At 41.5% G+C, this 144,179-nt stretch overlaps 2 protein-coding genes across 4 annotated transcripts in view; both read left to right on the forward strand.

The window, feature by feature from the left end:
• Window positions 1-30,294: 30,294 nt before the first annotated feature.
• Window positions 30,295-103,174, forward strand: TNC (tenascin C). Of its 3 annotated transcripts, XM_042786860.1 has the most exons (27): window positions 30,295-30,485; window positions 55,700-56,292; window positions 57,248-58,561; window positions 60,352-60,615; window positions 61,469-61,584; window positions 61,680-61,836; window positions 62,452-62,721; window positions 63,838-64,023; window positions 64,756-64,845; window positions 65,563-65,826; window positions 75,426-75,698; window positions 77,754-78,026; window positions 79,146-79,415; window positions 81,746-82,021; window positions 84,327-84,599; window positions 86,058-86,330; window positions 91,818-91,940; window positions 93,195-93,338; window positions 94,499-94,618; window positions 95,067-95,210; window positions 96,057-96,187; window positions 97,170-97,302; window positions 99,156-99,307; window positions 100,083-100,179; window positions 100,888-101,049; window positions 102,336-102,499; window positions 103,004-103,174. In XM_042786860.1, the coding sequence occupies exons 2-27, from the start codon at window positions 55,830-55,832 to the stop codon at window positions 103,112-103,114; spliced, it is 6,243 nt and encodes a 2,080-aa protein (XP_042642794.1). In that variant the 5' UTR covers window positions 30,295-30,485; window positions 55,700-55,829; the 3' UTR covers window positions 103,115-103,174. The 3 variants fall into 3 exon arrangements, with proteins under 3 accessions (XP_042642794.1, XP_032867940.2, XP_032867941.2); XM_033012049.2 differs by lacking the exons at window positions 79,146-79,415; window positions 81,746-82,021; window positions 84,327-84,599; XM_033012050.2 differs by lacking the exons at window positions 75,426-75,698; window positions 77,754-78,026; window positions 79,146-79,415; window positions 81,746-82,021; window positions 84,327-84,599.
• Window positions 103,175-135,518: 32,344 nt separating this feature from the next.
• The window catches only part of TNFSF8 (TNF superfamily member 8), a 17,217-nt gene continuing 8,556 nt past the window's right edge, over window positions 135,519-144,179 (forward strand). The window contains exons 1-2 of the mRNA XM_033011915.2: window positions 135,519-135,713; window positions 142,860-142,905. Coding sequence (XP_032867806.1) covers window positions 135,519-135,713; window positions 142,860-142,905 — 241 coding nt within the window. The remainder of the gene's footprint in view (window positions 135,714-142,859; window positions 142,906-144,179) is intronic.

Genomic DNA, 144,179 nt, shown 5'->3' on the forward strand with positions numbered 1-144,179 from the left:
CTGAAACTTTCAGATAGTCTAATTAAGAATCGTGGTGCTGTTTCCCTCTGCCTTAGTATCTGTCAATGAGTTTTGGCTATGAAGGCTGTGACACATTTCACTTGCTTACTTCAGATCTACTAGGGAGTTCATTATTCTGGTGGTTAAAGTGTCCTTTAAAGTATGCCTGATTTACACTAAACTCATGGAAGAACTTTCAGGTTTTAAATGGGGAGTCAGATGGAAGAAGGAGGAGGGATGTGGAAAATTCAGAACACACTGGCCCAATTTTGCACACCTATTTTCTAGCAGCTTAGTGTTATCTCTTAGTGCTTCATTTTTTCAGAGATTGTTAGTATAACAACTGACTGTTATTTGAAAGGTGACAATTTTCTTCTATAACCTTTTATTTATAAGCAATGGAGGGGATGTTAGGCTGTGACTTTCTGAGGTTGAGGCTGTGAGACATTGAAGTTGATAGTTAGAGACTCGGTAGTATTACTGCTTATCAGCTGGATCAGCCAAAAAATGACCCAAGGTGGAAGATTGTTTGTCTTTCATCAGTGTTTAATCTGGCATTCTTTTGCTTGTTTTCTTTCAGCAGTTTAAATTGGTGCATTTTGCATGTGATACTGAGGGATTATATGTGCTGATGACCTCATGAATAGATAACTCCTTAAGCAGATGCAATTCTATTTGATTTGATAGAATTGTCCAAAATTTTTATTTTAAATATTTGAATTTACTACAATTACTGTTTAATATAAAGGGCATAAACTGTGTACACCTGTCAACTCAGTGGCTGTCTGAGTCTCTTCTGTGAACTGGCTTTAGACGGATTATTCCCCATCAGTGGAGAGGTGACAAAGTGGCCCATGGTTACGAAGAGCCCTTCCCGGTACACGAGCTAAATGAACTATTCTGTGAAATGAAGAAACAGGGCTTTGGATATCAAAGGAGTTTTACTGGAAAAAAGCGTCAATAACAACAAAGTTAGGAGGGCTTTTGAAGCTGTTTGAGATGCCCAAGTTCTGTCAAGATCCCATTTCAAAATATCTAGACCTTAGTGTTGATGTGTCTCATATCTTTAGCGAAGGCAATAAGTTACCTTCTTTCATGAGAAATGTTGTGAGTCTACACTCTTGGAAGCTTCCAGGCAAGTGGGTAGTGTGGGAAAGGGATTCCTAAAATATATATGAACAACAGCTTTTCATTCAGAGTCTGTTCTGTCTTCTAAACCAAGAAATTGAATGTGTTGTATGGTAAGCTGAAAAATTTTAATTGCATACTTTTTTTAATAGAAGGGGGTGCAGAGAATCAGCTTTGTGTCCCACTATCAAGCACAGTTGTCTCCATGAAATCTAAAAGTCCAGACATTGCCACAGCTATCTTTAAACCATTGAAGATTTCATGAGTTCCACCAGCAGATGTGAGGTCAAGTCAGCAGAATATTTTTGGGAGATGTTCCTGCTTCTTTTCCAGACAAATGTACAGACTTTGTTGGTCTGGATTAGCCTCCTGAATCATAAAATGTTTGCATCTCTTTCCTCTTAATGCCTTCTTCATTGTGAATTCTGGAATGTCAGCGACGTTTCTGCCTGGCTGGTTTTCATACAAGTAGATAACACACTTTATTCCTTAAGAATCTGTTCATAAGAAGAAAAAAAAGTCACTCTTCCAAACAACTGTCAAGAGCTTCTAAACCTTCTGGAGCATCACAGAAAAGCAACTTAATCCTGCTCTCTGCAAATGTCATGTTGCCTTGATCTCTCTTAACAGGAATTTAAATTGTTGCTACAACATTTGCAACAATCATGCCCTGTGCCATTGCCGCGTGCCACAAATCACATGCAGAGAGCTGTCGGGAGTAACAATAACATATCAAGGATGAAATGGCTTAAGTCCTGTCTGAAAGATACAGTGCTGCAATTCCAGATTGTTCATTGGTTTTTCTCTGTGTGTTTCTACTGGATCCTTTGAGACTGAATTAGGTCATGGATCTGTAGGGGGGGTGGAATTTGCTGTGTAGAGCAAAAAATATGAAAGTTTACTGTAGCTGAGGTTTGATGCCTTCACAAGGATTTGCTGAAAGTAGTTTTGCAGTGTGACCTAGTCTACAGCTGCAGAGCCAGCACAGGGGAAAGGGAATTTTTTACTGCTTGGCTGCAGAGAGCAAATTAGCTCAAGACTTCTTTATCAGGAGGTAACTACTGCCATTAAAATTCATTCTCTTTTTTTTTTTTTTTTTTTCAGTAAATCCTCCTATGGACATTCTTCTGAGTGCCTTCATGCATTTTCAGCTCAGCTGCTTCCAAACTGGCTTAAGGTAAGCCTTATAATGTCTACAAAGGCAGGAGTAACAATCCTGCACTTGTACAGCATGAGGTCTAAGCTGGCAGATGTGTGCCAGCTCTGGTTAAGGAACTCTGTATCTGTGTTAAAATGGCATTGGAATCCCAGGTGGTGCCGTGAAGGATGTATCAGCTTGGGTTTAGGGCTGGGCTGTCATAGCTGTGGATTTGTTGGCTTGTGACCTGCCAGCATGGGTTGCAGGTGGAGATGTGCAATTTGCTTGCACGTGCCCTTGTGTGTAAACTGTTAGTACAGCACAGTCTTTTCTATGGGAAGGTAAAAGCAAATTAAATAGTTCACAGTAGTTTTTGTGAACTTTTTCTTCTTCAAGGCCAGAGGCCCCATCTCTTGCTTTGCTCAGAGTAGATAGTAGCTTACTTCCAAACTCTCTGCAGCAAACCTCCCTTTTCCTCTCTGTGTACTAGCCAGTTAGAAAGAGGAGTAACGGAGAAACCGCTTCTCTCCCTGGCACATGCATGTCAATGTGATGATAAACATGATCTTTCTTGCAGTTAGCTGTAGGGATATAGACCTAGCTGAGCAGCTCTTTTTGACTAGTAGGTTTATCTGAAGGTTCAGGTACTGTTCAAGAGATTAAACGTTTTTTTGTTAGTTGTACCACACTTCCAAGCTATTTACCTTCCCATGGGTGTTCTAGGTAATGCCTTGTTTCATACAAAGCTTAAAATCCCTTTATTAGGCAAAGACTAAAATAGTATGGATTAACTCTTGAAAGAGATCAGCTGTGCTGAAAATAAGCAAAGATAAAGCATTCCAAGCTGCCTCATCTTTTTTTATTGACTCTATTTTTAGCATGTTTTCCTAGGAAAATGAGATTTATACAATCTACATATTTGTGAGTTTAACCAACCAGCCCGACTGGCATGTCTCCTCCCCCTTCACTCCACGCATACCTTTAACTTGAACATATTGTCAGATTTGGATCCGATGTTTGAGGGGTGAGTGAAAATCTTGATGTTAGTAAATCTGTAAACATTCATGAACCCAGTGACCATGCAGACTAGAAGAGCCAAATCTGTTTGACCACTAATGGAAAGGCAGGAAAAATTCAGTTGTGACACAGCCTGGTCACAGTCAGCTGGCCACTCAGCATGTATGTACTGACTGGCCAGTTCAGGCTCTGCAGGTCTTATACAGGAACAGAACATGGTGTCTTATGCTTGGTAGTATTGTGTCAGGGAAGAGCAGGGGGAATTTCGGGAGCAAAGGACACAAATTGATAGGAATTCGGTCTGTTCCACTGCTTCTGGAACAACTTGTTTTGGAAACAGTGCAGTTGTGAACTGTGTGTATATATTTGGAAGGGTAAGGTACAAGACAGAATGAGGATTGAAGTTGTGGTTCTTGTTCGAAATAAAACCTGTTCATACCAAACTGGTGCCATAAGGAGGCTTTAAGTCACTGATTTCGCTTGCTCTCCCTCCCAGGCAGGCAACTCAAATGGGCATTAGTACAATTAAGAACCTTCAGTTTGTACAGTGATGTTTTATTATCTTCCTGTGCAAGGAAAAAGATTTTTTTGGTATAACTTCAGTGTTTTTTTAATATGCAAAAATATGAACCAAATGTTCGTCTTTATAGAACATTAGGGAATTCACAGGCATGGGATAACAGTAAGAGAGAGCTACTATGATCCACTGAAGATGACCTTCATTTTAAGATTACATGAAAAACTTTACTAATGCATTTTTGACACATACTTACCCTTTGTCACCAATAATTTCAAATCATTTGCAATTAGGCATTACACTTGCATCTCTGATAAAACTATATGACATAGTCTCTGATTCGGCAAAACTCTTAAGAATACACTGAACTTTAAAATTCATTTGATGTCCATGAATTTGAAGATTTTGGATCTGCAGTGCTTTTTTGAGTAAGGGTAAATATAGGCACATACCTGAAGTTCAATGCATCATATGACAGGGTTTGGGGTATCACAGAGACATTTCCACCTGTAACCTGTCTGCTTTCCAGACCCCTGTCCATCACCCTTTGAGGAGAGCCTCTTTCATGTCTCTGGTGTGTTAGAAGCTACTGATTCTCTTCATGATTCAAATGAAGTCTATGATGTATGAGAGGGAGGCATTTTGTTCCCTTAGCAGATTCTAGAAGTATTTATTTTGACTGTGAGTGTACTGTTTTTGTGTTCTTACCTAGGTGTACATTTTCCGGTGCCAGTTTGTCTTTTAAGTCAGGATTTAAATTTGAGTATTTTTCTAACAAGTACCTGGTAAAGATATGGGTACATCTTTAAACAAAATGTTGGTCTGTAAGGTCAGAAACCTTCATGGAAGTTTTTTTCTCTGTTTTTACACATAGGATGTACTCAGCATCAGGTTTGTGCGGTTGATTTATTTGCTATAAAACTTTTTTATTCTGTCTTTCATCTGAATAATATCTTTGAAGTCTCACCCATTCTTACTCTAAATGTGGCTTTCCTAGTGGTCTCCACACAGGAATAAGTTTCAATTAGAGAAGGAAATCCTCTGGAATTAATTTTACAAACCAATTTCACCTCCTTTGTTATTTCCAGTGGCATAATGAGACTTTATAGGTGTGGGGGGTTTTTTTGTTTTTTTTTTTTTTGGGTGGGGGGGTGGGATGGGGGTGGGATGTGAGGTTTAGGGGAGGTAGGAGTTGGGGAGGAGACAGGCACCTGAAGCAGGGTCCCTGCTTAGGTTGTGAGCATCAAAATCCTTTATTGGCTCTCACCCTAGAGCCTTGGCCAAAAGTAATGAAGTGAGATAAAAGGATAAACAGCTTACCCCACTTCTCAGCTGAAATTTTTGCAGGTATATTCTCCTAGAATGAGAACCCTGCTGAATACATAAGACTTCCCTGTACACCTCTTTTATTTAAGAAAGTGTTTTTTTCACATGTGAATTCCATTCACTTGCCAATGGTGACTCCCTGACACCAGCTGTGTGACAATACACATCCTGTAGAGGGGACAATTGACAGTGGATGTAGAAGAAAGTGCTGGAGTTAGGTAGGCAAGTGGGCTTTGTACGTGCAGTTACAGATCATTAGTTGTCACTCAGTGAGTTTATTTTGGTGGTATAATTTCTGCAGTGAAAGATACACAAAAGGTGTAAGAAGAGCCTTCGTCTCCATGTCCTGATGAAAACATTCCTCATTCCTGGAAGAGTAAGTGGTAAATGAAAGACATACTTATTTTACTACATTGCTGGGATGAAGTGAAAGGAGATCCTGTTCTTCTAACAGGGCTTTGAAAAAATTTTTCACAGTAATTGCTCTGTCAGTCCTGCCCATTGAGGACCTCTGGGATTTACAGAGAGCCTGAGTCTTCTGTCAGAGGGGTCTGGACTTCTGCAGAGAATTAATAATATTTCTGATTTCCAGACATACCTGCTAGATGCAGCAGCCCACTGTCATTGTGGGGAAAAAGAAACAAACTAAAAAAACAAATTTAAAAAAAAAAAAAAAAACACAAAAAAACCCCAAACAAACAAACAAAACAAAAAGAAATCCAAACAAACAAAAAACCCCAAACCTTTTAGTAGAGAGGATTGGATTAAAGGAAAGCAGTTTCTCCTTTCTCTTATAAAATAACTGCTAATCAACATTTTAAAGACAGCTTTGTAAAGAAGGAATTCCCCATCTAGAGGAAAGATGTGGTGTGTGGATTCAGGTTTTCTGTTATAACAACAAAACTATATAGTCTTCTAGCTTATTTTTGCATCTGAATCACTGTGCCAACTGTTTTGAGGGATGAGGGGAAGGCTAGTCAAGAATTGTGCATGATGTTTTTAGAAAATTTTCTCAAGGTCTTGCAATTAGATTATTGTGTCATCACAGAGAAAGGGCATCCTGGAGGTCATATCTGGTATGGGAAACCCCAGGCAGGTCTTCTAAAATAGCAAGAGCAAATCAAAATGACGAACTAATGAGAGAAGGCCAGCTTGTTACTCAGCATGACTTCACCAAAATCAGCTGTACTGTATCAGAGTAGAGATCTGGCCCTGAATACAAATATATGTGCAACAAACTGGGACTGTAGGATGTCATATCCTTATAAAGTATAAAACCAAGCAGAGCTTTTTCTTGTAGACTTTCCTCATATAAACAGTCTATAAACACAGGACTTGTCAGTCTGATTATTCACATAAGTAAAGATTAAGATCTGCCTCACAATTTCATGTGTGTCTGTACAACTCACAGTAGGGCTATGAGACATGAAAAGAGTAAGTCTGCTGATGTGTTCGGAGGCTGCAACGTCTGTGGCTGAGACAGCAGCAGATGTCTCTGTGTGGATACCCACACAGTTTGGGAGAATTGTGTGTCCACTTCATTTCTCTCTGTTCTGCGTACAACATCAAACTGTGACATTAAAGAAATGATTCCTTCATTCTTCATAAGGCCAGAATATGCATCAAGTCAGCAGTGCTAGATTAGCAGCATCTGTTATGCAGGGCGTGTGATGTTTCAAGAAAAGCAGGACAGAGGGACACTTTAAAGCAAACAAAAGGTTGAAACAATCTGGCTCTGGGCAGCTAGAAGAAGGAAGACTTAGGTTCATGGTGTGGAAACACAGCCAGCACATGCTCTGACCCCAAGCTGTGTGACGTTTCACAGCAGCTATGTAAAACAAGAACTCTTTCACACTTTAGTCCCCCTACAGCTATGGGGTGTTGCACTGGGCTAAGTGTTACCTGACTTTGATGTTCTCCAGACAGACCCCGTATTTGTTCATGTTTACACATTTTGACAGGGAAGGAACAGCTCTGTTTAATATCCCCTGGGTTTCCTTGCAGCAGTTTTAAACACTGCAGTGCAAATAACAAACTCAGCAGGTCCTACAACAACTTGGTTCCCACCAGGCAGTTTGGATCTGGCAGGGCAGTGGGTAAGAGCGCAGATTGCTGATGTGGATTTCAGACCTACAGCCTCTCCTGCACGCAGATATTTGGAAAGATCCTGTTCCTTCCAAATAGGGATAGGAAAGCGATAGAGAAGCTCTGATAGGCCAATCAGTTCACTCCCTCCTCCTCCTTTCCTTTTTAATCCTTCTCAGCATGTTTCATAAATACTTTTCACAGTAGCTGGACATGGGGGAACTATTCCAACATACCAGTTGTAGGGATATACTGGAATCATAGAATGGTTTGGGTTGGAAAGGACCTTAAAGATCAGCAGGTTCCAGCCCCCCTGCCATGGGCAGGGACACTTTTCACTAGAACAGGTTCCTCTGGGGGATATCCACAACTTCTCTGGGCAACCTGTTCTGGTGTCTCACCACCATCACAGTACAGAATTTCTTCCCTATATCTAATCAAATCTAGGCTCCTTCAGTTTAAAGCCATGTCCTATCCCTATGCTCCCTGATAAAGAGTCCCTCCCCACCTTCCCTCTCCCCCCTTTAAGCCCCGGGAGGCCGCTCGAAGGTCTCCCCGGAGCCTTCTCTTCTCCAGGCTGAACCCCCCCAACTCTCTCAGCCCGGCCCCCCAGGGGAGCTGCTCCAGCCCCCCCAGCATCTCCGTGGCCTCCTCTGGCCCTGCTCGAGCAGCTCCATGTCCTTCTGCTGTTGGGGGCCCCCGAGCTGGCCCCAGCACTGCAGGGGGGTCTCCCTAGAGCGGAGCAGAGGGGGAGAATCCCCTCCCTGGCCCTGCTGCCCCCCCTGCTCTGGCTGCAGCCCAGGGCACGGGTGGGTTCTGGGCTGTGAGCACATGTTGCCAGGTCACATTGAGCTTCTCATCGACTAACACCCCCAAGTCCCTCTCCTGAGGGCTGCTCTCCATCTACTTCTTGCCCAGCCTGGATTTGTGCTTGGGATTGGCTTGACCCATGGGTAGGACCTTGCACTTGACCCTGTTGAACTTCATGAGGTTTGCACGGGCCCACATCTCCAGCCTGTCCAGGTCCCTCGGGATGCCATCCCTGCCTTCCAGCGTGTCACCACACCACACAGCTTGGTGGTGTTGGCAAACTTGCTGAGGGTGTACTCAGTCCCACTGTCCATGTTACCAACAAAAATGTTAAACATCACTGGTCCCACCACTGACCCCTAAGGAACACCACTCGTCATCACTCTCCACTTGGACATCGAGCCATTGACCACAACTCTTTGAGGGCGACCATCCAGCCAATTCCTTATCCACTGAGCGGTCCATGTGTCTCCAGTTTAGAGACAAGGATGTTGTGTGGGACAGTGTCAAATGCTTTGCACAAGTCCAGGTAGATGCTGTTAGTTGCTCATCCCTTATCCACCAATGCTGTAACCCCATCGTAGAAGGCCCCCGGATTTGTCAGGCATGATTTGCCCTTAGTGAAGCCATGTTGTCTGTCACAAATCACCTCCTTATTTTTCATGTGCCTTTGCATAGTTTCCAGGAGGATCTCCTCCGTGTTCTTCCTGGGCACAGAGGTGAGATTGACTGGCGTGTAGTTCCCCGGGTCTTCCTTTTTCCCTTTTTAGAAATGGGGGTTATGTTTCCCCTTTTCCAGTCCGTGGGAACTTCACCCGAATGCCACAACTTCTCAAATATGATGGATAGTGGCTTAGCCACTTCACCCACCAGTTCCCTCAGGACTCACAGATGCATCTCATTGGGTCCCATGGGCTTGTGCAGCTTCAGGGTCCTTAGATTGTCTCAAACCTGATCTTCTCCTACAGTGGGTGGTTCTTCATTCTCCCAGTCCCTGCCTTTGCCTTCTGCATCTTGGGCAGTGTGGCTGGAGCAGTTGCCGTTGAAGACTGAGGCAAAAAAGTTGTTGAGTTCCACAGCCCAAGTAACCAGGTCTCCCATTTCCTTCCAGAGAGGGCTCACATTTTCCCTGGTGTTCCATTTATCACCAGTGTACCTACAGAAGCTTTTCTTGTTGCTCTTGATGTCCCTGGCCAGATTTATTTCTGTCAGGGCTTTGGCCTTCCTAACCTGATCCTTGGCTGTTCAGACAATTTCTCTGAATTCCTCCCAGGATATCTGTCCTTGTTTCCATCCCCTGTAGGCTTCCTTTTTGTGCTTGAGCTTGTGCAGGAGCTCCTTGCTCGTCCATATAGGCCTCCTGGTGGTGTTTTTGCCTGACTTCCTCTCTGTTGGGATGCATTGCTCCTGAGCTTGGAGGAGGTGATCCTTGAATATTAACCAGCTTTCTTGGGCTCCTCTTCCCTCCAGGGCTTTATCCCACACCACTCTGCCAAGCAGATCCCTGAAGAGGCCAAGGTCTGCTCTCCTGAAGTCCAGGGTAGTGAGTTAGCAGTGCACCCTCCACACTGCTCTAAGGCTCGTGAACTCCACCATTTCATGGTCACTGAAGCCAAGGCTGCCCTTGGGCTTCGCAATTCCCACCAGCCCCTCCTTATTGGTGAGAACAAGGTCCAGCACAGCACCTCTCCTCTTTGTCTCCTCTAACACTTAGAGAAGGAAGTTATCATCAACACATTTCAGGAACCTCATGGATTGCTTATGCACTGCTGTCTTGTCCCTCCAACTGATATCAGGGTGGTTGAAGTCCCCCATGAGGACCAGGGCCTGTGAACAGGAGGCTGCTCCTATCTGTAGAGAGGCCTCAGCTGCTTGGTCTTCCTGGTTGGGTAGCCTATAGCAGACATCCACTATAGTGAATTGCATGTTCAGACAGTAGTATCCTGCCTTTAATATCATATATGAATATGTCACTAAATCCCGGGTTTGTGGAAAACTTGGTTTTATGTAGTTGATGTTTTCTTTTTGACACTGAACTTAATTCTGATTTGAGCCTTTATATATAGTAACTTGGATGGGGCTAATGTACTGAACACCTTTGGTCAAATTTTGTTCTCTGTTGCATTGGTTTTACTCAGTATTTGTCTTACTACAGGCCTGCTTTAATCTGTTATGTGCAGAGGACCTGGAAAGCAAGGTAATTCCTGTCCTGAAAAGTTGGAAGAAATAAAGGACTTTTGATTAGATTTCTGATGAGGAAACTTGGGCCTGAAGAATATTAAATGTTTTATCTATGCCTTTGGAGTAATCAGGGCATTTATTGCAAGACTGACTTTCCTTATTCTTCTGAACTTTGATCATATTTAGTATCTTCATTTTTAGTGATTTTTCCTTTTGAGTTAACAAGGAAAAGCAACAAAGAAACCAAAACTAAACCTGAAATGTGTAAAATCTGAATACCTAAAATACAGCATGTCTTCCTATGAAGGACCTTTCTTTTAAATCCTAGGAAACTATATTGTCACTACAGGGAATAACAAAGAACTACTATTATCTGAAAGACAAGATAAGGCAGGCAGGAAGGCAAGGAATATATACACATGAATATTAGTGGCCTGTATTAGGGTGAAGCTTTCCTCTTTGCAAACAAGAAACAAAGAAACATATTTGGTTCAGTGAATTCCAGCACTGGTCTTTTCTTAATCTTTTCAAGAACTTGGGCTTTTCTTGTTTTCTCTTTTTAACCCCCATCTCTGAATATTGTGAAATAGAACATTGTGTCACACTTCAAACTGGAATCCAACAAGCTGAAACTTTATTTACATTCAGGATCAATGAGGTTAAATGCAGCAAGCCAAAACTTTCATTAAAAGGCAATTTCAGTGTCCAGGGTGCAGGAAGGCAAAGAAGCAACAGCTACAAATAATGAATATACTTCAGAGCTGTTGAAGTCGCATGAGTCTATTTATATCTAATAGCTTTATTCATTCTTACTAGTAATTGGAAATACAGGACAGAACTGAAAAGGGTGAAGCCTCACCGTCTCTAAATAGATATTGTCAGAAAACACTGGCCTGCTGCTGCCACAGTAGAATCAATGTTTGGCTCTAAGGCCTGTTTTTTTTTCTGTGAAGAAGATGAAATGGGCGTGGATTTAGAGCCTTCCTCTTCCCATCCTAAAGTTTCTTCAGACTGTAAATAAACCATGGAAAAAACCAAAGCCTGGGGCCAGAAAGCCAAATCCAATGCTTGTGATGTTTTGTGCATGAACATTTGGAGAAAGAACCAATCTACTCGGTTTATACAAACATAATGGATAAAGAGCTGTCAGATGGCTGAAACTCATTACAGTTCATAACTGGGGTTGAGTTAGACATGTGCTGGGCTGGGCAAGGTTGGACCAAATAGCCTCCCCCTTCTGATGTATGAGATCAGAGAATTACTGTCAATCCTCAACAAGACACAGAAAGTTTAGTGAGGGTAAGGTCTTTGGGGAGCAGGGTGAGGGGGGTGTGTAAGGCTATGTGTGTGAAGCTTCTGAAGTTCAGGAGGGACTTCTAAACTAAACCATGAGAAACCATAGCAATCGGAGTAGACAAAACAGGTAGTCTGGATATTTCATAGTATCCCAAGGAAACAAGTGATGTTATGAGGTCCTAAACATAAACTATGTACAAAACTAGATCTGCAGCTGATGAAAATTGGCTGAACTTTCCTTAGGCAAAGTTGAACTGTATTGCTTTATATTTCATCAGGTTCTCTGTATTTGGCAGTATAAGAGTTTAGGCCCTGACACAATTAAGTGTGGATGGGTGGATGGAACAAAGAATTATTTCATTCAGTCAGTTGTTGTAAATATTTATGAACATAGCCATCACTGGTAGGGAATGTGTTGTTACTCGGCATTAATAAGAATGAAAAGGGCAAACATGACTGAGGCTCATGAGGGCTGGTGAAATTTATATAAGAATCTATTCTTTGCCAGATTATAGATATTCTTCTGAAGCTCTAGACAGGTAGGTAAACAGCTATGCAGAGGTATAGATGCCCATTTCAAGCTAAGATTTATTCCTGTGTTGATATCAATGTACTGAAATATTAGAGGAAATATTCTGGTTTGTTGAGGGCAGTTCCCTGCTGGCTTTAATAACCCATAGGCTCCATTCTCCCTTGTGCTTGGGGTCCTAGTGACCCAGTATGAATGACACTAATGAAACAGATTTTGTGATGTGGGTTGTAGTCAGCTGAATATGTAAGTGTCTGCAAGTTCAGGGTCTGACAGTTATGAGTCATTAGGAAAAAGTAGCCTTTAACTTAAAGGTTGGGAAAGGGTTGTTGGGTTTTTTCCTTTCTGAAAAGCTGAAGCAGTTTTTTCCCAGATATGTCCATTCCAAATAAAGTTTTCTTATAGTTCTGCCTTGCCCAGAAGACACACATTCCATTGCAGACTTGCAAAGTGATGAAGGATTTGGTTTGGCTGAGGCATTCTCCTGGGTGCAAGGAGATCTGGCTGTTTCTGGATCTGTCAGACACTGTATGTAACCTTTTCTATGTCATTTGGACTTTATTTTGTTTTCTGCCTGTAACCATGCAAAATGCAGTGTGGGTTTCAGGTAGAGGATTTTGGAAAGGCAAAGAATATTACTAACGTACATTTCACTGTTTTTCAGGTTCAACTTTCAAACTTAACCCTATCTTATTCCAGAAAGGATTTTATTGTGGTTTGCTATACTGGGAAGAACAAGATCTGTATTATGGAATACTTATTCTTTCTCCTTTATGAGACTATCTATAAAAGCATTTCCATCTTTCACTGCACTACTCTTAAAGCTCAAACCAAACATCTTCACTTGCACAGTTCTAGCCTGGCTAAAACCTCTGCAAATCCAAATGCGTTTAGCTCTTCGGCTTGCTGTCCTCTGGCTTCCAAACTTAATTCTTGAAGTGTCAGGAAAGAATGTCACACCACCTCCCCACCCCCCACCACCTTTTCCACAGCCATCTTCTAGCTTCCAGCCTGCCTTGTCGGCACCTGCCCTAGCAGCATGTGATTCCTGGAAGTCTCTACTCACTGGTTATGTTTCAAGATGACAGGCTTGGCCAGATCCTGGCCTGTGGAACTCAGTGGTAAACATTCTCACGAAAGGCTTACTGTCTGCCACAACAATTTGCTAATCTGTTTATAGCTGGGATTCTTACAAAATTACATCAGTCCCCCACATAGCCTTTTCATCCAAATATCTCCAGGAAATAGACTTGATGCCTTTGGTGACATCACTTTGCTTCTGCTTAATTTGATGACATTGAACTATACCCCTCCAGAATCTTTCCTACTTTGGAGCTCACAAGGTATAAGAAAATTTAAAAAGGTTCTTACATCCCCCTTCCTTATTGCAAGGGAACCCTGAATCGAAGATGGTTCAAGACAGTGCCAGAAATGGGTTTGTGGTAAATGTTGGCCAGACAGCATGAATGGGAGCTAAAGCCATGTTTAGCAAGTACACTTGAAACTTCAGTGAGCTAGAGAGTCATTAAAGGGTGACCACCAGCCACTTAAAATGATTGTGCTATTTCTGTTACCTTGTGTTACAATTAGCGCAACTCTGTAGCTAGAGAGCTTGTGGATGTTATTTATGCCATAACTTTGGGGCTATTCTAGCTGATTTGAAAGGAGCCTGCATGGAACTCATTCAGAGCCCACCTGTCCTTTCTGTCCTCACGTATTGCCAGCAAAACAAAGAGCTGATTGTACTATATGCAGACATAACTTCCAAGTAAGCTTCAAACTGGGTGGCATGAGTAGTAAGGACTATTAAAATACATGACAGATTTTAGTACTGGAGAGATGCCATTTATATAGCTACAGTCTCCAGTAGACTCTCAAAGCTAACTTCAGTTGCAGACAAATCCCCCATTGCTACCTCCTTATTACAGCCATTATCTGTGTCGCTAAGGTGAAAGCAATATAGCAAGTTGCACCCAGATTTTGCTGTGCAGATGCATCCCAAGAATGCATTAGCATGTGTGAACAGCAGAGATCATACAGCAGCAAGTCCAGAGATCACTTGATATTCCAGAGCAGGGCTAACCTAGAAGCCTCTATAAAGAAGCTGATGTTATAGATCTTGAAAGAACTCAGTAACTGTTAATACAAATAGTTTCCCAATCTTTGCTGTGGAAACATTTGCAAAAGTTCTTAGCAAAATTAAGCTACTCTGTTATTTACATTCTTTGCTTAACTAATATAAAGGGATGAGTTTTGAAAATCTGTGCACAGCTTTTAAAAAATACATATTTATCAGCAGTCTCCAATTCAACTGTTGTGTTCCTTTCTTTTGTGTTTAAAGTGCATTTAAAAGTGCTCAGTAACTTGAGGGAAACCACTACAGCCAGTCAGGAATGATCATGGGAAGTGGAAAATCCCTAGCTGTCCTGCTGAAGAAACTCAGACAATGTCTGCCTGCTCTGTGGAGGGACACGCACAGAGCTGTGATATCTGGCTCAGGTGCAGTCTGAACCCCTGGCAAAAGGGGAAAGCACAGGCCATAGGTCACTTCAGAAAATACTTAATTTTCTAAGAGCTTCTGGTATTTGGCATGTATCTTTATCTTTTATTTTCTCTTTCTATTTGAAAGAGCCAGACGCTTATATGGAGCCTTTGGGTATGTCTGGCCAGTGGTATGATAGTAGTTTAACCTTGTCTCAACCGTATGCATATCAACTCCTTAGTTCTGGTAGTAGCACAGCAGTGATGCTCAAAGAGGGCTTCAAAAGTCATCTGGGATTCCGAAACACTCCTTCAGTGACATCTGTGTTGTGAGGCAACCTCTTACCAAATAGTCCGTATGGAAACTTCAGTTTCTATGCCTTCACATTCATTGCTCCCTTTGCCATCTAGTCTAGAACTAGCTGGTGTAAGCTGCTTTCACAATTTTTATATTGCAGTTTGTCTAGATATCAAAACCTTGTTGGATGTTTTTTAAAGGAGATAACTCAAGAGGCTGCAGCTGTTTTCAAGAGGTCTATGTGATACAGGGAAAGTTTATGAAGCAGGAGAAAACATCTTTGCAAGTTGTTTCTGAGCCTTCCTCTGGATCCTGAGTTGAGGGTGAATGAGGAAACATACGGCTTCAGAGTGCCTGGCTAGTGGAACAGAAGATACCGAGGACCTGCTCCTCTACCTGTCATTTCCCATGTAGGTAGGAGGAACTAAGAGATTTTGACTGTGCAAGGAGTGTAAAATGAATGAGGTAGGGTGTTTATCCAAGGAGATTTTGGCAGCAGTCTAGTGTTGATTGCACATGCTGGACAAGCTCATGCTGGGCAAAAGGCTTCAGGAGTTGCCGAGTATCCTGAGTTCTGAGGATAAGAGAAAGATTGCGTTGATTTCTAAGGCCTCCTTCCCTCCTTAATATTGCCATTTTTAATGGAGGCCTTTGCTTCCAGTAAACATCATTTCTGTAGTTGTATCTCTGGTTAATACCTGTCAGGATCTGGTGAGAGGGTGTCATGGTTTAAATCCAGCTGGCAGCCAACCACCATGCAGCCACTCGCTCTCCATCCCTCTGCCCCGGGGGATGGAGGAGAGAATTGGAGGGGTAAGGGTAGGGAGACTTCTAGGTTGAGATAAAAACAATTTAATAATTGAAATTAAATAAAATTAAAATAATAATTAGAATAATAATAGTAATCATAGAATATACAAATGAATGATGCACGGTGTGATTGCTCACCACCCGCTGACTGATTCCCAGCTAGCGATCCCAGAGGAGGGAAGATCCCAAAACTGCAATCCTGGAAGAGAGAGAGACAGCTTCCTGGCCAACCTTCATCTATATACTGAGCATGGCGTTATATGATAAGGAATATTCCGTAGGCCAATTTGGGTCAGTTGCTCTGGCTGTGCTCCCTCACAGCTTCTTGTGTATCTGCATACTGGCAGGACATGAGGAGTTAAAAGTCCTTGATTTCTTATCAGCAACTCAAAATATCAGTACATTATCAACATTCTTCTCACACCAAATCCCATACTGAATCCAAACTACAGCACTACTCTAGCTACGGAGAAGGACAATTAGCTCTATCCCAGCTGAAACCAGGACAGAGGGACTGCTAGTTAAGTCATGATATGGCACTTCATGATTATCCAGGAAAGTCATAGTAAGAGCCAAGTGCCATTCTGGTGTGGTGGTGTACATGGTCTCAGACTTGCATGGCATAGGTGGTGTCATTTCATATCCTTTGACCACCGTGTCTGGAGAATGGAAATCGTTGGTTTTGCCTAGTTATAATTAACTTCAGGATGGGTCTGTGATCAGGAACTTTCATCAGTGAACTTTTTGGAAAACTAAGTTATAGTCATTTTTATTAAGTCTTCAAATCCTCCTGTGCAGTTTGCATTTAGCAAGCAAAGGAAGCGGCTCAAATTATGCCTAGCAAGTCCCATAGTTCTCTGAGGAGAGCTGGGTCTCATGCTGTGCTCAGCCTAGTTTCCAAGCCAAATTGACATGGGGGCATTTGGAGAAAGCTTTGTAGAAGTGTCCAGATTGTTGATGTTTTCTCCAAAGAGACCTATTAACCTGTGAAGGAATTTGAGATTTGCACACCCTGAGTCGTGAGGGTCCCTGAGCCATGTTTTCAATGATCACATTATTCATATTCCCAAGGTAAAAAAATATTGCATTGACATATTATGTCTCGCCTTGTGTTTCCTGATACTATATAGGAGTCTGCACCTATGCATTTCTGATGTTAAATTTGACCACATTTAGAAACTTTCTTTCTCCAGGTGGAATATAGTCTATTGACACAGTTGGTTTTTTACAGTGCGGTGAAACATTAACCACTTCCTCTCCTCCAGTCTAGAACATCAAACTTTTGACCTGTCATTTAGGAGGCAAGATTATTTATACCAATCAAAACCTGAAGCGATATAATTTTTTCCAGGGAAGCTATTTTGGATTTACGCCCCTTTGAGAGCAGAATTTGCTTTTGAGTAATCTCCTTCCTCTCAACCTCTTCCTGACTAGTTAAAACTTTGACCTTTCAGGCTCCCACATTAAATCCACAGCAGCCTGGAGGTCAGGCAGTCCTATACCATTGTGGTAAATATATCAACTCGCTCTGAAATACATTTGCCTTTCATCAGATTCTTCTTTAATGAGGTTTAATTTCATGGTTAAAAAAATAAAATTAAATAAAAGATATGTGATACATGAGCAACTTCATTAGACTCTGTAGGAAAATGGGAATTGCCAGACTGGGTCTAGACAGCAGTCCAGGCAGTCCAGTAACTTGTCTCTGAAATGGTTAATTATGGAACGAATAGCTCACTTTCAGTGAGCCTTGAGAAAAGGTCTGACTATCAGATATTCCAGGAGCTAGAGAGAAAATTCCCTTTGGAATAAGTGCATCTCATACATTCTTACCTCAGCAAAGTCATCACAGTCAAACAAACTGTAAGGACTAGAAACAAAAAGCAAAAGGGAAGAGCAGATGTCTCTGTGCAAAATAAGCAAGTACACACAGGCGTGCGTGTATGTGCCTGACCCACCAGCGTCCGGGGCCGAACCCTCTGGCCAGCCCGCGGGCACAGCCCAGGGCAGTTCTTCTCTGGGGGTGGGAGGAGAGACTGCAGCAGAGTGTAAAAGGCCCGCTGTGTACCGGGCTGTAAAGTGGCCACAGCGCAGCGGGGGGCTGGATTTGACCCTAGGAAGTGCTGTGCACGGGGGCTCCCAGGCCTCTGCAAGCTTTTCATCATCTGAGTCTTTAATGCACAAGAGTTTTTGTTTTGTTTTGTTTTGTTTTTTATACACAGTACAAGAAGTATTAATTTCCTGGACAGCTTTCAGAAGAGAAAACCTGAAAGGCGGCTGTTGTTCACCTCAATATAGCTCTTACACCAACTGTATCCTTTGCAGTCAGCTTCTGGAAGGGAAACAAGGTAAGTTAGAAAACTCAGAACATTTTGTATGTTCCTTGCCCTCATTACTGGGTTGTTTGCTTTTGTCTGTCAGTAGATGTAAAAAATGTAAAATAATTTTTTCCTCTTTTACTGAGATTTAATTTACTCATCTGTACCACAATGTTGGAACAGGCACAGGTGCCAAGAGTCACTTCCAAGATTATATCTTAATAACTTCCTTAAGTGTCCCTTAGCTGGGGGATGCAAATTGTTTTACCGAGGCATTGCTTGTTATTCTCCCTGTACATGTTTGTTTGTTTGTTTTTTTTCTGGATCTGAGACCCCCTGAATCCATGTCTCTGCTGTCTGAGCCAGCTGCTGAAAGGAGTAAAATCTATTGTACTCTCCATCCTGAATTGTAATGTGTCTTTAAGCATATGCACCTCATAATGGAGGGCCCCACAGAATAAAAAGGTTATTTCTCCCTAGTTCTCTTGCTATCATTGCCCGGCTGCCTGCTCAGGGGCTTCTTCCCACAGTGTTTTTCAGTATTATAGGACTGTGGCACTTCCACTAAATAGGACATAGGCTTACTTATACCTGCTCACACTCTTGACTGGTTAGAAATGCCTATTAAGCCACATAAATGTTAGTACTGAAGTGAGTCATGTTGCATTTGTATTGTTAGCATGGGGCCCTGTGCTAGTAGGAGAGTCAGTGCAGGAAGGGTTAAAATCCCCCTTGCAGCCCTGTCTTGAGTGCCAGTGATCTGGGAGGTGGATGGGGAGGTGGCACAAACAGGAAAAATGTTTTCTGGCTCCATGAAGCCTTTCTGTGCTGGCTCACCTAAAGCAGGAGCAGTCAGGGTTTTAATAGGGGCTCGGTGTCATTGCGTGGAAGTATCTCCGTGGGGGCTGAGCATCTTCTACCTGCAGAGAACTGAGATGCTCCAGCTCACTTCTTCAGCTACCTTATGGGATACTCGGAATGCAAAGGAAATTATTTGACAGCTTGTTTCAGCAGACAATATCGTTATTGCCAAATGCTTTCCTCCTGGCTTGCCTTGGGGTGGGCAGGTGGGGGAACACCCGAAGCTAATTAGAAACCGGTATTTGTCTGCAGGTAACACTGCCAGACAGAAGCCCTTTTGCGTCTCGCAGAGTCCACGCAATCTGCAACATCTGAACAAGCCCTGTGGGGAAAGAGATGAATTTTTCACACCTGTTTCTCCAAATTTAATAATAATAAAAAATTCCATGCAAGCTCAAGAAGGCAACATTCCAGTAACATTTTGCTTTTACTGACTGAAATTTCCCGTAAGATGGGCCTCTGGATATAGAATGGAAAATCTTTCCTCACTTACTTCCACCTCAGTACTGGGTGGATGTATAGAGTCTGGTTGCTTTTTTATTCTTGCCAGGGCTGCTGCAGTAGCTCTGTGCTTGTTAGTCCCGGGTGCCATGAAGTCAGAGCCACGAGTCTCCCCGCTGCAGTAGGCAGTGGGGGTTGGTAGTTTGTTCCAGGGGACGTTCCTAAACCCTGCGTCACTTCATTACACAGCAAATTGGGAACAGACACCAGTAATGTAGACAGAAGGAAAAATAAAGAAAAGACAAAGAGGAGTCATAATACTATCAGAGAAATATGTGCAAAGTCCATAAGTGCTTCTGTGCCTTGGCAAAATGCCAAGTTGAAATCCAAGAAGCTTGATGTGTTGAATTCTGAGTTTCCTACCACACTGCTCTTTTTACATTTTATTTTTATTTAGCAGCAGGTAGTGAGGTACCAACTTTATTGTGTATCAGTTACCATGTTGAGGTTGTGGAAAACTACAGTAGGAGAACACAGGCTGAATTTGGCTATAATTGACTGGAATTCATGACGTGGTGTATCTTTTGTTGGCTTTACAGAATGGAATCACTTCCTAACTGTAATGAGCAATCTTGGACATGATCGTTTTGGGATACTAAAGCACTGGCTGTTACATGAGTACTTCTAATCCTCATTGCATAATGGTGTCTGTAAAAAGCTTTTAAAGAAGTAAAATATTTGGAATTTGATACCTACTTGAGGTATGAGGTTCTGAGTCCTCCGCTCTCCAGGCATCAGTTTTAGAATTCAGCCTTGTGGGAGGCACTGCCTTTGCCAGAATAAATGCAGTTTAAAACAACAGCAGTAGACAAAACTCTCATAATGCAAATGTTTTCCATAAAATTGCTTTAGGTGAGAGAAATCTAACTGCACTTTAACAAAATGTGGGCTGTTCTGGAGATGACAGATTAAAGCAGAGATCTAGATCAGATACTCTTTTTTCTCTTTTTTTTTTCCTTGGTTAGATCCCCATTTTAGTCATGTGCTTCTCTGCATTCCTTATTATAGACAATGACTGCCATTTGTTTGGGATAATCAAAAAGTTGAATTTACCCCTCTGCACGGCAACGAGACTTTTCTGTTTTGTCTTGATTGTCTTGAAAACATGTATTATTAATTTACTGATACTGATGGTGCAAAAAAAACAAATTGAAATGTCTATTCCTTTGTGAATTGAAGTTGTGCATTCAATTAACTTCAATTTTTTAAATGAAGATTTGGAGGAGTATTTGCACAATACTGTCATACAATTAGCATTCCAAAAGTATGAGGATAAAAGAATTGTATTCAGAATAAAAGCAGCATACACAATTTCTATTGTTGCACTGTCTTACAAATAGGTTGCAAGCAATCTTATTTCAACATGGAGTGATTTGGATTATTCTGTTATGGAAGGTTTGCCTTGTTTGCTAGCTCTGAAAGGGAGATAATCTTAAATCTGAGCTAAGAAAGATGGTTACAAGCAAGAGAGGTTTAAACTGAATTTGCTCTTCTTCTGTTGATGTTAAGAGAGCCCCAAACTTATGAGGAGGTAACAGGGTGCTCCTGGGTTTTAGAGAATGCAGGAAAGGCAGTTGGTATAAGGAGTAGTCACTTATGCATTATCCTGCCTTACCCTGGTGTATACTTTGCTTCTACTGTGTTATCTGATGGACTCTAATCTCAGTCTTGCGTGGACTACACTGCTCTATTAAAGATGTGAAGAACTGGAAAACAAGAAAAGATCGGTCAGGCCACAATTACAAGCTTGCAATGTTTTGTTAAATTCATAACTTTGGATACTTCCGACAAACTCACTCTTTTTTGCTTTTTTTTTTTTTTTTTTTTGGCCCAAAATTATTGCTAAGGCTGAATTTCTAAAGATACAGGAGCAACATAAGAAATGAGCTAACCTATTTGAAGAAGTCTGGGATTACAGCTGTGTTTAATAAAATCTGAGTTAGCTACAGAGAATGTAAGTAAGCTAAATCCCATCTGCTTTGAGGTTTCCCTTTGGTCCCAGCAGCAGCCAAACGCAGGATATGAGGCGAGGTGTATGGGCTCCTACCGGAAATGCTGGGAAAAAGGCAAGGAAAAAAGGCCTCCTTCTGCTCCTTTGGTCTGCTTTTATGATGTGACCTCACCAGCGACACGGTGCGATGTGTCTCACAAGGAGAGAGAAGAAAGAGCTTGTGTCCCCCCTCACTGCCATATCAATAGGATCAGAGCTCTGTGAAGGGCCAGCATCACTTCTCCCTTTCCCCAGTGCTTTGCTATGGCCGTAGATATTTTGGGTAAAATGGGCAGTGCCGGGAATTGGACTGGTAGGACTATGCTCCTGTCTCTTTTGTGCTTGGGTGTAAACTGGAGGCGAACAGCTAGATCAGGCAGGACATTTCTGAGGACTCTCGTGAGTGATGTGGGATTTGTCATGCAGCTGGTCCTTGCCAGTCTTTCACAACTTGGATGTGATATCTCAGTTGGTCAGAGGGAAGTTCTGAGAGAAAACAGAGGAGAGGGAAACAGTAATTAGCACTTTTCACTGAAAATCAGCAAGATTAGAGCTGGGGAGTCAAGTGGAAATTCTCACAAGTCTGCTTTTCTTTCACTGTGTTTCTTGTTACATCATCAAGAAGTGAGGCAATAATTAGTCAAATGGAGCTGTAAAAACCTTTTTGTTAGTAGTCAAGGAAGCCAGAATTATATTTCAAGGATATGTATCTATCGTACCTACCAGCCCCCCTCCCCTCTCCTCCTGGGATATTGCTCTTGAACCTGAGGTTCAACATCCAAAGATAGTCTTTCCTTGAAAATTAACATATTTGTTCCAACTCTCACACTAAAACACTCCACTGGTCTGTACAAATGCTGTGCAGGTCAAACAGCTCTGCTGTCTGGCTTATGTCTCTACTATTTCAGTGAAACTTTCACCTCTTCAGCTGATTGCAGAGGCTAAGAATTACAAAGCAAATGATCAGTTCTCCACCAGCCAGGTTCCCAGCTTTCTCTAATGACTTTATCTGCTGCTCATCCCCAGAAGCTTGATAGAGAGGTTAAATATCACTATTTGCTAATCTGTGACCATTATTTATTAGTATAAAACAATTTTAGGATATGCTTTGGAGACTAGAGACATAAGTGTCTATGGCCAGCACAAACAGGTAGTTTTTAGTTGTTTTGGGACATTGTGTCTTCTCGACCACAGATCGAGATTTATGGTACTTGGACAGGCAGCTTTCCTCCAAGGTTTGAGGCTTTTTTTTTTTGCCTTTTTTTTTTTTTTTTTTTTTCACTCGAAGGACAGACAGGTAGATCTCTTTCTCTCTCATTAGGAGAACATTTGAATAGAAATGTTCTTTTCTCCTCTCTTTTATGTCAGTGGATCAGGACTGTCTTTGTAAAAGCCAGTCAAACTGTGCAAGATGGGCACAATGTGTCTGCTTATCCTCAAGTGGGTGTTTTAAGGATGCTATTGATAGAACATGTATTGAAATACCTTTAATGAATACTAATTTGTCTATATGCTTGCTTACCTTCACTTACAGGAATGCTAGTGATGATATGCATGTTATGATGTTTATAAATGTGGCTAAACAGCAGCTTTTATTTAATTTCCAGAGGATAAATAATCAAAGGTGTCCTTCTGCCACATTTTTCTACAGTGTCTCCCTGTGTCAGGGTTTTGCTTTAGGATTAATACAGCTGTTGTGACCAGCTTTCTACTTTAAAGTTTGGACATGGTTACCTTGACAGTCAGTGTCTTGTCTCTCCAACTAGCAAATATTAATCACTGCACAGTGATTGTCAAACCTACCGCCTTCAACTCCATGGATCCAAATCCTTACAAAGTTTCTCTTTTGTTATGTTGAGGTGGGTTGCATGTGCACATTTGTTATGAGTTATCTGTTAAATAACTAGCCAGGCCAGGTACAGCTTTTAGACTAATTGACAGAATTGACTGAAGCAGTCATGAACCTTGTCTTTGTTTTCTCATTCTGCTACTGACATTGTGTTTAATTTTGGTGTAGTTCCCCCTCAAAAAAAAAAAGTGTTATACTCTTTGCCAGGCTTGTTTTACTAAACTGTATTGGTTTTGTTATAGCTTATTGTGCCCTAGGGAAAGACTATATTACCTTTGAGGTCCCATCTCATTCTTTTTCTGTGTAAGTTCCTTGACATTTTTGTATAAGATGTGCAGCTGGGACTAAATATTGCTTAAACTTGTGAAACCATTTCTCTGTCTTTTAGTTACAGCACAGCATGGCTCACACTAATTAGAATCATTTAAGGAAATAGTTAGCTACCAGAGTATTTTTCTTGTTAAATCTTCATTCTCCTTATTCCTAAGAAAGTAGATTTTATATTTAGTAGCAGCAAATAAAGATACCTCTATGTGATGGGTGTGCATTCCTGCAGAGGAGGAGTCTCATGCTTATGCTAAGTGAGTGGTCCATTTCTGGTGAGCAGCTGGCATGTCTCAGTGACTGAACATATTTTCTGGGAGAAACATCTCACTTGGAGAAGTGCTTCTTTCAGGTACCTTTTACTGCAGAGCCCTTCAGGGATATCACTTAGTCCAGAAGAGCATCAAAGGTTATGGAGTGTCCGCAGCTTCTTTGCTGTAGTGTGGAGGAAGTGTATGGGAGATGTTAATGTGGCATAAATGAAGATGTTTGGGTAGCAAGTGCCACCAAATTCCTACCCAAAATTAAGATAGATTCTTATTAAACAAACCATACTTGATATACCTAGATAGAGACCAAAAGAGCATTTCTATCAGTCTCTGTGTAGAACTAAATTCCTCAACTAACATGTGCATTAGGTGTCTCCACCTCTGTCTAGGGGAGTGCTTAGGTAGAGCAATCCTGTAGGTAACACAGGCTACCTTCCTACCAGGCCAACCTTGTGATGGTAGTTAGGTGAATTTGCATCATGTTTTCTAAAAGAAGTGTACATTAGGTGTGCTCACATTTGTTGGTGCTTTGTAACTATCTACCCTTCAGTCTTTATTAGCCTTAGGAGTCCTCATGACTATATGCTGATATGGCATATACTGATAATGACTACTGTTATATTTGAAAATGTTTCATATAGAATGGATAAGCACTATGGACTTTGCTTTGCTGGCCTTGTTACTTAAGCTTCAGTCGGAAAACTGGAAAAATGTTCCTGCAAGACATTTAAGAATGTGTTTAACGTGATTAGCTGTAATTTTGACATCAATAATCTTAAAAATATGATTAAAATAAAGTGCATGTAAGTATTTAGGGATGGATAGAAGCCTGTGCTTAAGTATTTTTATGAACTCAAGCATTTAGAGGATACAAATTGGTGTGACATGGTATAAAACCTTTACAGCAGTTGTATTACTTTCCCTGTGTCATCTATGGATTAACCACTAATGAGTACTGCTAACATGCTGATAAAAGCATTATGCCATCCTATATAGAGAGCTTTATTTTCTCACTCAGTCCTCAGCAATTTGGTTTAGTCTTCCTTGTCACTCTTCTACCTTGATATATAGTGAAAGCCAAATTTTGTCTCATAAACTTCTAATAAAGTGTACTGCAAATATAATAAAAGCTAAAGAGATTTATGAACATTAGGAATCACTCTGTATCACAGAGTCTGACACCAGCAATTTGGAAGGAAAATGTTTATGCATTGGCATGGTTATTATTGCCTATTTACTCTTTTTTTTTTTTTTTTTTTTTGGTGAAGCTTTGGGGTTTTTTGAGGGAATTTTGCATAGTGCTATCTAGATTGTCTTTGTAAATGTTTGTGATATCACTAAAACAAATTCTTGTATAATATTATCAGTGTGTTGATGTCTGCATTGCAAAGGACGTTTATTCTAGAGATCAGGGAAAGAGATGATTGAGGTCATCTTTTCAGAGCGTGGCAGACCTTGCATTGGCTCCCAAGTCATCTGGCTCCACTCTCACATATTACTTAACAGGAACATAGCTTCTTTTCACTGATGTGATAAGAGAGTTTGAAATAACTTTATTAAACACCAACATTTGCTCCATTATCTCTTGTTTGTGATTAAGCCTGTGGTCTTCCCAGGTCATGCAAATACTGCCAAGCCATACTTAGCTCTTAAAAGAACTGTTAAAGAAAGGCTAAATGGGTATCTGTCACAACTGTCTTCCCGTGTACAGGCAGTACACAAGCCCAGTGGATCTGCTTTCAAACAGCTGCTTCCTATTTCTTCATTTAGGGAATGAAAGCAACCCTTGGGAAATGTGCTAATAATAATAATAAAAATTATTAATAAAAAATTCAAATAATAGAGGAAATTTCATTTTCCTTTTGGAGATCATATCTCAAAAATTCCAATATTGACAAGTATGTTTTTGTAATTCAGTGTTTGGTGTTATATTTTAATGGACATTATGAGGCCTCAACTTTACTGCCTTTACATGTGCAGTTGATTCTACTGAAGTTCTCAGTAGTGCTGATCTGTGCAGCAATTGCAAACTTGTACCTTCAGTTTCTGCTTTTGTCTGTTTAGGTCAGACTTCCCCCGGGTTAAGAATGAGCTTCTGCATTCTCTGATGCCAAAACAGTGGACACTTTTTCTGCCTTTTAACGTGGGTTGCAATTATCAGGACCAATCAAGCCTCAAAGCAATGTTGTCTTCAGCATGACTGAACATGGACATACCAGTGTTCATAACATTTGGGAAAGGATGGTCTATGTATAACTATAATAAATTAATGTTCTCACCTAAATATAACCACTGAGCAAGTAGGCAAAAGTCTGCAGTTCTTGCAAGCCCTTATTCTGATTGAGAGTAATCACATCAAGGGAAGGGAGAATATTAGTTAGAGTCAACATGAATTGCTGCAAATAACGGATATTTAAAACAATGGTTTAGATATTTAGATGTTTTCTGGGGAAGCAAGTTGAAGTGTCGTTTTGTATATTAGCGTTGAGTGATCTAAATAACAAATGCTGTCACGGAAATCAAAGTCTGATTGCAAATGACTGTCAAATAAGTACCAGTGAATGCACCACAGAGAATGGTTTGATGCAAATTAGCAGGAAATCAACTGAAAAGCAGCAGGTAAGATGGTAGCCCAAGAGCCAAAGTTTTATCGAGAGAATAATGTGAACTCAATGTGAACTGGAAATAACTGACCTGTAATTGGCTACAGTCATAAAGGAATTGAGGTAATGCAGATGTAAAGACAAAAGTACTGTGAATTTGATTCTGTACCAGTGAAATCTTTTGAATATAGTCTCAAAAGACAGGAAATGTAGGGAAAGGATATTCAGCGAAGAAGTATGAAAATGTCTCTGGAAATTACTTGACCTAAAAGTATCAGCTGGAAGAATGGAGCATCTTTAAAGTCATGTCTCCTTAAGGATCAATCCCGTGATATTATAGTCTCTCTTTAGATCTTGATTTTTCATCTTCCTCTTAACATTAAGAAAGACAAGCTGTCTTCAGCAGGATGCATTTCATTGTGACTAAATTGGTACTGTTTCTCAAGCTGGCTGGCTTGGCTGTCTCCATGCTGTGCTCTTGGATGCTGCTTTTGAGCATTATCCTACTCTAACATTAGTTTCCTATGAGAAATACACTTCCTCCTAGCCACAGGCACTGAATATTTCTCCTGGTTCCTAAAATTGTTAAAATCAAGTACCTGTTTCCTTGCCCCAAAGCAGTATCATCTGGCCATTTATGTTTTGTAAGTTATATTCCACTGGCTCACTGGATTCCCATCTGCACATTACTGAAACCGGCTGCACTATGTGCATAGCAAAAGACTTCTCAGGCTGTGCTAACCCTAGCGTTCATTCTCCCTGCGTTGAAGTCTCATCATTCAGGGCAGCTTTCACTCTCTCAAATATGCTGCTACAAAGTAGATCATTCCTAGGACTGGGTGAACCAACACAAGTATTAAATTGGAACTAAGTCTAATTACCTTTGTTGTAACATTTTTTTTTTTTGTCAGGGTAATACTGAGCATATTTTTTGCAATTCGCTATTTTTTTTTTTTTAAATAGTTGGTCTCCTTTATGCTTTTGTAAATATCAAGATATTCCTAGATTTGTCTATCTGTTATGATCTTCTGTACATCTTTGAATTTCATCTCTAATATGAGTTTGTAAGTGAATGAAAATATAGCAATAAAATCAAGAGTATTAAGATCTGTGTTAATTTAATCTCTCCCTGTTCCTTTCATTTAAAAAAATCAATTGCTATCAACATTTATCTAATGACAGAGGATACCACAGGGCGCAGAATTCAGTTTTAGTCCTGCTTGTTAGAGATCACAACCTAAAGCTATCTTTCTGATTAATATACTTTCTCCCTGTTCTTTCATGTTATCATTTGCTTCTGACTCAGTGTATCTTTCAATGTTTGCAACAGAGTATGATTAAGGATAAGTGAGCCCAAAAAGATAAAACAAGAACAGGCCTGAACTCTTACCTGAAGCTCATCTCATAGGGCATATTTCTTTGAAGTCAGGTAAGTGGGTGGTGAATTATTGGAGAAAAATTTAGTTTAAATTTTGATTCAACAACTGTTGGCAGAAAAGCTAGTATTAGCAAATGCTCCAAAAACAGATCCTGCAAGTTGCTTTCCACAGTTCACACATAAACTTTAACTATCTTGTTTAGACTTGTGGGTGTGGACAGTGAAATAAAGTCTTTTGCAAATGTATGTAAAAGGACTACTGAAGTAAGAGACAATGAATGGTTCATTTTATGAGGAACCATCTTCTGAGTGCCCTCAGATTTTATTGGAAAATTGTGTTACAGCTCACATTCAGTTTTTGGCACTGAGTACCCTTTCTAATTGAATTTCACAGGACTGTATAAATGAGGGAAAGCTAATGTAGGCTGGTGCCAGGACCATCATGAGAATAATCTGAGAAGAATTACACAAAATTTGGAGACCTACTAGTGGCTCTCTACAGTAACCCCATTGCCTCTGAGATTGGTGGAGATGTCCAGAACAAGATTTACTTCTGTGAAATCATCAGTCTAAGAGGATCTGATGCCTTTACCAGGAATTAGTCAACATTTCTGACCCTCTCTCCAATAGTGTCTCATTTCTTCTCTTAGGGAATGACTATGAAACACAACATATCAAAAAATTAACTCAGAGTTTGGAAATGGGTGTTCATAAATATAGATGCATCAAAGATTTTAGTGAAACTTTTGATTTCTGTTTTTTGAACACTTTTGTAATTAGTTGGAGAAGCAACATGTGTTTGTTGGAAAAATAATTTGTAAGAACTTACGAGTTTTGGTGCTTTTTTTTTGGGGGGGGCAGATATTTGATTGATTTTTCATCAGCATCTATTTGGAAATGACTAAAATATGTGCCTTGTGCTGAGGAAGGGAGCTTGGCATGAGCTCAGAGATATTATTAGACACAAGAGAATACATACATGGAGTCATTGTTATGCATGAAAGCCACAGCAAAGAAAATTTAAGTAGTTCAGTGAGCAAAAGAACTCTGATTTTTATGGTCTCCAAAAATAATGACTTTTAAATCATGATTTAGAATTTCAGGGTCAGGATTTCTCCCATTCTTTCCTGAAATTATTGGATGGGTGCAATCTTCCTGGTAGTTCTGTGCTGTGCAAAAAGGAAAATGTCTTGGAAGTGATCTGTGAGTCAATGGAGCCTGGGAAAGGCCAGCTGGGAGGAGATATATGCAGAAAGGAACATGATCAGAAAGGCCCAGGCAATCAGTTTTTATCCTTTTGAGCGTCCATGTTCCTGGGTATGATCCCATTACTTTCCTACTGGACTGTCCCATACCCCCTTGAAATCAGAGGGTAGCGTTTTGTATTTTCATTGTCTTCAGAGGTGTTTGAATAAGTCTTGCTTTATAGATCATCAAACAGAAGAGTGATTTCATCTTTTATCATAGAATATATATCTGAAAGTTAAAGATTAAACTTCCTTTCTCCCCCTGTGCCACCACCACCTCCCCATCCCCTCCACCCCTCCACCAAAAAAAATCCAAATGATAAACGAATGAACAGTGGGCTGAGGTGTGGGCAAGGGAAAGGCAGATTTTTAGTATCAGGTAGGAGGGAGATCATGGTTGATGAGAATCCTTTTTATGTGATCTTTACTTTTTGTCACAAGCCTGAGGTTCAAGGGTAGTCAGAGATAACAAACAACCCTGAAAAGGTCCCAGATGAGCACTCGGTGTGTTACTGATAGCTCTGGGATGGGAAGCAGAGAGAATGCAATGACCGAGAAACCATAAACCTCACAAAAGTGGCTGGATTATCTTTACACACACAGCCACTGTAATCTCTTTTTATCAGATCTGTAAATAAAGGGAATCCCTCCTGTGTCATTCTTTTTGGGGTTTTATCTCTTTTTTTAAGGTCTTACTTTTGTTAATCTTTTTTCTTTTTTTTTTTTTTTTTCAAGAGCCTCTCTCTCTTGAGAGAGCAGAAGTGCAAAAGAACACAGAGGAGATCACAAGCTTGACAATATGGGGATTTTCCAGATCCTCAGTTTGTGTAAATCTGAATTTTTCAGTTGATTCCAGTGGAGTGGAGTTGATTTACACTAACTGCACATTAGACTCATTATGTCATTATGTAGGAGTTTCTGGATTTAGAATCCTGCTTGTGATTCCCCTGATTTTATTTAAATTTGCTACTCTTTCACAATGGTAAAATAATGGGGGCGAGGGGAATTAAAACTCCTGATAATGTACTCTGCTGATGCTGTAAGGAAAATATTCTGCTTTCTGAGTCATTTGCCCTGAGCTGACTTTATTTTTTAATGGTTCAGGGGTTTCCTTCTTTAGCCATAAATTGCATGCAAATTCTTTTTTTGTGTGTGTGCCTGTGGATGACAGTGTGTGTATGTGAGTGTGCGTGTGTGTCTTTCAGAAGCTAAGCCAAAGAGAGAGGCTGTTCCTTTAAAGCAAAACTGAAAAAAATGCCTTCAGGCATCCTATTACAGTGGAATGAGCCAAGGATCAGGATTTGCAGCTCAGCTATATAAACCCAGCAGAATCTGGCTGATCTGACCAGTTTGCCTTACTGTCAAACCTTTCTGTCTTTCACATGCTCACACGCAAAATTAGACACTGCAACTTCTCTGAGTTTTGACAGGACGGCAACAAAGTCAGAAGCCGATAGCTGACTTTAACATCATATTTATTTCATGGAGACTGCTCACAGCGGGATCTAATCTCTGTCAGAGTCTGTAAGGTAAGTCTGCTTCCTTCCTGAATTAAAAAATCAGGAGCTCTTCTCCCACCCAAGTTTGCAATGACACGGTGTTCTGTCATGACCTTCATAGTTAGGACTCTCAGTCTGAATAGTCAGGGATCTTATTAGGGAATATTTTTGAATTGGAGCATGCCTGCCTTTAGTTTGTCGTTATTATCCGATGTATAATAATGTAGGAAATGACTCAATGACACCAATCTGATCCAATGAATGAATGAAGGATGAGTTAGTTGAATGCTGTACATCTACAAAATTAGAGACAGAAACCTAATTGACAGGCAGGGTAGAAATTCAGATTTGGGATATCTTCTTGGCTACTGAAGCGGTATAAATGTTTCCCCCATTCTCACCTCATGTACTAGACTAAATCCACTTGCCGTTCTTAAACCTCCCAGGTAACTCCTCTTCCTATACTATTGCATATGCCTTGAAAAGAGTCAGGCCTTTTTCCTTTTTAATTTGCTGTTTGCACACTTATTTGCACTGAAGCCTTTGTCACCTTCCTCCCCACCCCCACTGGGCTCCAGTTTCTTTTAAAAGTATGGTAACATTAGTCTGCAGTGGGGAGCAAAAGACAAAGGAAGATTCAGCTGGTATCTTGTTACCAATACTTAAATGGGTGGGTTCTGGGCGGTGGGAGGGTGAAATTCTCCATCATCATGGAAAAATGGAGACACTTGCTTTACATTGTGTTTTAACTACTTGCTCCCTTGTGCACTAAGATTTTCTGCATGACTGTGTCTGCACTTACCAGTTAGGGTCAAATTGGCTTAAAATACAGAAGCTGACTGGGAGAAGGTGGTCACACTTTGATTCATTTAGGAGTTAAGCCCACTTAATGAAAACTTTGTGTTACATCACCTTTGCAGAGTTTTCCCTGCCTGATTTGCTCTCTGGCTACTAGGAGATGGAGGTTTTGGCAGTTATTCCAAATTTCTGAAAAGTGTATCATACTAGGCAGGAGAAAGATATGTTCAGATTAAAATGATAGTGACATGTCCTCTTCCACAGTAGAGACATTATAAAATTAAAAACTATAAAAAAGATATTTATCAAATTTTCTTTCATGAAAAAAATAGAAACCAATGAGGTACATGAAATTCTATGGACTGGATAAAAGCCTTATTGTCAAGCTGTTCTGTTTCGTTTTATCTCCCAGTTTATTTTTTTTTTTACAAAATCATATTAAATTATGGGAATTCATTTTACACGCTTCCTGATTAATGATATATGTGGGTTTTGTTTTATTATGCTGAGGTTGTGAATTTTTCTTTTAAAACTGTGAAATCTTAAGCATGTTGTAGTCCAAGAATGAGCTGGATGGTGGGGGATAGCAACAGTCCTTTGAATTGTAGGAAGACTTGCAGAAAAGTGTTATGATGCCTTTGAGGTTTTTTCTTACTGCTATTGGGAACTCAGGAGCAAATGTGTGATGGGGTGAAATTGTTTAGCCAAAAGAAGAGAATCTGTCAATCTGCAGTTCGCCTTCCCTGGCAGTGAACTTTCAGAGAACTTGGAAGAGTTACCAGGGTGTTGCTGGTGCATCCCTCGTGCATCCCCGTTGCAGCTGCTACACCTCTGCACCGCCGCTCAGGAGGGGACGTGCGTCTGAACTGAGCAGGGCGACGACCTGCTGCAAAGGGGCAGAGCGGGAGGGACGCTGTACAGGGGACTGCTTGCGCCCACTGCCACTGACCCGGTCACTATCCTCAGCAAACTGCTATTAATTTCCCATATTTTTTTGCTCATTAATTTTATCCTCTGGCTCCTTTCAGCCCAGAGAAAATTCTCTGGAAGTTCCAGTCCTTACTCCTATAACTACAATTACTTTATCAGTGTTTCCAAAGCTGTAGAAGAGCCAAAGGATCTGCTGAGAAGTGTACAGCCTGCAGATTAAAATGTCATGTCTCATTTGGAGAGGAAGTTGAAGAAACCTCATCCAGGTACATACAAAAAGAGAACCAATCAGATCCAATTCTTCCACTGAAATAATGATGCTTAATGATGCTAGAACTTACCAAGAGTATCCCTAAACTCAGGCTGAAAAGTGCTCCACAAAATTATAAGTACCTGTGTTAGCTGGAGATGTTTTGTTAATGGAAATAGATTATTTTTTTTCTTTCTTTTTTTTTTTTTTTTTTTTTTTTTTTTGATCCCAGCTCTTTAAGACTGGATAATTTCTCCTCAGTATTCACTTAACTATCATGTTGATAGAACAGCATTTCTAAAGGTGTTTGAAGTTCAGATCAAGTGGCTTATTTTTCATGTTATGGCTTTTTATAAAGTATCTTAAAAAAGCCAAAGACTATTCATGTATGAAGATGTTCTGACTTGCTGTAAAGAGACTGTCAAAGTTTGTTCTTGAGTATTATTTCACTTTTTGATAAGTAAATGAGGTCAGATGAGAGAGTCTGTGCTTCTTGGGACTTTTTCATCCTTCTCAAGAGTGAAGCAGAACTGAGAAGCGAGTGTGCATTTGAAATAGTGATGTTGCTTTGAAGCCAGAGCTTTAACCCTTTCATCCCCTCTGGTAAAACCATCTGAAATACTAGAGCTGCTTGTGCATTTCTCTGCCATTTTTCTCAGACAACACAACAGTACATCAGCTCATCTAGCTTTGTAGGGTGTGCCCAGAGGTTTGAGTGGTGCTAAATGTCAATGAAGCGTACTGTATTATGTAATAGTTGTCTGGTGTAAATGGATGTCCTGTATTGGCAAACCTGTAAGGGAGAAACAGTGTTTGTTCAGTTGGCTGTTTCCATTAGTGAACCCTGGTTTCCGTCTAGGATGAATACTGCATTTGGAAGCATAAATGCAGAGGGTGGTGTCTGCTTCATTATCAGCTACACATTTACCTATCCTACCTGTGTGACATATATTGAACATGAGAAATTCAGAGTGGTTAAAATTTACTTGAATTTAAAGCCTGTGACTTGATATATTCCTCCTTGTACATACACCATCACAGTCTGCTAAGCTGAAGAGCCATTGACAGTTTTAAGGTCCAGTGTCTCATAAAGCTCTAGGCTTAGAAATGTATGATTTATAACACTAGAAAGTTAGAAATCTCAACTTTCCAATAATAAAAAGGCATTTGTTTTGAACTGTGGCAGTTTGAGATATTGGGCATTAAAATTGTGCTCTGATTTACCAACATGCACTTTCTCAGACTTAATTTCTGATGTGAATTTAGCACACTCGTCTCAAAGCCTCTGTTATCAAAACCAGTGGTTATAAACTACAGAAGCCTGAAACTACCGTAAAATGTAATAGCTTCCCATAGCAGTTTTAAGGAAGTCGTTGATGTAGTATTGCAGAAGAATCATTGTTACCGAAGTCGGAAACTAAGGAAGATAGAAATCAAAGTGAATTAAGTTAATGAGTAAATATTTAACATCACCTAGGCTCAGAAATTTATAAAACTAGTGCAAGCAATTGCAGGACTAGTAACTAGTAAGTTCTGGACAGGAAACATCATAACTTGAGCTCAGGAGCTGAAAAAAAAGGGATGTGTACAGATCACGTATGAGTTTATGAGGTGTAATTTAATTAATTAAATGGCTCAATATCAAAGTGGACTTGCTGTCCATGAGATTCTGTTGGTTTTGTGTAGGAGTTTATTAGACGTTGATGATGTTACTACTGCTACAACATTTTAAGGCCTCATTGTATTAGAAAGAGTGAATAGACATAATAAGTGATGCTCTCTGCCACAAAGAGCTTACAATTGGTATTATTAGCTGTTCAGAAAAGTTTTTTGTGGAGAAAAAAGAAGGAAGAAGGCAGTTCTCTGAGGAATGGGACTACCGGAAAGAAGGAAAATGAACAACCCTGAGAGACAATTTTGGGCCATCTCAGTTTCCACCAAGCTCTGGGGTTTATACAAGTGTGAAACTTCCCCTAACTCAGTGCTTACTGTCCACTCGTGCATTCAATGCTCTGTCCAATCTGAGCTGAAGTTAAATGACTTCCACATGTGGGAAAAGTTAAAAACCGGGCATTCTTCCAGCTAGTGAAAATCTTTCAATATATGATGTAACCAAACTGTGCGGAATGGGCAGACAGGGGAGGAGGAGTCAGAATAGGATTCTGCCCGACAAGAGACATCTCCTGATCCAACAGAAAGTCATCAGGCATTGAAAGAAGGAATATAGTAGGGATCCTTCTTCTAAAAGGACAAAGTTTGAATTACTTAGTGTCTCTTTTTAACATTCACTGGAATGATATACATGCCTTAAAATTAGACATAGCCTTAATATATTTTACTGGATTTCTATATGCATCATTTCTCTCTCTCTCCTGTATACTGCATATCCTGTTGCTGACAAAATAACACACACCCCCCCCCCAAAGCTTCAGAGAGTATATCTGGATGTAGACTTTAAAGAATATTAGTTAATATACATTATATACCTTAAAGTACCCCTCATAAACAAATGTAAGATTTTGCTGCTCAGGTTATAGAGTCAATGAGAATAACTTTGCATTTATATTTTTTGTTTGGCTTATGCATGAGTCATTTACCAAAGAGAAATTCATCCTCAGTTGATCTTGTTGCAAGAAATTTCTCCAAGTTCACATCCTTAATTGTCTTGCCACTGTAGTTTCAATTAAACTAAGGTGGGATGTTGCCAAGTTTTCAGAACTTCCAACTGGAGAGTCCCTGTGTACGAATAGCCTGTGGCATTTTGTATTCTTTGGGTAGCGGAGAACAACGTTGCCAAGTTTGCATTCAGTCATCCATCACATATTAGCCTACTGGAGGTCCATTCTTCCCTAGCAATAGGGGAGCTCTGCTTCCTACTTAGAAAGATTACTCACACAGAAAGCTCTTTCCCCATAACCAGAACTGCACAGGGAAGAGAAAGGAAGCTTTCTTCAATTCATATAAGTGCTCAGTTTCCAAACTCTTGACAAAAATTATATTGTTTCATGCTTAGAAAACATATTCTTTTTAGTAATTGAGTAGAAAGTACAGGGTGGTAGAACAGAAATCTTTAATACAGATTTTAAAAACAATTGCTTGAATCATAGGCACAACAAAGGTCTATTGTAGTTGTCTGCCTCTTCCCCATGCCAGGCTGCAGCATTGACTATGTGTGTATAGATATTGGTCAGGGTACTCAAAGGAGACTGAAATTGTGTGCCTGGGGAAATTCCACTGCAATGATTTTGCTGCAGCTATGTACTTGAGCATTTGTTTGTGCCTTATCCCAAGATGCACCAGGACATGATAAACTCATAAACCTAAAGTTACAAATGCTAATTATCTTATGGGATTAGGATATTGACCATAATAATAATCTAAAATGTCTTGATTTTTCTTTAAATTTATGCTCTTTTACACCATTCTGACAGCACAAAGCTAAAAGGGGATATAAATATCTTCTTCTGAGTATACATGAAAATTAAATTGTGAGATTGTTTTCCTGTGTGCCCATGAGAACTGGCTAGATAGTTATTTCCACCATTAAGGAACACCTGCTGAAAAGGGATTTTAAAAAAGATTTATTTCCAAGAAAGTAGTTCACATTTCATTCCCAAGGAATTAAAAGAACTGGGAAGAAGCAGATTTTGTCAATCAGTTTTGGGCTTGTCTCAAAGACAGGATGCAGGGTTAGCAGGTGAGAGATCCAACTGTGAGCTGAACACTCTTGTGACTGTGGCTATCTGCCTCTTTGGTTTACTGAAAAGTCTTTATTTGGACAGGAAAGGTTCACTCTCAATATGAATTGTACACTTCAGTACGAGACTTTAGCAGTTGTCTTCCTTCTTGTTTGGGCATGATCTCATTTTGTCAGAAGTCAGTTTGTTAGGATTTCAAAAGGAGCTCAGTGTCCACTTTGCACTAGTTCTTTGTTTTTAATGGTTCTTTTGGAAAGGCAGCCTCTTTTGGATATGTTGAATCCTCCTAAATAGTTTCTCTGTGCTGTGTGACAAAGGTCTATGCCAAGAAAGATATAAAGGTAGCTTGTGATGTGTAGGCAATCCATTCCTCTTAGTGAGACACAGTGTAATGCATATTTTCCCTTTACTTGTGGCTTGTACTTCCCTTCTGCATTGCTTGTACTACGGTAATTCAAGTCTGACTCAGAATGAATGCTGCACACTGTAGACTACGAGTCAAATGAGAACAGGATGCATATTAAGGGAAAGGTCTCAGGTCATTTTTCTTATTGAAGTATTTTGGCAGCGTAAATAGTTTCCAATAAAAAATGCTGGCATTTCCCATGGTGAGCACTCCTTATGAATGTCCTATCTATTTTTCCTGTTTGGTGGCCAAGTGAAGTGTTTATAGGAGGATATACCATCTACAAGCCAGGGAATTTATATTTCCACTGCCAAGTGTTAATTATGATGTAGACTTAGACACTTTACAGGTTAGCAAGTCAATCACAGTGATCCAGCACTACAAGTGCTGCAGTTCCAGATTTGATGGAAAGACTGCAGGACCTAGAGAGAGTGTCATTCTCAAATGCATTAACATTATTCATACTTTATTTGTCATTCTCAGGCCGTTATTTCACATGATGTTTATTTGCCTTCCTAGTAGTACACTGGGATTTGACAGGTTTGCTGACAGAAGCAAGGAAATACGGTTTCCTACCAACCAGCCATGTGTGCCTGTCCGTGCTTTCCCCATCACTGGACATGGTGTGTAGGCTCTTGCAGCTGTGGGAACTCAGTGCTGCTTCCCCGTCTGTGCTCTCTGAAGCCTTGTGCTTTTGGTATTGTAATGCTGTGTCAGTGCCGAGGAAGGTCGTTTTGGACACAGAGTTCATTTCCTTTGGTTTGGTTGGGATCCCTCTAGATTTGGGTGCGATTACATTTCCACAGAACTAGTGGTCCCACTGGCACTATTCAAATGAGTGAAGTTTCATCTGTAAGAAAATGGAACTGATCCTGAATTAATGCAGTGCTTTCCAGGTTGTGGGCTGATGCTGTTATTTATGTTGCTCAGAACATGTGTAGGAACCCTTAAACTGTGTTTGTTTCTGTGTATATACATAAAACTCACACTTGATGTAAGAAAAGTGCAATTCCTGTAAGTAGAAATACGACCTATATATCCTATAAACCTGTATCCTAATATCCTATTAATATGCCCTACTGCACTGACAAAAAGGGGGTCTTAGTGTAGATAAAAACTGAGTCTACAGTGTCTAACTTCAACAGTTTCACCTGGGGAGAAAGCTTTTTCTGCTGACATGAGCAATTATTATTTAACTTTGATATGGGTTGTTGAATATGCATATAGTATACCAGCTTGACATTATCTTAATTACATCATAGAGGAAATTTTTTTTTGCAGAGAATGCCTTGGCCTGATCTGATTTGGTTTGTGCTCAGATAAGTCAGGAGTCCTACTCGTGGAGTAACATGGGGATAAAACCAGCCTGACTGAGAGGAAATTAGAATCCACTGAGCATTTTTCATGCATAGAGTGGCCCTTCATTGTTTGCATTATTCCTTGTCTGCTTCACTTCAGCTTGCATTTCTGAGGGGATGGTTTTCTCCTATGCAGAGTTCAGAGGCTGCCAGCCAAATTCTCATGTGACACAATTGCATTGATTTCACTGGAGATCTGTTGCTGGATAATTGAGCTCCACATCCCTTCTTTTATTCCACAGCTCAAATTGCTGTCAGCTAAGACTTTAGCACAGACAGGTCTCGAGTCACTGTGGGTTAAGAGAACGAGGTCAGAGCACTGTTGATGGAGGTCTCTCAAGTCTCCCATTAGTGTAACAGTGCCCAATTTGTTGACATTTGAAGCAGCAGCGCAGATTTTTGTCCGAGTTCAGTCACCATTGCGACTAATCACTTGCTCAGGGCTGTGTATATGGCTCTATTTTCCATTACATTACATAAGTGCTTCTGCTTTACATCAGAGCACTGAGAAACATCCTCATATTTAGAAACAGTCTCCTCTCTTTTTCCAAATGCCTTGCACTCAATTTGTTTCATATTTTGTGAATCTAATTTATATTTTATTTTGTCTTGCCAAGCCATGGTTGATTTCACTCCATCTTTACTCTTCATTATGTATTTTGTTCTCCTAAGAGTTTCCTACCCTGCCCTTGGTTGCCAAAGATACAAATTCTTGATGCTACCACATCTGACAGAACTAGGCCAAGCAGATATCTAGCCTGGGGGCTATTACTGGAAGTCAGATTTCAAGGAACTCCTTCTGTGGTCTTGCGAGTTAGAAAAATGTGCACATTCCTGCACATTTGAGATGTTAGTACCAAGGACAGAGGAGCTCTGGCAGGGAGGAAAAGCTGCCCAAGTAAACTAATAATTAGTTTAAAAGCAAAGAATTGTCTGGGGAAGAGTTATCCATATGTTTCCCCAGCTTCTTGCAAGACGGCGACCAAAGTCTGCTAATGACAGGAGGCAAGTAATAATATTTCTGGTTGCCAAGAATAGTACAGGCTTTTATGACTGAGTTCTGAGACATTTTTAGAGATGTCATTTTCAGTGCTTGAGTAAGTGTATGGTTAAATCAAAGTAAAATTACAAACTGCATGCAAATAACCACAATGAATTCTGAAAGTATCCTGCTACCTGCTGACCGATAGAATTTGTAGCAATTCGTACTACTTAAACACTTCTTGTTATCCCAGACCAATATACATGTAAATTATTTGTGCTCTTAGAGCAAAGTCATTCAAACAGAAGAATTCCACATCGCTTGCCTCTGTATATGACATTCCTTTAGCTAAAATCACTTTAAATATGGAAAAGTGTGGTGCTGCGTGTATGGAGTAGAATTTTGGCTAACCTCTTCCTTCTGACCTCCAGAAGAAATTTAAAAGACAACTTCATCAGAGATGCTGTACAAAGCAGTGTTGTCTCAGTGTGCTTAGCCTATCACTTGTACACTATGTGAGTATTTGCTTAACATGTCAATGGTTTATGGTTCTTATAAGTGCAATGATCCTAATTTCTACTGCATAGTTTTCACCAATATTTTTAATAATTATTAATTTGGCATCTGCTTTTTATAGCAGATCACCTATTTATTCACCTATTCATATTATATTTATCAAGAGTATTGATGATTCATTTCCTACCTCTCATTAGCTGTAGAAAAACTAATGTTTGATATCCAGGTTGTGAATTTTAGAGGCAAATGAGACTGTCAAAGCCCCTATCTTCAGACTTGGCTTCTGCTTTCTTCTTAGAAACTCTTTCTCAGTGTGAAAGGAGTGGGAAGAAAATTCAGAAGTCCTGGATTTCTGCTCTTCCCATCTCATCACAAAACCAACTAGAACTTTGTGAAACGGTCTCTGGAAAACCTATAGGTGGTTTTGGAAGAAACACTATGGAGAAAGGTCTGGAAATAAAACAGAGTTCTGTATGTGGAATGAACCTAAGTTGCTGTGATTCATGCAAAAAAAGCACACAAACCTCATAGTTTGAAACTGCATCAGCAAAGCCCTCAAAATAATTCAAAGTGAAGTCTCTAGTGTCTATCCAGAAAATAATGAGCTCCTGACAAAGTGTAACTTGGCAAAGAAACTTTCCAAAGACAAGTTTAGAAAACCATAGATCTTTTCCAGCTCTGCATCTTTGCTATGAGGAGGGGAAAGCCAAGAGACCAAGCAAATGCTTTTGCTATTAGGAAAGTCTTTATTAAAAGGCACAGTCCCTGCTTAGGAGGCAGGAGTGATTTCTGTTGTGAGATTGTGAAGAGTGGTTCTGCTGTGAGCAAAAGTTGCTTTTGCTGTGGAAGAGTTTTTTTTATATTGGAAAAGGCACTAATCTGGGCTTCAGTGTCAGTGGCAGCTCTGCTATGGACCTGATTCAACTCCACATTTAACAGTCCAGAGTTCTACATGTGTCTTCAGAGACTAATGGGTAAAACTTGCTTCTGTGCTGTAAATGCAAATGGGGGTTTCAGTGGGAAACTAGCAAAAGGAAGGTGTGAACACATCCTTTCTGCTTTCCATGGAGTCCTTCCAAGATGACCCATTTCTATAGTTCTGCTTCTGTTTTTAGAACAGCGACAGTTTTTCTGAATCCATTGTCTTTGTTGCTGTTCACATCACTGATGTGTCCTGCTGTTTCTAACCCACAGTTTTAGTCTAAGCTATATCTGCTAGTGGCTTTTTTCTTCCAGCTCTGACAGTTACAGTAAGAACAGAGATTGCTTTGCAGATGGGAGAGAAAAACTATTTAGCAGATGCATAGTCCTCTGTTTTTTCTTTTATTCTCTCAAGTTTGTAGCAAATTGCTCTACTCAGCTGATTGCTGCGCACCCTGCCATGAGTCTGAATGCAGCTCAAAAGCACCCCACTGACCTGCTTGTTTTGTTTCTCTTTTGAGTTTCCATTTCCAGAAATTGATGCTCAAGTGTCCAAGCACTTAACAAAAAACTAAGCTCCAAGGGCAAACTGAATTCCCTGTTAACTTGTGCCTCATCTCAGTCACTGGGAGCTAGACCAGATAGGGCTGGTGCTAGTTGTCCCATAGTTACCTCTTCTAATTCTGTTTCTCTTTAGTTTATATGTAACACATTTGAATAATCTGCCCCATAAAATAACTAGTTTGTTTCTTGTGGCTCGTATAAAAATCCTTCTGTGGTTTGAGCTGGATGTAGTATTCTTCTTTACTTCTTGTCTGAAAGCATGAATCACTTCAGTTGTGTAACAGCAGAAGGCGTTGCTACACAACAGTGGATACAGCTCATCATGGAGGGAGATTGTGTGTACATCTGTGTATGAATGATTCCTCTGATTTCATAAAATGTCTGGGGACTTTTACAGATGAAAGGGCATTCTGTAAGATAATTAGCTGGACCTATGTATTTTGTCTCAGTTGCAGATTTTTCTCAAATTTTCTGGTGTGTTTTCTCTGTAGGTTTTCTTAACCGTATCATTTATTTCCATGGATTCTTTTTATTATTCTGGTAATTGACTTGGCACATCCTATATTTTGGCTTCAGAATAAGTCTTCAATTTTCTGTTGTTACCCTAGGATTTCAAGCAGTCATGTAGCTATCTGTATATTTGCTACACATGTCTGGTCAGACTTTCTTCTTCAGTGCAAAAGACATTTCCCTATCTGTGGTTCTTTTTCTCCCTTACATTGCAGGGGATAACAGTCCAGTTTTTTGCTTTTTACTTGTGTATTTTCTGGCAATTTAATAGCACTCTTCAGGAGATGTTTAATTATGGAAATGAGGATTTGACTGTGAGGTCCTTGGACTACTTAATTCACTGAGACATACATTCCCCCTGTGAGGTTTTACCAGTGGATAAACTGAGACACACCAGATGATTTGTAAAATAATTTCAGTGCAGGATGCCTGAGTTTCAGTCCTTAGTTCTAACCACGAGACCACACTATTAATCCCAAGGTTGTAAGCACTTTCTGGAGTCTCTGCCGAGAGCAAATGGTTCTGTGGAAACAACACGCGTCCAGTCCTAACAAGTCAGCTCTATTTAGCTCCATTTCTCTCATTACAGTTCAGAAGGCTCAGAGGTGGCACATCCTTGGATGGGAGGCTTTTGTCTCAACTACTGTTGAGACGTAGTTTTTCCAGGCCTGGGGAGTCCATTCAGTGGGAGAACTGTTCATTTATCACTCTGCAAAGATACTATAAGGTAACTGTCTATGCCTTGCCATTTCATTGAACTGTAATTCCTAGATGAACCTTTGACTGCCCTATATGTTGGCTCATCTCAAACTTTATTTCCATTTTGATTTTCCCATCAGTCAGCAATGGACTCCCTAGTAAGTCCATCTGGCGGTTTATATTCCCAGTTTTCATAAAGAAGAATCTCTAATCTCCAGAAAGATCCATCCTCACAGCACCACAAACCAAGGCTCTGCAGTAGAGCAGAAGTGAGCTGCTTGCTGCTTTGCCTGCCATCATCTTCCACATATCCCTGCAGGACAAATCCGGAGGACACTTGCTCCTTTTCTTATGCTGCCTGAGTAGCAGGACCCAAATCACGCCAACATACAAGCCCCTGCTGTAAAGGTCAGATGAATTTTTTTTTTTTTTTTTTTTTTTTTTTTTTTTTTTTTTTTAATAAATGAATCCAAATGAACTTCTGTTTGGCTTTTTCAGCTCAGCAGAGTTTTACCTTTTCACATAATAAAGGGAATAAACTTAATTTGTAAAAAAACCCTGTGTATTTTATAGATGCAGCATTTTAATTTCCTGGGCTTTGCACCTCTAAGGCAGAAAGAAGCAGCAACATAAACCATGTGAGACATTACTTCAGTCAAACTACTGCAGTTTGCATTATTCCCTTGAACTCATTCCTTTTATATGATCTTATCCTTATTTTGCCTCAAACAAAAACTGTATTTTTAAAAAAGTAATACAGAGACATATTTTTAGCTGCTGTGAATCACTGGAGTGACACAGTTCAAATTCACCAGCTGGTCTAACATTCCTTGTAGGAAAAGAGAAAGTGGAGTTGGCTAATACACCAGAACAGTACAATCAAATTAGAAAACTGAGAAAGCTTAGTATCTGCCTCCTCTGTTCCCCCTCCCTGCCCCCTCCCCAGCTCTTCTTTCGTCTCTTTTCCCAGTCTTTCAAGCTGTTTGTTTCACATCTTGAGCCAAGTCGGTTTCCAGCCAGACATACTGGGGGGAGTGGGGGGAGTGGTATTATCTGTAGTTATGATACTTTTTTTGTGTAATAAGCAGAACTTGCCTTACAAACAGAAGAATGAGTGTCCTCAAAGATGGTAAGAAACAGAAACATAACTGGACAATGAATCAGCCATCAGTAAAAAGCTCTTTGGCTCTTGGATCACTATTCCTGAAGTATTTTGCTACCTGAAATTTCAGTTTGGTGTCTAATGGTGTTTTAAAATGCACTGACATGTCTTACTTCCCCATGGGCACATCTCTGCACTTTTAGAGGTATAAACGAACATAATATTCATTCTTCTTCTCCTCTTGTCCTGGGACAAAGGAGAGCATGAGTTTCACTTTCATAATATTTTTCACTTAGTAATTGAAGTCTAGGGTGCTCTGTTTTTTAGAAGAAGGAGGTTGGAGAAATGATTGAGGTGGTTATTTGTTCAAAAAGGTCATTTTCTTCAAAGCAAGCCATAGCAGAAAAATTATCGGTTTCAAAGAAGATTTCCTCAGAAAGGTTTTTCAGGGTAGGATGGAATTTCTTCTTGGGAAAGGGAACTCCTAAAATGCAGCTGACTATATTTTAGTTTTTGTCTTGCTGAGTTTTCAGAATTGAATGAAAACCGGCATATTTTAGTGGCAAAGTACATGTTATGAAAAAACTTTGAACCAGTTGTACCTGTTACTTTATCATCACCTGGTGACAGTTCTTTTATAGTGCGTCTTTTCATAGAGCCAACCTTAATATGTCTGTTTGGTTGCTGAGACATCCAATGGAGAGTACAGGGAAATACTGTATGAAATAATCCAGAATGGGAGGATTTCTTCCAATGGCGGCTGGCTTCTGGAATGAGTTAATATTTCTTTTAATATAGGGGATTACTGATGCCACCAAATAACTAATCTGAAATAATGTAATTCTAGTAAGTACAGGTATTTAACAACAAATAGCTTACTGAGTGCTTACAGATAAATCAATGCAAAACAACTTGAGCTCTGCTCTCAGACTTTACAATCTAAGCCAACTCTGGGTGTGTGTCCTGCAAGGGAAATTACTAATGACTATTATTAGTTATAACTTGCTCTTTCCCTGCTATCAGAGCTGAGCTGGTGTTCCTGCCACATGGTAAAGGGTATTACAAAGCATTACAGAAGTTTTCTGAACTACAGGACGAAAAATGCTCTCATCCAAAGGGCTAAATCTTTCTGAAGCCAAATGAAAGTTGGGGGCAGATTTTAGTTTACCTTCTCATAATAGTACCAAAGCCCAGTGTTTTGGTAAAGCAACTTTTCAGTACTGCAGGAGTTAGGCACTGTGTCACTCCAGCAGTGAGGGGCATAGGATGGCCTCTAGGAGGTTTGTGCTATTTGAATAGTGCACTGTGATCCTTCAAGGTGAAATTTGCCACGTGGTTGTGTATAACTAGTATCTGCCACAGGATTGGGCTCTCTAGAAAATTTGAAAATATATTAAGACCTTTGTTCTGTCATCTCAGAACAATGAATCCCTCTCTTGTGCCCCTTTCCCATCTTATTCCTCTCTCCTTTTCCTGTTGGATAAAATGAAAAGAAAGAAAAAAAAAAAAAAACCCACCCAATTTATTTATTCACTTCTCAATTCTGCCTGAGACTGTTTTTTAAAGACCCTTCTTTTGTGAGTTTAATCAGATGCTTGATAACAGAAAAAGCGTTGCTAGCTAACCCAGGGTACAAAGAAGCCCCTTCAGAGGAACACATGACCTCATCGACAGGATTACTCTATCACATGAATTCAGACTCCGTCGCACACCCAAAATAAATGTTGGGCTCCGTTTGCAGCGAAGTACTTTATTCACCTCCATTCAGCAAGGCATATGTTTTGCCAGTGTCTTCCTCAGTCACTGGGATTAAACATGTATGAAAATTCAGCACAAGAGGCAGATTTTCCTGGTCGCAAATAGCCTGCCTTGCACTCAAAAGCCGCTGGCTGGGCCGTGCCTTTGGGTCATTGCCCTCCTGGAACCAGCGAGCGCTGGCACAGGTTTGCAGTTGTGGAGCAAGTCTGGTTTTCACTCACAGCTCCCATTGTCTCTCTTGGTTTTGTTGGATGCTCAGAGCCTTGGCAGCCGGGAACTGACTCTGGGAACACTTGTGGGGTCACACACAGCACTCCCAAAACTAACCCTTTGCCAGAAGATGGCATGCCTCCCTCCCTGATATATAAGAAGTGACACTGTTGTATTGCCTCGATGCTCTCAGGGTCTCTAGCACCTTATACTGGACAGCATCGATATCCTTCTTGTAGGCACTGCTCGGGAAGTGTGTAGAGTTCTATCTGGGTGCTCTGAAATCTCAGTCTGGGGGTACAGACATAGCCCGTGTTGCCCCAGTGAATGAAGAGGAGGAGAGGACATGGAGAGCAGTGCAGCCTCCCACCCTGGCACGCTTTTGCTGGACAAGGTACAGCAGCAGAAACCATAGGATTTCCAAGAAAAGGCAGGAAAGGCTTCTGCAGTTGTTGAAGTAAAATTAATTGAAAAGGCAAGATGCTGCTAAGTCACAAGCTGGAGGCATATTTCATGTAAGCCATATTACCCATAGTCAGGAGCCCATGAGCATGCTGGAAGGCAACACATCTGCAACTCAGATTGAGATGTATCATTTTTTTTTTTATAATTATGCACATTTAGCTGTATATTACATGAAAGATTAAACAGCAAGTTATAAGTGTGTTTTGATTAATTCTGCTTTACTTATTTAAGTCACTCAGCAATTATCTTCATTCCTTTTGAATTCAAATAATTTTATTAATTCTGGTGGTACCAAAAATGAGTTATTAAGAGCTTTGAATTCCTGTGTTTAGTATGGGTCTCTTACTAAGTGTGGTTGGCTCTATAGAACTATTACGTAATGCCACGTTGGATGCTTCTTGTATAAATAACTGTTTAAATAGCTATAAGGCTCTGATACAAGCCAAGAGAAGCTGGGATATTCCAGGATTCAGCAGATGCCATTTCCTTAGGGTCTGATCCTGTAAATGTGAATTCTGTATAACACTTGTGATACCTATTGGTGGGACAACAGATGTTACAAATGCTTGTTCTTGAGGTTTTCCAAATGATATTCATGATCGTTTTGATTGAGGGTTCAAGCCATTATGAGAGCATCACGTTACAATACATGCCGTGCCTCTGCATTTCCTTAAGGGACAGCATGATGCTTTTTAGCATGACAGCCCGAACATACAACTTTGAAATTATCTTCAGGAGGTGATGTTCAGGGGTAGTGGCCCCTCACACACCCGCAGGAGTTGTGCTTGGGCTGTAAGCAGAGCAGAAGATGTGCAGGTTCTGCCACTTTGTTTGCTCCCTGCACTGCTGGTGGTGCAAACTGCACAGGGGCCATGGCTGCATCCCCTCAACACACCTGAAATGGAAATCTCCTTATAGTAACACAAAGCATTTCTGTAAGACTGGTCTTTTAATTATGTTAAACACAGGTTTGTTATTTAGTTTCCTCCAATGGTGGCTGGCCACTGGACTGGCTTTAAAGGAAGCACTGAGTTTATTCTATAAAGAATTGTGTAGGCATGGCTTTAACAAGTGTGTCTTATACCCAGCAGTCCTAAAAACCATGATAGTTGTTTCAGAGCAGCTCTGCTCTAGCCAGATTGTATAATTTCCAAAGGGATCTTATTTTCCCTTGCCACCATCAATCTTGTCTGCTCTCTATTTGTGGTCTATTTAGAAAGTGCCTGTAATTAAATCTTATTAAGGACTGTAGCCACTTGGCTACAATTGTTTAACACACTTGGGGCTTCCTCTAATACGGGTAATATAGAAAAGCATTAAGAGACAACCTCTATCATGAGGATCACAGAATTTAGGCAGAAAAATTGAGAGCAAGGGAAGTCTTTTCATAGGGAGTAAACTGAAGAATTCTCTAGAGGAACAATTGAAAACATAAAAAGAATTAAGTAATTTAGTTTAGCTGTTTGCACTTTGTTTAGGGTGCAAATCTCCCATAGACTTATTAGAAACTGGGATGAGAACTGGCTTGGCTAAACTCATGCCAGAAGTTAGGAATGATCTCAGATCTCACAAGTCCCAACACAGTGCCATTTCTACACGCCTGGCTCACCTCTGAGCTCTTGCTCTTTTGCTCTGATGGAATAACAATAGCAGTAGTACTATGTTCAAGCAGAATTTCCTTGCTTTTCTCATCATCAGCCAGGTAATTCCTAAGAAGCATAAATGAAAAAAGTCTTTAGGACTGTGAAATTGGAAGGTACTTCTTGGTTTTTGAGTTCAATATCCTGTTATTGCAGGTACCTCGTCACATAATTTGTTTTTCACATCTGTTTAATTCTTGCATGTTTTCAGCAGTCATTTTGTCCCAGCTGTGTCTCTGCCAGCTGACTTAATTTTTCATTTAATTAATGGTATTTGCTCATTATATTTGATACTTCATTGATTAAAATTGTTATTGATACTGGAAGAAGACCACCTCTGATACCTGAACTTTTGCTCTGCTTTGAAAAACAGCCAAACTCATTGTTTAGTTTGGAAAGGTCCATTCTCTCTTTGAGATCCCGGACAAGGATAGAACTAGAGAGATTTTCCATGGCTAAGAGTACAAAACTTTTGAAAAAAGTAGTTTATAATGAAATAATCATGCTAATTTAACTCAAAAGAGTCACTGTATGACAGGTTTAGTCTCTCGTGGGGCTCCTTTTATCCTTATCATTCAGAATTTACCATAGCTCTTTCACATTTTTATGGGTGTTGGCTTCAGTGGGTTATTTTTCCTTCCCCTTTTGTGGCACTGTCATGCTGATGGCTTTGAAATATGACCCTTCATTAAATTCTAAATTGTACACAAAGCAATTAATTAAAATTCCTTCCAAAACAGCCTTGGAAAAGCCCTGTCTATATTCTGCTTTTCAGCCAAGGTAGAATGGGTGGAGGCTAAAATGAATCCAAATGGTTTTATTTAAAGATGACGTACAGTAGGATCTGTGAACCAGAAACTATACAGCTTCCCCAAAGTAGAAATGTCATCTAAGAGCCAAAGCCAAAGATGAAAAATTAACTGGAGTGAAGAGTTCACACTTAGCTGAGTGATGTTTAATGCAGGACCTCATGGGCTGGATGGAGCAAAAAATACGTGTGTATTTGTTTTAATTGCTGTTCTTTGAAACTGAGGTATAAATCTGATTGCAGTTCTAGTGATCACCAGGATCTACTGTAGGGTTCACTCTTGGTAATCTAAAATTTGTTTTGTTTTTATTAATAATTCCAGGGGCATGGGCAGGGCCCTCAGAATGTAGGATGGATGCATTCTGCACATGAAAACTCTAATCTGTGAGAGCGCAGAATTAACTGTGCAAATCAGTTCCCATCTCTGCATTCAAAGTGCCCTTATTTGTAAGTGTTCTCAGTCCCAGGAAGGGGGCTGATCTTAAATATGTGGTGCCAGTGCTAGATGAAACAGAGGTACCTCCAGGGTGTATCCAGAGCTCCAAGTTGTTGATGCTTGCCCACATCAAACACAAACTGCCAGTTTGCCCTTAAATAAAAAGGATTTAAGTAGTAAAGGCAGAATCATTAAAAAGAAAGTGTGATATTAGTGTCTGGTACTGTAAGGTGCTATAAATGCCTTCTGGGAGGTGCTTGTTTTTGAACTACTGTGATGGGACTCAGTGAAGCTGGATCAGCTTTGTCAGTCTTGCAGTGAGTAAAATATTTACGCCTAAATGTAGAGGCATCTAGGAGCCTGGGTGTCTCAGTGCCAACCTCCCTCTGTCTCAGTTTTCCATACTTAAAGTGGAGAAATGACACTTTGTTTGTCCACTATAATTACAAAAATTTTTTGAAGAAAAGGCTTTCTGCCACACCTACAGCACACGTGGATGCCATGGGGCCCTTGTTCTGGCACTATGGACATCACTGGTTCACTTCTGTAACAGAAAGTGGATTTTAGTACCTATACCACCCTGTATTTTTAGACTTCATACTTCTCTAGTTAAACAAACCTGCTTTAAAACTTCCTTCCCAGTTGTTTCCTAACTGACTCTTTCTCCATGCAGTTGTTCCAGAAGGTGTTTTCTCCATCTTTTCACTGTTGTTGGATATCCACAGACAGCAAGATCTTTTTGGTTAATGCTTTTCTTTCCTTTTAGCTTCCAGGAATAGGTTCAGTTTGCAAGTCTGGAGCAGGATGGGGTGGCAAAGGCTTTCAAACCACTGCCTTTGCATTTTGCTGTTTATAAAAGGGGGTGTCACTGAGTCTGGCTCCATAGTTGTTTTCAGGTTTTCCAGATGTGAGGTTTTTTTATACAGAAAACTGTAGAGTATATGCAGCACATTTTTTTTTCATGAAATGGCCACGGAGGCAGAAGTGAAGTTGACTGAATATAGATTAGAGGTGAATCTTCACAGTGCCGTTTGGAAATTGGATAGATGACAGTTCATCACATCGTATTTTACCTGTTAGAACTTTTGAGAATGAGGGAATTGGCTTCTTTCTTTCTTCTTTGATAGTTATGATCCTCTTCTCTTCATGCAGTTGATTTAAAACTTTAAAGAAAGTTTCTGAATTATGAGTATTTCCCTTTGGAGCTTCACATCCTGAGGACCTATTCATATCAGTGTTGTCTAATTGGTGTTGAAACAACTGCAACATTTCTTCATTTCTTTGCACACATGTTCTCTTCGAGCCTTAGGGAACACAATGGATTTTCTGAATTACTCTAGATTTGGCTACCTTAAAATTCTTCTCCTTAGAATGAATACAATGTAAATAGAAATAAATTAAAAAAAAAAAAAAAAAAAAAAAAAAAGAAGCAACAATTTGGCTTTGATCATTTCTGCTGGAGAGATTCAGTACTGATGGTTTAGGACTGTTATGAATTTCTGCTCTCCACTGTGATTTAATGTAGTTTGACCTACAGTGAGTGTCCCTGCTGATTCTTTTGCCCTGTTGGAATTGGGAATGGAAAGAAAATTATTTTCTGTAGTTATGAATGTATGGAAATAGCAGTGAAAGATGATGAATTCAGAACTGTTCGTGTTTTGGTCTGCCATGTCAAAACTTTCAGCCCCGCCCCACCAGTCTCTTCTTCTTCTGTTCCTCTTTCAGTTTACTTCAGACTTAATCCATTTGTGTTTGAGAGGATGCCTATAGCCTCAAGAGTCACATGCTCTTGGCAAAGGTACATTCACACTTTTTCTCTAAGAGGTTGCATCTTTTGAAGACTTGCCCTGTAAAAATGCACACTGGAAGACAGTTTCAATTTATTAATCCTCTCTGAAATAGCACTGCTTGTATTCCTTGTAGAAAATGCACAAATTCCCTGTGTCTGCAGAGAGGTCAGATCAAATTCCTAACATGGCTCTTTTGTCTGTATTGTAATAGATAAAGTGAAGAGCACCACGATATCATGATGCCAGTGCCTACACGTGTGCACTGCTGGATACCCCAGTCTTGAGGGAACAGATGGCCAGATCATGCCTTGGTGGAAATTCTTGAAATGTGAAGTTTCTTCAGTTCACAGATCACAGAAAACTATTTTTGGGGTTAGCAATTAACAAACCTTGAAATGCAGCCTTTTGTGTTTTCTGTAGAGGGCTATGGCTCTTCTCCAACTGAGTCTTCCTCTCTGTCAGAATCCAGCCCACTGCTACTTTTATGCAGATTTTAACAAGATGTAATTGAATCCAATATATGCTGTCAATATTTGATCCCTTCCTGCTGTAATATTGGAAGTATTTGTTTAGGGAATCATTTTCTTTTTTTCTCTTTTTCCCCCTGCCTTTTTAAAGCCTAATTTCCAAGTCATGACTTGTAGAGGGTGTCTGAGCAAATCTAATCAGCATTCTGCCTCCTTTAAGAAGGACAGCTGAGCTACTTTTTAACACCTCCATTTCTTTACTGCTGCAATCTGTTTTGATTAAAATCGCACAGGGTTCTCATTTGCATATTTATTGCTCCACATACCCACAAATCATCTCATAACTCTGCCACTCCTGAATTTACAAGAGAGACTAGAGTGGTATACTAAAACTTTAAACTATGCAAACATTAATTTAGTTTCTCACACCTGCTGTTTTCCAGCAAATATGTCTTTGGTGAAGGAAAATATTCATACATTACCTTTGCTTAGTATTCCCTGGGAGTCAGGATTCCTGGGTTTTTTTCAAGATTGATTGAAAATGTCCTATTAAGAAAGATATTTCTAATTAAATGGAAAGGTCCTGAAACATTCTGATGTCAGGAGGGGGCTGGGGAGTGGGGGGAATGTCTAAACAAAAAAATAACCCTGACATTTGTTCAGCTTTTGACAGCCAGACTATGAAGAGCTATCAGAACTGCAGATGAAAGGGCTGCAGTGGAAATGAAAATTATTCCTTTCCTTTGTGCTATTGACAGTCCAACTTACTTCCACCACATATTATTAAGAGTATTACTAGCTAGTGATCAGATTTTTAAGGAGTGTTTTTCTAGGAATGGTCTTTTTTTCCTCTTTGGACAACATCTAAATTTAAAAGTTAGATTTTATACAAGATAAGGACTTTTTTTTTTCTTGAACCTCTCTCTGCATCAGCTGGTACTGCATAGATGCCATGATTAGTTTCTCAATTCAGTGTCTTTATTTTTTTAATAGGCCAAAGAAACTCTAAAGTGAATAATAACATGCTCTGATCCAACCAAGACTAAGGAGTAGAGAGGAGACAGCAAATTTAGCCTGTGGCTGGGATGAAAAAATCTGTATTCATACTCTTCCGACTTGAACTTGAACCCAAGTCTCATTGCAGAGTTTCCAAACTTATACCACTACTGCCATGGTGGCTGAGCCATTGCCAAACACCCTCTTCCTATGTCGCATTGAAACAGACAGCACATTTATCAGAGAGAGACTGACATCTTTATCCTGGGCACTCAGACCAGGAATTTCAGATATATCACTCATTAAGTTTATGTACTCTAAAGAAGAACTTGCACTGTTTAAGGAAAACAAACAAACAAACAAACAAAAAAGTACTCTTACAGTGATAGCTGGTGCATCCAGTGTTAGAGATGCAATGTTTGGTCGCTCAGCCTGTACCTGCACAAGCTGTACTCAGCTGGGTAAGGTTACTGAAGTGCTCTTGGAAGCAGAGATGTGCACAGCAGGCCTTAGATGACTCTGAGAGATACAGTCTTGGATCTATTTTTTAAACTGGTGCCAGTATACAACTCATTAAGTGACAGGGCTGCAAAATTCAGTCCTGCAGGAAGTCACTCCTTATCAAGAAAATTTAAGGCATGTGTGAGAGGCTGAGGCACCTTTTGTTGTTATTTATATTGTGGTTCTGCCCAAGGGAACAGGAGAGAAGTAAAAGTAAAAGATAACTCTTGCCCAGTGAGGGTGATGGGTGATAGAAGATGCCAGTGATAAGACTGGGAGAACATGAGTTTTAGACTTTATTGTTCTGCATGAAAAGCAGAATGTCTTTTGCAGACCAACCACATAATTATTGCCACAATTTTTGAAGCAGTTGTGTTGTAGTCAAGACAGCAGGAAGACATGAGGGGCACAGTTTATTAGGATGAGTAATATTCCATATTAGACAAACCACTTGTAAAAAATGGACTTGTTCTTGGTCATACAAGCCTCTCAACGTATTTGAGAGATATGCTTCAAACATCACCCAGCTTCTTTTATATGTATTGCAGCATGGCCAAACTCATGGTGAGAAGGGTCATCTTCTTTTCAAACCCTTGCTGCAAGACTTATAGGTGCCTTTAATCCAGCGGCTGGTGTCTGCAAAGAAAATATAGAAAGGATGTCTCCAAGAGGCAAGCTTAAAATATAATCTACTTGAATCGTTTTGAAGGTGATAAGGGAAAAATAAGGAGCAACAGAGCCTGACAGCTGCTGTTACTTCCATTTCTCTCTAGAATGGCCTGCTCCTTGGTGGTCCATTGTAGTCTGAGCTGTTGTTTAGATATATTTGAGGAATGAGAATCAGAGAGAAGGATGTAATCTTTGTTCTTCCAGCCAAAACTATGGCTAATGTATAAATATTTGAACGAAGGTGTCTTTAGAAGATGAGCTCAGCTAAGCATGCTGGGTCCTTGACAGATCAGATGTGAAACACCTGATCTGAATTAGCTCGGATAACACACTAGGTGTCAAAACACAGAGGTTACAGATCAGACACTGGGGAATGTTTCTTCTAGACCACCACAATGCTGCTTCATAAACTTGAAAAGAATGTCAGCCAAGTTACATTAGGTCTTCCAATATCATCTGTAGGCCAAGGGGTTTGGCTGACTCTAGTGCAATGAGTGTCCAGCAAAAGTAATGGTGTTCCTGTGGCTTTCATCAATAGTGAAAGTGACAGTGGCTCTTGTCAGATGCGGGTTTTTCATTTTCCAGGCATATTAAAAAAAAAAAAAATCACAGTTTGTACAGTCATAAAATGATATGTAAACTCATGTCAGTCAGCAGAAAAACTATAATCAATTTTCTTGGTTTGGGCAAGGTTCATATTCTTGTAGGTTGGGATTTACAAAAGCCATAAGGAAATTGATGTTCAACGTCCACTAAAATTCAGTGGTAATTAAATGCAGAGCTGCTTCCAGTTTGTTCCAGTTTCCACTGGTGATGCATCTGTCAAGCAGCCTGTCCCTTAAATAACTACTTGAGGATTAGGTACCAATTTTAGCTATATGACCTTGTCTCAGAGCAAAAAGTGTATAGCATGTGAAATCTTATTGCATGGAAAGCAATTTGCAAACCACAGGTGGGAGTGCCTGAAAGTAAAATCCCACTTCAAATACTGTCCTGAACATGTTTCATGAACTGGCAATCCAATTTAGGGATTGGCCTGAGTCACAAATGAGACCTCGACCATGTCTGTCTCTGTTATTCTTTATTAGTTACCTTGTGATCTCTTCTGGTGCAGACAGGGGCTGCAGACATATTTGAACAAATGGGGTAAGTGTTAGAAATGGCTTAAAGCTGAATGCATTTCCATGACAAGAAAAAAGCCTCCACTGCTTCCTGTTTACTTCTGATTTACTCCCCAGTAAAAAGGGGTGAAATTCACTCTTTGTAAGCTCAACATTTTCCACAAAAAAAAAATAACTTCAGTAAAGTGTCTGATGTATTATTGTCATTCTTTCACAGAAGCAGCTCGGGTAAAAATTATCTCTACACTTTGGGAGAGGCAAAAGAGTGGAAGAAGCTAGTCTCTCATCTGACAAATGAATTATCATCAAAACAGTGGGGTTTGGAGAATAAAATGCTGTTTCCTCCATTACTGGCATTTCACTAGCTTGTAACTAGTGAAAGCACAGTCACTGACCTAACTGTTTAACCAGGATTTTCTGGAAGTAGAAAGAAAAACAAATGCTAAGATGACATTTATTAGGTGCACTTGTTTAATCAGTCCATTAGCTGCTTTTGATTCTCACTTGAACATGCTGAAGGGTTGATTCTGCATGAAAGTCAACAGATGTCTTTCAGCTCCCCTGGCTCATATCATTTGAAAGGAGCAGATGCAGACTGAGGAGGAAGAGGAAATATTGAAACTAATCGAAAAGAATGAGTTTCAGGAAGAGCTAGAACAGCCCAGCCAGGTGCTTGTAGCCATAAGTGAACTATTGAATTATAGGTGATGAAAGATCAAACAGTGGGAAATGTTGCCTAGTGAAAAGGTGTACTGGTTGCTAAAAAGATTTTTTTATGCCTGTATTGATGTAAAGCTTTCTCTCTTGCAGGACTTAGATGATCAAATCCCTTCCTCTCCCTTTTTTGTGTGTGTGCACATGTATTTCTATTGCTGTTTCTTACAGTGTGTCTCCCTTGTTGGAGTCTCATCATCTGTTGTGTCTCACTATTTCTATACTAAAATATTGCTAGCTGTGATACAAGCACTGACACCAGAACCTTCAACCTGCAGTGTTTTCCAGAGAGGTCCATTTATCTTCATGCTGTAGACAAATCATCAGTATAGTAAAATTTACTATAGGGCTACAAGCCCTGGAGTCCAGATTCTCAAGCAGCCAGAGTAATTTAAAGCGGATGGAAAAGGGTTGCAATGAGCTTAGTAGTTTTGATACACCTTTTGACAATTTTTTTAGTTTCTTCCATGATCCAGCCTTCAGTAGTCTTCAAGCACTAATGTATGAAGGAAATACAGAATTCTAGCATTAGTTGAATCATAACAGAACACATATTTATTTTACCTACCTCTATCTGAAAGTGTTTTCAGTTGAGATGAGACTCAGCAGGCTTCTTTGCCCTGGTCTTCTGCTTGAGGCAGTTAAACATTCCATTCTCCACTATACTTGCTTCAAATTAGAAATAATAGTACCTTCCTTCACAATTCATGGGTTCCGACATTTTGTTCACAAGCACACTGAGATCCTGGAAAAGAAGGTAACACACTGTTATTAAATGTAAGAGCAAGCTCAGCAGCTTCGGTGAAGTGAGATCGTACGTTGAGTAGCATCCCACCCGTGTTCTTTAAGGATGCCAACACGCATCCAGTGTCACAGGCCTTTTGTTGGGCGGTGTAGCTGCGGTTCATCCCTTACACTGCTCCTTCTTCTTTTAGGGAACAAGTGTGCCAGGAAAGGAAAGGATATCCAACTTGGTTTGAACTCGCTCTCCAATTTATGCTCCAGATTACAAAGGCCAAACATATATAAGACTCCATCAGCTTTGAAAAGGTACTGAACGCCACAATGCGACTCCCCACCCAGGTTTTGGTCTGTGCCATCTTAGCTTTGCTGTACCAGCATGTCAGTGGTGGACTCGTTAAGCGAATTATCCGGACGAAGCGAGGGAATGGGCTAAACGTGACTTTGCCAGAGGATAATCAACCTGTGGTTTTTAACCATGTCTACAACATTAAGTTGCCTGTTGGCTCCCTTTGCTCTGTGGACCTGGATTCAGCGAGTGGTGATGCAGACCTGAAGGCGGAAATTGAGCCCGTCAAGAATTACGAGGAACACACGGTGAATGAGGAGAACCAGATTGTCTTCACGCACCGTATTAACATTCCCCGCCGGGCTTGTGGCTGTGCAGCTGCCCCAGACATAAAGGATCTGCTGAGCAGACTAGAGGAGCTGGAGGGGCTGGTATCCTCCCTACGGGAGCAGTGTGCCAGCGGGGCTGGATGCTGTCCTAATTCCCAGGCAGTAGAAGGTAAGGCAGACTGGGGAGCTGCTCTTGGGGAAATTCTTGTGCTGGCTGTAGCTCTTGTTTAGAGTAGATATTCAAATCTGTTTCAAGAATGAGCAAAAGTCAACCTGTTAAATTTGAAATGTAATCAAAACCGAGAGTGTATTTGGCCAGCTTGCAGGATACATTCATTCACAGTTTTGCACTTTTATGAATCTGTGGGTCAGAAGCCTGCCCGAGCCGCTTTGTAACTGTGGCACTGACCATGTATGGCACTTGGGCATGGTGACAATCTGTGACGGAGTTAAGATTAAAACTCACACAGTCCAAGCTCTTGGCTCCACATTTTGTCCCCTTGAGTAAGCTGCCAAAGTAACCATTTTCGTTTCCAAGTTTTCTTTAATAGAGACCAATAAAAATACAGCAGGAAATAAAGCAATAGACAAGCACAAATATTTAGAGAAAAGGGGAAAAAAGGTATTCTTCTGGCTGGTTTTTAAACGGAGATAAGAGATTGGTCATACAAGAGAGAAATTATGGTTCTTCTTGGTAGTAATCTGTCCCTCTTGAGCACAGAGTCCATCTCACAGTTGATACAACATGCTGCCTGGCTTTTTATGTTCTGGAGTGAATTGGTGAATAATACTTCATGGCACATGCCCTAACGAACCAGTCGGGAAAGCTGCTCAGTTGGTGGAAGAGGGATTTTGAGAAGGGCAGAGGAATCCAGTATGCTCATTTACCAAGTAGTTGGCAGGGGCTCTTCACTGGCATTAATGCGAATTAAAACATTCCCAGTAAACTAAATCTCCCTGGAAAAAGGAGGGAGATATTCTTATTTAAAAGCTTTGTTGATTCTGGAAATTATGTCCTGTAGGGAGCTAGGAAAATTAGACTCTTTTTAGATCATGTGTGCCACACTGGCCTAATGCATCCCACAACCAAGGAGAGTAATGGGTTTTCCTAATTGTTGGTACAGGTCGCCTGGACACAGCACCCTATTGCAGCGGACACGGGAACTACAGCATCGAAATCTGCGGCTGCATTTGTGAGCCTGGCTGGAAAGGCCCCAACTGCTCCGAACCAGACTGCCCACACACCTGCTTCAACCGCGGCCGCTGCATCCAGGGCAAATGCATCTGCACCGAAGGCTTCGCTGGCGCCGACTGCAGCCAGGCCACCTGCCCGTCCGACTGTAACGACCAAGGCAAGTGCGTGGATGGGGTGTGCGTGTGCTTTGAGGGGTACACAGGCACAGACTGCGGCGAAGAGCTCTGCTCCCCGGGGTGCAGTGTGCATGGGAGGTGCGTGAGCGGGCAGTGCGTGTGCCACGAGGGCTTCACCGGCGCCGACTGCAGCGAGCCCCTCTGCCCCAACAACTGCCACAACCGTGGGCGCTGCGTGGACAACGAGTGCGTCTGCGACGAGGGCTACACCGGCGAGGACTGCAGCGAGCTCATCTGCCCCAACGACTGCTTCGACCGTGGGCGCTGCCTCAACGGGACCTGCTTCTGCGAGGAGGGCTTCACCGGGGAGGACTGCGGCGAGCTGACCTGCCCTAACAACTGCAACGGCAACGGGCGCTGCGAGAACGGGCTGTGCATCTGCCACGAGGGCTTCGTGGGGGACGACTGCAGTCAGAAGAGGTGCCCGAAGGACTGCCACAACCGCGGGCGCTGCGTGGGCGGGCGCTGCGTCTGCCACGAGGGGTACCTGGGCGAGGACTGCGGGGAGCTGCGCTGCCCCAGCGACTGCCACAACCGCGGGCGCTGCGTGGGCGGGCGCTGCGTCTGCCACGAGGGATTCATCGGGGAGGACTGCGGGGAGCTGCGCTGCCCCAGCGACTGCCACAACCGCGGGCGCTGCGTGGGCGGGCGCTGCGTCTGCCACGAGGGATTCATCGGGGAGGACTGCGGCGAGCTGCGCTGCCCCAGCGACTGCCACAACCGCGGACTCTGCGTCAATGGGCAGTGCGTGTGCGATGAGGGGTACACAGGGGAGGACTGCGGGGAGCTGCGGTGCCCTGAAGACTGCCACAACCGCGGGCGCTGCGTGGAGGGACGCTGTGAGTGTGACAACGGCTTCACGGGGGAGGACTGCGGCGAGCTGTCCTGCCCCAACGACTGTCACCGCCACGGGCGCTGCATCGACGGGCGCTGCGTGTGCCATGAGGGCTTCACAGGGGAGGACTGCCGTGAACGGTCCTGCCCCAACGACTGCAACAACGCGGGCCGCTGCATCGATGGACGGTGTGTCTGTGAGGATGGTTACATGGGGGATGACTGCTCCGATGGTATGTTGCAATGTCCCTTTTGAACCTCTTCCCCTGGGTAATTCCCTGTGCTCATCCAGCAGCCTTGGAGGCTCTGTGAACATTTTACATATAGCTGGGCCCCATTGCCACTCTTCATCATAGTCCAAACAGCTGGATCAGACAAGTAACAACACCGGTAGCAGGCTCTTGGCCCACCTTACTTTTTAGGGCTATATAGTGTAACGGTTGCTGGTGACTTTTGGTAGTCAGCGAGCCAACAGGCTGATAATGGTGATGTGCAGTCCATTTGTTATCTCCAAGTTTGCTTCCACCACAGTGCCACTGGAGCTGTAGCTAACACTGGGGCTGGGTTTTGTCACCATGACCTTTCAGTTTCTCATAGTACCTCTTGATGCTGAAAAAACAAAGTGTCTGAAAGAAACCGTTCTACCTATGGAGAAGATGGACTTGTATCCAGAGTCTTCTTACTAGGTATTCAGCAGGATTAGTCAGAAGAATATGAACTGAATTTTGACAAAAGAATAAGGTTTTGCAGGAATGAGATAATGTAGATGATGAATGTCAGTGAATAAAGAGCCCGAGTATCAAATGTTTTTTAGAGCCAGGTTCTGGTTCCCAGACTCATGCTGGATGGATAAAGAAGGGGTTTGCATTTACAATGCCATCATTATTATAGGAGATGAAAATGAAACACCCAGCACTGACAATATACACTGACAGACCCCAAGGGCTCAGTGACTGCTCTCAAGGTAGATCTCTGAGCTGGAGCCATGGTGGAGGCAGAGGCTGTAGCAGAGGCAAGGCACACACAGAAAATAACATTGTCCTGTCTGGGTGAGCTGTATGAGACAACTGTCACGATGGAATTGCTAGATCCTGCAAATATTGCAGTGCAAGCATTCACAATTATTACAGGGGCCCTGGCTATCTCTCAATTGGCCAAATACATTTTTCTAACTAAAGTAATACATGATTTCATATATATATATATATATATATATACACACATATGTGTGTGTGAGTGTACGTTTGCTCTGACAAAAGTTTAGAGTAAAGTCATTGAATCAGCTGGAGTGGAAACTTAGCTATAAAGCCACAGGCTTAGTTTTGCAGTACCACTGACTCTATGGAAATTGATAGAAAATTTTGACGGCTAGATACTGACAGGCATTATGCTATAAATGAGGTAGTTTTCTTTAGTAGATCTCAGAGGAGAAATTTTGGAACTAAGATCTTTGTAGAGTAATCAAGGAGTACTTTGGCATTGGGAACGTTATAAAAGACAATTAATACCCTTGAAAAAACGTTCTCATTTTCATCTCCTCCTTCTGGAAGTCTCTAAGCCATATTTTGTGCGCTTTCACGTGCAAATGTGGAACAATCTATTGAAAGTATTTACAAAAATAATCATGTTTTATTATACTTTGGAAAATCTGTGCAAACCCTGGGACTTCCAGCTATAAAATCATGTGTTGCTGGCAGTAAAATTAAATGTCTGAATCCCTAGGGACCCAGCTATAGTAGTCTTGTGCAGTAGCCATGAGAGGAGGAGCCGGAACATGGTCAGTCATAGGTTGTGTGCAAGTGTGAGAGTAGAAATTGGCTCATGACTTTTGGAAATGTCTGTAGTATTCATCAGCTGAACATTCCTTTCTTCAAGCAGCTAATTTGTGTGACGTCTTCCCCATTCCCTGTTTGTTAGATGTTTCTTATAAACTGCTCCTGGGAAAATGTGAAACTGGGTAAGTCATTATTTTCTGAGACTTGAAAACTTCTTATAAGTTTGTTTTGATTTTTCCCCTTCCTAGTGTCTCCTCCAACTGAGCTGACTGTGACAGATGTAACAGATAAAACTGTAAATCTGGAATGGAAGCATGAGAACCTCGTCAATGAGTACCTCATCACCTATGTCCCTACCAGCAGTGGTGGCTTAGATATGCAGTTCAGTGTGCCAGGAAATCAGACAGCTGCCACTATTCATGAACTGGAGCCGGGCGTAGAATACTTTATCCGTGTCTTTGCAATCCTTAAAAACAAGAAGAGTATTCCAGTCAGTGCCAGGGTAGCAACATGTGAGTTTAATATTCCTTGTATTCATTCTTTTGTCTATTCCATAGTATGTATTTATTTGCATCCCTTTTTTGGTGTATTATATCTCTTTTATTTTCTATTTTCAATTCATCTTCTGTTCTGGATGAAGACAGCCTTCTGTACTTTCATTTTCTACTCTTTTCCAATCCCAATGACTGTGTTAAAAGTACAGTCCACTAGCTCTTCTGCTCTCTGTAGTGCCTCCCAATGAATATCAGGGGGTCTTTGTAAATTAAGACCTGTGAGTTCATAAAAAGGTACATTTTTAAAATTTGGTAATGCTTCCTGAAAAAATATAAAAATGTAACAGCATGTAAAAGAGCTATATGAAATCACTTGGATTCAAACTGTTTTGACTAAAATGGAGGTTATATTTGCTTTGCATCTTCAGTGTGTTTTACCACAACTTACTTTCTATCTGCTTATCTGTTCATTTGTTGTTCATCTTCCTTTTCGTATTGTGCATACCACAGCCATATGTAAATGTCCCAGCCTTAAAAGATTCTTTTTGGCTTCTGTTACTGTGCTCATTTTTAGAGACCTGGGGCAGGATTCTTCTCACTTAACCTCAAATGTCCATACTAGGCTTATTTCAGGAGGGAAAAATACAAGATTTGTAGGGCAATATTAATTTTATTCTGAAGTGACATCTAAAACAGGTCAGCTGAATGTCTCTCCAGAGACAGAATAACTGGCTGTGAGGAGGGTTTAAACATTTCAGATGCAGATACCTACAGGGCAGATATTTATAGTGGTGGAAAGATGTCCCACCCCCAGTGCCCTACTTAGGGCAACCTGTTGCTCATATAATGATATCCTTTTTTTCTGTCACAGATCTGCCTGCTCCAGAAGGTCTGAAATTCAAATCTGTTAGAGAAACGTCCGTCCAGGTGGAGTGGGATCCTCTGAACTTTTCATTTGATGGCTGGGAGCTGGTCTTCCGCAATATGGTAAGGAAGCAGCGTGACTTGTCTAAAGGACATATATAAGTAAATGATTGTGGATTTTTTATGTTTATCCTAACTGATTGTTCCACGTGTTACAGAAAAAGGATGATAACGGAGATATAACCAGCAGCTTGAAAAGGCCAGAGACATCTTATATGCAGCCAGGTTTGGCACCAGGGCAACAGTATAATGTATCCCTCCATATAGTGAAAAACAATACCAGAGGACCAGGACTATCCAGAGTGATAACCACAAGTAAGCACAACCTGTATTTGGTGTAGTGCCACCAATAAAACAACTGCTGTTTGGTGCAGCCTAGGAATTTTTAAACGAAGAGAAAGCCAATCTCTATACAGTGAATTGATAGGGGGGAAAAAAAGAAGCAGTAGAGCTGTTAATGAAGAATACATGAGGAAAAATTCCCTTCCAAATCACCTCTCTGAAGACGAAAGGAAATTTATGCTTAGCTAGAAGGCAGCAAGCAGTATGCACTTTTATTCTTTTTCAAAATGTACATCCACGGTAACTAGAATTTCTGTCATCCTGGTGATATTTGCATGAAGAAATTATTTAAAAGAGAGTTTTTATTGTGCAGATGAAGAATCTCTTGGGGTTCCTACTTGTCTTTCCTTTGGCATCTTCTGATGTTAATGAATTGTGATGAATTTGCTTCTGATGAATTGACTCCATTTGGCACTTTCTTCTAAAACTATAGAAAGTAAAGGAAGAAAGTGAATGAAGATAAGCTTCAGTTGTTAGAAGACATTCATTTTAATTTTGATCTGAATCAGCAGTTAAAAACACGAGAATGTGTATGATATTTCTGGCAAGATTTCTTTAAAAAACCACCTTTTTCTCTTTTTGTAACAGAGCTTGATGCCCCTAGCCAGATTGAGGCAAAAGATGTTACAGACACCACAGCTCTTATCACATGGTCCAAACCCTTGGCTGAAATTGAAGGCATAGAGCTCACTTATGGCCCCAAGGATGTTCCAGGGGACAGGACAACCATTGACCTCTCTGAAGATGAAAACCAATATTCTATTGGAAACCTGAGGCCACACACGGAGTATGAAGTGGTGCTCATCTCTCGTCGAGGTGACATGGAAAGTGACCCCATGAAAGAAGTCTTTGTCACAGGTAAGAGGCTTGGATACCAATGCAAACTTCTGGGAAGGTAATGCAATCACCATCAATCTTCCTGTGCAGTTTGCATCACGTTGCTTGAGTTGATAGTTTCTGCATAAACACAGAATCGGCACTGTTACAGAGGTATATGAAAGTGGAGAATGTTTTCCTCTGTCTTATATAGCTTACCAGCTCAACGAAATATTTAGACACCCCCCCCAAGTATCTAAATGTATTTTGAAAATGGGAATTATGTTAATAAGTTTCTTAGAAGCTTTTGCTTATCATATCCTAAATCTCTATTTCAGGAAACAAATTCCTCTGGATTATTTGTCTGTCTGTTGAGCTAAATATCTTTCATGGTTCCTATTCCGTCTAAGACCTTATTTCTGTTTGTCTAAATGTGTAGCAGGCCAGTAGAGGACTGCTTTTTTTCCTCCTTCAGTTCTGCAAATGCTTTTATAAATTTACTTTGCTCCTCATTGATCTTGGGAATGCTTTATGAAAGTGTGGGTCTTTTAGCATGTTAACAAGATTTGATGCATTATAGGAGTCAAGTAAATGGTACACAGAGAATTACCTCCTTTTTCATCCTGAAATGTAGTTGTTCATTCAGAGCAGGATTTGAGTCTACTATAGGTGTGAACAGTGAAAACCCAATGAATTTCTACATAATATTCACCTTTTCTTTTGAGACTTAGAGTTCCTTTCAGCCATGAATGCAAGATATTTCCTGAACAGAGATTCTAGAGATGATAAATTCTTTTTTCTTAGCAGCCTTTTTCCTTTTAAAAATTGAGGTATTTATAAAGGAAAAATTGTATATTCATCCAAATATGTTTTTCCACAAGCCTATTTTGTATTAAAAAATAATTGCTAAAATTGAGAAAGTTATTTTTCTCTCAGGAGATAAAAGTTGTATTTCTTCCACTGATGTTTTCCCCAAAACTAGTGAACTCTCCATTTCATGCTAAAAGAAATCTGCTTGATGTAGTTAAGAGCATAGTGGTGTCATGGGAGAGGAATCTTAACTTCAACTTTACGAATCATTTAACCTTCTAAAAAGTACTGTTATAAGAGACTGCTGTCATAAGAGAGTTATTCCCATTTATTTATTTATGATTACAGACTTGGATGCTCCAAGAAATCTGAAGCGAGTGTCACAAACAGACAATAGCATTACTTTGGAGTGGAAGAACAGCCATGCAAATATTGATAACTATCGAATTAAGTTTGCTCCCATCTCTGGTGGAGACCATGCTGAGATCACAGTGCCAAAAAGCAACCAAGCAACAACCAGAGCAACACTCACAGGTAGGGGAATGGAGAAATTGTCGTTAATATCATGCCACTGGCGTCTCCCTAGAGCACAGTAGTGTAATGAAAAAATGCCTTTTTGGTCACTATACATAAAAGATACAAGCAGAGGTTACACATTTTGAGTACAAGTAATTAAATTAAAATACTTGTTATATATATTTACACACCTGCAGATGCATAACTAGCCTGTTGGAGGCATGCAGCCATTTCACTTCCATGTGCATCTCTGAATCCCATCAGTCAGTTCCCTGAGTTCTAGGTTGCTACATGTCTTTGTGGAGATGGATTCACATATGAATTCAAAAGGCTTTTACATGTGCTAGAGATGGTATTTACTGATGCCAGTCTGCTACTTTTCGGTGTACCTGCAAGTTGCCTTACCAGACTGCAAGGCTAGATAATGGTACTTTCTCCCTGTCTCATGGATGTCTACCTGCTTTTCTTTGACAGAAGTACCTATACTGCAAGCTCTTGAAAGTAGAAGCTATTTTTGATTGTGCATGTGCACAGTGTCCAAAATGCAATCTCAGTCAGCCATAGTCTTTATCCCTTGGCGTGTACATGGAAAAAGATTTATTAACATCAGGTCAGCTGGAAGGCCAGCTGAAACCTCGATTCTCTGAATACACAGGAAAGCATATATCTTACCTTGCATACATTCAGGTTTAAATGTCTGTAGGCATATTCCATGGACAGGAACTCATACTCCTATTCATCGTCTCTTAGGTTTAAGGCCTGGAACTGAATATGGCATTGGAGTGACAGCAGTGAGACAGGACAGGGAAAGCATTCCTGCTACTATTAATGCTGGCACTGGTGAGTAGTTTGATCCCCCTTTGAGTTCTGGAGGAAGCAGTAAGTCAAGTGGAACCACTCTGATGTTTCTTTCATTTCCAAATTATGCCATAAGAAATATTTCAGGAATTTCTTGATTTCATTTGGTACCAGTGGGACATTTCCCCTCAAGGGGAAGAAAACCCATTTTTCCAAAGATCTTGACCTCTGAATCTGGCTTCCTTTTTCTGTATGAGGATCTCTTAATGTTCTGAGAGTTTCATCTCCATGTGAGCTCCTTAATGGTAATTATGCTTATACTGATTACACTGGACATCCTCTAATTGTGAAGGTTTCTGGCAGGAATGGTAGTTATTGTCAAAGTCCGATCTGACAAAGAGCGCAGCCTCAGTGGTTGTAATAGTCCTGACTGCCCTTCAAATCCAGGATTTTTCTCTCAATATCCCCATTTTCCCAGGTAAATTCTCTGAAGGCTTACATTCTGCCTCTCCTCCATGCAGTACTTGCTGAAGTGAATCTAAGTGGGGGGAAATTTGTTCTAGTGTGGTTTGTCTGTAAAAGGGAACTTCATCATCCTCAACCTATATCAAGCAGTGGGGCTTCAAAAGCTCCAAAAGGTGAATAAGACTCTGAGCTGTTGCTAGACACCCAGTATAGATGTTACTCTGTCTACAGATGCCTGAAAAACCATCCCAGGGCAGTTCAGAGACACCTGAACTTTGCTTTTTTAACCTGTAGATCTTGATAACCCCAAGGACTTGGAAGTCAGTGACCCCACTGAAACCACCTTATCCCTTCGATGGAGAAGACCAGTGGCCAAGTTTGATCGTTACCGCCTCATTTATGTTAGCCCTTCTGGAAGGAAGAATGAAGTGGAGATCCCCCTGGACAGCACCTCCTTTATCTTGCGAGGATTGGATGCGGGGACAGAGTACACCATTAGTCTGGTGGCAGAGAAAGGCAGACACAAAAGCAAACCCACAACTGTCAAGGGTTCGACTGGTGAGTAACAGCTTCTCATGAGTGCCATGTGCCAGGTCACTGGGCAATGACTAACCCAAGTACAACTTCATCTGATTTTGTAAGCCATGTCTGGGGAAATGCTTAAAAACACCAATTGCCTGCAGAGCAGACTTAGCTCTGTCTAGCATGATAGACTTAACTGAGGGACAGCCTTCTGTTTCCCTACCTACTGTGTTTACCTCTGTGTTCTCAATGATTTCTTGCTTATCCTTTGAGAAGACTCACAAGGAAGGCAGCTATTTGTCCTGCAGGAAATGCAGGCCTCATCCTCTGTTTTAAATAAGGGTGCTTTTTTGTGCATTATGTCTTATAACTTGTTGTGTTTTCTACAGCCAAAAACTAAGAGGAAGTGCAACCAGAATGTATTTAACATCACTTGTTCCTGCTTAATGAATTCTCTTCACAGCATGCCTCCACCCATCATGCTTCAGCAGAGACAACAGGGCTCTGATGTTGCCTTTTTTCAGTTTTCTCATCCAAAATCAAGAAGATCTACTGCCAGAAATCTGGTGACAGTCACTGTTTCCATTGGATACCATTCCATTTGTCTACAAAGAAGAGGTCCATTTCTGCCATCTCCATTTACACAAACCACTCCAACTAACCAGTATCAGTGGACTACTTGTTAAACAGTGTTTTATTCTTTGAGAAACATTTTGACCCAAAGATTGACCAAATTGGTTTCATATTCCCTGGTAGCATTCACGCTAGCAGAACCTCTGAATGCTTTATAAAGTCAAGTAATTCAGTACAGCAGAGTTACATGGTATGGTGTAAACTACAGAAAGCCATCACTACTGGATTACTTGTTTGATACATAAGTCATACCTGTGTCTGATGTAGGGAAAAATTAGGAAGCCTTGAGTCATACACTTACAGAAGGAAGGTGAAAGTTTATGTGACAGGAGTGAGCAGGCTTTGATTTTTCCAAAGATATCTGTTTCCTCATCTGTCTGAAGACTGAGTGGTCTCAAAAGAAGTATGCATAGATGGTGAAAAGAGCGAAACAACATGCTGTGGAATTTCACAGTCTGGTCTTTCCAGCACCAGCTCCCAAAGTCTCACAAGGTGGCTTCTTTTTCCCGGTTTGTTTTTCGGGTTTTTTTATAAATACATTAATCTGGCCAGTGTATTTGTTTTAAGTATTCGCTCGGAGCAGTCTAGCAAACAGAGTTCTCTGCAGTGGGCTCATTAGAAGCAGCACCAGTAGTTGACATAACCTGCCTCTGCGACCTTCTTTCTGCGTAGGAACGGACAAATCCAAACACATGAGCATGGGGCGGCAGAAGTGTTCTATCAGCCTGTGGGGTATAAGACAAGAGGTCTCTTCTTCAGTTTACTTTTTTGTCCACCCTCAAATCAGTCCTCTTTATCCATGTTCCCAGTACTTGGGAGGTCCTGAGGTCCTTGGGCTAAGCCAAACAAACCTGTTGTTTTACCCTGTCTTGCAGAGCCATGGGGGACCTCAGGTCCACTGCACTGCTGGGGAGGGTACTTGGAGCAACCAGGGAGAGAGAGGAATGATTGAAGTGGAAAACGCCAGTAGCACAGCTAGGACTGGACTAGCTCTTCTCAGTGGGTGGAGGAGACAGCCCTGCTGTTTGGAGGGTCATGTGCCATCCTGGCTGAACAAGGGAGCCAGGCACTGCGGAAGGGCTGAGAGTTTTTCTTTTCAGAGTTTTCTTTGATTCTTCAGATTGCCAGTTTTTCATTTTATATTCTTTCCAGCCTCTTGATGGTTCAGTCAGGCTTCTCTGCTGGCAGGTATCCAGGGTTTCCCAAACGTTATTTTCATATGTTTGCATAGTGAATTTTCTATCACTGAGGGTAAAGCTTCTTTCAGCCCCAGAGCTGATGATCTTGTTGGTGCTTTCTCATCCCTCTCACGTTCTTCCTGTTGTTTTTTTATGTATATCAACTCTCCATACATAGACAGCTGCAACGTTCAGAGCTCATGAACCTCTAGCAAAGGACATGTCACAGAATCTTCCATAATATAGGATGGCAGCTTTCTGTTGCTTCTGTCTCTTCATATGGTTAAAGTACAGCTCAAGCGACAAAGATTTTTTTTAGCTGATGTCCATAATTCTGCATTCAAGGAATGGTAAAGACTATAAAGTGAACAGTTCGCTAAATATTATTTTGTTTTGCTGAAAAGGAAAGACTAAATATTTCACACTGCCATTTGCTTGTTTGTTTCTTTGTAGCTCTATATAGTCTAACCCTAATGCAGGCAATGACTCCTGACCCAGAGGAGCTTTCTGGCTCTGGGAGTTTTCTTGCTCCAGAGAACTCAGGGATGCAGGAGGATGCACTGAGGGACCTTGTGGTCTTGAGAGTAACAGACCACAGCTTTAGTGTCTCATGGTATGCGAATACAGGAGTCTACAGTAGTTTTGTGGTGGAGTACGAGGAAGTGTCATTGGCAGCAAGGCCCCGTGCAGAAACCTTCCTGCCCAGAGAATCCCTAGGTGCTGTGATTGACGGCCTCCAAGCTAACACTTCCTATAAAATCAAGGTGTATGGATTGGCTGGAGAACAGCGCTCTTCTCCTCTGGAAGCTGTGGCTACAACAGGTACCTCCTTTCTGTTATTAATGAGGGAATCACAAACTAGGGTACTACCTTCTTGTTAGAGGTCCCACTCAGCATCGCACTAAGGTTTTGGTTTAAAACCACTTCAGACATCAAAGAAAATGAGCCATTTTACTAGTTGGAGGGACCTTTCTGGCAGCATGTCTTGAGAATGTTACATCAGACTAACAACTGGTCTGCAGGGTGAGCATGTAACCCAGCTCTGAGGAGGTTGAGCAGTCAGACTGCAGCTTTTCCCTTTCTTGCTCTGGTTCTGGAACCCTGCCTCCATAGCACAATGTGGGTCCTGGAGGAGGGCTGATGGTAATACATCAGGCACAAGAGCCCGTGGAGATAAACGAGCGGACATTAGAGAAACCAAGTGCCAACCTCAAATTCCTCTGTTGAAGGACCCAGATTGTGCAGCAACAGTTGATGAATCGTGGATGTGATACTGTCTTGCCTCTGGAAGTGAGTTGTGTGTAGGAGCATGGCTTGGAGAAGTAACTTTTCCATTCCGTTGAATGTTTTTAAGAAGATTTATGCTGTTTACCAAAGACCCTTGTCTGTGTTGTGCGTCAGTCCCTTTTCCACTCTTGGCTTCTACTAGTCTTAGATTACGCCACCCTTTTTTATACAAAATCAAAGAAACATTAGGAAGAATGATTAGGTGAGCCAATTTAATGGGAAACTGCAGTGCTGACCACTGGGAAACTAAATTTGCCAGTAAAGATTGTTCATTTCTTCAGCTGATTCCTCTGCCGACAGTACCTGGAACCTGACTTCAATATAAGGATTTTTAGTGGTAGGTATTGTATTATTTCTGGCTTGTAACATACTTTCTTTATGAAATTCAGAGGTACACAGGCACTGTAAGCCTAGTTTAATCAGCTGGTTGGGAGAGGGGAAAGCCATTTAGCCAAAGGGGTCTGAAAAGAATGCAAATAGCTTGGTAGGCCATCATGTCTTACAGTGTGCTTGAGCTGATGAGAGAGTCTGCAGTGAAACTGGCTGATAGACCCTCTTGGCAAATAATATAAAATCCGAGAGGCAGAAGCAAGAAATAGTACAGAATACTGTTTGATCCCTCCCAAGGAACTGGGGAAATGTCCTGGCAGAACATTAACATTCTTTTTAGTAAAATCGCCAGTGAAGCATTACAATGGAATTCCTCAAAAGGCTAGCAACAGCACTATAGACATATTTAGGCCATATTCATGCTGAAGATTTTACTAAGAAAATTATATTGAGCAGTATTCCCGTCTGAGAAAGAGTGTATGTTTGTTGTCCATCCAGTTTCCCTCTACATAGCTTTCAGCTCTTTGGCATCTACTATTAATTCATCTTGCCACCATGACTCATTCTATCTGGCTGTCATCCACCCACCTAGGGCTCCTAGAGGTCTCTTTCTCTTCTCCCCATCTATTCCCCTAGTTGCTAAGTCAAGTGTTTGTACCTCAAGGGTCTTGTTATCCTATAGCTCCAAATTTTCTGTTATCTGTTATAGTATTCTATCTGCTAAACAATGAAGACTGATACTGTCTGTGGTATCAGAGTATTTTCCATGTATTCATATAATTTTCATTTTTTATATCTGTTGTTTGTTTGTACACAAAGCCACATATTTCTCTGTTACACATGAACTTAATGTGGGGTATATGTGTGTGTAGAGGGTAGACCACCCTTTCTCGTCCATTTGTGGAGTCAGGTCATTAAACCCAAGGTAATATTCAGAATTAGATCTGGAAAAATATCAGAGGTAATATAACTACATATAATTGCATATGTTCCATGAGACAATCTGTACATGGCAACCTCCTATGTAGTTGTTAAAGTTGGCACAATGAAATTAAACCACTTGTGACAGCAAAATTCTGAATTAAAATGCCACCCTCAGTTTTTGTATACTGCAGTTTAACTCCTGCTGTATTTCCTGTTCAGATTAGAGTAACAAAGTCCTTGTGTGGTTATACTCTAACTGGCAGGAATCTGGGAGAAATGTCAGTAGGGATGGTCAAGTAAAAATAGGGGAAATAAGAAGCCAATTTTGACTAATACTACACAGGGTTTTCTCATGGATCCTCAGTATATCAGGATCATAATACCAGCCATATTTTTTTCCTTTTCCTGTCTATTTTTGGATGTTCTGTCCTCAGTTTCCAATTCAGGGTGCATGGCAATTTCCCAGTGGGACCATCCACAGCCTGGAGCTGTACCTGTGTGATGTACTGCTGCCCTTTCCTCCCCACTGGTCTGTTCACACTATCTATGCATGTCTTCTGCAGAAATACTCCACGGTAAAGCCCAACTACTGTTATGCATGTTAAGCAGACAACCTTAAGGCTGAACAAATGCCAGTACACTTGCTTGATGCCATAGTTGTTTGCTGTTCCCAGAATAGGGACGAGCTGGTTGGCATCTAATTGTGCACAATCCGTTGAGAGTCTCAGAAGGCTAAAGGTTCCATACTGCATGGCTTCCTGCTTTGTTACCTTGTCTCAGTAACCCCGGTGCAGACAGATAATAGTTCTGACGGTTGGTTTACTGAGAAAGAGGGAATTATGCTAGTGGTCACCGTTGCAGGTATGCTGGTGCGATGACAACATGACTGTCTTCAGGTTGCACCATAGGTAGGGCCTGGTTCAGATCATGTGCTGGTGTAATTTAAGGAGGGCTCTTACCTAAGTCAAGAATATCAATGACATATGTAAACATAAATCACTGTTTGCCTCACAGGCTTCTCTCCTTCCTGGAGGTGAGCAGAAAACAATGTTTTTAATATCTGTATTTGTTGAGAGTATATTTTCAAGATAACATTTCTGCATTTATTCGAAAACATTTTTAATTGATCTTTCTCCTCTGAAAGCTTCTTTTTTCCTGATATATGTGTGCATTTGGAGACAGATACTGAATCTTGAATACGTATTTGTGCTGATCTGATTGATGGTGGTAGATGACTTGCTCTCTCTTAATTGAATGCAAGTGGAGCATGAAAGCAAGGAAGTCACTGAGGTGTGAAATTACGTGGTTTTCCACTAATGAGGAGATAATTCTGCATGTCAGAAGAATCACCTGCCTGTTGCCTTGCAGCTGTGATCAGAAACATATTCTCTGTGATCTCCACAGTTCTCAGATTTTCAGAATCTGACTGTGCTACAGGATACATTCACAGATCACTCAGCATGTTGAAGGCCAAGTCTTTTTCCCTTCCGTTCCTTTGGATCTCTTTAAAGAAAGATTGTTCAAGTTCTTTCTGTCCTAGTTTTTAGGTAAGGATGTGTGTGTTCCCCTGCCTTTTTTGAAAATTCTGCATGTATCCAGATGGATAACTCTTCCATGCCTGTTTTTGATTGGATGAGATTTAGCATGCTTCTGCTGTGGCTGATTTCTCAGTCTGGATTTGGATATGTTTGCGATATTTGGCATGCATTCCACTTATGGTTTGTATCAGAATCAATAACTGATGTGCTGTAGTAAAGATAAAAGGCATGTTTGAGAGACTTAGGGCTCAAATACTCACTGATGTAAATTAGCAAAATTCTTTGGAGGTATTCAAAGTGTACTGATTTACATCAACTGAGGATGTGCCCATTTCTCTGCTAGAAGCATTTCAACTCATCTCTGTGTTTAATGGTTGTTGCTCTGGATCTACTAGTTAGTGTGGTTGTGTGAGCATCATGTTGTGCTTGGTGATGCTACCTTTGCTTGTGGCCTGGATTCAGTCTCCAAAACAGAAGTATCCATCTGTTTTGTCTGTTCTTAGAAGCTCTTTAATGCAAAGCACACAAACTGTTTTGTAGCAGATGTTAGCTGTCTTTTTGTATATTTGGGGGTTTATTATCAGGAAATTTTAACTTGTAATTTACCTCTGTTTAGCACATCTAGTCACAACACCTGGAGAATCAATCAATGAAACATCATTTAATCCTACCAGTACTGCACCTACAGAGCTAAGTTATTTAGAAAACCCCAGCACTGATTCTCATGCTCTGCTTTCGGTGCCCACTGACCTTCCCATCTCAGAAGCCACTGGTGCTCTTCATGACCTTAATATAACACACAGGACTTTCAGTAGTTTCACCCTGTCTTGGTCAGCACAGGATGAGGTATTTGAGCAGTTCTTTATCACTCTGAAAGACCTGTCAAGTTTAAACAGAACACAGGAAATCTTTTTGCCGGGAAACCATCGAGAAACAGAAATTACCAATCTCACAGCCGGCACACAATACCAGATTAACCTCCATGGAAGCACTCAAGGTCAGCTCTCTTGGTCCCTGGAAGCCCTAGCTACTACAGGTATTTTCTATGGATTCATTAGCCATATGTTCCTTTTCTGCTTTGAAATACAGAACTTCATTTTTATACTGCTGTTCCACTGCAGAAATACTAGGCTCTGTGAGTGATGCACTTCTCAGTTGTTATTTTTCTTTCTTCCTTTTGCACGGATAAAACTCTTGTTGCTATGGAATGAGAGCCTTGAGTGGTGCAGCATGGACAGTGCTCCATGCAGCTTCTAAGGTGATGTAGCATCAATTCTCTTTTTTCAAATTGCATGCAAAGAGAGACATTGATGCATCTGCTATTTACAAGGCACATGAAAATAGCAAGATGCCACAGGTATTTATCTGGATTGTGATTCAAACACAAGAAAGATTGCAAGGAAGTTGCAGTTTGCAACATTGGCATGGAAGTGGTGATGTCAGAGAAAAAAAAAAGATTGTAACACATTGGGAGTATACCTTTCTGAAAACTTCCACCTCTTATCCTTAGCACATGAATTTCATGAGGAAACAGGCCTATAGCCACAGGGCTCAGTTCAGTAATGATCAAAATACCAGTGTGTAAGTTCATATCTGGAGAGCCTAGATGGAGACTAATGACTGTACCTGTCCATCACCCAAACCCAAATTCACAACATGAGATAAAATATTTACATAGAAACACACAGGTTATTTCACACCTACTACAAGGCTGGAGTAGTCTAATCTCTCAATGGTTTGTTATCTCTTTTTTTTTTTTAAGGAAGAAACATCATCCCTTGGTATCATTTGCCATGACATTGTCCTTGTTTTGTCATATATGTTGGATGCTTTACGGATGAGACTTTTGCAAGACTCCAACAGTCTAAGTCAGTGCATGATCTTGTATGAGAATCTCTTGGTCCCTAGAGAGCATGACGGGGTTGTGTGCACTTCCATTTCAGACATGCATGAGAAACAGTCAGGAGGGAAAGGGACTCTGCATCTTGGAAGTGAATGAAACTGAGCACTCTTCAGAGAAATCTGAATTGCTTTTAAGCTGTGATGATTACTGCATTACTTGTTATAATCAAACTTTTACTTAAAAGATTTTACCTTACTGTAACTTTTAGTTTGGTTTAATTTTCCTTTTAAGGAAATATGTTTGGTTTTGTTTGTTTCTGTTGCCACCAAAAGATCATTATTTCTGATACAACTAGTTCCTTTTCTGTCCTGCTTTCTCTTTTTCAGCTAAATGGTGCTATTTTGACAGGATTCATATTTTGTCTCAATAAGTCTCATTTCTGTTCCCGATAAAGCAAAACAGCTCTGGATTCATCCTTTTTTTTTTTTGTTTGTTTAACATAATTGTGTTATTTCATAAACAATCTCTTCCTTTCTAACAGGATGGGAAAACTCATCAAAACCCTTGCGTTCCTGAGTAGTAGCAATTTACTGTGCATTAGTGAATCTCACAGAAGATGATTGACTGTGATCTCTGACAGCTCAACCACTGAAAATATGACCCCAGCTACCTATATAAGGCTATGCGGCAGTCATATAAAAAGCACTCTGTTTTCACAGGGGAAAATTTATAAGAGTAATGTTGCTGAGCCTAATTTTAATTTATTACAGGATCCCTTTATCTTCTGCCTTAAAATATGCATAAAGCTTGAAGTTTACAACTGACAAATCAAATCCATTTCCCTTCATGCCTCATCTCTTATAAATTCTTAGCCATGCAGATTGGGATTATTCAGATAGACTGGTCTCATTATGGTTATGTGTTGACAATGAAATAAATAAGAAAAGTGCTAGAAAGTCATTGCAGTCCACAGGCCAATGAAAGATCATATAGCAATATTTTCCATTTAGAAAAAAAGCAGGTATTACTCTGTCATTTTCCCATACAACTGCTAATTTTAAGGAATCAGTTGTATTTCCTCTGTAACAGAACACTTTCTATTCCTGCTGAGAAAATGACCTAAACTTTCAGATTTAACAGCATCAGAGTTAGCTCTGATGGTTCCCAATTTCCCTAGCCACCCCTGTGATGGCTTATGAGAAGTGAATTATTTCTGTGAATGCAGATTTAAATTTTAGATTAATATCAGTAACTCTGAAAATCCAAGCTTCTTTGCCCCCCAGGCAGATTTTTTGAACAGAATAATGTAATATAAGTAAGACAAACCCATTAAAGATATGGAAACATGGAAGAATTTCCCCCTTCTTTACTGTATTGTATTAGAAATAGTTTGAAAGAATAAATAGCATCTTTTATGTGGACACAATTAAAAGCATAAATATCTGAATCCCAGCTACTCTAAACTCAGTGTCTTCCTACCCTTACAACAGGCATTATTGCAGTATTAACAGTCACTTCATAAAGACAAACAATGAGTTGTTAATAGGGCAGTGAAGTGGTTATAGTAATACTTACTTGTCTCATATGGAATTGTAATTAGTGTTGGCAAAGCACTTGCAGCTGTAAAATGATCTATAAGCTGCTTTCTGTAAGCAGTCTTTTAGCATTAATGTGATTATTAGTCATTACTACAGTTCTTTTCTTATGTTTCTGTTTTGCCATGTCTCTGAAGGGACTTTACAAGTTTTCTGGGGCAGCTGAGAATGTAAATGTGTGTGTGTGGGTACATCTCCGTGTTACTGATTACAAGTGAAATTCATTAACATGGAACATCATTAAATAATATGTCGTCACCACTAGTCTGTAATCTGAGTAACTGATTGACTTTCTGTCCTTATCCAGAGGAGGAACCTGAGCTTGGAAAATTATCAGTGTCAGAGACTGGCTGGGATGGTTTCCAGCTCACCTGGACAGCAACCGACGGGGCCTATGAGAACTTTATCATTCAGGTGCAGGAGTCTGACAATCCTGAAGAAACCTGGAATATCACAGTCCCAGGCGGACTGCGCTTTGTGAATGTTACAGGCCTCAAGGCCAACACACCGTATAACATCACACTTCACGGTGTGATTCAAGGCTACAGGACCAAACCCCTTTCTGTTGAAACCGTGACAGGTATCTTTCCAAGTCACTCATCCAGTCTCATGGCTCCCTTTCTTTGCAGACAGGGATGTGAGCCAGAGCTATTGCAACTGCTCGGCAAAGCTTGCTCACTTGGTTGGCTTTGCATGGGGTGCACTGAACTCATTAAAGCTTGGCTGAACATCTCTGGCATGGAAATGCCTCATGATCAGACTTTCCAATAAGAGCCTCTGTGCCCCCATGGAGCCCTTCACTTTTAGGAATGCTTTTTTGCCTCCACCTCAGAATGGCTTGTTTTGTTCCCTTTACTCGCTTTTCTGATGGTTGACACTAACAGCAAAACCCAGCTGGCTGTTGTACATGCTTGGGAAATCCAAGGTTGCCTTGTAAAATTATAAGAAACCATTCTTTATAGCCCAGATAATCAAAGCCCAAGAGTATGTTTAGTTTTTACCCTTCAGAATCTACTTCTGAAGTTACACAGTAGCTTCTGTGTAAATACAAACTCAGGGGTATAGTGTGTGTATCTGACTCAAGGGCAAGGACAGATACCTTCTATACGTTCTCATATAATAAAGAACACAAATGATTTCCTACCAAGAGTAGTATCATATATTAAGACACATAAGGTTGTTAAACAGTCTGATTGATATGAAAAAGGTGTAATGCAAGAAAACCAAATTCAGCAGAACTACTCTGACATAGAACTAACCTGAAGGAAGGAAGATAAGCCCTGCGTTATCAGAAGGTTGCATGAAAATAATCAGGTGCCACAAAAATAATTTTCTGGCTGATCTTCTGAAAGACAGCAGTTTTTAATGAGAGCTTATCATGAGCTTTGACTGCAAGAGGTAAATACATACTTATGTTTATCCTGTATGGCTCACCAATTCTTCCAGGTGTTGTGATAATTGGCCATGAACAGGATGTGAATTAATTGGCAATAAAGGGGCATCAGCGGTTCTTCCTTCAGATACTTTCTTGTAGATGATATCTGCTGCCTCTGGGCTTCCTTACAGACCTTTGCAACCTCCTGTGTTTGTGAGACAGCCAGAACCTGCTCATATTTGATTTCCCCAAGCACATATTACCCAGTACAGAAGGGAATAAAAGTGCGCAAAATAACTAAGCAGAATTAAAACATGAAATGCAGTAGAGCTTGCTTGTTTCAATAATGCTTTAAGCAGCCTGGCTTGGGTAGAAATGTGTCTGGCACTTGCCTTGGGCTGTGTCCTGCTGCAGGCTACTAGTCCTGTGCTTTGAGAGTCCTGAGTATGAGCTGGTAGCGGGTTGCCCATTGAAAACAGACAATGTGGCTAGGCAGAGGAGGCTGTACGGGGACAAACAAGAAAACGGACATCATGGGTGTCCTGTCTAAATATGCAATGTGTTCTTTTTATTAACTTAATGAAAACAGCAGAAGATGCCCTGCTGAGGTTTTCCCTTCCCTTTCTGGGTCATGCTCAGCACCCGGCTTTTTAAAATTTTCCCTTCTGGGGACTTCCAATTGTCAGAATTTTCTGAGCCTTCCTGTAACACATCAGGGATGTCTACAGAGAGGAAGAAACCCCAAGGCAGCTATCACTGTTTTGCATTTTGGCTCCAGCTCCAAAATTACATGCCAGCCTTCATAGGCTTAAGCTGAAAGGGAAAGTAGAAGAGCAAACAAAACACAATCTTTTCATTTGGATAAAGCAATAACTCTAGTTGTAGCTTCTTTTAAACTGGGAATCTGACCTTTCCAAATGCCCTGGGGCATTTAGAAAATTTCTTATGCATCCGCTTTCATGCCCAGATCTCAAAGACACATAGCTGCTCCTGGAGGTAAAGGAAAATAGCCATAGCTTTTAAACTCACTTTTCTTCCTTTTTTTTTTTTTTTTCTTTTTTCTTATTTTAACATTTTGAGATGCTTTCATTTGATTCCTTCCCTTTAGTACCTGTCTGCTTGTAGCAAGCTTTTACTCAAACCCTCTTCTCCAGTGGCAGCTTGGAGTGCTGCCAGCATGAGCAGAGAGAAGCACGGTATTTCTGAGCAGGAGGAGGTACAGGGCTCTCCTCTTCTGACCAATGTTGTTTCCTTCCTCAGGAGTGCACCCAGAAGTTGGTGAGCTAACCGTTTCCGACATTACTCCTGAAAGCTTCAACCTTTCTTGGACAACCACCAATGGGGACTTTGACGTCTTTACTATTGAAATTATTGATTCTAACAGGTTGCTGGAGCCCATGGAGTTCAACATCTCAGGCAATTCAAGAACTGCTTATATCTCAGGGCTTTCCCCCAGCACTGATTTTATTGTCTACCTCTATGGGATCTCTCGTGGTTTCCGCACACAGGCAATAAGTGCTGCAGCTACAACAGGTATATGAAACCTACCTCAATGCTAACTCTCCTTTCTTCTAACTCTTCCTTACAGGTTGTGCCCCTTTCCCTGCCCTCAGCTACCCCATCGGTCTATCCATTACCAAATCCTCTACCTCATTTTTTGACACCTTCTAAGGAAGACCTGCCGGGGACATTTTGAACTGTGAATGTTAATCCAACATCCCATCCAGCAAAGTCAGTCAATCACACTGTGATGTGATTTCATTCACACGATGTTTGCTCTTGTTCAAACATTAAGGTTGGGGCAACCTCTGACACAGATGAGAAGCAAAACAGATTTCTCAAGAACCAAGTGGGAGATGATTCATTACGTTAGTCTTGCAACACGTGTTTGCATCTGTCACACAGCATAGACACTATTTATCTTAGATAAGCTGATTTCTAGATATGATTTTTATCCTGATTCTCTAAATAGATTTCATGTGAGTTTCAGTCTGTGACAGCAGCCTCCTACAAGGCAGATGCATTGCTTGAATTCAACTTCAGAATTCAGTTTACATTGGATGAGAGATTGAGAGAGTCCATTTGACTTGATGTTGGTGAATGAAATAGGTAGTCATTTATCTGCTGGCACGTTGCACATCTCGAGGTTTTACAGTTGACAGTTTTTCCAGAAAAGACAGGGAAGTTCGATGTGCTCTAGAGAATTAAAGTATGAAAGTGGAAGGATAGGACTAGACTATGGTAGCCAGTGATTCTCATAGTAGGAAGATAATAGCTCACATTGTGTTCATTTAATATTTCTAACAAATTTTGCCTGCTGACATGATTTTAGGAAGAGTTGTCATAGCAATTTATCATAGCAATAGATTAACGTGGTCAATGACATTAAGCAGAATATCAAATTTTAGTGATCAGATATTACAGAGTTGCAGTTTCTAGCATCATCAGATAGTGAATATCCTCACTGAATCACAGGTAACACGGACAGGGTGACTGCAGGGGTGGTGCTATGAAAAACATTGAGAAATACAAAGCTAGATGATCTTTGTGACCTGTGGCTCATGTGAATTCGAACTTCTGTATTATTTTATTTCGTTGCTTTGGGTTTTAATAATTGCAATACGTTTCCATTTGTTTTTCTTCCCCTAGTAGAGGAACTTCTTCTTAGCAAACTCACTGTATCAAATGCTACCTCAGACAGCATGTTACTCACATGGGAAGCACAGGATAATGCCTTTGACCATTTTATTCTGGAAGTCAGAAACTCTGATTTCCCTTTGGACTCCCTGGTACACACAGTGCCAGGGGCCTCCCGGCGCTATGTAGTCACCAACCTCAAAGCTGCCACTAATTACACTGTTCAACTCCATGGTGTAATTGATGGGCAAGGTGGTCAGACCTTGACAGCACTGGCAACCACAGGTATTTTACTGTTTCACCTTCCAGGTTTGCTTTTTTCTCTTCTTTCTTTTGCTGTCCACCGAACTGCTCGAAAACATGGCTCCAACTCATCATCGTTCCTCTGGTAAATTATAGGGAGATCACTCTAAGGGGAGGCTGAAACGTACTGGGCTTGAGAGTGCTTGGAAAAAAGAGATCTGAGACAATGGAAAAGGCTGAAAAAGTGCCCCCAGCATTAAGGGAGCCAGTAATAAACCATGATTGGTTTCCTTTATATATACACTTATTTGCAAGTTCTGTGTATATATAATTGACTTGCTCCAGATGGTTAATATTTTTCACAGAGTATTTCTGCACTTGTTTGGGAATAAAAGTTCATGTTTATCCCGTCCTCACTTGCTTTGTTGTGGGTGGGAGGCCTTCATGTCTTTATCAGCCTGGAGAGGCAACTGCATGCCATTTTCGTTCTTTGTTCTTAAAACCAAATGTCTTTCAAGACATTTGCACCTCTCGTGGGAGTTTCGTGCAGCATGATAAATGACTCAAAACTGCATGGAGTTATCTGGCCACTTTGTGCTGGTTCTGATGTTCTTCTCTGCCTAGTATTTTTATGCGTTCCCAGCAGAGAGCAGGGCTCAAAAAGCAAGTTCACCCTTTCTTGGTGGTTAGCCCACCACTCTGTCTCTTGCATTGCTAGCTTGGAGTCTCTAAGACCTGTCTTGTTTCACTGGATGCCAGAGCTTTTCCTGTGGTGATGGTGATTGCAGGATGGTGGGAAGTCACTAAGACTTGCCTGAAGAGATGATTTCAGTTTATTTTGCATGTAGTGTTCTTTGGAGTCTGGTTGTCATGATGTGAACATGCCTGCCTGGATGCAAGTGGCATGTGAAGGAATGTGGCCATTTCAGGATGAGATTGGAAAGGATCAGTTTGTCCTCTCTGACCTGCATGCGGGGCTGATGTCCGGTTTCACTGGGTTCTCCACCCAGGCCTTTTTTGCTTTGTGTACATTTTCTCATCTCCTCCCCTGTCTTTGGAAGTACCATGCTTACATGGTGACATCTTCACTGTCATCCATGAAGGCATTGATGATCACTGGTTGACAGCATGACAACAGCATGTGTCCTTAATTGGGGCCACTTGGATTCACCTGTTCCCAGACAATTCCTGAGAAGAAGGTGGATTATTATTTAAAATTCTTGCAACAAGGGACGGGAGTAAAAGTTGGACCATTGTGCAGCAGTTCATGTTTTAGTTAATAAAAGGATTTAGTTCTTTCACTGTTCTCTTTGTCAGTGGGATACATTTTTCCTACTTTTCTACCAGCATGAATCACTTCATAGTTACTTTTCTGTATCTCACTGGCTGCATTTCCCAAGGTGTTCTTGGTTTATACTCAGTTGGCAAGAGGAAAATTAGAAAATCAGCCCTGAGAGCAGACACAGGATTCTCTGACCACCTGACTGCCAGGTCATGTTTGTGTTCTCTGTGCTCTAATGAATCTTTAATGATTTTATACTAAATGGAATAGGTTTAAAACAAGATAGGTAAGGAGATCTCCTCCTCTTATAGCCTGAAAGACAAGTTTCTCCCCTGGCAGGGGAGAGATGTGATTTTGAATTTTCTCTAGCAAAGTCTTTGCTTCTTAAGGAAGCACCCTCACCACTGAACAGTCAGAAAGGAGAGCAACAGCAGTGTTGTGGGTTTTTTTTTTGTTGAGTCTATATTAGATATTCTCTAACTGTGCCTAATCAGAGGATGAGGAACACCTTATCTGTGGAGTCCAGGGAGGTTTTGGCCTGAGATTAGTGCTGAAATAATCACTGTTAGTGATAAACTTCATAGACTTCAGGGTCCAAAAATAAAAGCATCCACAACTTCAGTCAACCGAAATACTAAACAGAAGCTGAACTGGGATTTCAGGGATGTCTGTTTTGGACTCACCTAATTCTTGCCTGAATCCTACTTTATCTACTTTGGAATTGCTGTGGGTTTATATTCCCATCAAATTCCCAGTGCAGAATTCCTCCAATTTGAATGGTTTTACCACAGGACTGTATGCTGTTGGTGCTTCTGTAAATCAGGCCCACATTTCATTAGGAAAATTGTGTTTATTTAAGAAAAAATAATAAAAAACTAAATTGAAAGTCAGCACTAATTTCAGTGGCTTCTTTCCAAAACCTTACAAAACAGATCTTGCTATGCTCCTTTTTTTTTTTTTTTTCTTCAACCACTGCAAAACAAGGCTAAAACGTTCAGCCTTATCTTTAAGCATCTATAAACCTCCACTGCTAATAACCCAGCCCCCTGGAGTAACGCTGTCTCTTCACCTGTGTTCCTTTCTCCTTCAGAGGCTGAGCCACAGCTGGGCACGCTCACACTCACAAACGTTACCCCCGACAGCTTCAGCCTCTCATGGACCACAAGAGATGGGCCTTTTGCCAAGTTTGTAATACACATTAGAGATTCCTATGCAGCACATGAACCCCAGGAGCTTACGGTGTCAGGAGGGGCTCGCAGCGCTCACATCTCAGGCCTGCTAGATTACACTGGCTATGACATTAACATTAAGGGGACCACCAATGCAGGTGTTCACACAGAGCCCCTCACTGCTTTTGTCATGACAGGTACCTGCTTAAATGTTTGGAGTCTTTATTGGCTTATAAAAATACATATTCCAGCATGGATTAAAAAAAAAAAAAAAAAAAAAAAAAAGAAAGACTCTCTACAGCACTGAATATCTTGTCCAGCAACAATGGTTTTGTTTGCAAACTTAGTGCAACAAAGTGTCAGACTAGTCATGTTGACCTTAAAAAAATTTTCTAGGAGGAGTACTGGTTTAAATTGAGCTAAGAGCCCTCTGGAGTCTTTCTCCCATGTCTAATAATGTTTTTTAACTCCTGAAGTTTGAGGGGAAAATTTGCCTAATACTCGGTAGTTTCATCTGAAGAATCCAGAGAGGACTGGGTTTTAGAACACCTCCTGTCCTGTCATGTCCCTTCAGCACATCCTTTATGTCCGAACACTTAGGCTAGATTTTGACTGGGATCGGTTGTACATCACGTGCCTCCTAGATGATCAAATAAAGGCCACAGAGTTAACCCTCAATGTATTATGTGGCCAGTATGTGCTACTAGGGCTTGTCACATAGACATGTGGATGCCCTAAATAGGATTAATGGAGAAACTGAGGCCTTTTTCTTTTTATCCTCTGTTCGTTAACATTCAGTGGCAACATCAGTTGCAGTAGCAGCATCCTTCACAGCATCTGGGCTGTCAGTTCTGTGGAAGGCAATGTCCACGATCATCTTCCTTAAGGCAAATTGTTGCATTTTGCACCAGCTCTGATCTGCTCCTGATGACATTCAATCACATAGTCAGAAGTGAGCAACTCTGCTTTCTAAACCCCTGTTCTTTTGCTCCACCAGAGAAAAAATGCTTCCTTTTTGAAAATTAACCCTGGACATTGGTGTTTTGAGAGGAAGCTTCCCACAGCTTGGTAAACACGTGGCACTCTCTACACAGAAGGATGTGCCAGCAGTTCACATAAACCTGCTGGGTTTAAAGTGTTGGTGTCACTCAAAACCTATCTCAGGAAAATAATTTCAGAAGTTTGGGCTTTTAATTTGTTCATTCATCCTCCCAGAGACCAAACCAAAATGTGACTCTTTGGGGTTGCTTGATTAGAAGTAATCAAGCTGCAAAAATATCTCAAAATTGAGGACATTCAAGCTGAATCTCTGGCACCCAAAAGTATAAACAGCAAACATAAGAACTTCCAAATTATAAAAATTTAGGAGGGAATTTTTATGCCAAATTCTAACAGAATATCAATTTCAGCAGTTATGAAATGTCAAAACCAAACCCCAAACCCTTTCCCTAAAAAGTTCTGTGTTTAACTAACGGGTATTTTTGTGAGTGGAGTTTGAGTGATTGGAAGATCAGATGAGTTAGCTCATGAGCCATAAGCAAGGCTTGACAAATAATTTAGAGAAATACTGGCAATACCTGGGATCCAGGGTCAAGGTCATGGCTTAGCAGAGCCAGTTGATCTTCCTACTTGACTTGTCAGATTCTGAGTGAGCAAAATACACTGAGAAACCATCTTGTTAAAATTTGGCTTTTTTTTTTTTTCAGACTTGGTAGGACAGTTTTGAGGAGTTGATCCACAGCCTCTAAACTTTGACAAATGTCATGCTGATGTGAAAATAAAAGACCCCTCACTGGAATTTCTTTAAGTTGTCAGCATACCACACTAGCAGTTGCCTGTGAAGCTCTTTGGACAGATGACTGCTCTGTTCTGCAGTCATTAGCCCCTGCTCTTAGGCAATGCAAACTCTGGCTTCTCTCCTATGCCCCTCAAAAAACAATCTTGCAAATATTTAATACTTGCACTGGCTATAAACCTGACTGGTAAATGTTCTGCTTCTAGCAGTCCTTCTGGTATCTCTGACCCCTCCACCATTGAAAATAAAAGCTGGAGATATTCATGTGAAGTAGAGAGGTAAAGAAGCAAAATACAGGAATTGTGAATGCCAAAGTTGAGGCTTGTCCCTAAATCACCAGTGGTGGAGACAAGTGTAAGGAAATGAAAGCTTTATGCATAGTATTTCTAAACCAGTTTTGGTTGTAACTGTCTTACAGTGCATGTGTAAGAGAAGAAATGTGCTTACACAGTGAGCTTGGAATGAATTTCAATGGAGCTTGTGTGATGAGGTGCTGCGACACTCTTGATGAAAATTAGGAATTGGGCATCTAACTTCTGGAGGCTCCATTGAAAATCTTAGTCTTGTGGTCATGGCTATGCACTTCTATTAAATCCATACTTTGGGGGAAAATGTTATTTATGTTCGGTGGAATCTGTGACACTTTCTAATTTGCAATGTTTTTCGCTTCTTTTTTTTGTGTGTTTTTGCACCTTCCCTTCTTTTAGAGGCCATGCCCCCACTGGAAAACCTAACTGTCTCTGATATTAACCCTTATGGGTTCACAGTGTCGTGGATGGCATCGGAGAATGCCTTTGACAACTTTCTAGTAGTCGTGGTGGATTCTGGCAAGCTGCTGGACCCACAGGAGTTCCTCCTTACGGGAGCCCAGCGGCAACTGAAGCTTAAAGGCCTTATTACTGGCATTGGCTATGAGGTTATACTTTATGGTTTTGCCAAGGGGCACCAAACAAAGCCCCTAAGCACTGTGGCTGTTACAGGTATTTTAATGTGAACAAATTGTTCTCTTCCGTTCTTTCTTTCTTGCTTTTCTTCTTACATGGAAGATGTTTCGTGCAATCCATTTGCAGAGCAAACCTTGGCTTTTGCATCCTTTTCTGCATCGTGGCTACACATAACTCCTCATGATTGACAGGTTCACCAATGAAATTCTGTTCCTTTTAACTTGATGTTTTCCTTTTGTCTTTATGAGGGATTCGGTAGGGGCGCATGACATGGCTTGAAGGGTGAAAGTTTCTGGTATGGTTATGCAGGTACTTCTAACCGAAGTCTTTAAAGAAAAATGGCTGCATGTGGGAGCTCGTCTTGTTAACAGCTGCTGGGCACATCAGCATTCTCCAACTTGCCAACCGTCAGGACCTTCAGGAAGAGTCATGGATTTCTTGCCCATGGCCTCCTTTCTTTTACTCTCTGTGTGGGTTCCACCCAAAGACCATCACGTATGATCATTGCCACCCATAAAGTTGGTATCTCTCTCCAGAAAAACTTAGCTCATGTTTTCAACCTCATCATAGCTGCCATTTTCCAGCAGCACTGGAGCTTTCTTGAAAAATAATTGCAGACCGATTCTCTAGCCATAACCACCAAGTATCATCTGCATGTTGCTGTCCGTGCAGCAGTAAAGCTGGGGGTTATCTGATTGGAGGTTTGTGAGAAAATAAAAAGGAATTTCTTCTGCAGAAGAAAGAAGTGCTTTGGAGATGCTGTAAGAGAGCAACCACTCCAGTAGCATTTCTCTAGGTAATGATGTCTGACCGTACTGAGCTAAAGATATTTTGCAGGTAATCAATAACTTACAGTTTCTAGGATCCTCTTGAATGGGTTCTTTCACTAAAGATATTAGGTCTTTCAGTTGGATTTAACTGTGCTGTTTAAGCAATATGAATTTTCACGATTCCCCTTTGCTGCTTCAGCATTTGTTTAATATGAAAGTAAAGAATTCATCTGATCAGAAGCATCAGAGACGCCAGAATTGCATGAAATAAGGGGTTTGCATGAAGAGAAAGACTTTCAAGTGGCTTCTATTTTGTCCTCCTGACAGAGAGAGACCTGACAATACTACAGGCATGCCTGCAGTTCTATAACAAAAGCTTGTTTTTATCGTACATAAAGGTTTCACATAGGTAACAAGGGAGAAATGCACATGAAAGTTAATATTAGCATGTGTAACTTTGCATGTCAGAGGCAAATGGTGTATGTCCATGCAGTGGATTTGCTATTAAAGAGTGAAAGTTTGAATGGGCCTGCACACACTCACATATATCCTCTTCAGTATGTGTATAATGCTAATTTTTTTTTTTTTTTTCAATAGCTGGCAGATCTTTCTTTGAACTGTGGTTGGATTCTTGCAGTATGCTATATCCAGATCTCAGGCAGGTCTCTGATGAACTAATTAAAAAATCATTTCTTTTCCCTACTGCCATCTTCTCCTTTTTTAGAAGCAGAACCCGAGGTCGACAACCTTCTGGTTTCAGATGCTACTCCAGATGGCTTCCGTCTGTCCTGGACTGCAGACGATGGGGTTTTCGACAGTTTTGTTCTAAAAATCAGGGATACCAAAAGAAAATCTGATCCACTGGAACTAATAGTACCAGGCCATGAGCGCACCCAGGATATAACAGGGCTGAAAGAGGGTACTGAATATGAAATTGAGCTCTATGGACTTAGCAGTGGACGGCGTTCCCAACCCGTAAATGCAGTAGCAACCACAGGTATTGTCTTTGCAGTAGGAAACGTGTAACATGTTCATGCGTATTTCTTCCAGCATCTCTTCTTTTCACAGCCAGCCTGGGCTGCTACTGAGGTGTTCAAACTGTCTCCTGCGTGTCCCTTATCCAAGTTACTGGTTCATTGGGGTGCAATTGGTTATAATCATCTCTGATTCCGTAGCTTCATCACTGTCTATTTAATATGATTTTATTTAATTACTTTCATGATCTGGAATTAGGCAGTAGAGTCTAGCAATTAAAGCACTGGCTTTCAGAGCCAAGAAATATTGTCTCTGTATCAGCCTTTTCCAGCGATTTCATGGGGCTAATTACTTATCACCACTCCACAACAATTTGCCTCCCTAGAAAAGAGGTATGAAAAAATTAATTTACCAGAGCTATTGAGTTTATTTATGGCTTGATCAACAAAGGAGTAAGCACCATTAACTTAGACTGATCTTACCAGGAGCAACAAGTGCTCGATAATTCAAAATAAAGTTTCTTACAAAATCAGAGCTTTTAACTCAGCAGAAGTTGATTTATATTCTCATTCTTGTGTGTCAAAAATTCTGATGTAAATTACCTTAGTGACATACACAAGTAAAATCATCCAGAAGAAAACATACAAGTATGATTGCCAGTTCATGCCATTTTGTTGTAAAAATACCAACACCTTAATCCTCGATTGCAGCATGCCAGTTCCAGAGAGCTAGAGTTCTTGCCTTTCATATTCTCACACTAATGAAGAAACATTATAAACAGAACTAGAAATGCCTGCTGCCTGAAGTTAGCCTAAACCTATATATGTTTCTGAAAAATCTCCACGAGAACAGAGCCTCATTTTCTCAGTACCAGGGAGAAGAAGGATATTTTTGCTATTTATGATTGGAATATTTTTTTCATATTATTTTTCTATGAAAATAAGAAGATATTACTCATGTAAAAAGTTCTCAAAGCTTAGGTCTAATTTGTGAGATTAATTTAAACAAAAAAAAAGGTTATAATTTCAACCATTTCATTTTGGCACTTTTGAGGAAGCTTCTGATGTAGGCACCTTTGATTTTTTTCCACCAAAATCACTGTTTCATTTTGAACCGTATTTAAATCTGAAGCAAATGAAGCAATGTCCTGTGACCCAGATTCTCTCTTTTCAGAATTTTAAGCTTGCTGATATGAAAACAACATAATTTCAAATCAATTTGATTCTGGTGGGAGGGGAACACAAAGGGGACTGGTAAATTCAGTTAGTGAGGAAGCCAACAGAAATTCATAAAAGAGGCATTTGCTCAGCTGTAGCAGTGTACTCCAGACAACACACAGAAAAGGGACTACAGTAACTCAGTATTGAACAGCTTTTCCTGAAATAGCATGGCCTCATCATTCACCTTAATGTCTGTGGTGCCAGTTGTTAGCATGGAGAGGCACATTTCTGACCAGCTCCACTGATTGCCATCACATCCCTTGAATAAACAGCAAGGACATATATACACTCACCCAGACATTTACATGAAGCAGAACATGCATCCATCACAAGCCACCCTTCTCCAGCCTTATGCGGGTTGACTCATAATGGAGAGGGATGTTTAAAGTCAACTGCACTTGTTAGCAGCATGTCCCCATTTTCACTGACTTCCAGGATATTTATGGTAAACCACTAAGAATTATCATTTTCCTCATGACTACATTCTTATTCAGGTCTTTCAGGGAGATTTAGCACATGTCACCCTACTGAAGCAAATAGCCCAAAAGATGTTTGTCAGATGTAAATAGTCCATGGATAATTGATAACAGAGCTCGAACCACAAAAATCCAGCTAAATAATTTGGACTAGAGGTTACACCATATTGGGTGGCTGGGGCTACCAAAGCATCTCACTAGTTTCTTATTTAGGAGTTGATTATTAGGCAAACATATGTATATTTATAGCAGTTCCAGTCTGGTTGCAAAGAAACATTTCTATCCCTGAAGGGGGTAGCTCAGGCTTGTATTCAGCCTTGTTTTATTCTGGCCTCTATACAAGAGGCAAGTGAGCAAGGATAAATTATCTAGACAGTCTTTAGCTTTAATAGAAGAGATAGATAGTAAAATAACAGTTGGGACAAAGATGGCAAACAGATCAGCAAACCTAAACCAAGCACTACCATGGAAATGAAGGCAGGAAAATAATCTAGACTAAAAATACTTCTCTGTGTTTATCACCCACAGCTTCCCCCTTCTTCCCTCCCTGGACACGTACCTGTGTATACAGTCTTCAGGGATCAGGTCCACAAAGGGTGTAATTGGTGCAGTTGAGGGAATCTGGTTAGAGCATTGCCAAGCAATCCCCTGTGAGGGTCTGACCACTTCTCTCTGTACAGCAAACCACCCACCTGCTGTGGGGAAGGAGGGAGAGGAAAGATCTTGCAGTGTTCACCTTTTGCTGCTCCCTCCTCCTCCTCTGTGGATTTATTTCCTTCTTTCTCTTTTAAGAAGTTGTCAGCAAGGCATTTGATCTAGTGGTAGCCACGGGCTTTGGATGAGGAAAGGATGAGTAGGGCAGGACTGGCATTTACCATTTTCTCCATGTAGCTTGAGTTGGTCCTTGTCACGAGTTACAAGCTGGTAACTTGTGCAGAGGCTGAGATGTTTTCCCTTGCTCCCATCACACCAGGAATGTGGTGTGAAACTGCTGGGCGTGGGAGTTGATGATAAAGTCATATCTTCCCACATCCATCACAAGTATTCTTCCTCCATTATTTACTTGTATGTGCAAATGAACAGCCATAGTTTTTCCTCAGAACCGCTGATGATAATGCTGTGAAAAGGTTATCCTGTTTGGGGTGATGATGGTACCCCCTCTCCCTACTGTCTGCATTTGCCCGTTTGTTCTTTTACCCTCATTAATTCTGTTGTGATAAAAACACTAATTGTAAAATCACTGTAGTGTGAGGCAACATCATACAGACCTGCAGTGTCTAACCAAGTTCGCACAAGGGAGTTTGTCCACTGCTGCTTTCACATGGGCAGTTGGTGTCTTCTAGAAATTAATTTGTATAATGGCTGTGAAGGTGTAATTCAGCCCTCACCAGGGGACCACAACACAGCTGTGTGCCACTTAATATCCTTGGTACAAAGTGTGGGAAGTGTGGGTCTCATGCTTCTTACGTTCCTTCTCTTCTAATGGTGTTTTGCCATACTGTGACAAAATTTTTTGTCTGAGAGGATCACAAAACACTTCACATGCTATTTATACATACTGAATGAAACTTGATATTTCCTGCTGCTTAGGAGCAATGACAGAACAATTTTTTAGCAACAAAATTCCCAAAGAATAGCAGCTACTCAGGTATCATGGGTGCTTCAGCAACATCACAGGAAATCTCATCCACCTCTCATAACAGTAATGGGGAATGACGCTGGAGGATAATGCCAGTTACTTGTATCTGCCCAACAGATGAACTGAGGTTTTTTTATGAGTGACAAGACAGAAGCATACTGGCCATTTTTTATGCCTGCTTAATTTTGGCTTTCAGGTAGCCCAAGAAGGTGGTTTCATTTGCTCCTTTTTCATTTCCCTGTGCTGAAAGGTACCAGTCTCTTACATCTCTGGGACTCATTTCAGGACTGATGCTTGCTCTGATGGTCTGTTACACTTTCTTTGCCAGGTTTTCCCCCAGGAAAGTAGCCACAGTTGGGGTAGTTTGGGATGTGGAACTCTCACACAGTCAAGGCTCTTCTTTTCTACTGTTTGTTATGCAGCAGTCCACCTGGTACAGAAAACAAGCATGAAGCCCATGGAAGTGTGCACAGCAGAGTCCAGCTGGGAAGGATTGGGTACTTTGTTTTCTGGGAAAGGCTGAAATTCCCTGTGTGTATGAAAACCAAGTGCTGGTCTACTTCTTTGGTCTTTAGCATTATCACTAGCACTTTTCACCAGTCACTAAGAGCCACCTACAGTGTGAAACAAAATCAAAGTGATTTTCACTTCTCTCTCTTTCCCAGGTTTTCTTTATGCTCTTCTGTTTCCTTCAGACTGTATCTAAATCATTAGCAACTTTGTGTGCAATGTAGCTGTACTAACTCCACCTTGCTTTCTTCATTATCTTTCATTTCTTTCTTTCTTTGGCTTTTCCATGTGAGCAAACCCCAGAAACCCAACATGTCTAGTGAGCTCCAGAGAAATAATTTACATTTCTCTTGAGAGCTCAGTTGTTTTTCTTTCCTTGCCTTCCAGTTGATTTAGTGCACTGCTGCCAGAGCTTTGGGGACACATGGAACAAACAGCCCTCTGACTTCTTTCCCGCAGACACGTTCTTTCCAAGCTATTTCAAGCTCAGTCACTTTTCTTCTCCTCTTGCCCCCCTTCCCCTGCCCTCAGCCGGTCTCCACTGCTCTTAATGTGGCTGATGTTTGGTATCTCTCCTCTTTGTGCTAATGGCCTACTCTGTGTGGGCTGTTTATTTTTTTTAACACATGTCAGGGTTGTTTTGGTTACAGTCAAAAAAGGAAATTGGAAGCAAGATGCTCAGTGTAAACTTTGAAGTGGCAGGTCTCTTTACCATGTCCCTCCAGAAGCCCTTTCCATTTTGTTTTGCAGTAGCTTATTAGGCCTTAACAGGAATGTTTCAGATGCATGTTTATTTGCATCTTAAAATTGGGTGATTTTGGCAAAACTTGGCCTTTCTTTGCCCAACTTACTGATCTAATTTATATGGGCAAATGTAGTGCTCAGGTTTATACAGGGTAAGACGGGATTTTATGACAGAGTGGCAGCAAAATCACAAGTGCCTTCCTCATGATGGTTGTACTTGGATGTCCTCTGGATGGATGTTCTTGAATGTACCTAAGAAAAATCATGGTCTCAGATAGAAATTCCAAGAAGCAAATCTTGTCACTTCTAGTTTGAAACCAAAGAAGTTACAGGCAGTCAGTGCTTGAGAGGACAGACCCTTGATGAACTCAGGCAACTGAGTGCAGGTCTTTTTTAGGCATCCTACAGTAGAAACTTTATGATCAGGAAGCGAGATATCTCCACTGCTAAGGGCTGTCATTGCTGTGTGCCAGAGGTAAGGCTCCAAGACTCAGTGGAAAAAGTAAAAATCATCCAAGTGAAACTGGGGTAGAAAAAATGGTAAACACAATGACTCCTGGGTGATAGAATAGTATTCCTGTAAGTATTCCTCCATACTTTTCTATAACTGAAATCTCTGTTTCTTCTGTGTACACGATATGTAGATATATGCCAGGGGTAATTTTTAAGCTATGCACTACCATAATGTTACTGAAAAAGGAAAATTTAGACCAAATAGATTTTTGCTATCAGTATGTAAAAAAAACCATTAACTGTTTGGTACTCCCTGCATTAGTGTTGTTTAGGACAGAGTATTGATAGCATAGGCTCTTGGGATAGAGGGATAAGACAAATCAGTGTTCCAGCACTAAAGACTGATAAACAAATGATTTACCTTTTCTTTCTATGTGGTGTGTTTGTTCTCTATTCTCCACTGACAGTTGTTGGATCTCCCAAGGGAATTACTTTCTCTGACATCACGGAAAATTCTGCTACAGTCAGCTGGACACCCCCTCGCACCCGCGTGGAGAGCTACCGCATCTCCTACGTCCCTGTTGCAGGAGGTGAGGAACTGCGAGGAGGGACGGGGGGGAAGATGGTAAAAGGGAGAGCAGAAAGGGTTTGTCGTGCCGATATCCATGGCTCAGTGCACCTCCCAGATCATCTTACACAGATCATCTCTTTTTTCTTCAAACTGCAGACCAGGAACACAAGTGTGTATATATGGTCTCAGTAGCCAAACTCTGTTGGAACATAGTGTCCCACATCCCATGGACAAGACTTGTAAGGGAGCTCAGAGCTAGATGCTGAAATGGTTGTACCCCTAATAGGGACACTTTCACAAAACTCTCTGGTCCCACCGAGCCTCCTAAGTAAGGATGTATTTGCAAACTGTCTCATTATTTTGTAGGTATTTTATGAGCTAAGTAGATTTGAAAAGATGACACTTAGAAATAATAATCGTAATCCAAGGTTATAATAGTTTTCCAAGGCAGTGATTTTTCTCAGTATTCCCCAATGTTGTTTCATTCCATCCATTATATCTTTGTTTTAGTGTTCAGCTTAAAAAAACTTCTTACACTTAAACAGATTTCTAGCATAATTTAGGGACATCTCTGAAAGGAAAAAGCTGAAGAGCAAACACTACAGATGTCAGGACCACAAAAGACATGCTGTTGCCTAAGACAAGTAAAGATATAGGCCTTTAGACAATATAGTATGAAAGCACACATGCAACTTTAAATATATAGTGGTCCCACAGATGAAAAGCAGCAATCCACAGCCATGAAGTTAGGCACTTGTCTAAGTGCTTTCCAGGAATAAACACAGAATTTGAAACAAATATGTGTCCCAAATGCTCACCTGCACATGCAGCGCCTCTTAAAATAATATATACTATATGTTTATTTGAAATGAGATGGATGAAGGAGAAGCTTCCAGCCCTTACCAGAAATAAAGGACATCTAGACCAGATCCTCACAGCTGTATGAACTTCCATGTAGAGAGTTCTGTGTTTTCACCTTATATCTCATTCATAAAATTATATTTTTCTCAACAGAAGTGTTAATTTTTCTTACTGTTGGCATTCCACTAGAAATGAATACAAACCAGTGTCTTAGATTTAGGTCTCACAGCAGCAATATTTCTTTCCTGAGGCTGCCCTTTGACATTGGTGATTGTTACTAACTGGGGAAAATTGACCTCCTCCTGTACAAATATGCCCATGTTGGCCATAACTTCTTTAACCAGAAACACATCCTTCAAGCATTTACTAGGGCATTGTGTCACTAATCTCTTGGCATTTGGCTTCATCCTAGGTACTCCAAATGTTGTTACAGTTGATGGAAGCAAGACAAGGACCAAGTTGGTGAAATTAGTCCCAGGTGTAGACTACAATGTTAGTATCATCTCTGTGAAAGGCTTTGAAGAAAGTGAACCTGTCTCTGGCACTCTGAAAACAGGTAATACAGAAAGGGGAAATAGCAGGTTTTCAAGTGCATTGTCTGTGCTTTGTGAGAGACTCAGGAAGTGGAGCTGAAGACCCACTGAGATCCCATTTTTGCTGTCCACTCAAACTGTAGGAAGTTTTTTTCCCACTCTTTCTTTGTGTCTTTATATTTCAGATGAGTATAGAACTTGTAAGGCTCCTGTTTGCTAAGTGATGAACCAGCTTGCAGAGAGACAGAGACACTTCATGTATGTACAGTCCTAATACATCAGAAAAAACCCCAGAAGTTTAATTAATACCATTTCACAGATGAGGGAGCAAAAGGCAGCTCAGCTGAACTGTCCAGACCAGTTTCTGTTGTGGACTCAAACTCCACATCTCCCAGGTTCCAGACTGTGTCCTAAGCAGAAAAAACATTCTCTCTCCTGGTTTTGATTCAATACTGCTTATAACATCCCCGGCAGGAAATAAGGATTCACTGCACCCCTGCTGACCCCACCCTGCTATCTCATTCACTGATTCTTTGTTGGGTGCTGACAAGTATTCAGAGAACTGAGGCAAGAAACAAGATGATGACTACTGGATAAAACCATGAAATTTATAACCCATTCCAGCTGTACTGGAGGCAGATATCTATCCCAGATCAGGGAGAGCATAAAGTTTTGTGTGAAATAGAGTCCCATGAGGAAGCAAGGCAGGACGTGTGGGGATTTTGGATGGTTGGCTGGCTGTTTGATCGGTTTATTTTTAAACATGCAGGGAAAGCTGGTGGAAGGTCACAGTGGCTATCAGTTGCCATCACTTTAGTTATTTTTCCCAGCTCTGTCTCCTGAGTTTGCTCCAAAAAGCAGTCCAAATTTGAGAGTGTTGAGAGAAGTATGTCAGCTCTGACAGAGCTGTTAAGATTTATGATATCAAGACTGATCTGAGAACATAGTTAGATATGTCTGTTCCCAGCATTTAATCTTTTCATGCATTGACCTCCCTTTCCAGTAGAAGCAATTGATGTCTCTTTATAGGCACTGACGTCTTCTCTGCAGAGCTCCACTATTCCAAAGGGGATCATAACAGCGCAGTGTTTGCGCATTTTATATCATATATTTACAACAGAGCATTGCACAGAGCTGAGAATGTTTGTCAAATTCCTTCAATCTGTTATTCTCTTGCTTTCAGCTCTGGACAGCCCGTCAGGCCTAGTAGTGGTCAACATCACAGACTCTGAGGCTCTGGCAACCTGGCAGCCAGCAATTGCTGCTGTGGATAATTACGTTGTCTCCTATTCTTCTGAGGATGGTAAGAAGAATTAGTGATGGGTCAGGGAGCTGACAGAGTCACAGCTCTCGAGAGATGCTCAGAAATGGGTGCAGCAGTGTGACTCCAGGAGGGTGGCAGGGAGCTGTTATTTGAAAGAGATGCCTTGCTGGAAGCATTTTAAAAGTGATAATTTTAGTTAAGCATTCCCAATTCAGACATGATACAGAGATAACTGGGAATCTTGAAAAGAAAACATGGTGTTATAATTCATATGAACACTAGAGAGTGCTAATACTTTTAGATAAAGGACTCCGGTGTTATTTTACATTCAGCATAGGTGTAAGCAGAGATGAGCTCTTGGGCTTTTACTATTTTGTGCTTACTCCCAGCGAGTAAGAATATATCACTGAGTGGAGCATGCAGTTGAGCACATCATGACATGTCTGAATAACGCCAATACTTGTTCTCTTCTGTGTTTTCTTCTTAGAACCAGAAGTCACTCAGATGGTATCAGGAAACACTGTGGAGTATGACCTGAAGGGCCTTCGACCTGCGACTGAGTATACGCTGAGCGTCCACGCGCTGAAGGACACGCAGAAGAGCGAGACCCTCTCCACCCAGTTCACTACAGGTGCTATGTCCCACCTCTCTGAGGGGAGAGCTGCCATCCCTTCTAGTCCCACCTGGCTTATAAATCGCTAATACCATGAAGTCAGACAGCATATTGTGCCTTTTTTTTTTTTTTTTTAACTAGAAACCTGAATTTTGATAGTATTTGCACCAAATTTTCTCTTGTGAAAGGCTGGTGTGACTGACCCAGAAAGTGGTTTTCTGTCACCAATTCTACAGATTCTCACACAAAGCAGAAGCAGGAACTCTTCTTTGGGGGCTGATGTTGGGTTACCAATGCTGAAGGTATCGAGAGCTGGTCTCATACTTATGGCTTTCCATTAGCATCAATGAAATCATGGAAGTTTATCATTTTTCTGACTGTTACTTGATTTGTCCCAGGGTGTTAACTAGAGAACCAAGAGCTGAGCTGTACAAATTCAGTGTTACAGTGGAAAGGGGAAACTGTACCCAGACCAAGCATGAAAAGTTTTCCTATTTAAAAGAGGCATCATTGGAACCATAGTTGTCCTTCCTGAGAATATGTGAATACAGATTTGTCTTCTTGTGTGAAATAATGAAAGGCACAATTTTTTTTTCCAAAGATATTTCAGTGCAACTGCTAAAAATTAAAATGCTTGAGACAAGACAATATTTTAACTTAAATAAAATAAATACCTGTATTTTAAAACTTCCAATGGGAAATTACTTTTTAATCACAAAATTTAGGTTGAAATATTTTTTAATTTCAAATTTATGGGGATAAAAAGTTTTCTTTTCTGGCCCATTTTAATATACCGCCCATAAGTTAGCCTATGTACTAAACCCCATATACCTGTGACTGCAATCGATCTGTTTTCTCCTTCAGGACTGGATGCTCCAAGAGATTTAAGTGCCACTGAGGTTCAGTCAGAAACGGCTGTGATGACTTGGAGTCCTCCACGTGCTCCTGTCACTGGTTATCTCCTGATCTACGAGTCCATTGATGGCAGAGTCAAGGTATAGCACTTGTAAATAAACCCAGGAGGGTTGTGTGTCAAAACCGGGCAGTAGAGATGCTCTGAAGTGTCCAGCAATGGAAGATAATCATGTGGTTAAATTAAACATGGTAGAATATTAAGTACCGGTTTCAGTGCTAGCTTGAACACAAATGCATTTAAAACCTGCTTAAATGCTTTCCTATATTGTAATCTGAAACAGAAGCTCAATTGCATCCTGAATTTTGACAGTCATCTCTCCACAATACAGATAAAGGCACAAGCAACTATTTTGCCTCATTCCAAACCTGTATCATGGAATAAACTCACACACCCCAAAGAAAGGGATTTCCCCTTTCTAAACTCAGGAGAACCCACCCCTGTGCAAGTGAGGTGTCTAAGGCAGGATGAATTGCTTTTGAAAGTGCTTCTTGCTCTCCAATAGTTTTATTATGTTCCTACATAACTAGATTACACTAGATGCTTAAATACGAGTGAGGTGAATCTCAGCAAAAATGACAGATGATTGTGGATACCCAGCCTGGGAGGTCAGAAAGAGTTCTGATTTTCAAGAAGGCAAATTCCCCAAGCATACTGAAAATCAGTCTTTTAAAGTTACAGAAAAACAACCTTTTGAAGACTGGAGTATGATATTTCCTTGTCCTAAAGGGTGATTCTTCTCAATTTTTTATGGGTTTCACAGAGGCATCTATACCATGTATCCAAGGCATGTAAACATTTATGCTGACTTGCTTTTAAACCACACAGCTTATGATTTATGATGGTAACCTTTCATTTCCAGACAACTTTTCTTAAACTTCTAAAGAAAGTTAGCTTGATAAAAATCTTACAGGAAAAGAAGTTTTGTATTAAATAATTAAGATGATTAAAAATACTTTGAATAATTACAACAAAAAAGAATGTGACAAACTAAAATATATAACAATTCCAGTTATTTTTATGTTCTCACTGAGGCTTGCCTGTATTATTTCTTCTCCCCATAGGAAGTCATCCTAAACCCTGAGACAACTTCCTACAGCCTGACAGAGCTGAGCCCGTCTACCCAGTACACGGTGAAACTGCAGGCACTGAACAGATCCCTGAAGAGCAAAACAATCCAGACTGTTTTCACCACAAGTGAGGATCTTAGAACGCATGCACAACTGAAATAAAATATAAGTAACTGCTTTCAGAACAGTTCTGAGCTCTGCAATAAGCAGACACAGACCTCATAGAAGATTTTTAATCCAATTGTCAGTATGCACTTTATTTGCTTGTAGTGTTGGTGCAAAAGTCCCTGTTCCCCCTGAGCTGTAATGTCATCTGCTTCCCTGGCCTGGCAGGATGAAATTGTTTTCTTTATATCTATCCACATCACCTCTATAGTCTTCTCTGATGAAACATCTGCCTTTCCCATGTAAAATATTGAACAGAACATTCCTCTTCAAAATCCAAACTGACACTCTGATTTACCTCTGTACTGATGCATAGCGAGCTGTTAAAGCAAATCAGCATTGTAAGGTGAAATGTAGCAAACCACACACTCACACACAAATCAGTTCGGTGGTCTGAGGAGATGAATTACTGGACAGGTTTTTTTTTCCCTCTGCCAGAGATTGGGTTTTGCAAATCCACACAGCCTGTCTGTTCCAGCTCTAACAGGACAGCTCTCGAGTGAGCTGAATGCAAGAATAGATTGGGTTCTCTGAAGGTCACTTCACAGCTGACATTAAAAAAAGAAAAAAGTTTTTCAGCATCAACTGTGAAACCTTGCCTGTCGTTTGTCTCACTTTTCACAGTTTCCAGCCTTGCAGACCCAGTAGGACCTTCAGCCATTTCCATTTTTCCTTCTGCTGCTCTACCACCTTCAGCCCAAGGACTCACAGAAATGCTAAAAAAAGTCACATAGGCCCGAGTCTGCTCACAGTCACTCCTTGTGTAGAGGGGGGTGAACTCCACCAACAGGCAACAATCCACAACCAGAAGTGGGAGAAGAATTAAATTTGGGTGTATTGGAGTGATGTTTGGCAAATTGACCGTAAGCAGGGACTGAAGGGGGTGCCTTCACCCATATGAATGCAGTGTCACCCTCAGTCAGGCAGATGCTCACACCTGACATTAACTCTAAATATCCATATGTGTGCTATTTAGTGACAGGAAAACACTGAAGTGGCTCCCTACAGAGAGCAGCTTTTCTCCAAATCCCCAAACTGATGCAAATTCCCTGTAGCTGAAGCACGGGGCTGGGATGTGCAACATACTGGGAGGGGAGCAACAGCTGCCCTGTGACCAGCAACAGTTACAAACTCTCCTGTGGACACACCTAGGACATCGCTTAATTAGGCCATTGGCTGATAAAGTTAATGGCCTGAGTGAACGTAAAAAGAAAAAATGAAAAGCTTTTTTCTGGGAGTTAGAAATTGATCTGACTGCAACAATGCTATTAGTTTGCTGTCAGAAATAAATGCCTCACAGTGTTTCCCTGTAGTTTCAACTGTTACCATTTGCTTTGGTTTTTAAAAGCCTAATTTTATAACATATTTAATATTGTACTTGCTAGCAAAATATTCCAAATTTATTTTTTGTTGTAGTCACGTCTTTGTATTTCCCCCTCCTTTTCCTGTCACATAATCAGAGATTGGTAGACTTGATTTTACCCAAAAGTTGCTGTAAACACAGCTCATGCCATTTAAATATTTAGCTGGAGGATAAGCTCCCATCATAGCACAGAGTAGTTATCCAGCATTCACAGCACTTCTGAAAGTGTAGACAGATGTGCAAAAACATATTCAAAAGAAAAATTTACATAATCTGCTGTGTACTGTGAATCTTTTGTACGTAGGATAGCAATTACAGGCCTGTTCCTGGGCTCTGTACCTGACTGTGCCATTGACCCACAGCAGATTTTCATGAGCCGTCTGTATTCAACAAATTCCTTATAATTGCTGATTTCTTAAGGACTGCTTTCTCTTTTTTTTGTGTGTGTGCAGCTGGTCTTCTCTATCCTTACCCTAAAGACTGCTCCCAGGCTCTCCTGAATGGAGAAACCACCTCTGGGCTCTACACGGTTTACCTGAATGGGGACAAGGCTCAGCCGCTGCAAGTCTTCTGCGACATGGACGAGGATGGGGGCGGCTGGATTGTGAGTTCAGGGGACAGGGCCCTCACCACCCTTCATGTGCATCAGCCTGTGCTAAGAGCAGATCCCATCCCTGCTCATCTATGGCACCCCTCACAGTGCTCTATCATCAGAGTAGGGCTGACTTGTCTATTAATTTGAGGAATTTTATCTCGGGTAGAACACCTAGGTGTCTAAAAGGGAGGTTACCAGCTCTTTCTGTAGTTGGAGGAGGGAGAGGTGTCTCCAAGGGATGGGTAACATCAGTGGTCTCAGCACCTAGGAAAAGCACTGATCTCTCTCCACTGTCTATAGGGGCTGCTGAAATGACCATCTTGGATCAGATATATACTTTCTGAAGGTCATAACTTTGAATGGCAATAAAAGCGCCAGCTCTCTGTACTGACATCCTCAAATCTGGGCATGCCAGAGGGACCCCGGGCACAGAAAGGAAGAAGGAGCTGGAGAAATGCATGGCTAGGACACCAGGGGATGTAGGAAGTCTTGACTGAGAAATGCAGAACTGTGTGGGGCTGTTAAAAATGCCAACAGCAGGAAAAAAAAGGCCTCATCACACAGGGGAGCCTGAGAACCCAACAGAGAAACTAGAGACTGAAGGAAAGCAAGGAGTATTCAACAGACTTGCTACAATTCAGTAACTGCAGTGAGACTGCTGCTTTGAGTGTTAGGGGTGGGGAAGCAGCAATGCCAAGTTCTGCATTTGTAAAAAACATGTTGCTAGTGCCCATTCTGTCAAAGGCAGTCTGTCAATAATACTCCTTTCATGTGGTGGTTGTAGGTGTTCCTGAGGCGTCAAAATGGAAAGGAAGATTTCTACAAGAACTGGAAGACTTATGTGACTGGTTTTGGAGATCCTAAGGATGAATTCTGGATAGGTAAGTGGCAATAATTTTTTTTTTCTTTTTTTTTTTTTTTAAATGAAACTCAAACAAACCCAAAAAGACTAGGAGACACTTTGAAACTTCCATTTAGTTGGCAAGGGTATTTGTAAAGAGGAACACAGACTGGGTGAAGGGGGCTAAGGACAATGTGCTGTGAGAGAGATTACAATTGCCAGGTCCAAGGCAGTCCCTCCCATTGCAGTTCATAGATGTGATGCTTCCTGGGTCACTGAACATACCAAACCAATGTTCACTGGTGCTCAGTAAAAAGTCAGAAGGTAACCTGAGAAGCAACTGCAAACCTTCTTCCTGTACTCCTAGGACACCCCTAGCAACAAAAGCCTATGTCTCAAAGAAGCAAAGTGTGGAAAATAAACATAAAAAGCAAATTTTCAAAGATTGTGCTACATTTTCTTTGGTTGTAAATGAAACACAATGATGATCACATAGCACAACTTTGACTGTTTTTCCCAAAGAGCTACCTGCTGTTGTGATTTGAAGGGAACAGGTCTCTCAATCAGCCTGTTTTTCTCTATTTGTATTTGTGCTACCATTGTGCTACAGCTGAAGTAGCTTACTTCCTTCACTGGTGTTTATGCCCCAGTGTATTTATTAGGCCAGTATGACCCCCTTTATAGGATAGCATGATGGTAGACAAATAAAACATGGGGAGACAAATGGATTGTTCGTTTGTTTCCACAGGTCTGGAGAATCTCCACAAAATCACTTCTCAGGGCCAGTACGAGCTGCGCGTGGATCTGCGGGACAAAGGCGAGGCAGCTCATGCTGTCTACGACAGGTTCAGCGTCGGAGACGTGAAGAGCAGATACCGGCTAAGAGTGGATGGGTACAGTGGCACAGCAGGTGAGATGAAATATGTTTTTTTTTTCTTCTGATTTGCAATTTCTTCCCAGTTGGCTCAAGGTAATTGTGAATGTTGCAGATTGGCATCACAGCAGGTACCTCTTGTATGTTAGCTGTTTGAAGATATGAACATATCAATATATTTTATGTTTCCATTTTAAATCTTCCAGTCATTTAGGTGCTACATTTTATGGCATGCTTATGACAGAATATAAATGAGTATATTAAAGAGCCATATATCTCATTTGGCCAATGCTTGACTGTCATTTATACAGCTAATAACAGCTTGGCACAGTCTCATCTCAGTGGAATATGCAGTGAAGTCCTGCTACAACATGATTTGTAACTTTGCTGAACAAGTCATCTGCCTTTTGTAATTGTACTGGGGCAAACCCTGCAGCCCTTCCTGAGTCCTCTTAAGGGCTTCAAAGGATTAAGAGATAAATCCAGATCCACAAAGTGTCTTAAAAGGAGATAATTTCATGCTGCTAGGTGCATAAAACAGAGCACAGAGATGTGTGTGTGTGGACTCTGCCCTGTGACCATCACATGAACTTTATGCGCAGCCTACAGGGATACCGACAAAGGATATGCAGCAGTAGCAGAATTAATATCTATTTAAGGCAAACACAGTGGTGCAGAGCAGTAGTAGCTGCTACAGCTAGTAGGATGCAGTCCTGCTACTTTCTCTTCCAAAGCATTCAGGTCTAAAATTAATGGATGGAGCAACACAGATCCTAAGGCATGGATGTGAGCTCTGCTTCAGGCATACACTGAAGGCTGCTCCTCTTGCACCCATCTGTAAATGGGCACCCAGACCCCAGGTGTGGGAAGTCAGAGGATGACAGACTTCCCTCTGTCTGTGTTTCCAGCTAGAGAAGATGGGTAGCATTACTGCATGGACCAGCTAAGTCTGGAGACTCCTTCGGTCTTGATTCAATCTTTGTGGAGGTCTCTACGGACTTGGTTTGTCCACACTGCCTTCTCCTCAGGGTCAAAGTCCAGCTTTCACCAAGAAGTGCAGAAATTGAGCTGCATTAAAAACCACTTAGTAAATTGGGGATTAGAGACTATCTGGAAAAATATTTTGACTTGCCTCCAACAACAAAAATTGTGTCTTTCCTTCTGTATTAAAACAAGTCAACTTTAAAAAACTTAGATACACAGCCAGGCTTTACAGATGGTACATGTCACAGTCCAAACATTTTCTGCAGACTGGTCACTCCCATGTAACCTATACTTGGCAAACTACTGACCTTGCTCTTTCTTTTGTCTCCCCCATCCAGGTGACTCCATGACGTACCATAACGGAAGATCCTTCTCCACCTTTGACAAGGACAACGATTCTGCCATCACCAACTGTGCTTTGTCATACAAGGGTGCATTCTGGTACAAGAACTGTCACCGAGTCAATCTGATGGGCAGATATGGTGACAACAGCCACAGTCAGGTGAGTTTGATGTTTGAAGGCTTCTGTAATGCATTAGAAGAAGGGAAATTGCAGTTAATGAATCATTCTGGTGGTTCAGCTGGCCAGACATCAGGGCACCAGCCAAGCCCACTCTCCAGACTAAAGGATCATAGGGAAAGACAAAGGAAGTTGCCCACAAAACAATAATTTAATGTCAGCTGGTGAAGTATTGAAGTTTTTGTATGATTTTCCAAGGGAATATCCCAAGTGTGCAGGGAACAACTGTAGTTTCCAACATGGGAAACAAAATGTTCTTCCTGCCATGAAAGCCAGGCAAGAAGTGACAGCTCTGGGGGGCAGCATGTGGGTTGGTGTGTAAGGTTGTGCGTGCTGGCGGCCAGCACCCTGCGCTTCCCAAAGCCCCTCTACTTTGTTGTGCCCAAGTTAGAAACCAGCCTGCAGTCTGAAACGAGGGCAGTAAGTGCTGACAACAGGACAAGTGGTGAATGCGTGACCTCCCACACTTCATCTTTGTCTTTGCAGGGTGTTAACTGGTTCCACTGGAAGGGCCATGAATATTCCATCCAGTTTGCGGAGATGAAGCTGAGACCCTCCAGCTTCCGGAATCTGGAAGGAAGACGAAAGCGAGCGTAAAGGCCCAGAGGTGGCGGAGGGGCTACGGGCAGGGTGATGGGGGGGAGGGAGGTAGAGCGGGGGTGTGGGGAGATCCTCTGGCATCACTGGGGTGGTGGGGTGTGAGGAGCTGGTAGTCGTACCAAAGCATCGGTGACCCTTGGCCCAACAGAGGCTTCGGCAGCAGCCCAAACAACAAGCCTTAAGTGTCTCAGCATTTCCAGCAGCGCAGCTCTGGCTGCCCACCAGTAATGTCCTCCACACCAAAGACAACGATCTCAAGGGTTGTTTGTTGTTTTATTAAATTTTATTTTCTCAGAAAGCCTCTGGGATAAAGTTCTTCCACAGTCTGACTATCTCTTGGGTGGCCCAGGGTAGGGGAGGGAGAACAGCTTTGTACATTGGTAGTTTGTTTTAGAACCAGCCATATTTTACACACAGAAATGTGTACAATTAATTATCATTATTATTATTATTAGTTATAATTGAAATTCTCTGGTTGTTGGAAAGCCTTTTTTTATATATATCAAGTACCACAGAGAAGGAGGGGATGGGAAAGGGAAAGCAGTATGTTTTTAAACTTAAGCATAAGATTAATATTATTAATATAATGACAAAGTAATAATAATAATGATAATAATAATAAGCTAAGTTTTTGTCATTTTTAAGAGAACCATGCTTTCGGAAACACAGCAGGACAGTGTCTGATTGTAAATTTTTTTTTTATAAATAAAAGCACAATTACTTTAAAATAAATTTCTACCTTTTTTCATAAATGTTGAGTTTGTGCATGTCCAAGATGTATTTACTTAGATGGGGAAGTAAAAGAAAAGCTGAGAATTATTAGGCTGCTGTGCCTGTAACGAAAACTGTTCCTTTTGTCAGTGATTGGTTGTAAGTATTCTGCTGGGTTTGTTACAGTGAAATGCCCATAAGGATTTGGTTTCTTTTAGAACATGTTTTTCTTTTTTTTTTATCCTGCCCAAAAGCTTACATGTTTTTCTAAGTGTTACTGACCAATGCTTGCTCCATCTAGGTGGGAATAACTAACACGAGAATACAAAGAAAGTACAGAGTTGTTGTTAGGTACCATTGGCAACTTTGAACACTTGTGTAAATAAAGGGCTCTCTTTTTTATATGAATGAAACCTATGTGTAGTTCCTCTGTATCATACTCTTCAGTTGAAGACAATAAAAGATCTTTTGTTTTAATCCAGTCTCTCTGCCCTACTTCGAGGTTGCACTTTTCAAACAGAGCAATGTTTCTGCTTCCTCCATGGCAATCACTGGGAGGTAGCTGGGAAAGAAGATGCTTTCAGTCAGAGTGGATATGATCAGCTCTGTGAATAAGACTTACTGTGAAGTGTTAGAGTGCTGGCTAGTTGGTAAGGTCACATATTGTTGATTTGACATAGAGCGTAAAAAGTGTGTTTGCATGGCAAATATCACTGAAAGCTTCAAAATCAGGAAGGAGAAAAGGAAGGAGGGAGAGAATCACTTCCCTTCACCCTTAGGTCCTGTCTTTCTAATTTATATATGTATATTTTATTTTAATATTATTATTTTTAATTGCACTCCTTCAATTATTGCATTTCTGAGCTTTAGCTGAGTGTTAGCCCTTGGGAATGGTTATGTCTCGTGGTTAGCCCTTGGGAATGGTTATGACTCAATGGTTATGCCATCTTGTTCCCAGTCTTGACTGAAACTCTGGCAATGCCCCTGGAGGGAGATCCTGGTGGGGACCCCCCATGTTGGCGTGTGCACCGGGATCAGCTTTGCTGCGAGCGATCCCCGAGACAGCATGAATTGCTGTACAGAGACACAGAAGGTGCATCAAAGCCTGTGTGCTGTGCTTTATTAAGTCACCTCAGCGACTATGTTTCAGAAATGTCCTGTTTCTGTAGGTATTTATACTGCATCTCCCAGGAACCATCTCGCACAGTGCGCAGCTCTGAATTGCTGAGCGACTCGAGGGACGCATGAGGATGGGGCGGGGGATTTACCGGCCGGGTACAGGCAGTGCCTGGCTGGGGAAGTGGGAGAAGTTCCTCACCCAATTAGTAAAACATTAGAAGTCTCCTGTTCACACAGTTTCTGTTCCAGCATCTCTTGGCAGCCTTGCTCACCCTCCTCGCCCAGTTTAAGCCTGGCTACCAGCAGATGGCACATGGAGTCTGTCTCTCCTGGTCCGTGCCCGCTCTCCTTGGCAGCATTTGGAAATCCTGCAGGCACCCAGCATCGGCCCGGGCGCTGCTGTCCTTCACTGCTGTCTTCTCACGGGGTGACGTCCAGCACCCCCAGGTTCCCAGCTGGGTTCAGGTTCCCTGCAGCAGTGGTCTTTGCCAGGAAAACTGACTGCATGTAGTAAAGCATTGTCCTGTGGCCACACAGCAGCGGCGCTGCAAGGACACCTGTGAGAAACATTTCATTTGTGGCTTGCAGGAGCTAGGTCACAGCAAAAGCACATGTCAAAGAGGAACTTCCTACATGAATATTATTCCATGTACTTTGAATTTCTTTCTCCCCCCACCCCCTGCACCCAGCTGAAGTTATACTAATGCATATTGTTTGTTTTGCAGAGGGAACACAAGTTTTTTACCTTCCAGAGCATTGGCAAGGGGCTGAGCTGCAGCACTATATTAAATTAATCGTCTGTAATTAATAGCCCTTCTTTGATGTTTGTCAGAGCAAATGATTTTCAGCATAAAAGAAAGCAAATCCAGTAATGAAAATTATGCTCCACTCTCAAGATGCTTTTCAAGTCATTAGGAAATGGCACTAAACCTGTGTAACTGCAGGCTTGATAGCTCTTGCAGTCTGTTTGCAGACATTCAGAGTAAGAATTGACATTTATGAAATTATTTCCTCATTTCTAGTAACATCACAAAGGTGACTGTATCTGGCTGTGATGTCACTTAGCCTGGCAGATCCAAAGAGGGCTGATGGACATGGGCTCAGATTTATACCTCGCTCCAGAAATGACACAATCACACCACACAGAAGGATGATATTTCCTATAATTACTCACTGACAGATGCCTTGCTTGGTATTTTTGATGATTACTGCAGTGAGAGAGAAACTGGAAAATCCTTGAACACCCAGAACACCCTTCAGAGCTGACATGAGCTTGATTTGGTACCAGGCAGCTCCACCATGGACTACTGTAAGGGATACTCACTTTCTGTTTTTTCTTTCTCCCCCATTCCTGATCATAACCTGTGAGAATATTAAAAACACCCTCAGTTTTGAAATCTATTTGTAAACCTGCCAAGGGTGCACCAAATTGCTGCCTGATTGGTTTGTCAGCTTAAAAAAAAACATAAATCACCTTAGTGCTGGTGTTAATACTTAACGTGATGAAGCAGTTTAGGAGCCTCAAGGGGGCAGGAGAGAAAGGGCTTTGAAAATATGTGGGCAGCGAGATGCAAGGTCTCAAAGTCACTGAAGGAGATATTTGGGGAAGTGAGTGGGATTTATTTACAGGCTTAGAACTGTATCCATAAGGGGTGTTTCTGAGACATGTAGATGGAAAGCATCTTTTCCAGTGCCACTGTAACTATCTTCCCTCCTTCAGTCAGTGTGCGTGCCCAGCCCTGCAGAGACCCTTCCTCCTCCTGCAGTCCTAGCGAGATGTCCGACTTGGATTTCTTACTTAAGTTTGGGTGAAGTGAGTGCTTCAGGACAGCTGGGCAAAAGACATCTGGATAGATAATTTTGGGGGACTGAGGCTTAAGCTGATGGCAGCTTTTAGGTTTTTAAATCCTCTGTTTTTTTGTGGGACTCAAACTACTAAATGAATGATTTTCTGAATCCAGGCATGAATGTGCAGCCACACTGACTGAGTGGCTAAAGCACTTCAGTGTGATGTGGGAGATGATGGATACTCTAAACTCCTCCATCTGCCTGAAACAGAGTAAGACCTTTATGTTGGCTCAGTTTGACCCCAGGAGAGCATCCTGCTCTGCTGTAACATTTCTGGGTGCGGCTCCCTTTCCTTTTCTCCTGATGCTATTCCATTTTGTTCATTAATTAAGGGAATCGAACTCACCTATTGCTGGGCTAAATGTAACCACAAAACCAGGGCATCTTGCCCAAGCCTGCATTCATGAATAGGTCACGCAAACTATTACAGTGATCTGTAACAAGACACGTTCTATTGCCCATCTTTCCTGTAAAGAATGTCACTTCATTCAAAATTCCAAGTTTGACTTGCTCTGCTTTAAGAAGAATTGGGCATAATTGGGGGTTAAAGAGCATGTAAAACTAGGAATAGAGTATAGTGTGATCCAGTGGCTGCCCCCGCTACCCATCTGGTCTCAGTCTTCACTACCTGAACCTAAAACTGCAGCCTTGAAAAACCTCCTCACAGCTGCCACATTAAATCTAAGGGCTGTTAAACTCCACAGGAGCAGTACTTTTTCCTTTATTTTATTTATCTTCTTCTTCTCCTCCTCCTCCTCTTCTTCCTTCTTCTTTGTGCTTAACCTAGTGAACCTTCTCTGTCAGACCTTGATTAGTAGAAAGGAAAGCTGAATAGAAATGTTTAGGTGACAGTAATGAGCAGCATCTTGATCCTCTACCCAGAAAATGTCAGTGTGGTAGAAACAGCCTCATAGGTACCTTGCCACTTCATGCTTCTGCCTTCCAGGGATTTGGGCAGGATGGCACAGGTCTCTGGAATAGTGTTGGGATTGCCGAGACGGTGCTTGGCTGGTTGCTGCTGGTTCTCTGCACTCCATCAGGAGCTACAGGCAGACTGGAAGGAATGAGCAGATATTAGACAACTTCATATGATGTTACGAATATAGGATGTTGATAAAATGATCAGGCAAAATGATAAAATATATCTTATGGGAAGTGGGAGAAAAAAGCCTATGTAAAATTAAAAAAAAAAAAAAAAAAAATAGAAGACATGAACTCAGCAGCAGCTTTAGAGCTCAGGTGGGGATATCCCCTGTTCAGGGTTGCCTTACCATTTTCTTTGAAAAAAGTCTGCTCAGAAACCCTCCAGACACTAGTCTTCGTTCATATGCCTTTCTATTGGGTATTTCCCCGACAGCTTCACCAGGTAAGAAATCTCAGGCTGTACTGCCATAGCAGCATTGTCTGGGTACAACATATGTCTGTCTTGATAAACAAGGTGTGGTTTATCACCAAGAGACTGCAAGCAAATACCAGCAAAAGCTGCACACATGATCTTTATTCTTGGAATGCTGACAGCCTCACTGTAAAAAAAACACATCTTAATCAGACCTTCAATCTTCACATTACCTCTCTGTGGTGAAGCAGCAGCTGGTTTAGGTGAGAGGGAAAGACAATTCTCAGAAAAAAAAAAAAAAAAAAAGACTAAAAAGACCGTGTAAGAGCAGCTCTAGTTTTCTGGGTCACCCTCATCTGCTCTCAAGCTGTTTCTGGCTCCAGCACAAGAAGTTTAGGAGTAGCAACACAACCCTAATATGATTGTATGGGCAAGAGGTTTTCACTTGACTAGCAACCCTGATGATGAATTTCCACAGGGTTGAGAATGAGTCTCCATCCGGACTTGTATCAATCATGTTCCTTCTGCAAAATGAATCAGTCCTATTTCATTTTGCAGTGGAAATGACATCCCGAGTGGAGGATGGAGCAGGAAACTATAACCACATGCAAGCATTTCAACACCTCTGTAATTTAAAGGAAGGTTTTCTGAAGGTAGTAGGAGTTGGACAAGAAAGACAGAGGAAGTTACTGCATTATAGTTAAACAAAGAGGCTGATGTTCTACCCAAGTATTCAATCTCTGTCTTTCGTCCCTTCTACTCCTACATTTAGACACATGCACACTGAAAAACCCACTTCAGTTTTAGTCACTTTTAAAGTGTGGGGAACTCATGGTCTCATTGAGATATCTGAAGAGTTACTCACTTGTGCCCTTTTAGGTGACATTGAGAATAAGGGGTTTTTAGGGTAAAAGTCCCTCTTCAGGACCTTTGAAACTGCAAAAGTTTGGGCTGAGCTTTTCAAAGGGGTCTTGTGATGTAGGAGGCCCGAGTCACATTCCTCAGTGCTGATGTTTTGCTTCCCCAACTACGCTTCTCAGAAGACTGTGGAGAGGAGTGGACAGATTTGAAATGGCAGCTATGTCTATACCGTACAGACAGGGGCTTGCAAACTGCCCCCCACTCTCTCCCCGTGCCTTGTACCCCCCATTGCAGCTCCCAAGGGTCAGCCTGGCAGCCACACACTCTTCAGCCTCTGGATACAGAGAGGAGCCTCCAAAGCCCCCGCAGTGTGTGCAGCATGACCAACAGTCACGGTGTCTTAATGGTTACGAGTTTTTTTGGTGTACAACATGCAACATAACTAATTACTGCTGTTATTCACAGATTCAGTACTCCCTGCGTTGGATTGCCACAGGGAAAAATTCAAGCCTCATGTACATTCCACCTGCCGTGCACTGGCAAAACCACTTCAAAGGTGTCTCATTGCGCGATAGCGTCTCTGCCTGAAACCATTGAGGATACATGGGTAGTGATGAAGTCAAAGGGCCTGATGATTTTACTTGTTCACCTGCTTGTCATGTACTTTCCTCAGAGGAAATCATTCAGCTTCCTGTGTTTTTACTGTAAATTATATGCTGCAAAGAGGAAAGAGAGAAAAAGACCAGGGCAGACAGACAAACCAGGAGGGGAAAAAACAACACACAGATTGTTTCAGTACAGATAATCCCTTTCACTGCCACTTTTTTGGCTCCCTTTGCCTAAGGCGTCCCCCCTCTTTAGAGTTGTGCAGAAAGAGTTAAAACCAACAGCTAACCTGAAATTTTGTCCACTGCTTAAACTGAAACTACTTTCAGGACTGAAAATGCTCATTTCCTCCCTGCCCTTCCCCTGCCACTGTACTTTTACTTTACCTAGTGCCTTGTCCTTCTATTTCTGTAACTGGAAAAGAGAGAAAGGAGAAATAATGTGAAAAAGACTCTTTCTTGTTCAATTAGAAGGAAAGAATTCCTGGCTATTTCACCAGAGAGCACAACCTTTCAGATTTATTCTCAAAGATAATTTCCAATTTTTCATCAGACAAATTGTAAAAGTCTCAGCTTTAGGAACAGTTGGGACTTTTTTTTACTAACAAAATGTTCTAGGTTTCTATGCATATAAGGATGCTGCTTGCAGAGAAGTTACTTAGCCATAAAAAAAAAGCTATCTTCCCTAGAAAAAGGTTTTGCAGGGAAATTTGCAGTAGTCACCACAGAAATGTTTCAAGTCCATTATGACAGACCCAAGAAATGTAACTGGTTGAGATAAACTGAAAAAAAAAAAAAAAAAGAAAAAAAATCCATCACATTCTGAGCATGCATATACCCTGAACCATTTGATTTTTACCTAGAAAAATAAATAATTAAAATGAACTTAGACCCCCGAGATGCCAATTTGTATATGTTTTAAGTATAAGCTATGTGCATCCTCTACCTTACACCAATCTGACTACCTGGAAATAACACACCCCACTGCAGTGCTGGCACATCAGTCAAATTAATTTCAGATACTTTTTTAATAAGAAGTTTATTGGACCAATGATACAAGTGGCAGCTCTGTGTTTCGGCAGTCTCTCACCAGCCCGAGGGAGTCTCCTCTGAAGCTCTACGTGTGAATGTGTTCCAGCCATGGTCATACTTGGTACATGGGTACCTGGGGGGGGCTTGAGGGGGAGGATGCCCTGATTTCACACTTCCCATTGCATCTGACCAGCCTGATCTTTGCTTTCTAAAAGGCTTTCCAAGCACTCAGAGCTCCAGCCACTACTCTGAACTCTTCTCACTGAAATGACTGGAGGTCTCCCAGCTACCAAAATTTCAGTGCCCCTGAGCAAAACCTCAATTCTAAGCCCAAGTTCACTACAAACCATCTCCCCTGTCCCAAGCCCTTGTCATCTCACTTGGCCATGAAGCTGAAAACAGCTCTTTGATGAGATGCTGCTTCCACACCATAGTGTATGTGTGTGAGTGTGTGTGTGTGTGTGCGCACACGCGTGTGCATGCAGATGTGTGTGCAAGTGCTTCGTTAGCTGTGCTGCCTTACAACTGGCATTGTGCCATCAGACCAAGGGAAGAACTCAGACAGAAACTCCCCTGGTAAAATCCCACGTGCTGGGGGATGTAATAAGTCACTTTAGGTGACACATCCCTGGTCACTTCTGCACCGCGCCGCACTGCATTGCTGGAGGGTACAGTCCCTCTAGCTTGTTTTCTTTCCTGTTTTCCTGGCACAGGCTTGTGTGGGCTGTTGTGGGTTTGTAGAGGCCCTTGGCTATGGCTCTGCAAGGGCGAGGACTCTCCCCAGCAGGTTTGGGGGCTGGGTTAATGTCCTGCACCCTGCCAGACTTTCTTCTTCTGTCAGTTTAAGCGATGTCCCAAGTGCAGGGGGAGCACTGCTGTGAGCTGACAGATAGTTTCAGCCTTCTCTGAGTCAGCTGTACTTCAGCAGGTGATATATATGTACACATATATGTGTATAGCAATGGATATGTAGAAATTATCCGTGTCTGTATATGTGTTTGCCTCCAAATCCATCTGTACTAGGGTGTATTCACTGTGCACTAGAGAGTGTGTGTGTATGTACACATGAACAGCATGTGCACACACAAACACACATATATATACATACATATATATATATATATATATATAAAATAATCATTGCAAAGCTGGGAGCATTGCTGGTGTAAAGACACCAAAGTGCTGCCAGCTCAGCATGAATGTCAGCATTTCTTACAGCTTAGAAAGCGAGCAGAAACCACTGAGGTTTCAGGTGACAGCAGATACCAGGACCTTGGCATCAACCCCACTGAGCTGACAGCAGCAGAGTCCCACCAGCCCCATGCTACATGCAAGCAGGTATCATCAATACTCCAAAACATTTTGATGGATGGATACCCCCTTCACTCCTCTGTTAGTGTGTGATAAAAGTGTGTTTATCTTTCTTGTTACAATGTGTTTATGAGTAGGAGTTCTCTGATTTCCATAGCAATCAGTTCATTCACTTATGTATATGCTTCAAAGTACATTACAGAAAAAGAAAAGAAATGAAGAACCAAAGAGGTGTCTCCGTCCTGGGATGGATTCATGCCAGATCAGAGCTTGCTTCATGTGCTTAAGGTGCAAGCAGCTGGGGAACGCAATCAAAGTAAAGAAACAGTAATCTTGTACTTCTAGCTTCGTTTAATGCTTCTAGCTGGAAAGCTTTTATACTCCCAGGGAAGTATTTTAACAATCTTTAGAGCTTCTTTAGAATTAGCTTCTTTTTAGAATTTAGCTTCTTTTCTCCTTTAGAGCTTCTCTCTCTCCTACAGTTTGGGAATTCTCATCAAACTTTCCATCTCAATAAAACACTGATTTGGGAGGCTTTGCAACACACTGGATTCTGGAGAAGTCTGTTTTCTTTGTCTTAGTTGAACACTGACTAAACACCACCTGATCATGTTACCTATGTGGATACCCAGTGAACTTTACAGTACAGCAAAAAGGGAGACACATGACACCTCTGAGACAAGAGAACAACTTTTAATCTAAATGGGAGGCAGTAAAAATGAAGATATCCCTTGGCTCTATCACAAAGGCAACAAAACCAAAGGCAGCTGCAAAAATGGGCTGTCTGGAGTTGTTAGAACATATCAAGAAAGTAAATCAGTGACTTGCTCAGCTGTCTGAACAGTCAGAGCCCAAATGAAAAGTGGATAATGTGTGTGTATACTTTGTTAGACCACTGATCTGGAAAAGAAATAGCAGGAAGGATACACACGACTGACAAGCGACCTTTATTCCAACTGCAAAGAAAACAACCCGTGATAAGAGTTGAAGTTTTCTGTAGCAAAAAACCTCTAAGTTTTGCATATGTTACTGGCCACTGAAACATCAGCTACTTTATTTTTCAGCTGAAGACTGCATGATTAGCTGCAAAACTGGAACCTATTGTGAGGGCTTCGCTCCCTCCCATATGGTCAAGTGTTCAAAGTGCTGAAGATACAGCACATTGGGAGGGGGAGGCTGCTCTGCACTTAGAATTTCTGGAACTCAGAGCACCTTGCTAAGTGGACATCTAGAGATTTTAAAACCTTCAATGAGAATCTTATTTTGTGTAAATTTAGTCCTCAGATAGGTATCCCTGTGCATACAGATTAGGAATCAGTTTAAGAGTGTATATAAAGTGAATACATGATAATACTGTGTGCTGTTCCTGCTAGGAAATAACTTCTATTTCAAACAAGTGGGTGTATAATGATAGCTTTAAAATCTCTTAATGATGACTCGTATATGTGACTATGTGTGGGTATATGTATTTTTTATATCTCTCTCTCTCACAGAAAGATGTTATCTATCTCCTGTAAACAGAATGGCAAGAAATGTCCCATCAGCACAAATGTATTGTATGTGATCCTTCAGAGTTAACAACAGTGTCTAAAAGCAAGAATATTCCGTGGAGTTTCAGTGCAAACATTTCACAGAAGGCCTCAGTTATTATTATTATTATTTGCAGTGTAATGCTTCCTAGAAGCTCCAATGGAGAAGATGTAGGTTTTTAGGGGGACTGTTATGTGAACATCTAACACCCTGCCTGGCATTTAACCCAGCTACCCTTTTCTTGGAATAGGATCTTCAGAAAAATGAAGGCAGCATATCCTGAGTACACCATCCCTTAGCACACAAGGGAAACGGTGTTTAAGATGTTTTTCCACTGATAAATCAACTGAACACATTGGCTGGTGTGGCACAGCCATGTTTCTTTGAAAAAACAACCTCTCCTTCCTGGGAAGACAACTGAGGTCAGGGATCAAACATGCCAAACAGGCCAACCAGCCAAGGGGGTTTGCGGGGTCTGTAGTGGTGGCAGGGAGTGGAGCATCACAGCTTACCCCAGGTCACCACAGCTCACCTCAGGAGAAATCCACAGAGAAGCTGGCAAGCATTGGTGCCTGCAATGGGCAAACCGAGAAAATAATAAAGGAAGGCAGGCTGTCAAAGAGGATTTTTAGCAACCAGTACTGATGTTAATCCACTGACCTAGTTTCTGAGAGGCCTATATAAGGAAGAATATTCTCCACTGAGTAAGCAGCTAATAAGCAGTGCCAGCATTTAAGAGTTTGGAGTGCATCGGTTCTGAGATTCATCTATCTCTTCCTGGAAAAAAAATAAAGCACAGAAAACAAACAGTCTTCAAAAAAATCCCTCCCACCCCAATCTATTACTAACAAAAGCTTTGCACCTTATCAGCGTTGTGGGTTGGCATGGCACCATGGCCCCAAAGACATTGCTGTGTTTGCCCACTTGTGGGTAAGCTGGCAGATGGACTTTAGTGGAAAGGAAAATTCCTTCCCTCAAATTACCACAACTTATTTTAATGGAGTTACTGCAAGCACACATCTGTTTGAACACGTGTATATACAAGCTGCTATTAGTGCAGTTTTGGCACCTTATACTTCGATTTCCCTTGTGGACTCTTTCGTGTTTTTTTATGTTTGACAGCCTTAAGCTTATAACCCACGTAGGTAAGGCCAAGCCTGGCAAAAAGGCCTCTCACTTCAACCAGTGTGACCAGTCTTTGGAAGTCACCTGTGACTTTGGGAGCTTTCATTTCCACTTGGCCAATGTGAGATGTTTCAATGAGTCTTTCTTCAGCCAGGCTTAGCTGCAGGACTTCCCCTTGGACTTCTAGTGGGATTAAAGGTACTCAGCAAATTAATATGTAGTTTATCAAGTTGGACTTCAAAAAGCAGGAAACCTAGAGCTGTTGTCCAGATCTGATTATTTTTGGCCAGTTTTCACATCTGGCACCTCTTATTTCACTGTTTACATTGGTTCTAGCTGGGTGTACAGCAATTTACTGTACAAATAATTTCCAATTTACTAAATTGAAGACTACACATTTAGTCCTTTTAAGAGTCATGAGATTATTTTTCATGTCATTGTCCTTTCAAGAGATACTTCATATGTTCTAGTGTAAGAGACATCATAATGTTTCAATGCTTCTTACCCATCTATTAAAAAAGAGGCATATGAGAAATTATACAGAAGTGCCTTCCCTTCTGAGAGCCCCAGTCCCTTTCTATAGACTGAGGTACAGAAACACCAGCTCAAAACAACCTGCTCCTCAGGGTGAGGATGTTTTCAAGGCCATTGGGAGAAAGTGAAAACCCATTGTGCGGTGCTGTGGTTGGGAGAAGAGAGATTGCTTGGTTCATTAATCATTTAGTATCATTGATTCTATAACTTTCTTGCTTTCTTAGGCAAACACATATGGAATAATGCTTTCCTTATATCTTTGCTTGTATAATTGTAAAAAAACATAGCCAGATATAGGTGTTCTCCAGGGACAGGTGGGCATGGGGAAGAGTGCAAAATAAGAGCTACTTACTGCCTTTCTATATTTTAAATATTTTCCTAATATTTCTTTTTCTTACATTAAATTTTTCTTCTCATAGAGCAATCTGCTAGAAAACACTTTATATTGGAATCTCTCAAACACAAAAAGAGACAGCAACCCCACAACAGACCTCCTCACTCATGGGGATTTCCATTTTATCTGTGCCAAAACCCAAGCACAAAGGCACAGAATGCCCAGTTCAATACATACACCAAATCACTGACAGATGCAAAAGCATCATCACCTGCCTCCCTCAACTGCCATCCCCACTGCTTCAGCCATGCGAGCGTCTGCTCTCGTCTTCGGCTCTCTCTTCCTCGAGGCACAGGGATCGGGATGAGTTCAGCACACAGACGGAGGCTGCCTGGCTCCTTCCTTCAGTGCAGCTGTAATAGTTTCCACTGGATGTCCCCTGTGAAAGAGAAAAAAAAAAAAAAAAACAACCAACCAAACAAAAAAACCCACAACAAAACAAACAAACAAACAAAACCTCTAAAGCTTTTTTAAAAAGTAAAATAGCTAGCCGCCGGGGAACATATGACACAATCATCTCCCTCCTCCTGATCTTTCTGCATCATCTTGTACAACACACACTGCCTTGTGGGAGGACCTCTGAGAAGAATTTGTCACAGGTGCTAGTAAAACTAACCGCATTTTTCTTGCAGCTTCATAACCATCTGCCTCATTGGTGTGTCAAAATCCCTCGGAGCCGTGTGCTCGCTGCAGCTACAAGTAACCTCAAAGCCACTTTGCTGCGAGGGGCCAGCGGGCTGTGGCAGTGCTACAATCCTTTGCACCTCGCTAACCTTTCACAACACCTACCTGTTTATTAGGCCTTTAAAGCACTTAGGCACACTTGTGGGTTTCTGTAAAATTGCAAAACAAGAGATGTCCCCTGATTCTCAGGAAACCATACAAAACCACACCAGAAATCTGTCAGCTAGTCTGAAGTGTGTTCTTCTCAGTGTGCCTGCCTCTATAGGGATGGGGGGCCTAATACAGATCAAAAGAAAAACTGACCTGGCATTAGCTGAAATGAAAACAAAACTAAAAACCTGCCTCAGCTCTTTTAACAAGTAAACACTGTTTCATTTTAAATTTTCTTCATAATTTTGACCAGTGTGGGATTTCCTGCCCTTGGATAAACCTGAAGGTGGGAAAACTCTCAAGGCAAAGCAGAGATGCTCAGCTTTCCCCCACCAGATGTGGGGGGCAGTCCCCTGGGCTCCCACACAGAGGATGGGGTGCACGGGCACAGAGCCCCCCACGGGGACAGTCCTGCCTGCTGCCCATGCCGCTTCCTCTCAGAAACCCGCAGCGACACCTTCCCCTTTCACCGTGCTCATTTTTAATGCCTTTTGCCCCAAGCCAAAACACTGACACGCAACTCTTTTTGCTTGTTGTCTCTTGGGGTTTCACTAGCAGCTTGGGGGGGGGGGGCGGGGAGGGGGGGACGGACTGCTCCTGGGGGTCACAGCCCTTCAGGTCTGGCTGCCCTGCAGGACTCATATTAAAGATCCCACCTTGCCTGTGATTTTCCTTATTCTTTCCCATGGTTTGAAACTTCAGGCCGTGTCTCTCCTGTACAACCGGGCTCCCTGTTTGCCGGACATTCAGGTGTCCCAGAGGCAGAGCCCTCTTCGCAAAAGCCATCATCAGCTGAGTCACTGGAGAGAGACGGCTACTGCCAGGGCATGAATCATCCCCTCCTGAAGCAGATAGATAAAATAAGCTAGACAAACCCCTTCTGAAAAGTGTCTATTTCTCCCTCTCAATTGCAAAGTAAGGAGTGCAATATGCAGGCAAGTCCCACTGCCTATGTCTGAAGCTGGGTGAAAGTAACTCTCTTGTGTCCTCCAAAGCCAGCACCCACCAAATAAAAGGTTCCCAGTGCTCTCCCAGCTCAGTCTGCGTGCCATAAAAACTGAAGCACAGATCTAGGAGTCCTTTTGGTTAAAGGAAAGCTCTTCATCGATATCTATCTCCTGCACCCAGAAGGCAGGAGCTGTGATGTGCTTGGGAGGCTCTCCTGTTCCAATGACTGATCACAGGGAATACCTTGCACAACAGAGCTGATGCCTTTAGCTATTTTTTTTGCCCACAAGTGTTTGGGCAGCATTAACATGTACTGGAAAAGGCACTTTTTGTTGCTGTAGCTGCTGCCTCACCCTTAGGGGAGCTGGAAGGTCTGGAAGGGGGTCAGGCAGAGGGGACAGTACAGGGAAGGTCAGAGGATGCAACAGACTCCGGGCTTCACCACCTTCCCTAAGGGAGGAGGTATGAAAGGGCGCTATGAAATATTGACTTCATAGAGGCAGAGAGCCAGAGATTAATCCAGTTCTTTATCTAACAAGCCTATGGGGCACCTCAGGAAAATAAACCCTTCAAAACACTTAAAATAAATTAAAAGATCGTTTCCTTTATACATTGCATGATTAAGTTATGGATCTCATTGTCACAGTGTGTAGCTGGACTGAAATATGAATGAGATAACTCAGGTAAATGCCCACTATATTTTGCCTGTTGCTGACACTCTCCCCCAGAGCATCTTGTACTTAATTACTGTGCTTGCAGATGGTGTATGGGGCTGGATGGTTATTTGGTCTAATTCAGTACAGTGCTCTGATTCATTGCAGTGACCAAAGACAGCGGGTGGTGACCTATTTGATGTTTCGCTAAGTGGCTGTTGGCAATCTGCATCTGCTGGCTCCAGAATGGTTTTACTGTACATATGGAGAACACCTTTCTAGCACCTATTGCTGCTGCTCCTGGCATAAAAATTAAATTCCAGCTCTCTCCTTATCCAACTAATATTCAAAGGGTTGTTGATCTCATGCAGGGTCCAGGTCATAAATGGTTGCATTCACAGACTTATCTAATATGTACTCATCCTGTAAAAGTGAGTCCCAGGGAGGGAATTTGAACTTGCAGTTTTCAGGAAATTATCATCAGGTATTTTCCTATCTTTTCATTCAGTTTATGATATTCTGTTTTGTGCATGCTATATAATAACAAAGATTTCTTGATGATGGTAGAACATTGCTCAAATCTGTGCTCTGAATTACTCAGAGAGGAAGATTGTATCTACAGTTATGGTGTGCATTTGTACCTTAATCAAACCAGTTAATGGATGAAGAACAATGTCTCCATCACCTGGCTAAGGTTTTGGCAAGAACCAAACCTGCCAGAAGTGCAAAAGCAATTAATCTTTGATCTGTCCAAATCACTGTTCAATCTTGTCTAATTCCAGTGTTTCAGCACTTCCAAAAGTTGCCAGTACTTGTGATTTTAACTGGCTTAGCCAACCCAAAAGTGCCTTTTCCAATGAATTGATGATTCAATGAATCATTTTCTCCCAGCTTTAGAGCCACAGCATTTCATGGAAGTCTGTTCTTTGCTCAGAGAGATGGCTATCAGAACCGATTCCACTGTAGGAGTGTTGAAAGCTCAGGCTGTGGGCTGCATAACCGTCTAGGACTACCTTCTGTGGTAACTTGAACAGTTGTGGTACTTCCTCCTCTATCTTCTTTCAATTAATCTAACAGATTTATTGCCATTCAAGTACTGAATTCAGCAAACTATTCACCAGGCTTAAACTTCTCAGACTTTGTGGTCTCCTTATGATTGGGATGTGCTTTGATTTGTGAGTCTATCGTGTCCTTTGTCATTTTGCTTTCCACCTGGCTAGTTTCCCTGCCTTTACACTGCACAGTCAGGTGTAGGTCTGAATAAATATTTGGAATTTATTATTAAAAAAGAGACGTAAAATGTCTCAAAGGTGACCTATAGAAAATTTCCCTTCATGTGGAGAACTGCTGTCCCAACTGCTGGTTTTAACCAGAAAAATGATCCTAAAACCAAAAATTTCCCTATGAAGTAAAGCACAGTCACCAGTGGCTGTCTGCAGCTCTCCTGGAGTACTCACCAGAGGAGCTGTCCGACCTCTGCCTGTCTCCATCCCCAGGGGCAGTTGCCTGCAAGGATGGGCACCTACTCCTTGTGCCCAGGTCCTGGGAAGCTTGGCCAAGCTGTGCCCCCAGCTGTCTCCCCCCACTGCTGCTCACTCTTCTCCAAAGCAGAGGGGTGAGCAGCAGCAGTGGGGCTGGGTCTTCCCCTCTCCTCCAAGCCATGCACCACATCCTCCACCTACATAGTGACTCACTCATTCACATAGTGGCAAATATCTAACCAGGAACTAGCTTTTCTATTTGGGTTGTCCCATCCAGCTCCTGTACATCACTCCGGTGTCAGCTCAGGGCACACAGTCTCTGCTATCCCCACTGCCCTACATTTATCCCCAACAACCTCTTACTCTCTGTTCCTCTTCACTCTCCCAGTCATAGCTGTAAATGTCCTGTGCAGTTCTGGGCCATATCCATTCGGTTTCTTCATCCTTGGTTTGCTCCCACACCCCTACCTTGATGCTCATCCTGGGCACCCTATGGCTATCCCATCACCCCAGCTCCCTCTTCCAGCCCTCTGTCACTCCCAAGTGCTTCATCAAGAGGGATAGAAGCTTCTCCCTGCCTAACAAGGCAGCCCAGTCTCTTTTTGCTTTAATAGAGTCACTGATAGTGCAGCAGTTCATCTGTGGTGTGTGGCTGCGTTGTGTATAGTAATGACCCTTTGGTGGCCCTACACTCCTTTTCCAGTACAGTTGACAATGTTCCCAAGTGAGATGTAGTGGTGGCAGGAGCAGAGAGCCCTGGCTCTAAGCCATGTCATGACAGACTTGTCTTCATGAAGAACATCATTTCCATTCCTGTGGATGCACAAACGTAGTATTTCAGTGACCTAGTCCCTAACCTGTTGCTACAGCTCCTTACTTCTCCAGCTTTTCCTATATTTCACCTTCCTTGCCTGTCTGCTAGTCCCTGGCCCCTCTCCCCATGTCTTTGTGTACCGCCATCCAATCCTTATTGCACTGAGGTGTCTTTTCAGGAAGCAAAGCAAACCAATTATTTTTCAAAGCACTATGAAATTCATTAGATTAACACTAAGGAAAGTCTTCCAGAACTACTGTATAAAAGTGCTGATAGAGTTTGCTATCACTGGAGAACCACTGGTCATGCAAATATTTAACCAGGAACTAGCTTTTGTATTTGGGTTGTAATGCTGCAATTTAAGAATAACTTCTATTTAGAAAATAATCCTAGAAATATATCACAAAGAAAAAGTCCCTTTCTCCACCACCAAAGTGTAGCAAATGGAGATCAAAGGGCTTATTTTTTTCTCAGAGTCTCAAGCTGTGTAAATACATTGACTAAATAAAATAGTATCAGAAGAAGTATTCCAAAAAACCCCATCATTTTTATAGAAAAATGAAATCATGAAATGCTGAACTTGTGTCTTCTGAGATTATTAAAATGTAAGCGGTTTTCTAATGAAACTTTTTTTTTTTCCTTGAAAAGCTTTATCAGAATGGCCATCTTTCCAAAAAAAGAGGTTTGATTTTAACAAAACAGCATTTTTGAGTGGAGGGGAATCCACTGTATTATTTCCAGCTGGTTGCATGTCATTTTGGACTCGCACTCAGAAGACCAGAGCCCTGGTGTGGGATCTGACATAGACCTGCAACATGACTGTCACAGGTCATGCCCTTCAGGCTAGCACTACCCTGATAGTTTCCTTGAAGCTCACTCTAAAGCCTGCACTTCCAGATATATCCACAGTAAACCCCAAATATGCCATGGCACCCATAGGATTAAGGTTACCTTGGGTTTGGTGAACTTATCGGCACATATCAGCTATCACTTGCTGAGACTCTCCCCCATGCCTGGAGCCCACCTGGGCATGCAGAAATACATGTGGGTGCCCCAGGAGCCCCAGTGCCAAAGTCTCTGCTGCTGCCAGTCCTCCCTTTCCCTCTCCTCAAAGCCAGGACGGCTCCCTGCAGGACCACCCTTCATGCACCAGCACTGAAGGGCTTTGCTGCCCACTCCTGGGGATGCTGCAGGCAAGCAAGAGCAGTTCATGCACTTCAGGCTGGAAGCCAGGGCCTTAAAGACCAGATAAACAGTGCTCCGTGCTTTTGCTTTCTATCAGACTTTGCATCGCCTGTTCAGACTGCAAATTCACAAGGCTGCCTTGCAATATGTTTGTACAGCAACTGATGCTGTGTGTTTCCATTGCTAGCTGTTACCACGACACAAGCGGGGCTTTGTCGAGGATGAAAAGCATTCTTAAACAAGTGCACTGATGACCTTGTCTAGCTGCATATCGATGCTTTTATGTCTTGTTACTAGTTTTTAGACTTTAAGGTCTTTGTGTCTCCACCTAAGTTGTCTTTGGGCAAGAAAAATGCTTATAGGAATTATAGATAGTATCACAAAGCAACAATAATCACAGCCACAGACGAGCAGTTTGGCTGTGCTGTTCCTCCTTCACTGTAGATGAGCGAATGACCTATATTTGTGTTGTGGCTAGCCCATACCTGATACATCACAGCCTCAGCCCCTTCCCTCCTGTTATTCATATTGACTAATAATAACAACTTCTTTGCAAGCTGTTTACCACCCACATACATCTACCCCCAAAAAACCCCAGGGGAAATAGAATGAGGTAACATGCTTTTTCTATTTATAAACAGAAAAAAGATGATTCCCAGTAATAAAACAGATAGATGTTTATCTGCTACGGCAGAAATGTTGAGTCGATTTTTTAAAATTCCAAATGTGAAGTTTCCTTTGCTTGTGTCAAAGTTGTTTCATCTTCTCTCACAACCTACACCTACCACCTTCTCTTTCTCATTGTCCTCACCAAACTCCTTTCTTCATTCCTTGCCTTGCCCGGCTGCATGTGAAGAGACTGCTCAGGCTCAGTTGGGACAGCAATGACAACCCACTGTCATAAGTGATCATGGACCTTTTCTTTGGCCCATATTCCTGTTTCTGCAAACTGTTTGAGTTCAGGATAGAAACCCACTGCAGCTCCATGGATTTCACTTACCCAATGAATCTGGCAAAGGCTTTGGAAAGACACAGGGTGTCTCTGCTCCATTAGTCATGACTCCACCCTCTGCCTCAGTTTTTCTCTTTGTAAAATGGTAGAAATCAGGTAATCTTTCTTGTGAAAGGATTTGAGCTCTGGGGTGGAAAAAGCTAGGGTTAGCTATTTTGCAGTAGACCCAAAGGCATTAGCAAGTCCTTCTGCTCAGTGCTGAGTTCAAACATTTCTCTTCCCGAAGTGTTCACAGAAGAAGCAGACAAGTGCAGAGCATGTGTTGGTAGCTTTCCTTACAGAACAGTCATTCGCTCCCCTGCCACCCTCTTCCCTTGGGCTTTTGGCCTAAGAAACTCCAGGCAAAGTCATTACTATCTTGTCTAAAATTATCTTCCACTTTCAAGGGATGCTGACAGATGGTGAGGCCGTATGTTTTCACAGCTCCCACCCGGGTGAGCGTGCTGCTTTCCTCCCAGAGCACCGGGGAAAGTGGGGCACAGCTTGTGACAGGGCACTGGTCAGGCAGGACGGCTATGGCAGAGACCAGATGCGAAACCAGATTTCCTCTCAGTCTTAGTTTTACCCGTGGGACACCCTCCTCTAGACGATAGCTAAAACAAAACAAAACAAAACATCTTGTCAAGACACATCCTGAAACTACCTCATTACATTTAACAGTGGCCACAGAGAAATGGGATATTTTCGCATCTGAGTGGGTGCCTCTAACTTTCAATTGTTAGCTGTGCTTTTTTTTTTCATCCAAAACACTGTTTGAGGCTGCAGTTTGCAGTTTCTCATCCCGCATATTCTGAGAAACATATTCTGTTACAGATTTTACCTGCTAAACAGTTGCAGTGGCAGGAGTGAGCAAATAATTTGGGGTCTAGACAATAGCTTTACTGAGACAAATTTGAGCAATTTGGTTTTTATATTTATGCAAACTGAGGAAAGAAGGAAATTTGAATCTGGGTCCATATGAATTTCAGTTAAGAAAAGGAAATTTTTGACCAGTAAAAATGAGAGTTAATGACAGATGAAGTGAAAAATAAACCAAACAACCCACGAGGCTTTCCTCTTTTCTGTCTTGCTGTCTGACTGTCTGTCAAACTAATAGAAAAGAAGCAAATACATGAGACTGAAGTTAGTTAAACATTGGCATGTCTCCTTGAAAGAAATGGCAGGTCCATCATGACTCGAAGTCTTTGAAATGAAAGCTAGCTGTCTCTTGAAATTAAATCTTCCAGTCTAGTTAAGCTTCCTAGTTCAGTTGTGCTCAGTAAGGTAATTTCTAGGGAATTCAGCAAAAACATTAGTACTGATGTATCCTGGATGACAGAATTGGCTCAGTAGGTGAGACACAGCCTTTGGAAATGTATCCAGCAAAAATACACATATTTGCTTACATATCTCTAAAAGTGTTTTATATGTCAAGACAATTTTTCTACAGTATAATATATGTCTATTACTGCCCATCCTTCATCTCACTCCTGTTTTCATTTATCCACTATTTGCCTGTCATGAATTCAAGGCTGAAGCTAACTTTTATACGCACAGCCCTTGCTGTACCACACTCACATGCATGTGAGTAGCCTGAGATACCAAGTGCTTGACGAGTTCCCTGGCCTGACTTTGAAGTGATCCAGGTTTTATTCCCTACTGGAAGAAGCAGCTGTTAAACAATAAGAGAGAACAACACTAGAGTCTTAGTATTTTCCCAGTCTCTTTAAACCCTGAGATATAAAAAAATGTAGACTTGTCTATGTCATGCCTGCACCATCCATAGATTTCCCACCATGGCAAAGAGAATCCTTGATTTTTGTCTTCCAGGTATGTATTCAAGGCTGAAACTATACTAACAAGACCAATATAAGGGCTAAAACTAAGTTCAAATCTCATGAGACAATGAGGGCCAATAAACCAATCTATTTTCACTTGAAACAAACTGGGGGTTCACACAGTGCAGAGGACTGTCTCTTTGCAATCAGACATCTGATAGCAAAGACTTGTATTGTCAACTTTTGTATTCCCAGTAGACCAAAGCATATAGATAACAATTCAAAGTGCTTAAACATAGGCTTATTTCTTTTCAGACTCCATGAAACTTTCATAATGAAACTCCCCCCAAAATAGGTGAAATTTATGGTTTAGTGTGGAAACCATGAGCAATTCTGTGGTTTTGCTTAGGTTTGAACTGAAACTAGCCCAAACTAAGTAGTTCCTTCTAGCTGAATTTTACCTAAAGATTTTGAACTCATTCATACCCGAAACTGAGAGTGAAATTTAGGGGGCATGAACCCAAATTCTAAAAGAAGGAAAAAGGGTTTGCATGAAACCACAGGTCAGGTCTGCTAGCTGAGTTTAGCACCACATCAGTTTGCTCTGCATGGTGTTTGCTACTGACTTACTGATCCATGGTTGTTGGTTGGTGGACCCCATGACTGGCTACTTGTGAATTGTCACATTGCTGTGGGAACACACAGGTATCCAAGTGGTGCTGTTTTCATGGTAGCATCTTCGAAGGCATGGCTGAGCCTCACCTTGTGGCTTTCGTTCTGATTTGCTCTATCAGCTAGAAATCTCCATGTAGGCAGGCAGCCCTCCAGTGTGGAAAAGTCTGGGGGAAAAGTATGGAGAAGTAGTATTTCCAGAAAAAAATCTGCTATTTGGAAGAGTGGTTCATGTTGATGGGTTCACTTGATTGCCCTTTGGGTGTCTCAGTGTCCAACTCCTCTGAACAGGGTGAAAAAACTGCTTTTCCATCAGCAAAACTGGTTGTGTGTTGTATGCCCAAGGAAGTACTAAGACATTTGCATAAAGGCATCAAAGAAAGAAATAATGGATATCAGGGGTGGGGGGACATGGACAGGATGGGGGAATTCAAGAATGGACAAAATTAAATATTTGAGCATAAGCCTGCATAAATTGAGACTGACAATGCTAAGGTTCCTGGGTTACATTAATTCAAGAGAAGCTGAAGTAGAAATTATATGAATATCAATGGGAATGTGCAGAGCTTTTGTACACTGTGATTGGAATCAAAGACAGAAACATCAGATTTAGTTCCACAGAGGTCAAGCAAAACAGGATCCATGGTGGATATGTCCTTCTTATGGATAAGAAATACAGCTTTGATAAAAGCTTTGGGTATTTTTAGGGTAACTGTTATAGTGAAAATACTGGCAGATCCACTATTTTGCCTGACAACTACCTTTGTAGGGACAAAAAAAGACTGTCACTCAAGGCAGAATATTTTGATTTTGCTTTTTCAGTCTCCTGTGATGTTGTGGTTTAGGCCTGGTTGGCAGCCAACCACAATGCAGCAGCTCTCTCTCCCTTCCCCTCCGGCAATGAGAAGGGACAGAGAGCCAGGCTTGGAGTTCAAGATAGGACTGGGATGGGGGAAGATCCCCCTTTTATGATCACGAGCAAAAGGCAGACTCGTTAGGGGAAGAAAAAAAGAACATACATTTATTACAGACACTAACAACACATAACAGAGTGAGACAGTGAGAAGCATTGCCACATCTTGAGAACACCTTCCCCCCACCCCTCCCTTCTTCCCGGGCTCAGCTCTGCTCCCGATATCTCTACCTCCTCCCCCAGTGGCGCAGGGGCAGGGAATGGGGGGTGCAGGCAGCGCTGCCACTTCCTTCATGTTCGGTGAGGGGAGTGTCCAAAACTTGTTACCCCCTGCTCCATCGTGGTCCCCCTCTCACAGGAGACAGTCCTCCACAAACTTTCTCCGACATGAATTCCTCCCATGGGCCGCAGTGTTCCCCACACTGCTCCGTCATGGGTCACTAACTTCCTCCGACTGGATTCCCTCCCACGGCTGCAGCCCTTCCCGAGCTGCTCCGGCGTGGGACTCCCCCGCATGCTGCAATCCTCCCAGCACTGAATTACAGCAGTGGGGCTGCCTTTTCCCATGAGACCCCGGCCTTCTTCGGGCACAGAACCTTGATTATGCCGAGCAGGAGCCACAGGCCACAAATCAATGTCTGCTCCACCGTAGATCTTCATGGGTGGCAGGGGGGTCCGCCCTGCCGTCTCCCCACAGGATACAGGGGGGTCTCTGCTCCGGCACACCTCCCCCCTCCTTTCTTCCTCCGTTCCTCCACTGACCTTGGTGTTCATGCAGCTGCAGCAACTCCTCCTCCCAAGTCCCACTGCCCGTCACCACGTCCCTTCTTAAATACGTTATCGCAGAGGCGCAGCCGATTGGCTCAATTTCCCAAACAGAAGTGGAGCTGACATGGAGCTGGGGGAGCTTCGAGAAGCTTCTCACAGGGGGCCGCCCCGATAGCCCCCTCCCCTGCCACCAAAAAACTCCACCACTCACTCAACCCAGGACATGTGACTTATACATTTTCTCCTGGTTATGGAAATGAACAGCCAGTTTTTACAGAGGTGATCATGCCCTGGCAGTCATGGCTGTTGTGTGACACAGTGATGCCTCAGTTTCCTTATCCTGCTGTTACTGCTCCTTCCTGGATGCATTCAGCTGAGATAGCTCTCAGTCCCTGGGTCATTATTATCATTTCATTCCCAAACATCGTATACTATGATTATTTGAATTTTGCCACCCTCAAAAGGGTGATGTCAAAAGATGGGTGTGATTTTTCACAAGAACTGCAGTGACTAAACTCCCAGCCCTCTGACTGCTGCTGAGGCTTTTGCTCCTAAATCACAAGTGCCCCCAAGTAATTTTTCCTGCCTTTTACTATCTGAAGATATCTAGACCAAACAGTTTGTCTGAGCTGTTTCTATAATCCCTCCATGATACGGATTGAGGACACAAACATCAAATTGATTCACCCCACCAAACTCAACTTCTTTAAGCTAGGATGAATCACTTACCTTACATAGATGTCTGCCTTCAGAATTGGCCTGGGGAGCTGAGAAGTATTTAATCCAACACATTTTTGAAAATCTTGCCCCTTGTCAATGAGTAGAGCTTGGGAGAAGCCAAGCAACTCTGAAAATTCACTGCAGAAAAATGCCAATCTAGAGTTGTAAATTAGCACAATTGTGAATTGCATAGGGCTGGGATCTGAACAGCTCTGTTTAGGGATGTTGATGGCAGCCAGGTGTTACCTGCTCCGAGGGGGGAACGTGCAGCTTTTCTTATGGTGATTTTTGTCTTTAACTATAGTTATGGGAGACTAGAAAGCAGCTACTTCTTGTAGAAGTCCCAGGCCCAAGCTCGTAACCAAAAGCTACCTGTAGTTTCAATCTGACCTTGTGCTAATTGCCATGAATAAAAATCTCCAGATGACCTTCATCATTTAAAGCTTTTCTTGCCCCATTCTTAGGATTTCTACCAATTCCATATCTGGAGATAAAGCTCCTATCTCCCTGAGGAGATAGGATTTATTTCCTTCTTTTGCCATTGATTTTTTATGTGGATTTTGACAAATCACTTAGCCTAAGATGCCCTCAGCTGCATCTTTTCTGTGTGTGCTGAGGCTCCTGAGCACACAAATCTGTAGAGTCTTCAAGGAGCCTTTGTGAGCACCAACACCTGAAGAGAGTACCCAGACTTGAGTGCACAGCTGTATTTAACCACTGAGACCATACAGAGGCACTTTCAGCTTCGGATGCTTCATTACTTGTATTTAACAGGGACATGGAGGAGAAACACCAACACTGACCCACCTTAACAGGTGCTGTGAGGATAAACCCATCTCAGACTGTGAGGTGACATAAGGTAGCTCTGGTATCTACGGCAGCTAACTACCACATGGGCTACAGAGGAAATTTTACAAGCTCTCCTCTTCCTTGCACTATAGGGATGAAAAAAATAAATAACTTCACAGTTTCTTCCCTGAGTAGAAGAGTGATGGAGTTTTATTATTTTGAGAAGGTGAACTACTGAAGCCTTTCAACTTGCCAAAATTATAAATATACTTTCGCCCTACATTCCTGCTCTTCCTGTGATGTATATACTGCATTTCAAGGTAGTTGAGACTTCAGCTTTTTGCCGGTTCTCATATTATTTCCCGATAGGGTTTAGTGTACAAATGTCACGTTGAGCAGACTGCATATTTTCCTCTTTATAAGACACAGGGAGATTTAGTAGTTGTCAAATGCAGAATGCCATCCTTTTGTGTGGTCTTTATTTCTAATCTGAATATATTATACTGACAGCTAAATTCAGTTGTGATGTAATTCTGCTCTTCTAGTGAAGTTTAACCAGAGATGATGTGCTCCCTATGAAGGTTTCATTATTTTTTATCTGACCTCCAGATCACTCATCTCTATTCTATCAAAAGCTTTCAGCAAACTTCTTATGCACAGGGAACACAAATATTAACTTTTGACATAAATCAGACCAACTAGTCTTTAGTTCAGGATTCCATTTCTTACCATGGCCAATTACTAAAATTTTCATATTCACACAAAGTTCTTATTATTACGGCATAACATTTCCAGAACAATCCCTTTCCTAACCTAGACCCTTATATCAATGTCCAAAGACACGTGAATTCCCATTTCCATCTAAGAGGCACCGTCATCATTTCTGAAACCATTGCTCATATGCCTCCCCAGGTGTCTACATGGCTCATACTCTTCCTTATGTGGGGTGGGAGGGCGATACACGGATGCAAAACTGCTCAAGTCTGATCCTGTCCCACAACTCAGACCCCACCTGATGTTTCTTTGCCTGGCCCATCAGAATTATTATTTTCCAGGTAAAACCGTATGCACTTTTCCTGATTAGGATGTCAGATTGATTATATGATCTAAAGGCCCCTTTCAGACTTCAAATGTGTGAATCTCTTACACACGCCGAATGTAAGATCACAGTGCCGCATTTCTCTGCCACCCCTGGGTGTATCTGGTTACCGCTGGTTTCAGTGCCACTTCCCCTTGGTCACTGTGTTCTCTGCAGACCTCATCCAAAGTCCAGCACAATGAAATGGAGCCATTCCCTCCATTTCAGTGAGTTTCAGTGCTTATAGTTATTTCTTTCTGCCACTCAAATCCATATATAAGAAATTCCTCCTACTGACTCCAAAACCACCTCACAGATTTGCTCAGGCCAAGATTTTCAGGTGTGTCCGGAGACTTCAAGAACCATACTCAGACCAGCAAGTATAAATGTCCATTTTCTCTTTCTTAGTGAACTTGAAACTCATACAATCGTCTTTTTTTTTCAATTTAGACCCCAGAGTAGGCACCAGAGTCTGAATATACTTCAAGGTGGCTCAATTTTTTAGTATGCTGATTGAATCACAGAAATAGCCAGGTTTTCAAGAAATTATGAGAACCATGTTGGAAATTAAGATCCTTCTTGTGTTTTGTAGCAGAATAACTGGAATTTCATGTATCTGAAATCTCTAGTTGTGCTTTAAAATCACATTCTAAATAACTCTGATTTTTTTTTAATTATGTTATTAATTCTCCCATTTCTTCCAGCTTTGTGATTCATGCGTTATCTTCACCTTACTCCCAAGTCATTATTCAGATTACAGAGGGGTTTAATACTCAGAAAAGAGATTTTCCACTTGGATTGACTCTTACCAACAAATGATGCTGAAAGATACCAAAGATTTTCCAGCAAAGCAGGCAGCCTCCTTCTTTGGGGAGGATGCTGCATGGGAAGAACTGTTACTGTTTCGGTCAACAGTAACTCCTACTGAACAAATGCACACTCTGACAAATCTGTGGAAGTTATCACACTTTTATAACTATTTCATTTGTACTGCTTTATTACTGCATTTTATTATCTATCCTAATGTCTCTGTTTTCTACCTGCACTTCAAGAGAGATGGATGGTGCATATTACAGTATAAAAAGGTGTTTTTTCCCCTATAGCAAATTTTCAGCTTATTTAATATATCTGGTTTTGTATTGCCTTACAAGGCTGAGTGATATAATTCTTTTGAACAAGGAAGACAGTTGCACAGCACTAATAAGCACTATGTAGCTTCCCAAGGAGATAATACTGTGCAATGGCAGCTCTAACCTTTCTCTTTTTTTCTCTTATTTTCTTCCCATCTGATGTCTATTTTTATTCAGTAATTTTATTTGAGAAACAAAATGAGAAAAGAACATTGATATTCTTGGAAACCTTCCAATATGTTGCAGGAGCACAAGGCAACTTCTTCAAAAGACCATTTTATGGTGACAGCCAACAATATCATTGCAACAGCCTTAGGAGTGTGATGCTGGAGTGTTATTTACTTCATTCTGTGACCAACCTCGGATGAGTTGGTCATACAACCACATGAATGGACACAGATTCTAATAAATATGATTTTTAAAATAGCCCAATAAACAACTTTGTCAGTCATGGCCCAGGCACCCATTTCCCTTGGCTCGAGCTGAGATGTGCAGTACAAACATAAGGCTGAAGTGTAATATGAGAGAGTGATTCATTGGAGGAAACTTAAAACCTCCAACAACAAGATGATTCATACCTTGAGTGCTAATGGTGTTTTGCAGTAACCTCAATTTACTGGTTTTGCATTTCCATATCAAATGATTTACAAGTGTCCACATGTCCTTACATGTTTATATGTGCACTTGGGTGCGATTCAGCTGACATTAAATAAGCCTATCTATATTTAATGGGAGTCTCTCTTTGAAGATGAAAAGCCCAGTAGCATCTTTGCTTTCCAAGACCCTTAATTAGGAGGCTACTAGGCATCACTTGGGGTAATAAAATATACATTATGATGCATCTTCTCTGAGCTCTCTTAGGTCTTGAAAAGCTAAGGACAAGGTTCTAGTAGCAAACTACATGGATGTAAGCATGAGTGATGGTTTTGATGAGGAATGGACCCAGTTTCCAAAGAAGATAAAACCAGAAATTTCTAAAGGCACTTATACACTTCACACCTCTGGATTTCAGTGATGTCTGGGTACTTACGCATCTTTCAGGAATTTGCCACTAATGTCTTTCAGAAAGGTTTTCAGTTCTCACAGACTTCTGTCAAGTGTGAATTTCCATTGACCACGTGGATAGGTTTTCAGTTCTCAGCAAGATCATTTCCTTTCATCAGATCAGTAGATAAATAAATCTCAACAAGGGGCTGGGATATTTTGTATTTTTCTGCTAAAGAGAGTCACTTGGATTATGTACCAAAAAATAATTGGAACTGCTGGTTTTATGGTTCACTTGTTTTCTCCCTCTTTGTCCTTTTGTGTAAAGCACTTTGCTGTAGAAGATGCAGCATGTCCCAATGCACATACAGGACAAGCACCTGCTATTCAGCCTCTTGAACTGGAGCTTGTGAGAACTGATGCAACATTGATCAGAAGGCATAAAAGCAGTGAAATGTGCTCTGGAAATCAGGCATAATCAGGCAGATAGTGTGATAGGGCTTGTAGAGTGCCACTGTTAGGAACCAGAGGGTAACAGAGCATTGCACTGTTACATTTGAAAGTGCATCACTACCTACAAGCCAGGATATACAGCCACAATACCCCAAGAACACCTATTTAACGAGGAGGTGCAGTGGTTTATTTACTGTCAAAGACAAAGATACAGAAGTATCCACTCATTCAGCAGTGTTATCTTGTTTACAATTTATTGGCTGTCTTAACAGTATAGCTGTCTTAGCCGAGCAGTATTTCACTTCTACATTTCAAGATATTTCACACATCACAAAAGGTGTGTCATTCATAGATCCTGCTGTTACCTGGGGCAATCTTAGGTCTTTGTCTTTGCTGTCTTGGAACACTGTATAACATGAAATCACTGCACAAGTGGACGCTCTGTGCTCCTGCATATTATAATGTGACCTTCCCAGCAGATTTCAGCATTTGCAACTCACTACACTGTGGATTTCCAATGCTGTACTAGTGGGCTAACCAAACTTAGTTTAGAAAGTAACACACCAAACTTAATCTGGATTGAACTTGTTTACACAAGGGATTAATTTTCCTGTTTTCTCTCACTGGCCTTCATTGATCTCTTTTTCTTTTGCAGTCATCACCACCACAGTATCTGGTTGTTTACTTGTAAGTAAGTTTAGCATAGGTGCTTTACAGTTTGAAGAGCTGACCATGCACATCCACATGCAACCATAAAAACCTACAAGGTCACAGAGGACTGTAGATTCCTCATGACTCCAAATATCCTTAAAACTACACCACCATGATTCTTTTGAAAATCATCTTCCTTGGTGAGGTATGTATCTGCTCAGCCATGAACAAGAGATACTGAACTGGCTTTTCAAGAACTGTAGATGTTTCCAGTCACTGCAAGATCTTTGTAATTTGTTTTTTCCCCCATTTCAGAATTGTCACATTGTCAAGGAGGGTTGGGGAGCAATGATGGTGTTAGAGGCTCTCCATGTTCTGATTCCCAAAGAGTGGCCTTGCTGCTCCGCAGGACTGGCTGCTCTAAGGGGTCAAATGAACTTTCACAGACAAGACTGTAAACATTTTCCTTGCAAATCAAGATTAATTTCCAGTACAAACCAGGGTGAGAATCACTGCTGCTAGCAGCCATCCAGAAATTTTGCATCCACCAGGCAGGACCCAGCAGGTGAGGAGCCACCTTATCCAACCTGTCAGGCTTGAGCGAGATGTTTCCTGAGGAAGACCTGACCAAGTGAGACTATTCTCTCATCCTTAAGGAGACAAGGCTGCTTCCCTTTGTCTCTGATTAAAACAGATTGTGCCTGTTTCCATGGTGATAAGAGATGCTCTGAAAAACACTACTTTGGAATCTATAGAAGCCTATGTAGTGCTGTGCTCTAGTGATTTTATTAAAGTTGGTAGCAATAATGGTAAGATGCCGGGACTCCATAATGTCACGGGTGTAAAGAATTGGATTCAAATAGAAAGTTACTACTTTTGGTTTGAGAGTCCCACAAGCCCAAAACAGAGGAAAGTGGAGAATTACACTCAATAAATACCTGCTTTTTCTGTTCTGATATTCTTTCCAAGGCACCTATTGTTACTCTCTACTGAAGGCAAGATGTTGAGCTAGATGGATGTGTTGGACTTGTGTGTGTGGTGGGGTTTTTGGTGGAGGGGAGGTGGCTACAACAGTGGCCCCTGTGAGAAGCTTCTCAAAGCTCCCCCAGCTCCAAGTCAGACCCACCTCTGACCAGGGCCAAGCCAATTAGCAATGGTGGATGAGCCTCTATGAGAACATATTTAAGAAGGAGAACCTGTGAGGAGAGGTGGGAGTTGTGAGGAGGGAGTCCTCACCGAGGTCAGTGGAAGGAAGGAGGGGGAAGGGGGCGTGGTGGACCAGAGCAGAGCCCCTTTGTATCCTGATGGCAGGGCTGTCCCCCCACCCCCCATGTTGGTCCATGGTAGAGCAGAGGCTGACCTGAAGCCTGTGGAGGAGCCCACACAGGACAGATGGCTGTGCTTCAAGGAAGCCTGGAATCTGAGGAGAGAAGAAGCCCCTGTTTTTGTCGTTCAGCACTGGGAAGACAGCAACACACAGGGGTGACCCATGCTAAGGCAGTTTAGGAAGGGCTGTGGCCCATGGTAAGGACTCATGTCGAAAAAAGTTAATGGAAGACTGTCTCCAGTGAGAGGGGGACCATGCTGGAGCAGGGTAAGAATGAAAGGAGTCCTCCCCCCAAGGAGGAAGAAGCAGCAGCACTGACTGCACCCCTCATGCCCTGCCTCCTGCATGGCTGGAGGGGAGGAGGTAGAGAGACGGGGAGCAGACCTGAGCCTGGGAAGAAAGGAGGGGCGGGGGGAGGTGTTTTTAAGATGTGGTAATGCTTCTCACTCTCCTACTCTGTCTGTTAAGTGCTGTTGTTGATAGTATTTGAATTAAATTGATGCTCTTTTTCTTCCCCAGTTGAGTCTGTCTTTTGCCTGTGACTATAATGGGTGATCCATCCCTCCCTGTCCTTATCTCAGTTTGTCAGCCTTTTGTTGTATTTTCTCCTTCCCAGTCCTAAGGGGGAAGTGATGAGTGAGCAGCTTCATCATGCTCAGTTGCCCTCTGGGCTCAAACCACAATGGACAATGGACCATTGGTAAGATCCTGTTTGGCCTCTCTGATGTCCTTGAATTACCAAACCATAGCTGAGACAAATAATACACATAGTCATTTTGATCATGTTATGCAAGTTAACTGGCTTGCATAGATATGAATCAAAAAAGCACACATCTAACTGTGAAAATTTTCAGAAACACCCGAGTGCTTTTTGAGTTGAACTGGCCAGAAAGCAAGGAGTCATCTCACATAAGAAATGCAAGGTTAGAAATGACTGGTCCTTCCACACTGGAATGATGTAGGAATGTTTCCAGTTAAAGAAATCTTGTTTGAGTTCTGTGAGAAGCTCTGTGGCTGGGTGACAGTCCTAGGCTAGGGCAGAGGAGAGGCTTGTAGACAGGATAGAAATGAGCATTAATTTGCTAGCTGCAAATGAGCCAGGGCAGGGAGGTGAATACAGACACCCTCTGTGGGCACATCCTAACATCATGCTCTCAGCTACTTTGGTGTGACGTCTTTCTTTTGATGTCTCTGTCTAGAACATGCATCCTGCATCAAAGACAGCTTCTTGACATATTTTTATGAAATACTTCAATAAAAATCTCACCCAAGATCTCCAGACCCTCACAGGCAAGAGTAGCAGTCACCAAACACAAAGCCTAGGTCACCTCTGAACACAGAGCTCTGGAGATCACAGCTCTGGGACACTACTGGGAAGAAGAGGTTACTCTGTGCAACAGGAAGGCAGAGCTCTGTGGTGATTTACTGTACTGAACTGCAGCTGCACTCAGTTTAAAATGAAACAGAATTTGCATAGCTCTCCATTTCACAGAAAGCCAGTGTCAGGAGGGAGGGGGGAGGGAGGAGGTGGCACAACTGATCTTGGTAACTATTCACCTTCTGACATCAGAAACCTTCGACACAGCATACAAGACTGCTGTAGCGAAATCCCTGATCAAGAACATGAAGCTCCTTCCCCTCTTCACAGTGGCGTCCTGCTTCACGCCTCCAGGTCCCTCTTTCTTTGTACTACAAGTGATGAAGTTTTTTTTCCAGATCACATGAGCCAGGATGAAGGGGGAAAATCCTGCCAGGAACAGAGATGGGCTGCAACTTGAACCTGATCAAGGAGAGATACTGAGCAGTACTCTGAGAGCTATATAAGAATGTGCTCGGCACAAGAGCAAACACTTTTTCAGGTGAAGGACTCTCATGAATCAGCCATGCATGTGAATGAAGACACCATTTCAAGAAGGGTTGGACCCACTAGCAAAACATCTTTGTATTTCATCATCGCTACCCTTGTTGTGTTACTCATCTTTGCATTAGCCACCATCATGGTCTTAGTCGTTCAGAGGACGGTAAGAAATTTCTTTCTTTATTCATTGGCTTTTTCTTTTTCTTTTTCTTTTTCTTTTTCTTTTTCTTTTTCTTTTTCTTTTTCTTTTTCTTTTTCTTTTTCTTTTTCTTTTTCTTTTTCTTTTTCTTTTTCTTTTTCTTTTTCTTTTTCTTTTTCTTTTTCTTTTTCTTTTTCTTTTTCTTTTTCTTTTTCTTTTTCTTTTTCTTTTCTTTTTTTTCTTTTTCTTTTTCTTTTTCTTTTTCTTTTTCTCTTTTTCTTTTTCTTTTTCTTTTTCTTTTTCTTTTTCTTTTTCTTTTTCTTTTTCTTTTTCTTTTTCTTTTTCTTTTTCTTTTTCTTTTTCTTTTTCTTTTTCTTTTTTAAATTTTTTTCACTTTTTTGCTCTCTTTCTTTCTTTCTTTCTTTCTTTCTTTCTTTCTTTCTTTTCTTTCTTTCTTTCTTTCTTTCTTTCTTTCTTTCTTTCTTTCTTTCTTTCTTTCTTTCTTTCTTTCTTTCTTTCTTTCTTTCTTTCTTTCTTTCTTTCTTTCTTTCTTTCTTTCTTTCTTTCTTTCTTTCTTTCTTTCTTTCTTTCTTTCTTTCTTTCTCCATTTTTTTAATTTATTTATTTATTTATCCATTTTATTTATTTATTTATTTATCCAATTATTTATTTATTTATTCCTTTATTCCTTTATTTATTTATTTATTTGTTTATTTGTTTATTTATTTTTCTATTATTTCTTTCTACTCTTTTCCTTCCTTCCTTCCTTCCTTCCTTCCTTCCTTCCTTCCTTCCTTCCTTCCTTCCTTCCTTCCTTCCTTCCTTCCTTCCTTCCTTCCTTCCTTCCTTCCTTCCTTCCTTCCTTCCTTCCTTCCTTCCTTCCTTCCTTCCTTCCTTCCCTCCTTCTTTTTTGCTTTCCAAAAATTATTCTGTGGACAGAAAATCAGCCATTGCCTCCTGTTATAAATGAATGCAATCCTGTTATAAGATGAAGTAAAGAAGGGGATAAAATAACTTTCAAAAAAAAAAAAAGCCCTTTCTCCATGGGCAGCAATAATTTCTAGCATGCAATTTTTACTCTGCAAATGGTAGTGGAAAGCTCATAGTCCAAGATGCAATCCACCCTCTGTCCTGCCTATTTAGGAGAAGAGGTGGAGAGATGATAGATCAGTGCCTCAGTGTCTGCTGCCAGGTTTTACATGTGTCTCCTGTTGCTTCTTTGGCGGGTGACCACTGTCTGGTCTGGTCTGGTCTGGTTGTGTCTGCATGTTTTCTTCTAAAATATTGATAAATTTCAATAACAGCCATAACACAAGACATCTCTCTGTGACATTATGGGGCTCTCTGCTGGCATTAATCATGATGTGGTGAAGCAGAGCTCTCTTGAACTACCCAGAGCAGTGGATGGTGGCACAGTAGCTCACTGCTGCTCTCTTTTTTGGCAGTTCATTTTCTTGGGTGGTATTTTTAATTCAGAATTAGAACTATAGCAAGGCTGACTGAGGATGTAAGTGAGGCAAAGTCTCACAAAAACAACTGTTCCCTCTGCTTACAAACATTTTTTCCTTCTTAAAATAGAAGATTGCTCTCAAGTGGATCTGGGGTTGAATGGGGGAATCAGTGAGACAGTTAGAGCCAAGAGAGAGGTACAGGTGGTTGTGAATATAAAAAGTGCATTTCTAATCTTACCAGGAACATTGCCATGAACTTTACCAGAGTAAAATGCCAGATTATAACTTTTACAGGCTTTGAAATCCTATTGCAAAAATCTAAGTGCCAAAGTACCTACACTACTATTTGTAGAATGAAAGAACTATCATGGGGCTGCTGGAGAAAGTTGGCCATGGAAAACAGAATATGATCCTTCAACTCAGTATTTTCTTTTACTAAATTTACCCTGTGTAATTTGTGTGTCTGTGTATGCACATTACCCAGAAATTAAACCAAAATTGACTGATACTTCTTTAAGTTGCACCAGAGAGGAGTTATTTACCTGAAATCAGTGTTCTTCCAAAAGAGAAGCAGTTTGAGCACAGTTAGAATGAGACATGAGGGTTTTCAAGTGATAAATAGTGGGACATTAAGAGAAATCTTTAAAATAACAGCCTGGGTAGTTACAGAATTGCCACAGCTTTCTTATATAATGAGGCTTTCATTTGTACTTATTATGAAAGTAAGCATTACATTACCTCTCCATCAGGATAAACGCAGTTACTCTAGTTGCCAGAGGAACAATATTACTGAAAAAGCCAAGGTTTTCATTTAAAAGAGTAATGACATTATTGCAGCTGCTTTGGAAATGAGCTTGGCTAAAGGAGAAAGTAGGAAGCTGAGGTGTGTGAGAAACAAATAAAATCAGACAGCAATTTTACTCTGAGAGAAGGATTTGGCAGAAAAAGCATAACTTGTGTTCTTGCTCCCAGAGAGCCAAAAGACCCCAAGTTCAGAAACAGCATAGTCATTCTCCAGCTGTAACTGGTCTTGAATTTCCAAACCAGGGCACAAGTGTTGATTTTGTGAGACAGGTTCCTCAAGAAACTCCAGGGATTTCTCCAAAAACACTAGCTCATGGTCACACTGTCACCATAAGGTTAGGCACAAACTTTTTTGGCAAATACAGTTGTGATTGGGCTGAGCATCTTGTGGTATTGACTTCAGCAGCTCCAAGACAGTGGGTCTGGGGGGTTCTCATACTTGGAGCCCTGTGGATACTGAGTTCTGTTGCTGTAGGGATTAGAGAGTCATCACTGGCTTAATTATTTTCTTTATAACTTCTGAAGAGAGGACCAACATTTTGCGTGATCAAGCTCTTGGGAAGATCTGGTTTTCTCTCCAGATGTTTTCAGCTGGATTATGTGAGTGGTCCTTGACCACAGGGGCAGTGGGGGTAATTTCATGACTTCCCTATGCTCAGGTGAGATAGAAACTTTTATTTTCCTCTGTTCAAAGGAGTGTTAGAGTGTCTGAGTGACAATGCAGGCCTGAACCATGCCTCGGGTACCACTGCATTAAGAGGAGGCTTCTGGTGGCAAGCAGATCACACTCTCCCCTAGCCTCATTGCAGGTGCATGGAAGTTGCTGCTTGTCTTCCTTTTGATGAATTTACATCTGCCTAATTTAAGATGAAGGAAGATGCATTGGAAAGGGAAAATCAAACTGTATGGAAAGAAGACATTCACATCACCCAAAATCTAGGTGCTGTGAACAAGGGAATTCCAACATGAAAGACCAATCTATCAGCATTTCTAATACACATTACCCTGTTTTTTCCAGTACCCCAAGAAATTTCCTTTACGCTTTGTTTTCAAGAAGGGTGTCACAGCACATTAGTGTCAGACCTGGAAAGTGTCATTTTTTGGAACTAAAATACGTTTTTTTTGAACTAACTACGCACAATGCTGAAGTTAGTTAATTTCTTCAGCTTTCATCTGCAGAAACTCTTGGCTTCAGGCCATTTACTTTACTTCACAAGTGACTTTATTTATCTCTGAATAAGAATAGCCGCTGTATGGTGGGCCGTAGCCTTCATTTTTTAACACTATTGTAAGAGTGCTAAAACTTCCACCCTTCTACTTGCTGCATTTCACTGCTGCTGGTTATACGTATATATACACATCTATGTAGATACTTATGTATACAAAGAGATATATGCAAAATCAGTGAAAGAGTATGGGACAGAAAGGACTAGACAAATGCACTTTTAAGACACATGGACCCTAGAAAATCTTATGCTGTGCTGGAAGATATGCTGTATCAGACACCTAGGCCACCTACCCCTGTGAACAAATTCTGTGTGAATGTCCAAACTTCATAATCTGGGACAGTCTGTCACGGTGCTGGATTTTGTAAACTTTATATTTTTAACCTCCAAACTGTGCTGGCAAATATTTTCAGCACTGTTAAAGCACCAATGTGGCAAATGCTAAAAATTGGTGCAGTTATTTGTCTTTGCTGATCTAGCTGTTGGAGTTAAAATTGTAAAACCCCTTCAGCAGTGGGACTGCCATAACACACTGGTAATTGTCCCTGAAAGCAGATTTCCCACTTGTTGAACCCCACAGGAAAACCACTGAGGAATTTTAGAGGAAAACTGCGCTGTTCCAACTCTTGCCATTGGTATTCTGTACAGTGACTGTCACCTGCTGTCTAGAGGTGTCATTTTAATAGGTTTTGTCAGTACTGGAAAAACTGAATTTCACACAGGGCTCTGTTTCCTGTGATGTTTGTTATCAGATCAGCTGCAGGAACGGTGCTCCTCTTTCTGGAGTTTTCATGTGTAGGTTCTACCTTTGCCTCTTGGCAACTCAGGGCTGCCTACCTGAAGTGCCACCGCCTGCCTTCCCCCTCAGCCACCAGCAGGTAATGATGGTTTGAGCCTGAGCAGAAACACGGGAGAGCCTTGAGGCTTTTTTTCAAATTGCAAAACGTTCTTTGAGGATAGCAGTTCAAAGAGCTCGTCCCCGCTGAGCTGCTGTGTGGACATGCTCTTGGAAGAGCCCTGGATCTAGTTAAGCTGACCCCAGGCCAGTTTCTGGGGGACTGTGGCTTGGAGGTGTGTTTTCTCGGATTTCTAGAGGCAGATACACACCTCAAAGATCTCTGGTTAAATGAATATTCACAGTTCTGAGACAAGACACTAGAATGACCCTCTAGCAGCACCAGTATGTCCCAGCTTGGGAAAATTTCTTGTCAAATGATTAAGTGAAAGAAGACATAAATTACTTCCACTGGCACCTGATTATCATTTTCTCTAATGAAACAAACTCAAATTACTCTGCTTGCTGAATAAGGACTGAGATCCTTCATCATCAGCACTCAGATCACTCTAGACAGGGTGAAACTCACTGTCATGAATTCTTCCTGAGCTGGCACTGTAGAATGTAATCTCTTTGGGCTCCTACTGTGTGCATTTTTACCTTCCAAATTACACCATTACATGCAATATTTTTTCCACTAGAAAAAAAAAAAAAAGAAAAAAGTAATGACAGTAATATTTCAAAGCAAGCTCTAAAGTTTTATTTGAATATCTACTCAACTGTCTCAAAATAAATTGCATTAATATCTGCTGTTTTCACCCACTGGGAGAATTCCCAGGTGAGAACACAATACATTACTATGTTTTAATTTTGTTTCTGCTGCCCTGACTACAAAACAAGCTGTGAGCACCAGCCTTGTCCTGCATGCCATCTCCAAGGGAGGGCTGCAAGGTGGACACCTCACTGATGGTAATGTCTCAATCATTTTACCAAACACTTCTCTACAGGCAGCTGCCTGATTTCATTTAGTATAATCTAGTTGGGGACAGAGCATCACCTTTCTCTCATGAAAAAAATGCATTGAAAAGTAATGCTTCCCTGCGCTCTGAGTGCGTGAGAGGGAGAGCCCCATGTCAGGGTCCAGGACAGGAGCTGAGAGGCTCTGTCAGAGGGTGCTTGGGAGTGTTTTCAACTGAGAATCTTCTCAATCCCACATCTGATGATATGGTTGCATAGGATCCATGAGAGTTTGGGAGGGAGGATGTTGTATAGGGGAACAAAAAGCTTGGAAATGCCTGTTTTTTCAAACTAGAGCTCTATATTCCCATTCTTCTCTTAACCCCACAGCCTTCTACGGCTTAGGAAGATCACCCGGAGAAACACTTTGTCTCAACAGATAACTTCTCCCCTGTCATACACAGGTGTGGGGAAACAAAACATATAAATCAGATATTACAGATACCTAAATCATGAAGCACCTCCGCTATCTCTGGCTGCAGGACAGAGCATTTTGGCATTAGACCAAAGGATAAGATTGTTTTTCTGGGATCAGATGCTGCTCTACGCTTCAGCCATGGTTAAAAACATGGTCACATTAGGACAAAGTCTAATTAAAAGTATTCTTAAACATTTAAAGCTAGAACACTAAGTACCACAAACAGACACCACATGACTTCTCTCACTCCCCAACCATCCTCCTTCTCCCCACACCACACAATATCCTATTTGCACCCAGAATAAAGTTCTTATGTTTTGAGACCGCTATGGTTGAAGTCGTCTCCCACCGCATGCATGGTCTGCCTCATTTCTCCCAGGAGATTACTAAATGTTCTGCCAAAGCTGGTACCAGCTCCTTTCTTCTTCTTGGACATGCTATATTGGGCTTGGCCTGATTATCCTGCACAATTATCCCAGGTAATTGGTGTCCAGATAAGAGGAGGTGGTTTAGGTAGTCTGAGCCAAAACCACTCCCTGACACTGAAATCACTGCGGGACTCCCAGTGTATGTGAGTGAAGGGACATGATGCAGAGTTTCAAACATTGAGGCACTCTCAGTATCTTTCCTCAGCGGTTGAGAGAATTTGTTTGCTCCTTGAGGGCATTGCTGAACGTTTATGAGCTGTCGGTGATTCTACTTGCGTGGAAGTAATATGCAAGCAAGCACAGGCTTTGGGGTTTTATGCTTGGATGGCAGAGAGATGTGATAAAACTGAAGCAAGGCCACAGATGAAGCCTACCAGATGTTACAGTTTGAGCACGTTTCCTGAGCAGTTTTTAGGCCATGATGATTGAGGACAATTTCCCATGCTGTTTTGACCCTTGGGTTCACATCCCAGAAAGAAGTAGGAGGAGAGTTGAAGCAGAACAACACTGTTTCTCAGACCTGTCTTGGGGATTTACAGTTTGTTTTTTTTTTTTTTTTTTTTTTATCTGGCCACTGGCTTCCCAGGGATGGGCACTGGCTCTCAAAGGTGTCCAATCCCACTCTGTCCTACTCTCTCCAAGCTTTGCAAGCCACAGAGTGAGTTTTTCAGGGCTTGTGCTTCTAAAAAACTGCCCCAACAAATGTCACACACATTTCTTACAGCACTGAGAGAGTGATGGCTGTGTCAGAAATGTAGATTTTCTATGTTAGAAAAAAAAGGCTGTGATGACTGATGGCTGAGGATGATACCTGGATGGGTGCAGAGAGCTTGCCAGAGCTGTTTGCTCCACAGCAATCCCTCACTGACCTGTGAGGCTCTATAGGAGCCATATGCTCTGTAATGCCTGACATGGGCTCCCTGTGCCTCAGTGTATGTGTTGCCTTCATGGCATGCAATAGAAACTTTTAAGATCCACTTTTAAAGCAGGATTGTACTTGAACATGTGTATGCTCCCAGAATAACCTCCAATTCTCTCGTTTCTCTTTCAGGAAACTGAACTTGCCACGGAGGGCATCGCAAAACCTGTCAGGACAGGTAAGGCATCTAAACTGACTTTATATGCCATTTGTCTCATCTGTGATGCAACTATTGCCCAGGAGCACAAATAAGCCAATTGTGTACGTCTTATCATTTCACATAAAGTCTCTTCTTGGTGAAAAGTCAAGGTAGTAGGAAAAAAAAAAAAAAAAAAAAAAGGAAGAAAAATGCTTTCAAATTACTGGGTACATCCGGAAGCCAGCACGTGGCTGAGGAAATAACAAGTATGTCTGAATCTGCCCTGAGGTGTCTCTGCAAGAGAGCCTTTTTGCCAGAGGATGTGAACATCGGTCTATTAGGTCTTATTTTAAGGGCTAGTTCTTACACATGTGGGCGTAATGTCCCTGTCTTCACAAGGAAAGTGTGCTAGTGTGTTGGCACATATTTCAAAACAACTCAACTGAAACTCCTCCTGTACACCTCTGGTCTAGAGCAGTCCTGTGTTTCCTACTGATTTGTGGGGAAACTGGGGAGGGAAGGGGGAGGTCTAGAAGGGACAAATGAAGAACAGCAGCAGGAGGCACAGAGAAAGGAATTAAGACAGGCAGAGTATGAACAGGATGCTCAAAATAGGAAAAAACTGTCTAACTATACTAACAGAGATGGTGTACCAGCATTCTGCTTTTCTTTGTTATAAATCAGGAGGATTGCAATTTTTTTCATTGACATTACCTCCCTGGTTACACAGCCCTTAACATCAAGTATTTTGACTTGCATATACAGTCCTGGAGGATAGGAGATACCATCACTTCCCACTCTATAGACGGGAAAAATGAAGCACAGTGTTCATCTAGAAGCAATGGCAGAATGAAAAATCAAAGTTCAAGGTCCAGAGGGTCCTAACCATGTAACCATCTTTTCTGCAGCTGCATTTTTGCACACAAGTGACATAATGCAGCATTTGGGCAACACATACTCTGTCTTGGATAACTTTGAACTGGGACTCTTCAATATTGCGCATTTTTCAGCCCACAGGTCTCAAATCAGTCCCTGCATGTCACTCTGTCCTTGAGAACTTCCCATCTTGCCTAACCATAATTTTTTACGTTTTACAATTCCTGGAGGGATTTTCTTTTTCCCAAAGGATGTCCCTAGGACAACCTAAGCACATATTCCTTTCCCTCTATCAAGCTAAGTAGCTCCTTAAGTCTTTCTAAGTCCTTCTTAAGTCTTCTGGTGCTTTATTTTGTCCCTGAAATTCCTCAGAAATAAAGCAGGGACTGAACATACAAGGCAGATTTGGATAAGGGCATTGGGACACTCACATTACA

Source organism: Tyto alba, unplaced genomic scaffold, assembly GCF_018691265.1.
Source record: "Tyto alba isolate M040663 unplaced genomic scaffold, T.alba_DEE_v4.0 Super-Scaffold_11, whole genome shotgun sequence".
Lineage (NCBI taxonomy): Eukaryota > Metazoa > Chordata > Aves > Strigiformes > Tytonidae > Tyto > Tyto alba.

Coding starts and splice junctions, on each gene's coding strand:
- TNC (XM_042786860.1), top strand. CDS start 55,830: ATGCGACTCCCCACCCAGGTTTTGGTCTGTGCCATCTTAGCTTTGCTG. Junction 64,024..64,755: donor AACCAGAGCAACACTCACAG/GTAGGGGAATGG, acceptor ATCGTCTCTTAG/GTTTAAGGCCTGGAACTGAA. Junction 97,303..99,155: donor CCAGACTGTTTTCACCACAA/GTGAGGATCTTA, acceptor GTGTGTGTGCAG/CTGGTCTTCTCTATCCTTAC.